Source organism: Eleutherodactylus coqui, chromosome 5 (assembly GCF_035609145.1).
Source record: "Eleutherodactylus coqui strain aEleCoq1 chromosome 5, aEleCoq1.hap1, whole genome shotgun sequence".
Taxonomy (NCBI): domain Eukaryota; kingdom Metazoa; phylum Chordata; class Amphibia; order Anura; family Eleutherodactylidae; genus Eleutherodactylus; species Eleutherodactylus coqui.
Genome location: NC_089841.1, coordinates 90,110,487 through 90,232,382, shown reverse-complemented (window position 1 = coordinate 90,232,382; position 121,896 = coordinate 90,110,487). Strand labels below are relative to the sequence as shown.

Here is a 121,896-nt window from a genome sequence, read left to right as displayed (position 1 = left end):
TCGCCCACTGCTTTCAATGAGGCTGCCGGCCACATTGAAATCAATGGGAGAAAATTACGAAACAGCCTGCTTAGCTAAAGTAATCCCCCATAGCAAGGAGAGGGGGCGGAGCTACAGGGGATCTCCTAGAGAGCTCCCCATATTTGGAGAGATATGGGACAAGGCTAGAGGGCTTCCACGAGAGCGGGCGGGGCTAGATAGGGTTCTCATAGTGATTCTGCTCTGGCCCAGAAAGGGGGTGGGCTAAAACCCCCTCTAGCTCCGCCCTTCTCACCCCTGCTCTCGGGAAGCCCTATAGCTACGCCCCCAACTCTCCTCGTTATGGGGGATTCCTTCAGCTCCGTAGTGATGCGAGGATGTTTTCATGTGAAATTGCCTCGCATCCAGGGGTTTTCAGAAGGACTGCGAGGGCAATATCGGGCCGTGATTCACGGCCGGATATCGCTCTTGCCAGTGTGCCCCCCAGGTGTCCATAGCCTTTAACGCTACATTCATATGTGGGGCACTTGACACAAACTTTAGTGTCAATCCTGTACCGAAAATCTGGAGCATTTTACAAAACAATAAACATGGATGGCGTTTTCATAGCCTCATTCAGATGTACAATTACTGAGTAAAATCAGTGTGTAGACAACAGCATGCTGCAGATTTTCAATTACACAGCATGCTTATTCTTTTGTGAAAATTCTGTGGATTTTATAGTGGATTTGCTACAATATTTTTACATTACATCTCTATAAAGAGGTTTTCAGTTGTAAATTATTCATGGCTTGTCTGCAGGATACATCATCAATAGCTGATTAGCAAGGGTCTGCTGCCTGGGACCCCCACCAATCAGCTGTTCACTGGGTCAATGTGCCTGTAAACTGAGCAGATTTCTGCAGGAAGCATACAGCTCCATTCCTACTGCAGTGGCCAGGCTTGGTATTACAGGCAGAGTTCCCATTCATTTCAATAGGAACGTTACCTATAATACCAAGCCAGGTCACTACAGTAGGAATGGACCTGTATGCTTCCTGCAGAAATCAGCTCAGTGCCTGAGCACAACGGCCTGGTGAACAAATGATCGCCTGGGATCCCAGGTGGTGAACCACCGCCAATCTACTATTGATTGCCTATCCTGTGGATAGGCCATCAATAGTTTACAAGTGGACAACCCCTTTAGCAAATGTCAGTGAACATATACATAATAAACAAATATAATTTTATGCCTTTAATTATCTTTTAAGTGTGGCAAACAAATCATCCTCATACTTTACAGTTATTACAAATATTTTAAAATTGAAAAAATAGATCTTTGGAGGTTTTCAATTAAGCAATAGATCAAAGACTGTTCTGAAGAACTCTAGGACTCTTGTAATCAAATAGACGACATACAGTATATGACTACAATGTTCAGTGCTGCCCCAAACTACTTATTAGAGTTTGGCTTATAAACTACAAGAGTTGGAAATCAAATCTGATTTAATGTACAGGACGCCTTCACTTCTAAATGGTCTTCAAAAGGACAACTTTCCACCAACGAGTTGAGATGATATCTCATGGAGGATTCTGGTTCCTGGGATACTTATTATATGGGTGTTGGCCATGAGGAACATTATTACATTTTATTCAGCCAAACAAGGCCTCTATGTCTCATCTCATAAAAGAGAATGTAATTTCAAAGTGCATTGAAGTCCTTCTGATTTTATCATAGGTGTAGCTTCTTAGAAAACATTATTCCCAAGGGCCCCAGACACCGGAAACTTCAGGGTCACATCTCGGATCATCATCTGGGTAATAGACGGGAACAGAATGATTGCTGTAGTACTCCAGACGGGAAAGAAGCTTCTTCACTACTTCAGGATATTTGTCTGACAAATCCTGCTTCTCTTCAGGATCATGGACAATATCAAATAACCACAGATTTTTTCTTGAAGACTCAAATGATCCGAAATCGTGAATGTCTGAAGAATTTGGTGGAGGAAACCAGCGATCACAACCTGCACAAAAAGTACAAGAAGTGGTCTTAAATATATATTAAATTCAAAGTCTTCTGTCAAGGGTTTTATTGCATAAAGTTAGGCAAACACACTGAATATTTAGAGACTAGTAATTGAGTGATTGAATACATACATCTAATTCAGAATAGGATCTGAACATTGATGATAATTACATATAAAACATTAGAAAAGCATTATATGTAGAGTTGAGCGAACATACTCTGCTGAGCTTGATGCTCGTCCGAGTATTAGCGTACTCGATGGTGCTCGTTACTCGAACGAACATCAAGCAGAGTTCAACCCCGCCCAAGTTTTTGGCTCCTTCCCGCTGTGACGTGCCTGTTTTGGCCCCTCCCCGCTGCGATGCAGCACATGTCAATGGCAAATTTTTTGTCAGGCAGGCAGTCAGTCAGTGAGTCAGTGAGTCAGTCAGTCAGTCAGTCAGTGAGTGAGTGAGTGAGTGAGTGAGTGAGTGAGAGAGAGAGAGAGAGAGAGAAACCTAGGGAAAAAAAAAGCTCGGCACCCGGTGTCCCACATACAAAAATGCTCGAGTCTCCCATTGTAGTCAATGGGGTTCGTCACTCGAGTAGAGCTCTCGAATAACTTGGACTCGAGCATTTGGGTGCTCGCTCATCTCTAATTATTTGGAAAGATAATAGTAAATTGGATGATTGTATCATCGCTCCAAGACATCAGTTGTCAAAATGGCATTGTCCTTGCAACAGTTCCCATTAGGCTACACTTAATATCCTTGAAAACAAATTTGGGCGTTGCCATCTGGTTTACCAACCTAAAAGCTGCTTATAGTTAAAGAGGTTGCCTCAACAGCTCTTTGCACCTCCTGCAACTAGTTGATGGGGGAAGCATCGACCAGCTAAGCATCTTGAATACAGTATTAGAACGAATGACCATCACTGAGTCCACCAGAACCAGACCCTTCTCTATGATGTTCATAAGTGCTAATGCAGCATATGGACATGACTTGTCTTTACGAGAACCCTCTAATTTATTTCACACTATAAAACCAAATTAATGGCCAAGTTTTAGAACAGACTGTAATTTCTCATTCTATGCAACCTTAACAAGTCATACAAAAGACTCCTACACTCTACCGGACCATTGCTTCATACAACCCAGGAATTGTACAAAGCTGTAATGCAGTTCCCATAGAGGTCAACGGGGTAATAAAAAAAAAAAAGTGATACAGATATAGTAATGCATTTAGCATGTCTCTGCAACACTGTGCCATACAGAGAAACCACATATTGGGACATGGAGAGACTATGGCTTCATAGTACACAGCTGTATATGAAATATTTCATGTTGAAGAAATTCAAATACTGTCCTATGACTGCACACATGACATGGAAGGGACTGAATTGTTCTGCTGTAAGGTGAAAATCATCAACTTTCCAACTTTCAGGTATGCATTGGAAAAGCTGAACTTATCCATAGGTCTCCATTCATACAATGTATCCTCAAACAGTGTTCCTCTTGGCATGTGCTGGGCCGGTATGCATTGGCACACCTTTCTCTTTGCACTAAGCAAAAGCATAGAACTCCCTACATGATTCAGTGCAGAAACAGAGTTTTTAAGGATTTGTGTGGGTTGGGGTCTTAATTAATGTTTTTAGATATAAAAGTCCAAAAAGATGATTGTAGAGAAGACAAACCTTGGGCGGCCATGATTAAACACAAGATGGATTTACAGAACTGAAAACTTTTCTTGCCAGTCTAAATATTTGGGATCTGAGTGAATAGTCTGCATGGCATATTTACTTCGGTGAGCGAACGTTGCAGTTTGATGAACCCACATTTGACGTTACAGCGGAATACATTACTTCAGCACCCAGGAATGTAGAACTACGTAAATAACGAACAGCAATCTAGAGTGGGGAAACGGGACTGCAGAGCAGCGGGCCAGAAGCACTTTAATCCATCTTTACATGGCATATTTCATAGAGTTTATATCATGGTATACAAAGGGAAGTACAATAATTACTATTATATCCTGAATGTGGCCTTTATAAATCATAGGCGTCTGAATGCTGAAGCTCAACAGTTCCACATACAGTAGTTGAAATTCCAGGTGTCAGTTTTACATTTACACCAGTATTTCAGGAAACTCTGATGCGAGAATATCCTTAATACATATAAGCAACCAGCTACAATTCCTGAACCACCTAAATACTGAAGGGCAACCATTTCAAAGGCTATGCCAACCCTTGCAACCATTATTTATTGCTCTAATGCAGTGGTCCCCAACCTTTTTGGCACCAGGGACCGGCTTCAAGCAAGACCATTTTTACAAGGCCCGGCAGGGTTGGGCGGGACATGGGCGGGGCTTTGGTTATAGGGGGCGGGGTTATGAAGGGGGTTGGAGTTTAGTGCATTCTTATTTAGTTATGACATTAGAATGTCCTGGCAGTACACACATAGGGCAGTGTATAATCCCCCCCCCAGCACACACATAGGGCAGCATATAATTTATCTCCCCCCCCAGTAATAGACAGCCCCCATCCGTCAGTAATAGACAGCCCCCACCTCTCAGTAATTAGCAGCCCCTCCCCCTGTAATAAGCAGCCCCCCCAGTAATAAGCAGGTCCCCCCCAGTAATAAGCAGGTCCCCCCCCAGTAATAGGCAGCGCCCCACCCCTAGTAATAGGCAGCGCCCCACCCCCCCAAGTAATAGGCAGCCGCCCCCAAGTACTAGGCGGCAGCCCCCCCCCCAGTAATAGGCAGCCTCCCCAGTAATAAGCAGCCCCTTCCCCTGTAATAAGTAGCCCCCACCCCACACCAGTAATAAGCAGCCCCCCCCAGTAAGCAATCCCCCCAGTAATAAGCAGGTCCCCCCCCAGTAATAACCAGGCCCCCCCAGTAAAAACCAGCCCCTTCCCCTGTAATAAGTACCCCCCAGTAATAAGCAGCCCCCCCAGTAAGCAACACCCCCAGTAATAAGCAGGTCCCCCCAGTAATAAGCAGGTCCCCCCCGCCAGTAATAGGCAGCCCCCCCCAGTAATAGGCAGCCCCTTCCCCTGTAATAAGTAGCCCCCCCCCTAGTAATAAGCAGCCCCCCCAGTAAGCAACCCCTCCAGTAATAAGCAGGTCCCCCCCCCAGTAATAGGCAGCCCCCCCCAGTAATAGGCAGCCCCTTCCCCTGTAATAAGTAGCCCCCCCAGTAATAACCAGCCCCCCCAGTAATAAGCAGCCCCTTCCCCTGTAATAAGTAGCCCTCCCCCCCCAGTAATAAGCACCCCCCCAGTAAGCAACCCCCCCAGTAATAAGCAGGTCCACCAGTAGTAAGTAGCCCCCCCAGTAATAGGCAGCCCCTTCCCCTGTAATAAGTAGCCCCCACCCCCAGTAATAACCAGCCCCCCCAGTAATAGGCAGCCCCTTCCCCTGTAATAAGTAGCCCCCAGTAATAACCAGCCCTCCCAGTAATTGGCAGCCCCCTCCCCCGTAATAGGCAGCCCCCCCCCGTAATAGGCAGCCCCCCAACCCATATACTTACCTCCTCCTTGCTGTCGCTCTCTCTCCGCTTGTCCTGACGTCAGCCCGGAACGCTTCCTCCCCGAGTCCTCTCCTGCGGAACTAATGAGCAGGGGACTCGGGGAGGGGAATCCTGGCTGCACAGACGTCAGTGTGTGCGCTGGCATCAGCGCGATTACCAGCGGGGAGCTGCGGCGCCCCCGCTGGTAATCGCTTTAGTGGTCAGCGGCGTCGGCACACCGCGGGCCACATAGCACAAGGCGGCGGGCCGGATTCGGCCCGCGGGCCTTGTGTTTAGAGCAAAAGTTCCCGGCGGTGCCGCGGACTGGCGCTAAACACCCAACGGCCCGGCCCCGGTCCGCGGCCCGGTGGTTGGGGACCCCTGCTTTAATGCATCGGAAATGAAAAAGTATTCCACTTCTGAATTGTCTACAGTTTTGGGTCTACAGCTCTTAAACAGATTATGTGTCCCCATAGTAACAGACTGCAAAGAAGCCATGGGTAGTCTGAGCAAGTAGTAACACTGGTATTTGTCTCTAAATTCTTATTAACATACATTCGATAGGTTAGTAAGAAGAAGAAAGGGGCAGATAGTAGAAAGTATTACTGCAGGGTTAAACTACCCCGTGATTTTGTGACCATGGATCGGGAAGAGTATAATTCCTCCTTAAGGAGAGCACCTAGGTGAGTGAGGAGACTTATAAGGCCATCCAGGCTCCTCTGGGAAGCTTGCAAATAAGGAAATTCGAACAATAGTGCCACGTATTAGTAGGCAGCATTCCTGTAAGTTAATGTTAGACTCTTTATAAAAGCCTTATAGAAAGGATTAGGAATTGAAAACAAAGCCAGAATCCATACACAGACAGCTGTTTTGGGGTGATTGCCCCTCATCTATGTGCAGCATGCTTCTGGTTTGGCTAGTGGAAGGCCTATGACATAAGTCGAGAAGGGTAGCATTACTCCTTCAGAAAAGTATATAGATGGTGAGGAGACTTATAAGGCTATGTGCCATGTCCGAGGAGCGGGCCCACAGCCGAGGAGACAGCGGGGTAGGGAAAGGCCTTGTGATGGGGCTCTACATCTCCTCCCCTTGGGGTAGCTCGGGATCCGGCCACATTACTGCTGGGAGAGATCAGAGGGTTTGTAATTGGGGGTTACATTAAGTCCAGTTGTCACTCGTGACGCTACTGTTCCGTCCTCTGTGGCGCATCTTTCAGACAAACTAAAGTACTCCACACACAGGGTAACTTTCTGAACTGGGAACGGTCGGTTCTGCTTGTTTACTGTAAACTCTTGAATGCAGATCCAAACAAATAGTCTTGGTACAGAAGCAACAAGTCAGAGTGGTGCAACAGGGAGGATTCTCAAAGCATATCAGTAATCCACAGTCCCAATTATCTGTGCAATTCTCTCTCTCTCTCTCTCTCTCTCTCTCTCTCTCTCTCTCTCTCTCTCTCTCTCTACCAGTCAACACTCACTCTCGTTTCTTCTTCTTCCTGCTGTGAAGCGGTTCATCCTTCTCTCCACGCTCAGTAAAAGCACCAAGGTCTCCTGGGTAGAATAGGCCCAGGCTGAGAGTAAAGAAGTCGCTCGGCTTTCTCTATATTCTCCACACACCCGCCAGCCTCATAGACTTTCTGCCAGACTTCTTCCACTGACTGACTGACTCGCTCTCCCGACTCACTTTCTGACTTCTGCAGACACATATCTAACATCCTCACATGGCTATAAAATGATACACTAGGCCTCCTTCCCACGAACGGATTTACGCCGCGTAAATTCGCGGCAAAAATCCGCTGCGTTGCCCCCTGCTATTAGGTTCTATTGAACCTAATAGCTCAATGCTCACGATGCGGAATTCCACCGTGGAATTTCGCACCGTGAAATCTCCCGTCCTCACCCGCAGCATGCTCTATTTACCGCGGGTGTATGCGCGGACGGCTTCCATTGCAGTCAATGGAAGCCGTCCATTCACGCTATCTCCCGCTGTAACACAGCGGAAGATAGCGTGAAAACGCTTTCCCGCCTACCGCCGCCGCGTCATATGATGGTGGGCGTGTCACATGACGCGACGGCGGTGGGTGGGGAAACGTCTTCACGCTATCTTCCGCTGGTAAGTATGGGGTCTCTGGGGGGCGCCGTGACGGGCTTCACTGCGGAATATTCCGCTGCGGAGCCCGTCACGCTCGTGTGAAGCCGGATACATTTTCCAGACAGGACAGAACATACCAGACAGTTAACCGTTTCAGTCCTGCAAACATTCAATTCACATAAACCTAATGCATTCCACAAACAAGACACTGACAAGACATTGACACGAGACAGACACAGAACATTATGGAGGGGCCCTACCAACGCTGGGCCACTACACATGCATGCCCCTCTGGGAAATATATGCAAATAAGGAAGATGGACAGCCTTATAAGTATCTTCACTCACTTTCTAGGTGCTCTCCTTAAGGAGAAATGATACCCTTCCTGACCCACATCATAAGGTTAAAACCCACAGAAAGTCAAATATAGCACCGCATACAATGCACATTTCGGCCAATAGATTTCAATGGAAAGGCCTAAATCTGCAACAGTAACTACGGATTTGGTGTGGATTTTCCATAGCAAAATTTCTGCACAGAAAAATCTGCACAAAATCCGTAATGTGTGAGCAAAGCCTAAAAGACGACAACATTTTATATATGCCTAAGTGTAGAGAAGGTCAGTTCCTTGCTGCTAAGGGTAATAGACTATAGGCTGGGGTCACATGGGTCGTATTCCCAGGGGAAATCTCGCAGTTTTGCCGCAGTAAAAAAACGTGAGATTCTCGCCGGGAAAGCGCAGCTTCAAAACCTGCGGCACTTAGCCATGGGTTTTGGAGCGGCTTGGCCACATGCTTTTCCGTTAAGGCCGGCACTCACATAGAAAACAAAAAAAGTGACATGCTGCGGCTGGGGAATCCGCGCCGGCTTCTGTCGGCTCGGATTGACAAATCTTGTCCACATGGCTGGCCAAGGCGGGGATTAGCGGCCGCAGGCGGATTTGCCGCAGCGAAATTCCATGGCAAATCCGCCCTATGTGAACCCGGTCTTACAGTGTCTGCTGCGTGTTGTCCTTGGTAAGACACAGGAATCGTACCTGGATTTCCGGTCAGTAGTTTCCATTTCCCGTGTCGAATCGCTGCATGAACCGATATATTGAACAATGCATCGTCCCATTTATGAATAACGCCGTTGGACAAGGGTTTCCTCGTTTCATTATTTGTGGAGCCTGCAAGGCAAAAAAAGTATTACATAACCGTATAGATTGTCCTCCGGAAAACCTAACACTTTACAGTTACAGTACATCAATCACCAGTCTGTAGGACATATAATACAGCTTATAGCAGTGGTCCGCAACCTGTGCCTCTCCCGCTGTTGTGGGACTACAACTCCCATCATGCCATACGGCTGCAATTTTGTACAAGCTGGAGAGTCACAGGTTGGACACCGCTGGCTTATGCAATGTACAGCATGTTATGTACCTTTTAAACACAGACAGGACTATACATTTTTGTAGTGATATCCTTCGTTCTGGTTTAGACAATCCATTTTCAAATCCTCTATTAGGGCCATTTCACACTAGCATCATTTTTGCTTTCCATCAAGCGGTTTCGTTGTGGAAGCACCAAAATGAAAAGTGAACGTTTCCGTTTTTCCTGCCAATAGAAATGCATTGAAACTGAAGCCCTCTGTTTCTGAATTTTCCGCCTCCATTCTGTTTTGTTTCCTTTTTTTTTACACTGGAAGAAAAGCCAAGACCGTTGCGCTTTTGTCTCCAGTTCAAAAAACGAAACAAAAATGGATCTTTCTTTTATACATTGTAGTCAATGGGAGACAGAAAAAAATGACGGATCCACCAATAGGAAAGATGCTTTCCATTCATTTCCATTTTGTACAGTTCCATTTTTGGAAAACAGAATCTGCCAAAAAAAGATGCCAGTGTAAACTGAGCATTAGATAATTCTGAAGGTGGGCTGCTATTCAGGACCCTCATCTATTAGAGAAAAGAAGAGTAGCTAGAAAGAGCATCTAGAGCTTTTGGAGACCTTGGCACATCTGTACATCACACAGGCAGCCAGTTGATTTCGATGGCTACTGTGTAATACTTTATTTCCCCAGTGGTGGCACTGCAGGGGAATAGAATACTTGCTGCTGTATTCTCCCAACACATTACAATTTATGGTCAGGGGGGAATTTTTAATGGAAAGAGACTATCCAAAGTGGACAACCCATGTAGTAATGACTACATCTATGAAGGCTGTTCATTTGGTGGCGCGATCAATATTTGAAGGTGGGTGTTGTGTGCAAATATTTATGCTGGATTTGGAGCTACTGTAAAACCTGTTCTCAAATGTTGTATAACTCTAGACTAGGGATTCCCAACCGAGGTGTCGTGGTTCCCCTTGTGAGCAGTGAGAACCCGCCAGAGGAGCTTCGGCTCCCAGGCTGGGAGTCTATCAGCTGATATTAGTCTGGGTCCACATGAGACGGATTTGCATTAACAGTAGCAGCAAAGTGGATAAGATTTTGAAAATCGCATCCACAAGTGGCAGAAAAAAAATATATACACAAAACCGTGCGCAAATTGACATGCCAGGCGAAGTCTTTGTGCTCTGGGCCCTGCCTTTACCAGGCTGCCTCTAGTGAGCGCAGCGCTGCTGATCAGGTTAGCGGCGCTGCACTCACTAGAGGTCACCGGTTGCCCGGAATATTGGAGGTAAGATCATACCAAACCAGGCTGCGTTCTGCACTGCCTGTACTGACTGTGATGCAGAGAATCAGCTGATCTGCGGGCATCCTAAGCACTGGACCCCATCAATCATTTGTTGATGACCTATCCTGAGGATCCTCTACTGGTGGTCTGTTAGGGTGTCCTGAGCCTGGTTGCCTTGTGTTTCTACCCTCACACATCCACTGGTCCCAACACCTACTAACAGTCTGGTCAGAACGACCCAGGTGGGGGGCAATTCATCAATACAACCATCCAGCTTCTCCCATTCCAATAATGCGCCACTCTCACACTCTGTTAACTGGCACAATCTCTTCAATTACGTCATAGAGGCGTCTAGTGGTCAACAAGCTGTACACAAGCAGAAAAAAGTCACTACACACAAGGAGCCTCTGAGAGACTTTCTATAGGCTAAGGAACCACTTTTAGGGCCTCGGGTGGCAAGACCGTTCATCTAATTACACCACAACCCTAATAATTTGCATATCTGCCTAAGATGTAACTGCATACCGGATTTTGGAACAAAACCACTCCTAATAGGTGAAGACCTTGAAATTATCCTATCTTACACGTGTGTGATATATGTCCCACCTTTCTCAACAGTAGGTGTCCCCCAACCCATCTGTTGAAGGGGCATTCACTCTCCAGCTGGATGCGAGGTCTGTCTCAGCAATGCCATCTTCATGTTCCGCTAAGACACACATATGACATACAGGGCATGCTCACAAACAGCAGATTTGCAAGGGGATCTCCAAAGCAGAAATTCTGCAGCAGTTCCGCAGCTGAATGTCTGCATCAAAACCCGCACCATTTAGCGCGAAATTTCCCCCTCATCGAGAAGAGGTGGATTTTGTAGCGTAAATGGCCATAAAATTGACATGCTGCTAATTTCAATTCTGTATCGCATGTCAATTTCCACAAGTTTTTGTGCACCTTTTCGCACAGTATGTGGTCGAAATTTTGAAAATCTCATCCACTTTGCTGCTACCGTAAATCGGTCCACATGGAAAACATGTCCTAAGAGCGTCATCCGGGAACAGATTGATACGTGAGCCCTAGTGATTTTTATTCCTGCTAGGAACATTCGTACTCTATGGATGGAAAGGTCTGTGATCACCAGCGCCGAGGACAACATCTTCCTGATTAGATTAGAAGACAATGTAATGTCCGTCTCCTCTATTACCGTTATCTACCTTTTTTATGACTTTTCTAATTTTCCATAGAAAATGTCCTGCTCTGTGTCATCCCTTCTGTCATTAATGGCTTCCTTCCTTCTCTCTAGAGATTTCTAAATTATCATTGGAGGTCGTGACTTCTAGAATGATCTCTGCGCCTTATCTCTAGCACTTTTCCTTATTGCATCTTATTGATCTGATGTTATCTTTGCTTTGTTTAACATCTCAGGAGACTACTACAAATGTCATAATTATGGTCCATAGTGTGTGGAAATAAATGGGAATAGAATATATTGACATAAGTATGATGTATTGGATTTGACATCAACTACATCTGTCTCAGTTCTTTCCGTAACTCCCATAGGCTCCAATGAAGAGAGCAGATCATATTCTCAGCCACCTCTTTAGGTCCCTTTCACACTTGTACTAGGATTTCCAAACAAGGTTTTGGGCTGCTGCAGTACAGCTGCTGCAATCTGCTTGCGGCACGGTTCATACAGTCAGTGGTACCAGGAATTAGTTAACCAGCAGGGATCCTGAGCAACGGCCCCTCACCAAACACCTACTGATGATCTATCCTGAAGATGGGTCATCAATAGAAGAAACTGCTCAAAGTCCCGGACAGCCACCTTAATCCAGCCCTGGTTCCACTGCTGCTTTTAAAATGTTCTGATAAGCCTTATAAACTCGGGTTTTCTACAATGTAGTCAGTGCTTTTCAGGATATAATCAGAACGTCTGAGCTCCTCATCCATTTTCATGGAGTAAGTTGAAAGACTTTGGTTTTCTTCAATGAACATGTTATTTGAAGACCACAAGAATCAGATATCTCAATGAGAAGTGTTTTGGTGCATTGCTTGCCTCTGCTTTGTGGCCACAATGCTGGAAGCAGATTGCTGGGTTTTAGAAGTCTGCTGGGATGTGGGTATATATGTATACTTAACTGGCAAATCATGGCCTGAAGTAATCTCCAAATAGTTAACATACGACTGCGAGAGAACCTTCTTTTCTAATATTAGTAACAAGCTTGAAATGTGAAATATGACCTTATAATTCATCTAGCAGAGTATGACTTATACATTTTAAATGTACAACGATATAATGAAGAGCTGCACAAAACCTAAAAGAGAAGCCATCATCAGAAAATCACCTATTATAGAAATCGTGTTAAACATATTTTTAAAGGATTTTGGTCGATTTTCTTTAAAATTTTCAGTCACAATGTATATTTAAAGGGAATGTGTCAGCAGGAAACGACCTTTTATATGACATATGTGTGAAAATAACACATTTTTGGTGATTTTAAAAAGTTTCGTTCACAATCTGTATTTAAAAACAAAACAAAAAAAATCCTAAAATCCTGCAATATTTCACACTGATCAGAGCCTAATAATAGGCAGATACTTCCTGATCTGTAGAGAAGTCTTTGTGGCAGTAAACTCACGAACATCACAGGCAGGATTACACTGAAAGGTAACACCTATATGTAGATAACACAGGATTCACCATTCACAAGTGGTATAAGCTGTGACTTTCTACTCCCGCTCCTGCACAATGTCCTCTGCACAAGTCACACAGCATGTCTAGAACAGGATCCCAAAAAAAGTCAATGGATCCCCTCCTATCCATTGTGTGAATGGCCCATGAAGCTGCTGTAAAGTACTTACAGTCCCTTTAAAAATAATTTCCTAAGACTGGGACAGAGGGCAATCGACTGTGTGTCCTGAACCCAAAAATGTTGTGTATGTTGGCACAATCTATTTAACAGTTGGGCATCTGACCTACATTTGTATGCAATTTCTTTACATTGTAAGAAGGTAATTCACTGAAATTAACAGAGTTTAAAGGGGTTCTGCCATTAATAAAAAAACTACAGAAAACCTCTATACACTTGCCTATTCCTCCTCAGGCAGTCTTCTTACTGCTTTTCCTCCTCACCGATCTTCTCCTGTCTCCTCCAGTCCCTTGGGTCCTGTCGTCTCCAGCCGGCCAAATCCTCTTCTTCCTGTGACGAAGAGTACATTGACGACATTCTGCTTCCTGCAAGTCAATGTACGCTACGTCACTAGTGACATAGCATTCACTGCCTAGCAGAAAATGCTGAATCCTCGGCAGCCTGCTTTAGCGTGACTGTGCATACACGATGTCTCGTCGCTAGAGTGTCATATACTATATGAAACAGTAGCTTTGAGATATTGCGGTTGCGTGTTAAGGAGGCTGCTGAGAATTCAGCATTCCCTGCTAGGCAGTGATTGCTACATCACTCGGAGCATTCACTGCGCTGCAGGAAGTGAACTGCAGATAATGGACACTCCAAAACAGGAAGAAGAGGATCCGGTTGGCTGGAGGCAACGTGACTAGGGTGACTGGAGGAACCAGGAGAAGATCAGTGAGGAGAAGATCAGGTAAGAAGACTGCCTGGGGAGGAATAGGTAAATATTGAGTTTTTTTCTAATGACAAAACCCCTTTAATGACCACCATAAAAGTAAAAATCGCAAACATACAGTCAGTATGCATTTTGCCTGCCCTGTTTTGCACTATCTGACTGAGAGGCAGCTTGCTTCAGCAGTAATCCTCCTACAGTGGAAGAGGAGTACAAAATGGGGGATTAGGATGGGATGGATCCCCGTTTTCTCTGAACCCCCAGTTAAGCGTTTGCCTGTTGCCTGTCTCATTGACCTCTAGGTTTTTAATGCCCCTTTAAGGATACATTTTTGTTTTTCACTGCATTGCCATTTCGGACTAATTTGAGAACCTCTCTACAGTCACACAGTTATCTCCTAACTATCCACATCTGAGTACTGGCTATGAATTATTGAACGGGAGATATTTTTTTCCTTTTCCGCCATCTAACTAAAGAGACATTTTGTGACCTTTTGAAACTTTATGGTTCTAATGAATTTTATGCCGAGCCCTGTGACTGTCTGTAACTTTATTGAAATAAATAAAAAGTGAAGAATAGGACTGACCTTCATCTTTTAAGAGGTAATTGGATCCTGCATTTGAGCGATTCATGAGGCTTTGGCCATTATTCTGTGCTCCATGAAATGATTCGGATTATAAATATATATGAAAACAGACTATTTTACCCTAAGTAATTATGCAGTAAAACTGAGTACTTCTGTAGATTTATGTTCTAACAAAAATTATCACTGGAGAAATTTAACTGAAGGTACAAACATAATATGTAATTTCCCTTATAGATGCTGTCAGCTGCTTTATAACAACATGCATCTCTGTCATCGAGACTGGGTGGGACCAGATTGCAGTCATTTATGGCTAAAGGTCTCATTTGGTGGTCAAGCTAAACTAGTAGTATGCAACTGTAATTTTTGTCTTTGAAGTTGTAGACTAGAAAGAAAGTTGCACAGACTGCTGTTAGCCTGACAGACATCTAACAACCTGTATGCAAGATTCATCATAGGGTACATTCGTAAAAGTGGGGTCCTTGCCGAACTGCTATTTAGGTTCCAACTGAGTCTGTGTGTATGGATATGATCTCCCCTAGAAGCAATGGGATAACGAACACTAGAGAAGAGAGAGAGCGAGTATTCAAAAAGATCTAGAAAAGCTTGCACAGTGGGCAGCGACTAACTGAATGGTATTTAACAAGGAGAAATGCAAAGTCCTACATCTGGGGAAGAAAAATGAAGAAAGCACATACAGAATGGGAGGAATTGGGCTAAGCAGCACATGTGAAAAAGACTTGGGTATACTCAGAGATCATAGACTGAACATAAGTCAACAATGTGATGCAGCAGCCAAAAAGGCAAACACAATTCTGGGATGTATTAAGAGAAGCATGGAGTCTAGATCACATGAAGTAATTATCCCCCTCTACTCTTCCTTAGTCAGACCTCATCTGGAATACTGTGTCCAGTTCTGGGCACCCCACTTTAAAAAAGACAGACAAACTGGAGCAAGTTCAGAGAAGAGTTACCAAGATAGTGATCGGTCTACAAATTGTGTCCTATGAGGAACGGTTAAAGGATCTGAGAATGTTTCGCTTCCAAAAAAGAAGGCTGAGAGGAGACTTAATAGCTGTCTACAAATATCTGAGGGGCTGTCACAGGGCAGAGGGATCAGCCCTATTCTCATCTGCACAAGGAAAGACTAGAAGCAATGGGAGGAAACTAAAAGGGAGGAGACACAAATTAGATATTAGAAAAAACTTTCTGATAGGGAGGGTGATCAATGAGTGGAACAGGTTACCACGGGAGGTGACGGGTTCTCTTTCAACAGAAGTGTTCAAACAAAGGCTGGACAAATCTGTCTGGGATGATTTAGTGAATCCTGCACTGAGCAGGGGGTTGGATCCGATGACCAACTCTACCATTCTATGAATTCCTTAGTACATAAGGAGTTAATAGATCACATCACAATGTATTTTCTGGCACATTTGTGCAGAAGAAACAGAACTATGTATGCCTCCATATAAAATTGGAAGAGCACAGAGGTACAGTAGAAGGCTCAGGCGTTTCTACAAAATCCCTTTTAGGCTCCATTCAAAACATGTCTGTAACATGGCCCTTATTTTAATCACACATTAGAGAGCACATTGAATAAATTGGTCCTGGTCAATGTCCATGTTTATTGTCACCATTCACGGTCTTAGAAACAAATCATGAGTTGATCGAAAAAAAAATCCATAAATTGTTAACTGTATTACCAGCTTTATACACAAAGAACAGATGTTCTCCCTCAATCCTGTGGTTAATTCACACCAGAAATAAAACAGGATTTTTGGGAACAAATAAAGAAAAGCTCATTGTATGAAGTCTTGTTTTATTACAACGGTAGAGCACGATAGTGAGAAGAATCATTTATCTCCAGAACTTTCTTCCTCCCTGCAAATTGGAAAGCACTTCTTGATAAATGTGAACATGTTCATCCCATTAGGGCCAATTCCAGATGAGCGTATTGCAACATAATCATAATACAAATCTGTAATACAGGTGTGTTACAGGTAACATTGCAACTGTAGGTCATCCGTATCGGCTTTCGTATTTACTATTGTTTGTATTTTCTACTGTGCAAATACTGATCCGTATTCGCCCAATAGAAACAGAGGCAAAAATAGAAAAAATAAATCATGCTGTATTTAAAAAAAAAATGGCCATGTGAATGGATATAGAGATTTACATCATCTCCATATTATGGTCAGCAAAACAAGAACGACATATGGAAAAAAGGGAATTCCAGTCTTCTGACATGGCAATGACAATTACAACTATAGATCTGTGACCTAGGACCACAACAAGTCTTGGAATAATGGGGCTGTAGCAACGTACCCAAATGCCTTCACACTTGAAAGACATTTCTATCATTTAACATTACAGAAAAGCAAAGCATCGGTACTAGAGATGAGCGAGCATACTCGCTAAGGGCAATTACTCGAGCGAGCATTGCCCTTAGCGAGTACCTGCCCGCTTGGAAGAAAAGGTTCAGCTGCCGGCGGGGGGCGGGGAGATCGTGGAGGAACAGAGGGGAGATCTCTCTCTCTCTCTCTCCCCCCTGCTCACTGCCGCAACTCACCTCCCACCCGCGCCGGCACCCAAACCTTTTCTTCCGAGCGGGCAGGTACTCGCTAAGGCCAATGCTCGATCAAGTAATTGCCCTTAGCGAGTATGCTCGCTCATCTCTAAATCGGTACTACAAGTATACACCACCATACTTAGTTAGATAGGAAGAAAGGAGTGGCATCTTCCTATTTAATATACACACAGAGATACATAACATTTTCGATAATCTTTCAACCCCATAGAATAATGGGTTGATTGTAAGGGATCAGAGATTTCCCATTTAACAATTTCTCATCGTGTCAGCTGTATTCAGCTGTGAAGAGGGAATGTTAAATATCCTGCACAAACATGTCTCACAGCAGGATCAGGTGAGGGCTGCTCGGCTTTTCTGTTCTTCACTTATTTGTCTAACCTAATAAAGTTGTCACATTTAAACAAGTAATTATTATTCTAATTTATGAAGTGCCAACATTGAGCACAGATGTAGTAGGAGGATAGGTGGGGATGGTCTTCCCGACAAAGGAGAATTATGCATCAGAGCAAATTTAGAAATATAGCATGTTAATAACTGGATCTTTAGGGTGGTCTTAGCCTTTGGAGCAGTTTTTCATTCATTTTTTTAGCCAAAGGGAGAATTGGAGTCAAAAGAAAGGAAAAATATAAAAGGAAGAACTTATTCTTCTCTTTCCTGCTAGATCCAAGTACTGGCTTTGGTTCAAAAACACTGCATCAAAAACTTCAGTGGCATTTTCCCAAAAAGAGCTGTCTGTGACACCACCAGTAAAAGTACAAGTCCATTGTAAAGAGCTTGATTGCTCACGATCTTGAGGCTTTATCTATTGCGGATTTCACATTTGTGTATTACAAGTTTCATGCAGGGGCCATATATTTGGTGTCAAGAATGGGGTTGGTTTCAAAGCTATAAAAATCAGAAAATCCTTCCTCTCAAAGGCTTCTTTGGGAAGACTTTCCTAAAATAAGAGGTCAGGTTTAATCTTGCCCTAAGCTCAAACTGAACAGTACAAAAACAAAAGCTGATACACTTTGGTGAGACGGACATAAAACAGTCGATGCTCTATTAAAATTATAAAATAAATCAACGCTTTATAAATAAAACACTAAATAAAAGGGTTAAATCAGTCGGCACCTACCCAACCAAATCTGCAAGTATGCTGTAGCAGTGAGCACATTGGGTCTGCACTCAGTGCTAAGCCTTTAGCCTTTATTAGCATCATTTAAGTAACGGCATTTGAAGTCATCACTAATTACAGAATTTTGTGGGCAGCGATTTTGTTTGACCTGCTGTTAACAGAATTTAGAGATATGCCTTACAAAAGCCTCATATGAACGATAAGGACCTGCAGTCTGGAGACTCAATGACTTCTATGGGAGAGTGTTGTGGGCATTCTCAGAGACATGCAGAAGTCATTGTACAGGGAGAGGGAGAAGGTAAACTTTGCCCATCACCTAACTGAATGGTGAATCCTATGTTACCTATATAATAGGTGTTACGGTTTATTGTAATCCTGCCTGTGATGATGATGATGATGATAAGATAGCTGCTGAAACGTTTCCCTACAGAACAGTAAGTGTCTGCTTAATATAACAATCAGTGTGAGAATTGCAAGATTTCAGGATTTTTAATACAGATAATGTATTTTTGGTATTTTTACAAAACATTTTAAAAAATAAGTTGAAAATAGAAACTTAATTTATCGCCTGGATGCCCACAATACATATATTTCTGCTCTATCTACCAAGGCCTTGTACAGCTTCGACACAAATAGACGTGGTCCTCAAAGTGAGCACTGTGTTCTGCAATGGTCAGACCTCTCTTCCTGTACTCACCAACAGTGCCAAAGGCTCAGGAGGGCCGAAACATCTTACTCTTGAGTTGCTACAGTTCATTTCCTACACCATAAATGTGCCGAATTAATTTATGTGGAATTTTGTGCAAAAATGAATAGAAACCTCTAAGCATCATTTGGAGACTGCTGCGATTTCCTACGAACTTATGGTCCATTTACATGGGCCGATTATTGAGCCTGAACGTTCCTATGAGCACTTGTTCTCCCAACAATTAGGCCATGTATAAAGGACGAATCGTCAGCCAAGAAATGAGCAAATTCTTGTTCATTGGCTGTTAATGTCATTTAGGGGAGCATAAAAATGTAAATGGGGAGATATACAGGTGATTAATGATAGCTCTATAGGGATGAACGGTTATGTTAATGACCGATCATCCACATTGAGCAGATAATCTGCCCGTGTACACAGAGGGAACGGGCACTGATCAACATGCTCCCTGTCAGTAAGTGGTCATTCACATAAACAGATTATCTGGCCATTTAAAAGAACCGTTACGGAGAATGGACATAAACCCTTATTCTATAGCATCTCCTCCCTCAACCTGAAGAGCAACCAGTAATGCTTCCAAATTCAGACACAATAGTCCCTGTAAACAGCTTCATGGATCTCCGTTTTTTGGACTCCTGTGAATAGGACTTGGGGGTGTGGGAAGAGATTACTCGTATTTTCTCTACATTATAAAAAAAAAGAGACAAGTTATAAAAACATTATCTTCAAAGTGGACTTTAAATGAAACGTACAGAAAAGAGTGGACTACAATTACCTAGAGGCTTTGATGGTTCCCTGTGGATAAAATACTACTTTATTTCAAAGGGTCCAGCCCCGTTGGCATCTGCAGGTCATTAACTTCTTCTTACCGGTTTAGTAATAAGGCTGATGCTATACTTCTACAAAGAGAACTCATCTGGGAGATGTAAATATAGAATCATTCTTAGTCTTGAAGATTACAGGCTAGAAGTTTGAAAACTAGATTTAAATTAGCTGGTTAAAAAATAAACTATAAATACTAAGTGACGAATGCTTAGAAAATGTATTTTATGGCCAACTATTGCACAGACCTTGGTGGTCTCATGTCCTCATATTCTGGCCTAAAGGAGTGGTCTCCTCACAGACAACCATTTTCACATGGGAGCCCAGCATCAGAGACCACCGGCAGACAGCGGATTTCGCTGGGGAAAGTCACAGTTACCTAGACTTTTTACCTGCGTTGGAGAGATGTAGCATTACATGACTGCATTTTAGATGAATGGTCATATATGGTCTATATCTGCCAGAATCAGAGCTGCTGGTTGTTAGCACCTCTTCTATGTAACGTATTGTGGAGCTTCTCGATCAAGGGAACCTCTGCCTCCATTTTAGCTTAAAAAAAACTTTCTGTAGATAACATTAAACGCAATTGCTTGGCAGATGGGGATCCAATGTTAGATACAACCTGCAGCGTGTAGAGGAAATCTGTTTGATAATGTTACCAATATGATGGCCATTGTGAATGTCACTATCTTGGATTCAATTTTTCAAATAGGGAGGTAGGTATGTGACATTTCAAAGTGGTAGCGAGTATCACCAGAAAAATAATGATGTGCTTCATGTTAACATAACTTTATATATTGTTGTGTTAAAACATTGACAAACTGGAGCAAGTTCAGAGAAGAGTCACCAGGATGGTGAGCGGTCTGCAAATCATGTCCTATGAGGAACGGTTAAAGGATCTGGGAATGTTTAGTTTGCAAAAAAGAAGGCTGAGAGGAGACTTAATAGCGGTCTACAAATATCTAAAGGGCTGTCACAGTGCAGAAGGATCAGCCCTATTCTCATTTGTACAGGGAAAGTCTAGAAGCAATGGGAGGAAACTGAAAGGGAGGAGACACAAATTAGATATTAGACAGTGAGGGGGATCAATGAGTGGAACAGGTTACCACGGGAGGTGGGGGGTTCTCCTTCAATGGAAGTCTTCAAACAAAGGCTGGACAGACATCTGTCTGGGATGATTTAGTGAATCCTGCACTGAGCAGGGGATTAAACCCGATGACCCCGGAGGTCCCTTCCAACTCTACCATTCTATGATTCTATGTGTACAGGTGATATGAATGATGGCAGAACACGTTGAGACTGTCCTAATTTCAGGTGAAAGATGCATCCTAGGTGGAAAATACTACCAGCATAATCACTGGTGCTGCTAAATAACAAAAGATATTTAAATTAGTTGTTTACTTAATAGGTGGTTGATTGAATTTTGGAATAATGAATCATACATATTCAAACTAAAAATACAAACAATGCAAATATCTGTTCAAAGAAGGAACAGCTTGAAGCATATAGCTTTAAAAGCAATAGAAAATATCATCATTTAATACTCATCAGATCATTCTTTAAGGGGGTTCTCTGGGTTTAAAAAAAAAAAAGAATCACTGGCAAGTTTCCTATTAGGACATTTTGAGGTCCTATAGGGGAGTCTCTTATTCAGGATGTCAATGAACGAACTTGCATTACATAAACGTCCTACTCGGATATAAATATAATCACTCAATGATGCGAACACCACTAAAGAGTCCAACCTCTGGTGCTGCGTGTCTTCTGAGGAAGCAAATAATTGGGCTCCAATTTGTCTAATCCTTCTCTTTGGGAGATACAAGTTAGAGATGGGTTGCGAAAAAGAAAATGCAATGTCAAACGGCATCCAAAATTCAAATATCTAAACGAAGTTCAAAATTCAAGATTCATTATCCTCAAAGCAGCACCATTAGATGATGCTTTTTTCTTCTTTGGATTGAAGTCTACAAGGATCCCCGGGGACCACCTGGAGGGATTTTGATATAGGCAGTTATGGCTTGAGGCCTAACATCTTCACCAGTTGGTCTAAAAACTGATCAACAAGCGATTTGTAGTTGTGCCTATCCTTTACACAACTTTATAAGGTGAGAAAATACACTCATTGATACGAAAACATAATGCACCGAGACAAAGTTGTTAGAATCACATGAAACTTTCTCTGTGTGATTGTAATGTTGATAGTCACATATTGTAATCTCTTCTAACGGGATAATTTATTGTCGAAAACTGAACACTTGAAGGAAGGCTCTTTTACCCCATTGGGCTGCCTCTAGCTTGGATGCAATATGTGATACGGGTGAGCATAGAGGCATAAAGGTTCCGTATGATATCCTGCAACATATTGCGCCACATTTGCTGTAACTCAGTCCCTAAATAGTGTAAACCTGTAGGCTGTTGATGTTGGCATCCCAGATGGTCCCATACATGCTCTATTGGCGATAAATCTAGTGACCAGGCAGGCCACTGTAGTGTGACAATGTTGTGGAGGCATTCATGCGATGCCCTTGCTGAGTGCAGCCAAGCGTTAACCTGCTAGAAAATGCCTCTTGGAAGGAATAAAAGGCATAATAGGCAACACATGCGGCTGCAGGATGTCGTGAACATATCGCTGAGCTGTCATTATCCCGCCTACCACTAATAGGGGTGCACGCTGTTGTATACAATGTCCCCCCAGACTATCAGACAGCAGAGACAGGATTGAGACGTTCAACCCTAGGTCTCCAGACACTAACACAGCAGTCTTCGGTGTCCAAACTAAACCTATATTCATCGCTGTAGATGACCCTGTTCCACTGTGTAGCAATGTAGTTTTGCTGTTCACGACACCACTGTAAATGGAATATATTGTGGGTGGGTGTCAAAGGCAGTACATATAATGGGTACCATGAGCTCAAAAGTCCAAGCGCCTGGAAATTGTTCTGACAGACAAGGGCCTGTAATGATGGCGCCACCTGTCTCTGGATGGTGGACAACAAAACAGTTGGAGCTGCTCATGCTTGTAGGACAATCAGACGATCCTCTCTACTGGTGGTCTGTCGAGGGTGTCCTGAGCCCAGTCACTTTTGTGTGTGCCCTCATGCATCCACTGGTCCGAACATCGTCTACCAGTCTGGCCAGAACAACCCAGGTGGCGGGCAATTCATCGATACGACCATCCACCATCTTCCATTCTAATAATGCACCCTTCTCGAACTTAACTAAATCTTTGATTGCGTCGTAGAGGCGTCTAGGGGTCAACAAGCTCTACACAAGCCGAAAAAGAGATCCACTAAACACAAGTAGCCTCAGAGAGCTTTTTTATAGGCTGAGGGTGGAACTACTTTTAGTGCTTTAGTTGGCAAGACGGTTCATCTAATCATGTCTCAACTCTAATTTGCATATCTGCTTGAGATATAACTGCATGCCGAGTTTTGCAGGAAAAAGTAACTTCTCTTCTAGGCGCTTGATTTGTTTTTGACAAAGAGTGTACATGCAGAACAGTGCTCCTGTCGGTGGGCAGTGCCAAAATGACAGTGCGCATACACACTGATGAGCGGATCACGTGGGCCTGGGCTGACGCTGTGATGTCACCATAGTCCTGTTCCAGAGTTGCAGCCGGCGCTCTGTGACAAACAGAGCAGAGAATGGCTTTACATAGATGCCCCATTGATTTAAACTGGCGCTATGTAATTCCTTAATCCTTCTGTGGTGGCGCTGCAGGGAAATTGAACAGTTGCTGATAGGTTCTGACACATATTATATCTGATCGTTGGGGCTCACAGCAGATGTATACATTGCAATCAGCTTACTTCTGGGGAGCCCTTCTAAATAAAGAGAACATCTGTAGCAGTTTGAGAGTCAAGTTCAACACACTTTCAGGACTCTAACAGAACAAAAGACAAAAATGATTAACAGCAATAGATGGGAGTTTCCATAAGACAAAATTACTATTGATATTCTAGGTTATTAATATGATGACAATAGTTCTTTAATGGGAGGAAATAATTTCTCGTGTCACATAAAATGTGACTTTCAGAATAACCAAGTTCAAACACACACCTGAGAACTCCGTAATGAATTGCCCTCGGATAGAAGATTAATGTAGCAGCGTACTTGCCCTTTCTAACTTTGATGTAAATGTTACGTTTTTTCGGCTTAACTATATAAAAGGTCTTCTATGTATCCCTTGAGGTATTTGCACAATTGTACATCTCTACCCCATTATATCTCCGCATATTTCTCTTCCAGATGCTTCCTCTCATAACATTCATGATATACATACAAATCATACATTGTCTATATTCAGCCATCTCCATACACTAATAGGCAACTGAAGGAGTTTGATATTGCATGGGGCAGCCATATAGATCCTTTCACGTGACACTTACCAGGACAATTTTATACCAAATGATATCAATACAAATAAGTGTATACCTATATTTCCTTTGCACTACATAGTTAATAAAATGTATAAGATGGAGTTATCACCTCACCTTTTATTCAAACTATGGCAAAACACCCTCCCCTCGACAATATGTCAGCAGCATAGAAAAGACCTATGAATATGTCCTTCACATCTTGTGAGCCCCATATACAAAGCTTAGAGGTTCATAGGAAAGGAGGCACCAATTCTAGGGATATGACTTTCATGCTTCATTCACATGAGCGCATAAATGGCACGTTTTTATGGCCGACCGATATCTGCGACCATCTGAGGCATTGGTTTTCAATGCATCCGTTCACACGGGCAAATATACGACGCATAAATACATCGGACTGTGAAAAATATAACATACGCTACTGGAATACACACTGACGCATATACAGTGGGCAAAAAGATAGTGCTGGAACTATCTTTTGCCAGATATACTATGGAGGCTTTCATAGACTCCTATGGGAGCTGGGGAAAAAAAAGGAGGTGGAGGTATTTTAGCAGCGTCCAACACTGCGAAAAGCTTACAGGTGCCTCTATATAGGCATTGGAAGGCATTCCGAGGATTTTCGTAGACAAGGGTTTTCTGGGGTGCAACGTGTTTTTTTCGCTAAAAACGATGTTCCCGGTTGTGGGAATGGGCGAGAAAACGCTGGCTGTGAGCCTGGAAAAACAGCCATGCATGCAATTTTACGTCGTGGTCGAGAAAACGTAAAAATGCATGCGGCCGTGTGAAAGAGCCCTCATTTTCAACTATGTCTACATTCCTTCGCTGTCCACCTGCAAAGCAGACACCTTCTCTTCGTTGCGTGCACAAATACATTGTAATAGGAGAACAATGTATGCACACATAACCAATGAAAAGAAGGAGTCCATGTCACGTACAGGTGAGGAGAAGGCTTAGATTGTGGAGTGACTGGTACCAACTTTCTGGGGCTCTAAAGTCATCCAGACAAGTGACCATCACTTTCTGCCACAACTCTACAGCAATCCGCCTGGCCCTGCATTGCAAACCAATTTGTCCCGTACTAGACAGCAGGAGAGAGGAGAAGGGACGATACCTATCAATCCCACCTCTGTGCTCGATCAAACTGCAGTATTGCAAGCTTGAAGTCGTTAGAATACAGGCTGATTTGTACCCAGCTTTCCCAGGCTCCTGCACGCATGCGAAGCAAAAGCTCAAATCATCCACCTGATCCATTCTAACGCACTCCAGAGCTCTAACAATACTCATACAAAAGCGCTGCCACCACCAGTTTCGTTATCGGTAAACTGGAACCAAGTTTATTAATTAATACAGTCTTCGGAAAATATGATTAACATTCTTTTGCATGGAGTCTTGCAGGGTTACTACTGGACAGTCCTCACGTATGTGACCTCCAAGGGGCTGACAATTTGGGGTCCATGGGGTCCCCTATTATAAGGTTCCCTCAGTACACACCTTCTACCCGCCCCCTCTGAGGTCACACAGAGAAGGGAGGGTTGGGTTTGTAGGAACTCTGAAAAGTCATAATTCCCTACTTTCAGTCATATCTTCACATGTGGTTATCTGATCGGAAATATAGGTCCGGCATATTTTTAGTCATGATTTTACCTATGCCATGAGTTCACACACAAGTATCCTTTGGTATATTCTGTCCCAGATACGCAGTTCTGGGTTCCTGAGCAACCCGCAAAGATGGGAGTCCCTACATCTTATTCATGGTGATGCGACATTTCACAAAATACCCTGGTCAGTGAGCTGTGACGTATGGATCCTTCATAATTTCAAATTACATTTTTTCGTTGTCTCGAGCGGAGTCTCCTTATTTAAATTTTGGCTCCAAAAAGTTATCAGTTCTGTCTGGAACCTTCAAGAAATGGGGCGGAGAAGCTCATTGGGATGTGAAGCCTGTTCCTTTCCTTATCTCCTACATAAACATTTTCTAGCTCTGGCTTCAGCAGGGCTGTAGGACATCAGAGACCCCCTGTGTGGGGGTGGAAGTGACAGCCTTCCTGAAGCCTGTGGCTTCCAAGCTTTTTACAACACTCAGCTTTCCTAGATGCTGAAAAGCATTCAACTCTTTCACCTACAAGCTACACATCAGTGTTGCAAAATCCTGTGAGACTAAGGTAGCCACGTCCTACTGCACGGGCTAACATAACAATGGACGCTGACACACACACAGAATGACTGACAGGCTATAGCCTCCCCATCACAACATCTCTGCGGTATCTATCTACCTGTCTAATATATATCTATCTAGTAAAGGCAAATTCAAGGGGGAAGGATGTCAATTCAACTTTCCTAATGTCCTGAATGTCAGCTGATTGATACTGGACATCTAGGGGGACACTTTATTCATCTCTTTATCATAGAATGGTAGGGTTGGAAGGGACCTCCAGGGTCATCGGGTCCAACCCCCAGCTCAGTGCAGGATTCACTAAATCATTCCAGACAGATATTTGTCCAGCCTTTGTTTGAACACTTCCATTGAAGGAGAACTCCCAACCTCCCGTGGTAACCTGTTCCACTCATTAATCACCCTCACTGTCAGAAAGTTTTTTCTAGTATCTAATTTGTGTCTCCTCGCTTTCAGTTTCATCCCATTGCTTCTAGCCTTTCCTTGTACAAATGAGAATAGGGCTGATCCCTCTGCACTGTGACAGCCCTTCAGATATTTGTAGACAGCTATTAAGTCTCCTCTCAGTCTTCTTTTTTACAAGCTAAGCATTCTCAGATCCTTTAACCGTTCTTCATAGGACATGATTTGCAGAACGCTCACCACCTTGGTAACTCTTCTCTGAACTTGCTCCAGTTTGTGTATGTTGTTTTTAAATATGGGTGCCCAGAACTTGATACAGTATTCCAGATAAGGTCTGACTAAGGAAGAGTAGAGGGTGATAATTACCTTATATTACAGTCCACTTGATGGACAGAGTGCTGGCTTTGTGGGTGGACACCAAGGAAACAGCGAGGAAGAAAAAGTCACATCTCTGGTCTCAGCTCCCCCTTTCCTATAAGCTTTGTTTATGGGGCTCAAAGGATGTGACAGATTTCCTTTAAAGAGGATGGCTTATTAAGAAAACATATTATATAAAGAACGCTTTCTCTAGCTCTTGATACCCTTATGCATCTTTTTGTGTAGCACACTGCACTTTTTTGCGCTTAAGTGGAGAAAGTCATGTACTCGGGCTTTCAAAAAAAAAATTTATTAGCTTCTGACAAGTCACCAGTAGGGATGAGCGAACGTGTCCGTTACGGACACATCCGCACCCGGACACCGGCTTTGCCGAACACTGCAGTGTTCGCGCGTAAGTGTCCGGGTGCCGCCGGGGGGCGGGGAGATGCGCGGCGGCGCGGGCGGCAGTAGCGGGGAACAGGGGGGAGCCCTCTCTCTCTCCCTCTCCCCCCCACTCCCCGCCGCACCCCCCCGCGCTGCCACGGCGGCCCCCGAACTTTTTCGCCCGAACACTGAAGTGTTCGCAAAGTTCGGTGTTCGGGCGAAAAAGGTGCGGAGCCGAACGTGTTCGCTCATCTCTAGTCACCAGTAAATCAGATGACTGCATGGAAGAACCACTGCCATTTCCAAGCCATTACATTACACAGTATTACAAAATGGAAATTGAAATTGGCTACTAGTGTAATGCTGAGATGAGCTGGTCTCTCCCTCTTACTTATAGAGGTGGGTCTCCAATCAGAGGACCCTTCTCCATGACATCCATATTCCCTAACAGGTTTTCTAAAAAAGACAAGAGTTGGTGGCTAACCTGTTTACATCTGATACATTTCCCTCATCAATGAAATTGCAAGAGGGTTCAACTGCTGGAACCTGCAGCAGCCATCAAGTCATCAATTAATGAAGCATTACACCCCATTTAATGAAACTGATGGGTCATTTATTTAATAAGCATAAGAGCTGGGCTCACTGCTTTTGCTAACGGAAGAGAGCTCCAAGCACGGAGCTCAATCTCTTAACTGCATATGCTCTAGCTCTCTATACAAATAGCGGCAGATCTACTAATACTGTGTAACAGTTAGGCAATGCAAACTTAGACTAGACAGTCTTAAAACGTGCCAAATTTCACAGTAAGGCTTATTTCACATGAGCACATATCGGCCAGCAGTTTTCACGGTCGGCCAATATGCGCTACATTGGGGGAGAAAAAGCTGGTGAACGGGCGCACAAGTCAAACATTTCTGCGCCCATTGATATGGCCTGGTAAGGCTAGCGCAAATGTGCCGACCTCACCAGGCCATCTCCCATTCCCACTCCCTCCCCATCGAAGGCTCACCTCTCTTCCTCCCCGCTCGTTCTGTGCAATGGGAGGGATGGGACAGGGGCGGAGCTAAGCACTAGTCTGCCCCAACTCCTCCCATTGATGGCTATGGACAAGGGGCGGGGAGAGGGCGGGCGCTTAGCTCCACACCGTCCGTTGTCCATAACATGAATGGGAGGCGGAGCGGACTGGTGCTTGGCTACGCCCCGCCCTGCCCCCTTTCATTGCACAGAACGAGCGGGGAGGAAGAGAGGTGAGTTTGCATGGGGGGGAGGGGAAGGGGGAAGAGAGGGAGGGAGTTTAGCAGCCCCGCTGCTAAACTCCCTCCCACCTACGGCCGCTGCCATGGGCTCCCATAGGAGCCCATGCAGCGGCCGTTGTATTCTGGCCCAAAACATAGTTCCAGAACTATGTTTTGGGTCCAACGTAAAAACGCCCGGCGCTATATTGGGTTGGCTGGGCACTTTTACATCTCGCAAATACGCCAATGTGATCTGATGCATTGGAATCCAATGCATCAGATCACAGCGCATATCGGCGTGAAATGGCTGGCCGACATGTGCTTGTGTGAAAGAAGCCCAACTCTGCTGAATGATAAGTCTGTTGACTTTTAATCCAAGTTTACACCAGCTTTTAGTTGGCCTGGTTTGACAAAAATTGTGCCTTTTTTTGGCACAATTTTTGGTGCATGGTGTTGAATTTAGGCTATAACCCTAGGAATAACCCTTTGTTGGACAGTGCAAAAAAAGTCCCAAAATGTCTGAAACACATAGTAAATGTGGTGCCAAGCATGTATGACAGTTTTCTAGTGCAATTCAGGTCACAAAACTGTCAAATTTTCAGTAGTATATAAGCCCCATAGGGTTTTTTCTACAGAACATAACCCTTTTAACCACACTAGTTGAGTTGGAGCTATGGATGTAAGAGTAAGGGGTACCAAGAAAAAAAATGATCAAAGCGAAGCATTACCTCATTTTACTAATAATTGTCCATATTATACAGGGTGAGCCACGGAAAGTAGCCAGGCACTACCCTCTTATGAAAGCTGTCTTTGTTGCAATAGCAACCAATCACAGTGTAGCTTTCATTTTAACTAAGCAGTATAAGAAATGAACGTTGCTCTGTGATGGGTTACTATAGGCAAAGTCCCTGTCACACCCCTAGCTTCCGATTGGCTACATTTAAGAAGGTCCTAGCAGCAGTGTGTGGATAGCTTTTAGCTTTCCCTGAAGAGTTAGGGATTGATGTTCTGGTGAGGCTTACTTTATTAGCTGTCAATTGTTCTATGTTACGGGGATGACATGGAAGCATGTACAGCTAATAAGGTAAGCCTCACCTGAACCTTAATCCCTAACCCCAACCCTCCTGGGAAAACTAAAAGCTATCCACAGTTTTATCGGGGGACCATAAACCCCTGCACCGCTGGTGGCAAACTACTCCACTCTTGTCACTGGGCCCCACCGCCACTCAGCACCGCTCACATGTGCCACTGCAGCGCTGACTTGTGCTGAGTGGCAGCAGTCACCTAGCTCCACGGCCACCGATCACATCTGGGGACCGCCAGCTCTCACCTTCCTCGCATGGCCCCACCGCCAATGAGCGCCGCTCACCACTGCTGCACATCCACCCCAGAGCCGCTGCTACCGCTAAAGAGCTCCGCTCATTGAAGCGCGCCCACCCAGCACTTTGCACCACTCAAGGTTCCTGCCCATACAGTTGTGCCCCTCTCCTTTCAGCAAACTGCTCCGCGAATTAAACTGGGCCCCTCCGCCGCTCACTGCGGCCAGCGTTGACATTGAGTAACAACCCCCCACACACCCACAGCTAGCGCCAGTCCTCTGCAGTGCAAAGCGATCCGTGACACAGCAGTGATGTAAAGACCCGACCGCCAGCGCTCCGTGGCACAGCAGAACTCTGGGTGCCCAGCAGTGCTCCTAAGTCCCGGCTGCCACCTCTCACATTCCACCACACCAGCCGTCAGTGCCTATAGGACCTGTGAGGGGGGAGGATGGGGAGACAGCTGGACAGCTTATCAGGAGCAGGGGGAAGCAACCCCCTGTCAAACTCCCTGTATCTTGGCTCCACCACTACTTCTGGTGGCGTCAAGATACAATAATACCGAGGCATTGTTCCATCCTCCCATTTGCATGAAAAAGTAGAAGAACTCTTATGTTTTAATACTGGTTTTAATACTAATGATAGACCTCACAGATGTTCCATGTGGGTGCCGTTAGTGACAGTAGATGACCTAAAAACAAGTCATCACCACTGCTTTGGAATCAATAACAGAGGATATACTGGGATAGGTCTTGGCAAAACCGGACTACTGACTTAACATCTGCTGTGTCACCAACGCCTACATCCAACATCTGTAAGGTGCATTAAAAACTTCAAGAGTTCTTCGCTCTTTTCATGTCATTCTGATTGTTGTGGGTCATCCCATGCATGAAGAAATCAGCTTTACTTTTGCACCATTCTTTTTTAATTGCCTTTTATCATATATATTGTGTGTGTGTATATATATATATTATATTCATTTATACCTACACAGCTCACACTATGCTACTTACTTTTTAAAATGCATATTGTTTAAGCACATATGACACATTTATGAAATTAACCTATACCGTATTTTCCGGACTATAAGGCGCACCGGATTATAAGGCGCACTTTCTATGAGCGCATTATAAGCAATCTTGTTTCATATATAAGGCGCACTGGATTATAAGGCGCAGCACATTAGTGCTGTGCAGGGGCCGGAGAGGCTTCTATCAAGCCTGATAGAAGCCTGTCCGGTCAGATCGCGGTTGCTAGGCAGCCAGGGGCCTTCTGAAAGGCCCTAGGGCTGTCTATGCAGAGCGCCTAGCAAGTCGTGCGCTAGATGGGCACTCTGCATAGACAGCCCTGGGGCCTTTCAGGAGGTCCCCGGCTGCCTAGCAACCGCACAGCGTCCCGCGATCTCATCGTGGGACGCTGTACGGGCCCCCTGAACATCGGTTGCAGGCTGTTCTTACAGCGGGCACCCGGCGGCAGCAGTTCTGATGAGCCGCGCCGCTCGTCAGAACTGTTAACACTTTAAATACCGCTGTCAGAGCGGTATTTAAAGTGTTAACAGTTCTGACAAGCGGCGCGGCTCGTCGGAACTGCTGCCGCCGGGTGCCCGCTGTAAGAACAGCCGGCACCCGACGTTGTATGGAGCAGGATCCACCCGCGATCCCGCTCCATACTACTACTTGTTTGACTTGCGAACAAAACGGACTTGCGAACGGGCTCCCGGAACGGAACCTGTTCGCAAGTCGGGGAGCACCTGTACTGTAAAAACCCAAGTGAAGAATAAATTCATAGGCGCACGGGGGGGGGGGGGGGGGGAGCATGGTGTGTGCTGTGGTATGCCGCCCACGATAGAGGTAAAGGATCCTGTATGAACCCCTTTCTTTACTGTCGGGTTCATATATAAGGCGCACCGGATTATAAGGCGCACTTTCTATTTCTGAGAAATTCTCAGCATTTTATGTGCGCCTTATAGTCCGGAAAATACGGTAATTAAAAAGGTACATTGTAATACTGCTGCTAAAGCAACATTAGTTTATTATTTGCAAGAATAGTAAAGGTATTCCTTATTGATCTGTAACACATTTCAGGGTTTGGCACATACAGGGGTGACGTTAACATTTTCTTACTGCAAGATCTGCTTTTAATAAAAGATTTCAGCTGAGTATATCCTACTGGGCTTCTCCCTTAATTACACTGGCTGCCTGATCTAAACACTCGTCTGACCACACAGCCATAAATATTGACCACTCCTTGCTTTCACAAAGTATAATGGAGTTTCAATGGCTGAGGGTGTGTTTTACTGAACATTTAATAGTGACATTTCCCAAGGTCATCTAGGGGTTAAAATAATAGCCACATTTAGCAGATTGTATAAACATCAGTTAAATACCAATTTCCTAATTTTCACAGAAACTTATGAAATGACTGTAAGGGAGCTAGAGGAACAATTGACTAATGTCCCAAATATAAACTAGCACTTCCAGCACACGGTTACAGAACCCTCTTTTCCATCTTAAATTTGTTTTAATTCCAGAGCCGGTTAAACACAATTAATCACAATTCTTTGCCAAAACAAACAAGTGGCTCCCAGGATCCCTTTGAAGTCCGAAGTTTACACCTCCACATAAGATTTTGTTGTATCGTAAAACAGGCTCAACGACCTCTAAGGAAAATACATATAAGATTCATCATTGTGGGGGTTTAGTTCCGGGAGGTTCCAGTCTTGTGGAAGTGATCCAAGTTCCAGAGGAGTGGAGTAAGAAAAAAAAGAGAAGGCCATTTCCTTCCTAATGCTTCCCATATGGGTTACATTGAATGTAACTGGGTTTTGTAAGTTAAAAATCACATAGTCTGCCAATGGAGTGTTCTCATCCAGTAAAGAGAGGAGAGGAGGGAAGTCTTATTTTTCAAGCAGGTGAATTGCAAACTTGATTAGTCTTGTCCAAGGCCAAACGACTTACTCGGCATATGTTCATAACATTAACAAGATTAAAAACCTGGAAAACATTAGGGTAAACTCTTGCTGCCAACACTAATCTCACGGTTAGGACTTGTGTTATAATTTTACATTATTCACGTATTGACCAACGTTTCTCTTTCCATACTCTTATCCTAATGATGCGTACAAAATGTATGGACCAGACTGGCCACCCGTTGTAGAGGGAGAGTGCCAGGTAAAAGCATGTGGAATCGCTTTGCCACACACCAGTTTGACTTTGGGCTGATGAGGAAGCACTTGGGGAACCCCAATTTTCACCCATGATCCTTCCAAGTGAGATACGGTCTTGCTGCAGAGTCCCCAAGTCATTATTCACACAGATAGTTCTGGTTGTGTGGAAACAGACACTGCACTTGTCCAAGGTGCCGTACCTAGCAATGTAGCAATGGTCAAGGCTGGCAGCAAAGAAGCAATAATGAGATCTAGGCTAAAGATCATGGCAGGCAGAAGGCAATAAGGTAGTCCAGTAATCAGCTGAGGTCAGGGAACACAGAAGTCAGAATAGCTGAGGTTCAGGCAAGAGTAAAAAACTGATTGTACATAAACAAGGGCTTAGTCACAACAACTATAGGAGACCAATTGCTTAGGTGTCCACCCCAGGGAGGTGCATGGACAGAATTTAGGGGTGGTACAGGCTTAGGGAGCACATGCTGCCCTTTTCAGAGAAGGAGCAGAGTGCACACAAGCCCTATGGGTAGAGAACTAGGAGCGAGCAAAGAATTGAGAGTGGAGTGCAAAGTGTGGATGACAGTGGTGCCCGACCGCAGCCCTAGAAGCAAGTGAATGGCGTGGGCAGTAGCAGCACACGTGGTGGGCAATAGCAGCAAGTCATGACACAGAAGGACATTTGACCCCCCCATTGAAAACTTCATTGCACCAGATTATCTTGGATCTGGAGCGGCACTGTATCGCCTTATGGACATTGCCAAGAAGGACGTTCGACCCCCATTGAAAACCGTAATTGCACCAGATTATCTTGGATCTGGAGCGGCACTGTATCGCCTTATGGACACTGCCACTGCCATGGTGACATATTTGCCATGAATTAATACCTGGGAAAAAAGGTATGCAAATGGGAGATGTAAAATGCCTCTGTGGCATCACATATTGGAAGTTAAACCTTTTAACATGTCTTGTAACTTGACTAAGTATAGAAACTAGAGTCTTCTTCATAAGGAAAAGACACGCATATACAGACAGCTGTTTCAAGGTTCTTGCTCTGCACAAGCACAGGAGTAGGGTTCCAGTTGGCTTTGTGGAAGATCTCTGATGAGGGTCTGGAAAGCTACTGGTTCTCCTTGTGGAGAACACCAATAAGGTGTAGAAAGACTTCAAGGCCATAGACTAAGGTCCATTTAGACGTTCCTGTATGTCCTCGCTCCTGTGCTCCTGCACTGGAGCTAGTAATGCTGGCTCACTCACAGGGCAGCCAGCAGGGGGGTGGGACGGCTGCAGGAGATTTCTCTCCTCCCGCTCTCCTGCCCCTCTTCATTGACTTAACATAGCGGCCGTTCAGAACTGAAAGGCTGCTATTTACACTGAACGATGTTAACTCAATGGATACCCATTAGTATCTGCATTTTCCTCCAGTACCATGCTACAGTGCCTTCGACCTGTGTCAACTGCCACTACACAGAGACTACCCTTGAGGTAATGGCTTAAGGCCCCCTGCAGCTAAGACCAGATCCATAAAAAAAGGGCTAAAGGGTGAAAACAACATTACCCCTAGGTGTAGTCCGCAGGAGTAACCCAAAGTCAAACTGGTCAACAAAACAGTGCTTCCATAACTGCTGCATGACACACTGAATATTCAAATAATTTCAATCACTTTTGTGATGGCCAATATGCTAACTAGTGACAATCCCCCCCCCCCTTTTTTTAACCAAAAATGGCATTTTTGTGCTAAAAAACAAAATCACTCTAAAGTGCTGGTGATTAGGGAATTTCCATTCCATCCCATTTGCTGGCCACTGCATGTTGTCAAGTAACAGAAATAATAAAAAACGGAGAACAGGGAGTGAGGGAGGGTGATGGCTCATAAACCTTATAGAATGTGAAGTATACGCTGCTTCTCCCTTTTACTGATTGAACTATTTATGTTGTGCGATTCACTTAATTCTCACATTTTGCTTCAATAATCTAGAACTAATTCGTCCAGTGATTACTTCAAAGTTGCTTAGCTTGCAGTTTGGCTTAATGGTGCATTGCATCCACCTAAACTAATAAACTCAAAACATATATCTTACAACTTTTCCAACATGCTGCCCTCCACAACTGCTGGTTTAATACCCCTGATGAGCTTATATAGGCTTAACTGGGTTGTGCCATGATTCCAAGTCCCTAGAATATAGGGTTAAGTTGCAGATCAGTGCTGGTCTAACTGTTGGGACCCCAATGGTCCCAAGAATAGCGTGTATCCCAAAACATGAACAGCAGCGATTGCACGTGTGCATTCTCCCTCCATTCACTTTAATGAGAGCCCTTCACAGAATAGACTATTAAATAAAAGGTCACATTTTATTGATACTTGGTTAAAAAACAGAAAAGGGTTGACAAACATACAATGACCTATACAATCTGAGAGAACCCTATATAGATTTAAAGGGGTTGTCTCGCGAAAGCAAGTGGGGTTAAGTACTTCTGTATGGCCATATTAATGCACTTTGTAATATACATCGTGCATTAAATATGAGCCATACAGAAGTTATTCACTTACCTGCTCCGTTGCTAGCGTCCCCGTCGCCATGGTGCCGTCTAATTTCGGTGTCTTCTTGCTTTTTTAGACACGCTTGCGCAGATGGGTCTTCTCCCTTCGGCTCGGAAGCAGCGGTGTTTTGGCTCCGCCCCCTTGTACGCATCGCGTAGCTCCGCCCCCATCACATGTGCCGATTCCAGCCTTCTGATTGGCTGGAATCGGCACATGTGATGGGGGCGGAGCTACGCGATGACGCGTACAAGGGGGCGGGGCCAAAACACCGCTGCTTCCGAGCCGAGCCGAAGGGAAAAGACCCATCTGCGCAAGCGCGTCTAAAAAAGCAAGAAGACACCGAAATTAGACGGAGCCATGGCGACGGGGACGCTAGCAACGGAGCAGGTAAGTGAATAACTTCTGTATGGCTCATATTTAATGCACGAAGTGTATTAATATGGCCATACAGAAGTACTTAACCCCACTTGCTTTCGCGAGACAACCCCTTTAATAGTTTTCCAAGTGACACAGTGGGTACACATCTAAATATACCAGGTGTATGTGTGTTTCTAATCTTTGAAGTAGGGTACAACACTACAAGTTGTCATTTACATCCTGGACAATTTGGTGCTGCACTTTATTTATTCTGAACCCCTTATTTGGGAGGTACTCATGATATAATCAGTGACACCATTTCTTTTTTAGTGGACCCTTGCATTTTTTAACCTTGTATCCTTTAACTGTAGGGTACACACTGTGTCACTTGGAAAACTATTTAATCTATCTATATATATATAAAGACGAAAGCCCTCACTGACTCTCTGACTCACTCACTCGCCAAAAGTTCTCCAACTTCCCAATGTCGTAGAAACATTAAATTTGGCGCAAGCATAGATTATCTCCAAAATAGGAAAAGTAATTGGGTCCCAACTCGACTATTCAATTCTAGCGCAAAAGAATTGGCGTTGAAATTTTACGTACGTAATCTAAATCTGTCACTTTCCAATGTCATAGAAACGTGAAATTTGGCCCGAGCATTGATTATGTCATACATGGGAAAAGTTAATGGGTCCCAACACTATTATTCAATTCTATGCGCAAAAGAATTAGCGTCCAAATTTTACGTACGGAATCTAATTCTCTCACTTCCCGGTGTTATAGAAACTCGAAATTTGGCAGGAGCATTGATTATGTCATAAATAGGAAAAGTTAATGGGTCCCAACTCGATTATTCAATTCTAGCGCAAAAGAATTAATGTCCAAATTTTACGTGCGGAATGTAATTTTTTCCCTTTCCGGTGTCATAGAAACGGGAAATTTGGCACGAGCATTGATTATGTCATAAATAGGAAAAGTTAATGGGTCTCAGCTTGATTATTCAATTCTATGCGCAAAAGAATTAGTGTCCAAATTTTATGTACGTAATCTAATTCTCTTACTTCCTGATGTCATTTTATATAAAGTAAACGTCACATGGTTACCTCCACGTGGTGTTTCCTGGGTAACGCAGAGAATTATGCAAAATGGTGAACATATGTTTTTCCGGTATCTCTAAAGTAAGCACGACTTCATAAGATTTTCCGTGTGAACACACGGATAAACAGCACCAAATTAATTACAACTAATTAAGTAAGTATCAATAAAATGTGACCTTTTATTTAATAGTGTATCCTGTGAAGGGCTCTCATAAGTATACCTATAGACTTTTTCTGCCCCTGTGATTTTCTATTCACTTTAATGGGACCCCTGGAGATAGCTGAATCCTTGAATTGACAAAATTTATCCAACTCCACACAGATTTAATTCACTAACTTTATTTCTTTAGAAGATATGGAAATCTTTAACTAAATAAACCACAACCCATTTATAACACGCACTAACCATAACCATAAGTAATGTACTTTATAAGAGATCGATCTGAAGTGGTTTGCTGTAAGATTCCATCATACTGCTGGACGTCTTACAAGAACTACAGTGTAGCGTTCTAGCATCAAGATTCTTTATTCTATGACTAATAAGTTCATATTCCATCATGTTTGAGAGCCAATGCAATCAACAATAATTTCCTATTGTGTTCAGGTTGGTGGTGGTTATTCAGCACGTTCCGCGTGCGGGATGTTATGATAGTTCTCGCCAATTCAATGAATTTTCCACCAAAATGCTTCATGGTTGGGATGAGACTGACTAATTGAAAAGCAAGGCTATTGTGCAAATCTATATATATAAAATTGAATGTATGTCTGTCTGCGTGCGTGTCTGCGTGTCTGCGTGTCTGCGTGTCTGTTTGTCCTTTATGCGCTACTACACCATTCATCTGATCGCCATGAAACTTTGGGAAGTTGTTAAGTACACTCCTGGGAAGATTATAGGCATAGTACAAATATCCTACGATAAATGGCGCGCGAGCGTCGTCGAAAGTTACGCCCCCCCTCCCCACGTAGATCGAATAAGTAAGCCACCTGCTATTGTGATGTCATCACTGATGTCATCAACATCGGACGCCCTTGAACATGCCCCAACATGTTCTATAAAGCTGCATTGTGATGTCATTAAGGCTCTATTATGACACGTACAGCTTGGAACCACTAGAGCACGCCAGCCAATTACCATTGGAGTTGGAAGTGGGTAAACAAGTACTAGGATATCTTCCTAAGAAGCCACAGCAGCCGGATAAATTGTATGTTCCACCCAACGGCTATTTTATTTAGCCCGCAAGGGGGAAGCAGCGGCCTACAAAATCTCATTCAGGTAGGTAGGTTCAGTTCTTGGAGGTTGGGGAATGCTTATGGGCAAGGCCTTATGTCTCATCCCAACTCGATTATTCAATTCTAAGCGCAAAAGAATTAGCGTCCAAATTTTACATACGGAATTTAATTCTCTCACTTCCCAATGTCATAGAAACTTGAAATTTGCACGAGCATTGATTATGTCATAAATAGGAAAAGTTAATGGGTCCCAACTCGATTATTCAATTCAAAGCGCCAAAGAATTAGCGTTCAAATTTTACGTACGGAATCTAATTCTCTCATTTCCTGATGTCATAGATAGATAGATAAATAGATAGATAGATAAATAGATAGATAGACTGTATGCAATAACCCAGATAGATAGATAGATAGATAGATAGACTGTATGCAATAACCCTGATAGATAGATAGATAGATAGATAGATAGATAGATAGACTGTATGCAATAACCCTGATAGATAGATAGATAGATAGATAGATAGATAGATAGATAGATAGATAGACTGTATGCAATAACCCAGATAGATAGATAGATAGATAGATAGATAGATAGATAGATAGATAGACTGTATGCAATGACACGTACAGCTTGGAACCATAAATACTAGAGCACGCCAGCCATTTACAGTCAGTCTCCATTGGAGTTGGAAGTGGGCAAACATGTACTAAGCTATCTTCCCAAGAAGCCACAGCAGCCGGATAAATTGGATGTTCCACACAACGGCTATTTTATTCAGCCTGCAAGGGGGAAGCAGCGGCCTACAAAACCTCAGTGGTCGCTGCTGCCGTCATCTAGATATATAAAAACGAATGTATGTATGTATGTCTGTCTTCGCAGCAACGCGCGACGGGTACGCTAGTGTCTTATAAAATGATCTTGTTAACAGGAAGATGACTGAACTACCTATGAGCAATGTATTCAACCTTGAATCTTCAGCTGTTATTTATTTTCATACAAATATAGTGCTCTCAATGGTTCCCTCACACAGACATATGGGCTGTGTATTACACGCGTATTTATATGACATAATACGTAGTCCTATAAGCCCATTGATTTACATTGGCCCATTCAGACGAGTATTTGAAAAAAAAAAATTTGAGAAAAACGCAGCGTAACCTATTTTGGTGCATATTATGTATGCAATATGCACGCTATAGGCTATGGGGATTTACAATATGATGTAAATATGTAGGTTATATGCGTATTTAATTGTGTACTATGTATTATGCAAATGTAATACAAAGCCCCCATACGTCCATATGAGCTCTAAGTACTGCTGCTCTCTGCAACACACCTAATGTAAAGTAAGGCTTTTACATTGGTTTATGGATAAATATATGCAGGTAAATCTGAAGTACCATTAGGCACAAGAAGCAGAGACTATGGGAGGGGGCTTGAGCTAGAAAACCACCCGTTCAGGGCAGAGACCACACTATGTGCTTCTACTGCATCAATTCCTGCTAGCAATGAGTTGAATCAAGAAGAAATGCGGATGTCCCTGCAGTGACAAGTTGGGGAGGGGGACAAATGTTCTGTTGACACCACTATGAAAAAATGGGAGATACACTACTGTGAGAAAAGGGGAGCCCTATTATGACTTCTTGGGAAAGCACCTACTGTGATTAATGGGAGAAGGACAAACATTGCTCTCAATAATGGGAAAAGGCTCTGGGGGAAGGAGGAGAGGCATTGCTTTGACTGCTGGGGGGGGGGGGGGAGAGGACAGGCACTGCTGTGTCTGCGGGGGGGGGGGGGAGAGGACAGGCACTGCTGTGTCTGCTGGGGGGGGGGGGGGGGGGAGAGGACGGGCACTGCTGTGTCTGCTGGGGGGGGGGGGGGAAGAGGACGGGCACTGCTGTGACAGCTGGGAGGGAAAGAGGACGGGCACTGATGTGACTACTGGGAGGGAAAGAGGACGGGCACTGATGTGACAGCTGGGAGGGAAAGAGGACGGGCACTGATGTGACTGCTGGGAGGGAAAGAGGACGGGCACTGCTGTGACTGCTGGGGGGAAAAGAGGACGGGCACTGCTGTGACTGCTGGGGGGAAAAGAGGAACGGGCACTGCTGTGACTGCTGGGGGGAAAAGAGGACGGGCACTGCTGTGACTGCTGGGGGGAAAAGAGGACGGGCACTGCTGTGACTGCTGGGGGGAAAAGAGGACGGGCACTGCTATGACTGCTGGGAGGGAAAGAGGACGGGCACTGATGTGACTGCTGGGAGGGAAAGAGGACGGGCACTGATGTGACTGCTGGGAGGGAAAGAGGACAGGCACTGATGTGACTGCTGGGAGGGAAAGAGGACGGGCACTGATGTGACTGCTGGGGAAAAGAGGGCAGGCACTGATGTGACTGCTGAGGGAAAGAGGGCAGGCACTGATATGACTGCTAGGGGAAAGAGGGCAGGCACTGATGTGACTGCTAGGGGAAAGAGAGCAGGCACTGATGTGACTGCTAGGGGAAAGAGGGCAGGCACTGATGTGACTGCTAGGGGAAAGAGGGCAGGCACTGATGTGACTGCTAGGGGAAAGAGGGCAGGCACTGATGTGACTGCTAGGGGAAAGAGGGCAGGCACTGAGGTGACTGCTGGGGGGAAAAGAGTGATATTGTTACTACTAGGTATGTTGTGACTACTTAGTAAAGGAAGAAGTCATTGCAGTGAGCATTTGACTACTTAGGGAAGGGTGGTGCATTGTTAGTAAACATGAGTGGGGACAGAAAGTAAAATATTTGTAACTATCTTTGGGACATGGGGGCAATGCTATCATTACTGTTACGGGATACTATATTTGATATTTTTTGATAGACATCAGCTTGATTGGTAGAAATAAGAGGGGGCAGGCACAGATCATTATTTAAGGTCCTACAGTTGAAAACACCACTGGATGGGCATTATGACTACTGGGAGGGGCGGGGGGTTCAAGTGACATATAATGTTAGGTTTATAAATCCAACTGCAGTACTGTTTGTGCTGGTCTGCTGAACGCAGCATTCTATGCCTATATGCTACTAAAGTGCAAATCTGATACTTTATCCAAGGCGGGAAAAATATTCTAATCATCTTCTGTACAAATATAATTGGACCTGTATTAACAAAAAGAATTGCTTGTACAGTATGTAATACATTATTGTTTTGTGCCTTACTGTAAATCGACTATTTCTGTGCAACTTGGAGTGATTTGTTTAACCAAATTATGAGTTCTCAGAAGACTTGTGTTGAGTGCCTTTTCCTGACTATGAGCAATGGTTTTGGAACCACTTCCATATCATGTATTTTGACTGTTCCAATAATCCCCTTCTTAGGTTCCCAGATTTTTTTTTTATTTTGGACATGAGTTACTACTATAGACTTGTGATTCATAATAAATGCAAAGTAAAGAACAAATCTAAACTTTTCATTCTTTCCTTTTTTGAAGAAAGTCAGTTTGAAACAGTAATGAAACATGCAGCGCGAGAGCAATGTAATTATACATGTATAAATGTGCCCATTTTATATATACTGTGTACAGCATCAAGAGTTACTGGCGACCACCACAAAAATGTTTCACAAACCTTTCCAGTCAAGAGAAAACTGTAACGGGAAGAGAAACAAAGCCTTGTTTTATGCTTTTTAGATGATACATTAACATTGCTCAGATTCTACAAATTTTTTTTTTGAACCTTTATTATTGCATGTCTAAGTCTCCTGAATGCCTCAAATGGGTTGCCTAAGGTTAGAAGAAAGGGTTTGCTACTTTCCTGAAAACAGTGCCCCTTGCATCCATGGGTCATGCCTGGTATTGTACCTCAATATATTCACTTGAATGTGGATTAGCTGCAATACCAGACACAACCCATGAACAACAGTGGCGCTGTTTCCATTAAAAAAAAGACTTTTTTCTAATCTAGCGGAATACTTATAATTAAATCATATATATGATTTCCATGGGATTAACATTTGCTAATATAATGGTTTACATTTTTTTACAACTGCAGAATTATATACTGCAGATAAATGAAAAAATATCACACAAAAAAAACAAACTACTGTGAATGGATAAAAAGTGGGTTGCCTATCAAGCATCTACCTTTTCATGACTTTATAAATTACTCTGCCTGTAACAAAGTATTTAATTAATTGTATCAAAATATTTGGTGATTAAAGCATACCTATCATTTAAGTTCACTTTTCAGAACATTCTGCATGTACACAGTGTTATGACTTCTATGGGGCATTTTTCACTAGTTTTCACCATTGCATGTTCTAAATACTCAGTCTTCCCTAAGCCAATGCTATGCCACTATGATGTCTCCATACACAGCACACAGAGAAGATGAGATCCTGCTCTCCTATCTCTCTATAGCACACCCTCTGAAACCACAGTAGCGGCGCTGTGAATCCAGCACAGAGGTGAGATAAAGCATTTACTATAGTCTTCAGCAGCTTTCTACTTCCTCCCCTTTTAGACTCATACGGGCAGCATGTAATCTGATCCTTCAGTGACCTGATCGTGATCTGTCTTGAGACAGATTTTAGCAGTATTTGAGTAAATACTCAATGTAGGAGAAGGGGAGAAGTGACTGATAAGTGGAGAAAGAGAGATATTTCTGTAATAAGATACATTATAAAGTTTATGCTATTTACTTGCACTACTGAATTCTGCAAAGCTTGTTGGAATGAAAGTGTCTACTTTTCCTAGTTATAAAAAACATTGGTGACAGTGGGAGAAGGAATGAGACACATACTGGAAAAAAATAAATACTCACCTTCTCGCTACTGCTCTACTTCCCCACCACTGCTTCTGTCCTCTGGTGCTTTGTTTACTCGGTCTGCAGCCCCATACGAGGCCCAACAGGGGCATCATTAGAAGGCCACGTGAGAGGTTTACGGGTCATCACCAAGCCAGAAGACCTGGTGACATCATCTGTCCGATACAACAGTAAGTAAATGGATTTTATATAGTTTTAGGCACAGTAGGGCTCAAAACTATATTACAAAAAACTCTTTTTAAATTCAGCTGAGTGGAATCAATGGAACCTTGAGGTGGGGGATGCCTAGGCACTAAACACAGCTACAATACAAATGTCCGAATTAAGACATTGGCAAGTAGAGAAGGGTAGAGATTTGACTGGATGGGGCTTCATATAAACCTGGTCTTTGTGCCTAATACTCTAAAGATTGGTAGCTTTTAGGACTGTAAATTTTTATATGTTTTATATAATTTCTATATCTCCTCTCGGCTAAACTTTTAAGAACTTTTTCATTGGACATGATTGAGATATGTTTTGTGTTATTAATATAACGAAAAGCAAAAACCTAACTTGGCAGTTCTGCAAGTTTTTATGAATGAATGAAAGATTACGATGCCCAGCCGGAATACATTTAGCTTTGCTAACTGTTAAGGAAGAAAAGAGATTAAAACACTTCAAAGATTAAACAGAGTACACGTCCTGCATGTGTGTGGGCCTCTTCTAAAAGTCAGCCATAAATCTGTAGATATTACTTCTTGAATTAGTGGCTTATCTTTTTTTAGAAGATATGCAAAGACAAGAAATAACAAAAAATGAACAAAACAATACAGTTAGGCGGAGAATATAGTGCGGATAAAGCTGGGCTGCTAAATCCTGATATGGTCAACAACGAGAATTTAAGATGAAAGAAGGATGCTCAGGGTTAAAGAAACATGGCTTTCTTCTTTTGGGTTGGAAAATAGTCAAAAGTGAAGAACCACTCTAGCTTTGGAGCTTCTAGAAGTCTACAACCCTGCTAAATTCTAATTTATTCAAAAATGTTTGAGCTTGTCAAGGTGTTTTCTTTCTCCTACTTTTCATTTGCTTTTATTCTCTGCTCATTTACCAGTAAGTAGATATTTAAATCATCAGCTTTGATTACAGACTATGCAGTTGGGTCAGGAAACTCCTGCCATATTGCTTATGGGAAATACTGATCTTTTGGATAGAAGATTTACAAAAACCATCTTTCCAAGACAACTAAATGAGACCAGCCCCTAAAATATTCGAGTATGCAGCTTGCATCATTACATAATGAATCATAGTGCTTGAAAAACTAGAGAACGCTAAATGGATTGTTTGGTGTAGAAAACCCTCCAAATATCCTATAAGGGAATTCAGAGTTTAGCAGTCAAGGTCCTTTTAGGCCGCTCAAATTTTCAGTCCAATCTAAAGAGCACCGATTGAAATGCCAACCAGTTGACATGCCATGTCAGCCGGTGTTTGTTTCATTTTCCATAACACAGGCCGAGAATTGGCTAATGGGGACTACGATTAGAATTACAATTATTCATCCCCGTAGGCTGGCTAATCAGCAGTACATCTTCCCATGTGAACTCCCTGTTCACATGGGAAGATGTACCGCTGGTGAGTGAGTAGTTTTATGCTCGCTGAAACGGATCACTCAGCCAGTGATTTAGCATTTGCTTGTTCAATGACAGATTGATGGTCCTTTTACATGACCTGGATGTCGGGTAAACAAGTGTTAGGGGGATGTTACGGACTGATAACCTCAAATTCTCTCGGAGAATATAGCTCATCACTAGTGGTCCAAGCAGTAGCACACCATGTGATCAACATATTGTCAGAGGACCTATTCAACCAAAAAAGTGGATTATACCCACCTGATAATCAGGTTTCCAGTAGTCTCCACGACAGCACCAATTGAGATCGCCTCCTCCTGGTAGGACAGGAACATACTGAGAGGTTAAAAGCTCCCCCCCTTCCCCACTTTCCTCAGTGGATTCTAACGAATTGCCGGGGCAGGAGCTAAACTTAAATTTCTTCCCCTAACCGGGGTTTTTTTTATTTTTGAATTTATTATATTACGTTCACTAAACACTATAGGGTAAAAGTGCAGCAGGACGAGGACATGGCCTTCGGCCGCAAAGTCCTCTCGGCAGCAATCCCACCCTAATAAACTTTAGTTGGTACGTCTCAATTGGTGCTGTCGTGGAGACTACTGGAAACCTGATTATCAGGTGGGTATAATCCACTTTTTCCCCCAGTCGTCTCCACGACAGCACCAATTGAGACGTACCAACTAAAGTTTATTAGGGTGGGATTGCTGCCGAGAGGACTTTGCGGCCGAAGGCCATGTCCTCGTCCTGCTGCACTTTTACCCTATAGTGTTTAGTGAACGTGTGGGGTTTTTTCCAGACTGCGGCCTTGCAAATTTGCTCGACCGAGGCTGAACTGTGTTCGGCCCATGAGGACGCTACTGCCCTTGTGGAATGGGCTTTAAGAGCTAACGGGATCTCCTTCCCGAGGGCCTCCTGCCTCCTGGCAGGACAGGAAGACACTGAGGAAAGTGGGGAAGGGGGGGAGCTTTTAACCTCTCAGTATGTTCCTGTCCTACCAGGAGGAGGCGATCTCAATTGGTGCTGTCGTGGAGACGACTGGGGGAAAAAGTGGACAACTCTTAAGGCAACTATCAAACATAAGCGCGTGAGTCAACTACCTATATTAAAAATGCCTCACTCAGATGAATCCCTACACTATAATGTTTTTATTTATCTACATAATTTAAAGTCAATTAAGGTATAAAACTAGCATCCTGGAAAGATCTAAATTTTGGTGACATTTTCCCATTAACAGCTCCATTCAAAACATGATGTAAGTAGCATAGAATCCACAACTTTTTGACTTGTTGGTTCAACTTTTCAACTACATTCATTTCCACAAAGCAATCCATCGGGAATGACCCCAGCATAAAGCTTTGATTGTATATACATCTAGATGTCAACATCTTTTAACATGCAAGGCTTAGCAGGAGGAAGGTTAATTGTAAACCTTAGGAGCAGGGAAATCCCTGGACAGGGAATTGAGGCCATAACAAAATTGGCAGCTATAATCCAAATCGAGGAATTAACTGTGTGTATAGAAAAGTCCAACACATAATTAGGAGATCAAAATATTAACATATGGAAAACAAAATTAAATTCACCGAAAGCAAACACATACATAGGGCCAAGATTTACCACCCATCACTACGGTGAGAAGCTTAGCGGTCAGTATACAATCTTGAACCTTCTCCCAGAATTTCATTAGCCGACTCCTGCTGTTAATCCTTCACTGTGATAATGTTTAGAAGGAACAATAAGAAATGACGTAATGCTTATGGGACTATCCCACAGGAAGCCAAGGATTCTCATGTCCAGCTCTTAAGTTTATTTAACAGTTGGTAAAAATAGTGATTACATTACAGTATTTTCCATTATGCGTTGGATATTTTAGAAGTGTGTAATGATAAACAGGGACACAGATCTAAATGCCACTGTGAATGACCTTCAAGTTCTCTCAGCGGCAAGAAATGTAAAACAGGAGAATCCACATCATCGACTTATTCCTCCTAGGGCATCATGATTCCGGAGATTTCCAATCTAGACATGAACCAGGTCTCAGTCTAATTTTTTTCCCTATTATAGAGTATTTTCACGCAGGCAACAGTGTAAGGCTCTGTTTACACTTTGTTTTCCCTTACCTCAGGCGGCTATGGCATATGCCACTATATAGACATGAATCTCCCAAAGTATCCCATTGTTAAACAAGCACTATTTTTGTTACTGAATGCCTGTGCATAGAAAAGCCCAGTATACTACACTATTTCATACAGCAAAAAGTATGGCAATCATACCTTTGTGATGTAGACCAAAAAGGAGACGTTTTCGGCCCCAGGTAAATTGAGCTCTATGGAGATTTTCAGAATATGTGCCAGAAATCATACGTTTACCCAGTGGATACAGTTAATGTAGATCAAAAACATATGAACAAAGACTAAACTATTATTTATACTCCAGATTTCAGATGTAAGTGATTAAAGAAGAATGTATATTGTATATGCAGTTTACATGTTCAATAGATATACATCCTATAGGCCAGCTGTCTAAAACACCCTGTTAAAGCACAAGCACACCTTTTCCATAAAAATTACGTATGTATCTATGTATTTTGAAAGTTGCGCTATGTTGATTTCTATATTGCGCTTCACTTTTCAGAGATGCTCTCTCTGACATTCTAGCTTGTGAAGCTGCCAGTTCAGAGCTCAGTGGTCCATCCCTGTAAAGCACGTTCTCTCCTCTCATTCTTTCAAGATTTCACCCTGTGTTGGTGTTGCCTTCACCTGTCTCTCTCTTTCTAGTAATATGCTATCAATATATTTAGTAAAATTAACTCCTTTAACTGAACTTAAAGGCTGAATAGAAGCAGAATGTTTAAAGGAGGTCATTTTAGGGCAGTGTGTGAGCAGATAACAGTGAATGCTATTTTACTACTGTTCTAGTTTGCAGTTGCTAGCTTACCCCTCCTGGTGGCCACAGCATGCATCCTGCATTTGTCTTCAACAGACACTCTACTCTGGCATCTGTTCAATCACCGACAGGGTCTTGGAGAGTGTGCATGTGTGTACATGGCTGCACTCTTAAAGGTTGAGTACACACCTTACAAATTCCTCACTTGCCAATCATGTGGCTATGTTAGGCATCCTCCATCTATAGAAGATGCCGGAGTTTGGGGTCTTTTAGTTCTGCTTCAGGTGTTATTTAAAATGTGTCCCAATTCTCTGGTTCTTGACTTTGGCTATTCCTGACTACGCTCCTGTCTCCACTTCTGACCCCAGCTCGTTAGACTGACTATGTTTCTGTCTCCTGAACCATACTGAACCTATTTTATGTATCTCGCCTCTGGCTTCTTTCTCGTTCTGAAGTTGCGATGTCTGCCCCGACCGGGATTGTCTGACTATATTCCTGTTCACACCTTCAGGTGCTGTGCCTTGCTCAATTGTGGTCCCAACAATCTGCCATATTGTTGGGACCACTTCCAGAGTAATGACCTGGGGACCCTGCAGCAAAACTCACATCCCAATTGGTCAGGTTAAAGGGCAAATACCGGGATACCTCAGGTTTGGCCTTTGGATGTAGTCCTAAGCCAAACCAATGTGTGGCACAGTGGATCTACAGTCTAGGGTCCTGCAAGCTAGGTCATCTATTCCTTATACTACCTAGCCCTCAAGCGTCATGACTCTACATGTTTATTGAGTGCAGAATTTTCCTTCTTAGTAAATCAAGTTTTGCAAGATCTGATAGAAATGTATTACTTACATGGGAAGTTATCTTCAAAGAGAGGGTCTATGTTATGTAGCAGTTCCACTCTGGGGGATGGGCTTCCTTCACTAAAACAGAAGAACCAAAAGCCAACCATTATTTTCCTTCTAACATCTGCTAATTGCATTCTCTATTTTAAAACTTCCTTTGTTAGAACTATAGGAAATAACTGGCTTGACAGCAAACAATTAGACATTTTTTTTAGCTCAGCTGAAGAAAATGACACACAGATGCCCTGTAGACCACCATAGGAAAAATTATGTACAGATGTATAGATAAGATTTCTGGAGAATTACAGATATGAGTTGCAGATAATCAGCAGATGAGTAAATATCTATATTCAGTACTGCATACCACATTGGTGTTATTTAAAGGGGTTGTCCCACGAAAAAAGTTATCCATAGCATAGAGGATAAATTGCTGATCAGTTGGGTTCCGACCACTAGGACCTCCACCGATCCCAAAATCCAGGATCTAGGGTGTCTCGTAATGAAGGCAGCAGCAGTCACACGTATGGAGTGGCCTCCCTGGTGGGAGATGCCTCAGCTAGATTTGCCCATGGACATAATCTGCAAAAGAGATATGTGGCATCACTGGCAATCAGGAATTTCTGTGCAGAGGCACGATTGTAGACCTTGCCAGGCATTTTCCACCAGCGGTTCATCAAGAGGCAGAAAGAAGACGTCGGACTTGCTTCAGCAAACAACTTTAATTCTCTGAAGAAGAACTGGAAACAGTCTCTCAACACAACAGGGGCGTTCAGTATTTGCTCTCTTCTGAGTTTTGGGCATGGAAATGTAAGGAGACCCTCACTTGATTAGCTGTGTTCTGGTTAAGCTGGTTGGAATGCCTTCCAGTTACCCACCGAGGGCAAACGCCAATGTCTCGAGGCTAACCCTACAGCTACAGGCCTCACAGGGGAAACTTTCCTGGCACAGTACTGCTGGTTCATCTTCTCTCCTCCCTCAGCATACGCCAACTGGCTCTACCCAAGTAATATGGGAAATATTTTCTGTAATATTTGCAAATAAAAAGAAGAACTGGGTTAAAAGTCTAAGGGCCCTTTTACATGATTATTGTTCAAATTCTTGCTGGATCATGGGAATCTGAAAGATAAATCGTTCAGATCACGCAGGCATAAAAATCAAACGACGATCAGCCTGTGTGAACAGGTAGTTATTCATCTATTAACGACTGTTTACTGCGAATGGAGGTGGGTGGGCACATCGTAACGATCTCCAGCGCTCTCCGCCTCCATTCACTGAGCGATGATCGCTCCTGTGTAAAAGCACAGGAAAGATCATTGCTAAGACTGCTATCAGGCACTTCTGCGTCGGAGTCATCCTGTTTAAAAGGACGGTAGGGCATTTTTACATGTAGCGGAAATGCTGCGACATTTCCGCACCGGAAAATTTTGGCGGCAAAATCAGCAGTATGAGTAAGGGGCTAAATGGGAGCCTGTGGCAAAACCCGCGCACGTAATACGATGTGACCATACGGTTGTGTTAGGGAGCTCATAGGCTCACATATCGCTACCCACACATATTGTGTGAAATACGCGCGCAATCAAGATTGCAGCAGGTCTTATTTTGGCGAACATTATGCGTGCATACATGGTAAGACAGTGCATGATGATTGGTGCGCACAGCAAGTACATGTCATTGTATACTTGCTGCGTGCCACGCGATTGTGTCACGCTAACAGCACGCAGCGCATTACACTTGTGTGAAGCTGCCCTAACTTATTGTCACAGCATTCACATACCCAGAGACCAAAACTGGTCTTTACGCAAAGCTCCGTGATGTCAGCTTCTTGGGACAGCAGGGTCACGGCACAAGAAGAAAGGGAGCCAACAGACGGAGCTCCGAGGAGAAAGGGGTGGACATAGTAGTACAAATTCATTGTGATCACAGTAACCACATACCAGTAGACTATGCTGGCGAAGCTCTGTGACCTCAGCTGTTATTAGGCAGTCATGTCACAACACTTCCACATAGCTGGGGGGGGGGAATCTCTGCCAGACGTCCGTGTAGATTTAGGAACAGACTGCTTGGAAGTTTATCATCTATGGAAGGTCACGGATACCTGTGACAGATGCTATACAGTTACCCATAGATTGCACATCAAAAAAGTATACTTTCAACATACGCTTTTTTAAATGAATGCCGTAGGATGAAATAATGTAGTCTCTTTTGTTTTTCATATTATGGAAAAAGAAAAATGGACATTTTTACCGGAGCTGCAATGGACTCAATTAGCTTGTACTCCGGGAGCATTTCTGGCGAACATGCTAAACAAACAACAAATGTGATCCCAGCCTAAGAAAACTTTTCCTGTGCTTCCAGTTTTACCTTAAAAGTCTAAAACAATAAACACATTGCACAGTAATGCATCCAAATACCGTATTTGATTTTTCCCTGCAGTTTTGGCCAAAAGAGGAGCACACATGATGAAAATAGTCCAGATGACATATTATAATTATTTGTCATTTGAGGAGCAGAGAAATGAGTGCGAGGATTCCTTATTGGGAAGCAGGCACATGTAACGCTGCAAGATCAAAACAGCTGAGGAAATGAGACATTCCACTCCTAATGAAAAACAATCATTTCTCTACTAGCTGAAAATTTCCTCCGCAGAAGAGTAAACCTGAGTTTATAACCAAATCCTGATCACCCAAATGTTTGACTGTCAGGGAGAGCTTGAAGTATCTTTAGGAGCTCTTTGCACTCCCATTATCGATCCCAACAGCTGGATAACTCAACTGGAAATGGCTTTCAGGGATGAGCTTAGTACCGACAGAGTTAAATTGTGCATGTGCATATGTGAACAAGCTGCCATCCAATAGGTGGCACTGTAGAGGTTTTGTTTCCATCTCTCTTATTGCCATATATTTCCCAGAGGAGCTTGCATGACCTTAGAATTTCTCCTCATTCACTTCCGAGGTGTCTCCACACACCTTCTAGCTGCTCTCCTTAAGGAGAAATGATACCCTTCCCAAGCCCTTACAGGGGATGCCTACTTTAGCCATATTGCACATACAACTGACGGTGAAGTATCTGACCTAAATTAAAACAACGATCTGGTACCGTGTTAGCCAGTAGAGCAAAATGTGATTGTTCTCAGCAAGAGAAACCACGTAATCTTGTAGATATGATACCTTTTAATGGCTAACAAAAATACATGATGTAATAATAGCGAGCTTCCGAACCAATGCAGGGTTCTTCTTCAGGCTTATGGATTGGATCTGAAGAGGCATGCATATTTATACATACTTATAACATACATACTTATGACAAGGCACAGATATGGATGTGATTGGTTCGCACTTAAAAGGAATTCTGCAACAGCAAACAAACTTTTTTTTGTCTAGGCACTGATAGCGGAGTGAAAGTTTTATGGTCCCTAAATTACTGTTGGGGGGGGGGGGGGGGGAGGTCGGCAGGCTAGAAATGCTACAAGAGGTACACTGACATTTTTAGCTAAACACTGATAAGGGAGTGAAAGTTTATGGTTCCTGAATTACTGTTGATGGGGGTCTTATCTGTGCAGTAAATAGCTTACACTTCCCATTCACGCATAAATCCTGCACCACCATACATTGCCTCCCTCCTGTCAGTATACCACCCAGCGCGCTCACTCCGATCAGCTAACACCCTCAGACTAAACACCCCTGTAATACGAACCTCTCATGCTCGCCTACAGGACTTCACCAGAGCAGCACCCATCCTCTGGAATGCTCTACCCCAAGGCATCCGGACAATTCCCGATGCACGAAATTTCAGACGTGCCTTAAAAACGCACCTCTTCAGGGAAGCATACCAAATCTCCTGACCTAGTCCCCTGCCCCTCACTATGGTGCTCCACCCTGTTTGCCTTCTGATAAATGATCTGTACATAATATTTCCTATTGCCTGTGTTCCCCACCCCCTGCACCTCCTGTACCACCCTCAACCCATTTGTGTCTAACCCAATGTACCTTATATTGTAATTGTTGTATTGTTTTGCATTTATCCATGCCTGAAAGCGCTGCGGAATAAGTTGGCGCTATACAAATAAAGATTATTATTATTATTATTATTATTATTATTATTATTAAATCCTGGGGAATAATTTAACCCAGTATTCAGCGTGTTAAAGGTTGTTATCAATTTATATTCCCAAATTTTTCTGTAGTTTTGTGACTTGAAACCACCCTTCAATATCAGAACTCTCATATCTCCTATGTTATGACCATGGTTAGAGAAGTGCTCGGCCACAGGCAATTCTCTTTTTCTGTATTTAATCGTGTGGCGATGAGATCTCATCCTTGCTTTCAGTTTCTGTCGTGTTTCTCCAACATAAAGACCCCCAACAGCACATTTACTGCACATAATCAGGTACACAACATTGGACGAGGAACATGTGAATGTCCCTGGGATCTTATAGTCCTGCTGTGTGTTGGGGATCCGTATCCTGCCTGCATTCAGTACATGTGAGCAGGTCTTGCAGCTCCTTACATTACAGGGATAAAGTTCCTTTTTGTGTGTCAGAGGGTAGTGCACTCCTGATTATAAAGTTCCTCAAGTTAGGAGGTTGCCTGTAACACAGAAGCGGAGGGTCCGGGAATATGGTTTTCAGACGGTCATCCTTGTGCACGGTATGGTGGAGTTTCTTTGCAGTTTTCCTTAATACCTCTAGTTGTGGATTGTAGGTCACTACTAGAGGCACACGATTGTTTCTTTCCTTCTCCTTGTATTGGAGTGGTTGATTTCTGGGTATCCTGGTGGCTATGGTGATTTGGTCATCAATTGAGGTGGGATGGTAGCCCTGATTTATAAATGTCTTTTTAAGATGGTACAAATGTTCCTCTCTGTCTGGTGGGTTGGAGCAGATCCGGTTATACCTGATGGCCTGGCTGTAAACAATGGACTTTTTGATGTGTTTAGGATGGAAACTGTCCCATCTGAGGTATGTAGGCCGATCAATCGGTTTTCGGTACAGGGATGTCTGTATTGAGTTGTTTAAAATCTTTATGGTGGTGTCCAAAAAGTTGATTTCTGTATGCAAGTAGCTTAATGTCAGGTTTATGGTGGGGTGGAATGCATTGAGTCTTTCATGGAATTTTACTAGTTCTTGTTCGGTGTTGGTCCAGATGATCATGATGTCATCAATGTAGCGGAAGTAGGCCAATGGTTTGCTGGGGCGGGAGGCCAGAAAGTCACTCTCCAGTTTTGCCATAAAAAGGTTGGCATATTGCGGTGCCATTTTACTGCCCATGGCAGTCCCCGTGAGTTGCAGGAATATCTCTTTGCCAAAGGAGAAATAATTGTGTGTGAGAATGAATCTTGTGAATTGTAGCACTGTATCAGAGGTGACCCCATTGGCCTCAAGGTGCGCCTGGCAAGGCAGTCAGTCCATCCTCGTGTGGAATGTTGGAATACAAGGATTCCACATCCATAGTGGCCAGGATGGCGCCATTGGGGAGGGGACCTATGGTTGACAGTTTGTTCAGTAGGTCCGTCGTGTCTTGCAGGTAGCTGGTTGTGTTTCTCATCAGTGGTTTGAGGATTCCCTCCACCCATCCTGAGATTCCTTCAGTGAGGGTACCCACACCTGAGATAATCGGCCTTCCTGGGTTGCCAGCTTTGTGTAGTTTTGGAAGCATGTAGAATGTTCCAACCTTGGGGTTCTCCGGTATCAAGTCCAGAAGTTTTGTGGAGCCCACAGACAGGCTTCTGATGACCCTTCTCAATTTCCTCACATATTTCTGAGTCGGGTCTTGATTCAGTTTGGTGTAGTATCTGGTGACCGTCAGCTGTCTGTCAACTTCTTCAGAAGATGTTTCAGGGTCTTTATGTTGGAGAAACAGGACAGAAACTGAAAGCAAGGATGAGAGCTCATCGCCACACGATTAAACACAGAAAAAGAGAATTGCCTGTGGCCGAGCACTTCTCTAACCATGGTCATAACATAGAAGATATGAGAGTTCTGATATTGAAGGGGTTGTTTCAAGTCACAAAACCACTGAAGAATTTGGGAATATAAATTGATAACAACCTTTGACACGCTGAATACTGGGTTAAATTATTCCCCAGGATTTATGCGTGAATGAGAAGTATGAGATATTTATTGCACAGATAAGACCCCCATCAACAGTAATTCGGGGACCATAAACTTTCACTCCCTTATCAGTGTTTAGCTAAAAATGTTTGTGCACCTCTTGTAGCATTTCTAGCCTGCCCGACCCCCCCCCCCAACAGTAATTTAGGGACCATAAAACTTTCAATCCGCTATTAGTGCCTAGACAAAAAAAGTTTGTTTGCTGTTGCAGAATTCCTTTTAAGTGCGAACCAATCCCATCCATATCTGTGCCTTGTCATAAGTATGTATAAGTGTGTATAAATATCCATGCCTCTTCAGATCCAATCCATTAAGCCTGAAGAAGAACCCTGCGTTGGTTCGGAAGCTCGCTATTATTACATCATGTATTTTTGTTAGCCATTAAAAGGTATCATATCTACAAGATTACGTCGTTTCTCTTGCTGGGAACAATCACATTTTGACCTAAATTATACATGTCTAGGCTTATATATGGATTACAGCAATGCAGAAGGAGATATTTTTCCTATCATAAGGGAACAGATATTGTACCTGCTACATAGAGGATGGACATAAATCAAATGTAAAACATCTCAAAAGAATTTCCTACTTTGAGATCTCCCTATTGGGTTTTTGAACCCTTCTAACGAGTGGGGATTGTCTAAAGTCTTCCCATGTTGGAACCCCAAATGATCAGCTCTAATCTGTGAGGAGACCTGAAGGTATGTGCTCAAGCTTCCTGCAGTGCTATTACAGGGGATATGAAGCATTACACAAGGTCCTCCAGAGCAAAAAACAGTGTCTTTGTAACCATTCTGCACTCCGGTAAAGATATCGCCCTTCTGGACAGAGGGCCCCTTCCCCTTTATGAACTCCCTTTTGCTGAACACAAAGGCAGACACAGTGCTCAAGGGACCCCATTTAGGCCGATCTCACTGGATAATTTTCCCAAGCAGAGACGTGATGCCAATAGCCCACTGATTTGTATTGGGCCACGCACACCAGTGTTTTTTTTACTTGCATGTTACTTGCACTTGTACAGATGGAGTCAAGTTTAACTTGCGACAATGTCTTTAGATCACTTTCCGTGCCACGGCTTGTTTAGCCAACAATAGTTTTTAAATGACTTTTGCTGCGTGGATGATGTAACAAATTTTTCAATGGCTCAAAATAACTTTCTGGGACTGGTTATTTTATCACAGGCAAGTTAAACTTTGCTACATCTGTAGATGTTGGATTATTAAATACTATGAATCAGGGGATAGACACAGAAGTAAATGCTCACTAGTAAGAGTCGTTCACATATATTTGGCTCTGCAGTCACTTTTTACTGGATGATGATACTGATCTTATAGTTTCCTATAGGATCAGTTCTTGTCCCAGGGCAGTTGTGCTGACGCTGAATATCTCCTAGGGGCTATCTACACGGGCGAGCACAATATTGTGCTCCTGAACATGCAATGTATATACGGATGCAAAAACACATTGCATCGCATCAGTGAAGTTCCAATCCTCTTGTGCACGTTCCACATGCAATAGAGGATCGGAAGGGTTTCATTTGCTTATTGTTAAGGTTATGCAGGCATAAAAGAAAAAAAAAAACTATCAATAATCGGCCCATGTAAACAGGCAGTCAATCACCCATGAACAACTGCCTGTTCACTCTGAATAGAGGCGGACAGACAGAAAAGATCTCTGGCTGCTCCGCCTCCATTCAGTGAGCGATTATCATTCCTGTGTGATGATCACTGAAAGGATTAGGCCTGACAATCATCCCCTGTAAAAGAACCCTTACATTTACTTTTTTTTAACCAAATCTTCTTCTAGTCATATGAAATTCCACATTATATTGCCTCTCTGTACCGGAAATGATGAATATTTGATGCCACGTTATATAGTGGTACTGGAAATGTTCACATTTGGGTTTTCTAAAAGCAAGTAAACTGTGTGTCTTCCATATTGGGTTAAAAAGAAGGTTTTATATCTAAAAGATTATATTGCTTCCCTTTCTGAGAGCAGCAACATTATATCCATATTAGGGTGACAATGGCACGACAATAGTAGTACTGTCTGTGCAAGACTCCGTTATGGGGAAATTAGCAAAATATTACAAAAATTTCTATTTGTGTAATTCTCTACTGCATTTATGTAAATCTAATAAGCCAAAGTTCAGCTTTAACCCTCAAATTTTGGCTGTTTAGATAAACATAACGTAACTTTAGCCAAGATCATATAGATACAGCAAGCATGTTACATTTAATATGTTACATATCACAAGGCAGCAAACTTTAACCCTTTCCAATCCACTGTGACGTCTGAAGGCATTATGATTTAGGGCTGTACAGCTCCGATGTTGGAAGACGGCGTCAGTGTTCTCTTACTGTATATTGCCAGCCTCTCTGCTGTTGGATCCTATCCAATGTGTCACCTAATGCAGTACTGGCTTTAGCCAGCATATAGCGCCATTATATAACGGCAGAAAAAGAGCAAGCCCCCTGGAAAATCAGGATACAAATTGGATTGGAAAGGGTTAATCTGACATTGAAAATGCCTGGTTGAAGTTTGCAGCATTATCGTATGTAATGTATTAAATGTCAATTTAAAGTTAACTACTTCTGTATCTTAGCCAAAAGGTAAAGCAATGATTCAGTATTGCTAGCCCAATTACCCAACAGACCATGGTCATAAACTAGTTACAAATCAGGAAAAAGCCTCAAAATATCACTTTGATTTTTCTCGTTCAGACAGTTCTAGTTTGTCCTTTTAGTAAACTCAAGAATTTATATCCTTGACATTTTAGTTGTGCGATAAGATTTTCTTTGACTTTTAAACATCGAGCAACGGTAACATTTGTGCATTTCTACGGCTTTTATTTTAACAAGCACTCTTAGTCATACATTACATGTTTAGGGCTCATTCACACGGGCGTATTTACACCAAATATTACATGCATAATATGCAGTGAAAAGAGCCCATTTATTTCAATGGGTTCATTAACCTCTGCGTATCTTTCATGCGATTTTCGGCTGCATAAACATATATGCAGCATGTCCTATTTTGGTGCATATTATATACCTCTCTCTCCCTCTCCACCCCCCCCCCCCCCGCTCCCTCCTACTCCCCGACGCAACTCACTTGTCACCGGCGCCGGCCCCGAATCTTTAGAGACGAGCGGGGAGATACTCGGCTAAGGCACTACTCGCTCGAGTAATGTGCTTTAGCGAGTATACTTGCTCATCTCTAGTAATGATTATTGCTCAAAATTTGTTCAAAACGATGGCATACGAGCAATAATCACTGCGTGTAAATGCTGCCATCATTCACTCTCTGGCTGAGCGATGATTTTAAGGTGAGCCTGAAATCTATTGTTAGACAAGAGAGATAAAACAAAACAGGGCCCGTCCTGTGTTCTGCACAGGAGTCGGGGATTACATTCTATTCTGCCGACAGCCCGTGCGAGAACAAGGAGCAATGTGCAGAGCTCAGACCACATGCTGTGCTCTGCAAACAGTTACTGGGGGGCTCTTTTACACGCAAATGAAGCTGATAAAGTGTAAATGGACTTTAGTGTCCATTAATACTTTATGCAAAACGATCGCTAAAACTGTCAATCTTTCAATTGTTTGAAAAATTATATGCGCCTTAAGGCTACTTGATTAGAAATCACAATCTAGATCTTGCCAATATACAATGTTCTATGTACCAGTGTAATGTATTATCTGTTTACGGCTATTAAAATCATAGAACACCCAATTTTTTTTAATTCTATGTGAAAAACCTGTATTTTCCCCCAAAAAGCATGCCTTAGCAGATTTCAGACCCCTTGCTGTTAGGGTGCCCCAGGGCTCGGTCCTCGGCCCCCTCCTTTTCTCTATCTACAAAGCCCCTATTGGACAAACCGTCAGGAGATTTGGCATCCAATACCACCTGTATGCTGATGACACCCAGCAATACACCTCTTCCCATGACATCTCTGCACCTTTCCTCCAAAACATCACCGACTGTATGTCCGCTGTCTCTAACACTATATCCTCTCTCTACCTAAAACTAAACTTCTCTAAAATGGACTTACTGGTATTTCCACCCTCCACTAACCACCCTGATCCTGACATCTCTATCTCAGTGTGTGGTGCCACCATAACTCCCAGACAGTATGCCCGCTGCCTTGGGGTCATATTCGACTCTGATCTCTCATTTACCCCCTACATCCAATCTCTCGCCCGAACATGTCAGCTGCACCTCAAGAACATCGCAAGAATCCGCTTTTTTCTCACCGCAGACACGCTAAAACTGCTCACTGTTGCCCTCATCCACTCTTGGCTCGATTATTGCAACTCGTTGCTGATTGGCCTCCCCTGCACCAGACTCTACCCTCTCCAATCCATCCTGAATGCGGCAGACAGGCACATCTTCCTGTGTAGCCGCTACTTGGATGCCTTTGCCGGTCACTGCACTGGCTGCCCGTTAAATACAGAATTCAATTTAAACTCGCTACCTTCATCCACAAAAGCCCTCCACAGCGCAGCACCCCCTATATTGCCTCCCTCATCTCAATCCATCACCCAGCCCGGGCTCTCCGCTCTGCTAACGAAACCAGACTGAGCGCCCCTTTAATTCAAACTTCTCATTCCCGCCTCCAAGACTTCTCCAGAGCAGCACCGGTCCTCTGGAACGCACTACCAAAGGCTATGCGAGCAATCCAGGACTCGCAGAACTTCAGGCGTGCTCTAAAAAAGTACCTCTTCAGGGAGGCATACCGCATTCCCTAAACAAACCCCTCTGTACTCCGCCTGATAACATGCTCCCTGACCTACTGACTGCAATTACTGCTAGCCATCATAAACTGCTCATGCAGTCATACCAATACTGCCGTCACACGGCTAAATGTCTGACCATTGTCTATGTGTATAGAATCCCTCACTCTCCACCTCGCCATACCGCGCACACCTCCAGCTCTTTTACCATCTGTATCGCCCCATTACTTGTAGTATGTAAGCTCGTTGGAGCAGAACCCTCACCCCTATTGTTTCCATCAACTGATTACTATGTAACCGTAGTTCTGTAATTTTTGTATTTTTTGTCTTTCTGTATTCCCCCTGTCTATGTAAGCGCTGCGGAATATGTTGGCGCTATACAAATAAAGATTATTATTATTTCAAAGGTGGATCTCTGAAGGTTCCTTGCTAAATGAGAAGATATTCAGAAACGCCATTTACCTAATCACAAGTACAATAAATTTACCTGATGGTTTTCCACACGTTGAATCCATCCAGAGGCTTAGTACCGTTAATAGTTCCTCCAGATAGATGAACTAATGTTGGCAGCCAGTCTGAAATATGGATCAGCTCTTTACTAACGACACCTTTCTGCTTTAGTAAGGGGCTTGTGACAAAGCCGACTCCTCGTACTCCTCCTTCCCAAAGGGTCCATTTTCTTCCGCGTAAAGGCCAGTTGTTACCACCAGCCATTGTCTGCCCACCATTATCTGGAACAGAAAAAGTTGGGGGAGACCGTGTGTTAATTTGGCAAACAAAATGAAAAGCAAAACTCTATGTCATAAATAGAGAACAGGGAGCCACACAACAAATAGTACAATTTGTGACAGGGAAATAATTGTATAGATCATGACAGAATTTGAAGGCACTGAGCATGTCTGACCAGTAAGACGGCGGCACATGCAGGTCGTAACCACTGGATACCAATGGAGAACGAAGTAAGGGGGAGACCACAGATAAAGAAAGATTTCTCCAGCTTTGTAAAACAAGTTATAACATTATATTTCAAACTTAAGAAGCATATAACATTTCGAATACGCCTTTAATGGCAATAAAGTGGATTCTCTGTCCGTAAACAAGATGTATGGGTTCCTACAGTATATACACAGAAAATACATTTTCATAGAAGGCTGTATAAAACTAAAACAAGCACTATGGGGAACAATGTTTTTCAATGAGCCGTGACATAGATGTGGATCAGAGGCATTCTCATTTTCCAGTGAGGATAATTATAGGATTGCACATCCATCTGTAAAGGACAGAGGATGGGTGGTTACTTTTCTCTCTACTCATTCCAGGAATACCACATTATTAGGTTTTTCATATGCATGGCAAATTCCTCAAAAATAAGCAGGAAAACAACAATCCTAAAGGAAGATTCAGTGAAATGTAACTAAAAATGGCAAGTTATTTACACAATGAAAAATAAAAACCACAAAAGGAACTTCATTGTAAACTTTTTGTAGTTCTCTTGTAAGACCAGGTTCACTTTAGCATGAGGGTCGGGAGGGGTAAAGTTTCTACTTGGGGAGAGCACCTAGTAGGTGTGAGGAGACTTATAAGGCCATGCATGCTCCTCTGGGAGATTTATACATATAGGAAGATGGAGCAATGCATCTACAGCCAGGGCGGCGGAGTCAGATTCCCATTTTGGCAGAGTAGAAATGTACTGGTATAAATATTATAAATATGGTATAATTAATTCAATGCAAAATTTGTTGCAGATTTCCTTTCATAGGAATGTTTTGAAATGTCCTATTAAATCATAGTGTACTGCAGATTTACAGTTTAGTCAAGGTTTGTGTTCTGAAATTGTACACCAATAAATATATAAATTTTATGTTCTATCTAGAGATGAGTGAGCATACTCGCTAAGGGCAATTAGTCGAGCGAGCATTGTCCTTAGCGAGTACCTGCCCGCTCAGAAGAAAAGATTCGGGTGCTGGCGGGGGGCGGGGAGCGGCGGGGGAGATATCTCCCTTCCGCTCTTCCCCCCTGCTCCCACCTGCTCACTCCCACAACTCACCGCTCACCCGCGCTGGCACCCGAACCTTTTCTTCCAGGCAAGCAGGTACTCGCTAATGAAAATACTCGCTCGAGTAATTGCCCTTAGGCCTCCTTCACACAGGGCGTTTGCAGAAACGCAGCGTTTTTCAACACTGCGTTACTGCAGATTCCGCCCCGTTTCAGCAGCGCTGGCATACTTTATGCCAGCGTTTTGGCTGCGTTTTCAGCTCCGCTGAAAACGCAGCCAAGAATGCTGAAAAGAAAAAAAAAGCTATACTCACCTAGCCGCTGCAGTCCGGGTCGCGGCCGTTGGTCTCTGCCGCTGATCCGGGCTTCCTCGGCACCCCAAAGTCTATTGCCGGAGGCCCCTGGCCTCCGCCAATAGAGTGCTTTGATTGGTTGTCGGTGCTTGCTCGATGCCCAATCACAGCCCTTCATTGACTGTCTCAGCCAATCAGAGCTTGCCGGCGCTGATTGGCTGAGACAGTCAATGAAGGGCTGTGATTGGGCATCGAGCAAGCACCGACAACCAATCACAGCACTCTATTGGCGGAGGCCAGGGGCCTCCGGCAATAGACTTTGGGGTGCCGAGGAAGCCCGGATCAGCGGCAGAGACCAGCGGCCGCGACCCGGACTGCAGCGGCTAGGTGAGTATTGCTTTCTTTTTTTTCCTCTAGCCCACTGGGACCGATTTTCGGGGTAGGGCTTCTATTGCAAGCCTTCACCCCGAAAATCGGCGAGCGGTTAACGCTGCCAAAAATGCGGCACCAAGTGTTGCCGCGTTTTCAGCAGTGCCAAAACCGCTGCCCATTCATTTCAATGGGCGACGCAGGGCTGAAAACGCCCCAGAATAGAACATGCATCGCTGTCAAAGCGCAGCGTTGGGAGGCGCTACGTTTTCAGCCCTGTGTGAGCAGCCCCATTGAAATGAATGGGAGTGTTGTACAGCGTTTAGCGCTGGGCTGAAAAGGCAGCGCTAAACGCTGTATAAAACGCCCTGTGTGAGGGAGGCCTTAGAGAGTATGCTCGCTCATCTCTAGTTCTATCTAAATAGCTTTTATCATAATGGTGATGAAAAGTCTGATGTTACCATTTAGGAGATGTCCCGCGCCGAAACGGGTTTTTTTTTTTTTAAACCCCCCCCCCGTTCGGCGCGAGACAACCCCGATGCAGGGGTTAAAAAAACCACCCGCACAGCGCTTACCTGAATCCCGGCGGTCCGGTGACTTCAATACTTACCGCTGAAGATGGCCGCCGGGATCCTCTATCTTCGTGGACCGCAGCTCTTCTGTGCGGTCCACTGCCGATTCCAGCCTCCTGATTGGCTGGAATCGGCACGTGACGGGGCGGAGCTACACGGAGCTACACGGAGCCCCATAGAGAACAGCAGAAGACCCGGACTGCGCAAGCGCGGCTAATTTGGCCATCGGAGGCCAAAAATTAGTCGGCACCATGGAGACGAGGACGCTAGCAACGGAGCAGGTAAGTAAAAAACTTTTTATAACTTCTGTATGGCTCATAATTAATGCACAATGTATATTACAAAGTGCATTATTATGGCCATACAGAAGTGTATAACCCCACTTGCTGCCTCGGGACATCTCCTTTAAGGACATGGTCTATTTTGGGCTTAAGGACACAACGATTTTTGGCGCATTTTCATCTCCATTTTTCAAAAGCCATAACTTTTTTATTTTTCTGTCAACGTGGCTGTATAAGGGCTTGTTTTTTACGTCGTAAACTTTAGTTTTTTTATTGGTGCCATTTTTGGGTACATAGACTATATTGTAAAACTTTTATTAATTTATTTTTTAAGATCGCAGGGAGAGAAAACGCATCAATTCTGCCATTGTTTTTATTTTTTTTAACAGCGTTAATCATGCAGCATAAATGACACGATACATTTTTCTGTGCATTGGTACTATTACAACAATACCAAAATTCTTATATTTTTTAGGTTTTTCCACTTTTCTGCAATAAAACCCCTTTTTTTTTGGAAATTTTTTTTTTCTAAATCGCTGCATTCAAAGTCTTATAACTTTTTAAATTTTCCATGGACCAAGCTCTGTGAGGGCTTATTTTTTGCGAGACAAGTTGTAAATTTTATTGGTACCATTTTGGGGTACATGCGGATTTTTTGATCAATTGTATTTTTTAGGAAAAAAATAAGCATTTTGCCTCCGTTTTTCTGGGTGGTTTTTTTACGCTTTTTGCTGTGCAGGATAGAAAGTGTGTTCAATTTATTGTACGCGCCGTTACGGATACGACGATACCAAATATAAGGGATTTTAATTTAAAAAAAAAAATGTTTATGCTAATATTGGAAAGGGTTTTTTTGTACCTTTTTCTTTTTTTCACATTATTTTGTTTTTTTTTCTTCATACTTTTTATGTCCCTGTAGAGGACTTGGACAATAGCACCTATGATACCTCTGTGAACCCTTTACATGCTGCGATCCACATAGATTTTGGCAGGGAAAGGGTTAACAGTGGGGGTCGCTGCTCCAATACACCCCCTGCTGTTGCAGATGGAGGCTAGCTATCTGTGACAGCTGTCTCCCGCTGCTGGATAGTGCAGGATCTCTTATGATCTCACGCTATCCCCCAGTGTGTACCTGTACGTCCTGTTGCTCTAAGTACCCCTCTGCCAGGATGTACACTTACACCCTGTAGCGGGAAGTGGTTAATAGATTAAATTTAGCACTTAAAAAACAAGAGTCATATATGAAGGAGTCGAATTCGGGATTGGATTCTGAAAAAAATGAGAAGTCAGAGGCTTGGCTATCTGCCTCCACAGCCCTGTCTACAATTCTATGTTTTAGAATGTAGCATTTCTGCAAGTTAGAGATGGACTAGATGGACAATGTCTTCATTCGGCCTTACATACTAATAGGTGGCGCTGTAGAGGCATTGTCCATCTTCCCATTTGCACTTTAGCATATAGTACACTAGAGTGAACAAGTCGCTAGAATTTAAAAAAAGTATAAGCAGCATTAACGCTAGTGTCAACCCACCCAACCGAGCCACAGAATTTACATTGCGACAAAATGTTAAGGACCTTCAAATGTCCTTCTTTACTAATCATGCGTGCTTGAGTTGCCTTGAAGTATATGGTCCATGTAGATGACAAAGGATTGTTCCCAGCAAGAGAAACCATGTAATCTTGTTGATGTGATACCTTTTAATGGATAACAAAAATACATGATGTCAGTGCGAGCTTTCCAACCTACTCATTTTCAATCTAATGTGTGGTCCTTTAAGTGTGAATCTACTTACATGAAATTGGCTTCAGTGTTACGCAAATACATCGTAAAGGGGTATTCTCACTGTAGCCACTTATGAGATCTCCATATGATATGCTATAGAGGTCTGACAGATGCAAGTAACAGAGGTAGAACCTGATATTTCTCCAGAATGAGGGTCTCTAGACCCCCAGCATCCTGGTGGAAAATTATTGCAAAGATAGTAGTGGAATGGAAAGAGCTGCACACATTCACAGCCATGAATGCTTGTTGTTTCTATAACTCCCATAGAAGTCAATGGAGAGAACTTTGCACTTGTGCAGCCACCTTTCTATTCATTCTCTCCCTGGATGTGGAGGCTGCCTCACCAGGTGGGACGTAGGCCCCAGAGGGAAGACCAGCATCTATCAAATATTATTAGGTTATTCTGTGGATATATTATAAAATATCTGATATGTGAAAAATAGAGATGAGCGAGCGTACTCGATAAGGCAAACTACTTCAGAGAGTAGTGCCTTATGAGAGTACCTGCCCGCTCGTCTCTAAAGATTCGGGTGCCGGCGGGGGGCTGGAAGCGGCGGGGGAGAGCGAGGAGGAACGGGGGAGAGATCTCTCTCCCTCCCCGCTCCGCCCTGCTCACCACCGCAAGTCACCTCTCACCCGCACCGGCAGCCGAATCTTTAGAGACGAGCGGGCAGGTACTCGCATAGGGCACTACTCTCTGAAGTAGTTTGCCTTAGGCCTCCTTCCCACGAGCGTGACGGGGTCCGCCGCGTAATATTACGCAGTGAAGCCCGTCACGGCGCCCCCCAGAGCCCCTATACTTACCTGCGGGAGATAGCGTGAAATCGCTTCCCCGCCCACCACCGCCGCGTCACCGCCCGTCACCGCCCACCACCGCCGCGTCACCGGCCGTGTCACGTGCCGCGGCCGGCCGTGTCACGTGACGCGGCCGGCCGCGTCATTTGGCGTCATATGACGCGCGGCGGTGGGCGGGAAAGCGTTTTTTCACGCTATCTCCCGCTGGTTACAGCGGGAGGTAGCGTGAACGGACGGCTTCCATTGACTGCAATGGAAGCCGTCAGTGCGTACAGCCCGTCCTCACCCGCAGAAAATAGAGCATGCTGCGGGTGAGGACGGGAGAAATCGCGGTGCGTAATTCCGCGCTGGAATTACGCATCGTGAGCATTGTGCTATTAGGTTCAATAGAACCTAATAGCTGCGGGCAACGCAGCGGATTTTCGCCGCGAATTACGCGGCGGAAATCCGTTCGTGGGAAGGAGGCCTTATACAGTACGCTCGCTCATCTCTAGTGAAAAACCCTTTAAAAAGAGCACGTTCATTTAAAGCTGATTTGCTGCAAATTTTTCTGCAGCTGAAAATATCTGCAGCAAATCTGCACCTTTAAGGCGAGCACCCACTGGCGTTTGCGTTCTCCGCGGGAAAAAAACGCAGCGTTTTCGCCGCGTTTCTCGCGTTTTTCCGCGCGTTTTTCGCGGCGTTTTCGCGGCGTTTTCCGTTAATTTCCATTGACATTCATGGGTGCATTAGGAGAAAAATAGGGACACATATGCAACTGACAGTTCCTATGTTAAAAACGCAAACGCAACACAAAAAAAACGCCAGTGGACAGGAACACATGTTATCTCTATGCCTGTGCAGGAAAAACGCAAAACGCAGGTAAAAAAACGCCAGTGGGTGCTCGCCCTTAAATTGAATTTAAATTGAAGGGAAAAATAGGCAGTGGATCTGCAACAAAATCTGCAGCAAATGGTATAGATGTGCTGTGGAAAATCAGCTACTTGCAACTTAAGGGTGACTGCCCACTACAGTTCTTTTTCACTGCGAAATTCACAGCATTTTCTTTTCTGCAGGGGTCTATGGGACTTGTAATGTTGAAATTGCAATCGCGCAAAATTGCGATTTCGCGGTAAATTGCGATTTTGCCCGATTGCGATTTTAACATTACAAGTCCCTTAGACCCCTGCAGAAAAAAAACGCTGCTAATTTGAAAAAGAACTGTAGTGGGTAGTCACCCTAAGAATACATTCATACTAGCAGAAATGCTGCAGAACATTTGCAGTATTTTACAGTACTACCTGCGTGGTCGAAGTTTCAAGAATTCCCATCCATTGCAGGAAAAGTGAAAAAAAATTAAAATGGCATAAATTGAGTCAAGCACTCAGAAATCTTCGGCACTCTGATTAAAATTAATGAAGTGCATTACGCCTGCCCAACCCGTGCTTCTTGTACTGCTTAACCTGTGCTTCTTCATCCAGGGACCAACTGGGCCCCCGTTCTTATAATTGGTGGTGGTCCCAGCTGTCAGACCCCACCGATAAGCTAGTTATCCCCCATCTCCCTTAAAGAGGTGTTCCTCCTTAAAGAAGACTGTGATAATTAATGGCTTACTAAAATCTGATTGATTTTGGTGCCAAGAGCTGGGCCCCACCAATCCGACACTGGTGGCCAAGCATGAGGATAGGCCATCTATATCACATTTCTGAAAACTCCTTTACCTTTCACCCTAAATCTTTTATATTCCAATGCCTGCTGTGTACACCAAGTAACATATTATGTAAGGCTGAAAAAGACATATGTCCATCCAGTTCAGCCTATCACTCCCCCCTTCTTCCACATCCCCAATGTTGTGGTAGAAACCATTCCCAAAAACTGATGTGGTCGAAACCAATTTTCCGTACTTTAGGGGGAAAAATTTCTTCCCGACTCTAATCGAGCAATCGGAATCACCGACTCTTCAGAAGTAATCAGTGATATAACATGCTATATCGTAACGCTCAATTAAAGGCGTCCAGGCCCCTCTTGAATTCTTTTAGTGAGTTCAGCCTCAGGCAGGTCTTTGTATTATCCTTACAAGGAAAAAATATCAATCCTCCACATGTACATGTGACAGAGCTCAGCTGTGCTATACTGCAGTTTATGGCCAAATAGTTCCCATCTTGTATAGTTACAAACAGACATAATGTTGCAAACTTGGTTTTTTGTATCCGCTTCTCGCTAGTGATGTAACTGGGGAGATATTTACTTCTATTCTAGTCTTGGACTTAGTAAGACATCGTGTGCTGAAAAGGACACAAATCATTCCAATCTGTAAATATTTTTCAAGCGCCTAAAAAGAAGAGTTTGGCGCTTCCAGTTTTCATTGACCCTTTATATGGGGGCACCTCGACAGCAACCTATGAAGGAACGTTTTTCCCCAAGTGGAAAGTCCCCGAATTGTTCATAGTTTTCATCTGATGTTAAGTTTTATGTATTCTAAACCACTTCTGAGTGATTGTGGTTTTGCATACCTGGGCTACTCAAATCACATAACTGCAAGTGCAAAATAGACGGCAATTATAGCAATACAGAATCAATACCCAAATTGAATATAAGGTCTGGAGTAGTAGATCTGGTAGCGGTCAGCATACATGTGGTATGGGACCAAAGGAAAAGATTAGATTACCAAATGTGATGGTGTAGATTGAAACTAGTATGTGTCCAAGGACAGAAACTTGAGGTGAACCAATAGAGAAAATTATGAGGGAAGGCGAGGCCATTGAAGGACAACTTGAAGGACACATCCGAGAGGAAGAAAGAACAGAGAGCCCCAAATACCATGAAAATACTGTGTTCAACCAGTAAAGGGAGTTCAATAATGCGGAAAATGAAGGAGGGATCTAAAGGAAGAAACAAGGAGAACTGTCGCTAATATTTAGTCCAAGAAGGTGGTTGATTGTATTCTCACCTACTGCAGCAGCTCCCCAGAGGGCGGTCACGTGCCATTCATTGTGCGCATGGGTGCTCAGCCAACTGTAGGCTTCAGCAGTGATTTTTCATGGATGAAGCCTGTGATTGGCTATGCGGTCATGTTCACAATGTATGGCATGTAACTGCCCACTGACTGGATTCCAAGAAGAGGTCACCAGAGTTCCAGTGCTGGATGGGGAGCTGCTGGAACAAGGGAGTATCTTTTTTTTCTTAAACACAATGTTAAGCCTGTAAAAAAAAAATTAAGTCCCAGAAAACCCTTTTAAATTCAGTTTACAAGTGGCTGTCTTGGGAAGAAAGCTCCTTCAGGGCATACAGACATAATAGAGGGACTCCCCTCCATAAACCAGAGAGGAAAGCCACAGTGTAAAAGAAGAACTTCAAGATGTTAATCTGAATGACTGCTATGTACAGTAACCTAGTAGTGGTCGCCGCAGGAGAAATGTCGAAATGACACATGGCTTCCCCCTGGAAAATCAGCTTTTTTCTTGTGTGGCTTTGGGGAGCCATACCACTGTGACAGTTGCAACACTAAATAGCGATTTCTGTAGTGAGAAAAACCCTTTAAAAAAGACAAATTATGAAGTTGGAGAGAATCAATAGCTATGCCATGAACAATAATAGCTTCTAAGGGTCCTTTTACACAAGATTACTTGTTGTCTTAAGAGTAGTCAAGGGAGCAATAATTGTCCAATGAATGGAGGTGGAGCACGCTAGTGATTGCTGCTGGCCACAGTAAACAGGCAGTCGTTCATAGATAAATGACTGCCTGTTCATACAGGACAATCATCGTTTGATTTTTCATACCTGCATAAACTGTACAATGAATGAGTAAGCAAATACTCATTCGTCATTCAGTCGCTGGCTGTGTTTACACTGATTGATTACCGTTCAGTTTCCCATGGTCCAGCGATAAACTGATGGTTCCATGTAAAAGCTGATGGTTGGCATCTTTGCATGGCCTGATGACTGGGGAGAACAGTCATGCCTGGTCAGCAGTCCTTGTAAACAGCCGTTTAAGCATAAATGATTTAATGGGTTTTAAACAACCTTGGATAAACATACAAACGACTCTTTTTGACCCGACGTAATTAATTTTTTATGCATATTTACGTACATTTCATATAGAGCCCAATACTATAGCTAAACGGCCTTCAGGAACCCCGCAGTAACTGATACTGAAAGGATTGGGCCTTTTCTGCAAACATGTAACCAAAAAGTCTGTAAGTGTCTATTCCAGGAATTTGGGCATGTAAAGTAACTGTAACGAGTTCTCCTTTGATACGCTGCCAGTCGCTGAATGTTTTGGCTATAGAAGACTGGATGTGTGCGTTCCATACACATAAGAGCGTCAGATGCTCAAGTACACTACCAAAAGGAGTATCTTGGAGAAGTATCTGTTCCAAGATTGTAATCAATGTAACAGATATTAGAGGCTGTTTTATGACCGTGCTATTAGTGTGCTACAAATAGCTGATTTTACTGCTCTGATGTTTAATTAGGTGCCTCGTGTTACAAGCATATCTGGAAAAGACAAAAGCGATTATTTTTCCACCAGACCAAAACTGTATAAATAGAAATGTATTAAATTATTAAAACTATAAAGTCTCGCTAGTATAACTATATATAGAAATCTGTAACCTTTATGTAGTTCTTAATAACTTTAATCGCCTTATTTTCTCAGTTTATAACGTTTTAGAACTGTTTTACCCCAAGCTGTGCCCATCCGTGAAATGAAAGGAAAACCTATGAGGAACGCTAAACATAAAGTCTCCATTGTATTCTCTAGAGACATATTGCTAAATACAGCTATTCATCAAACAGACTACTGTCACAAGCGGTGACATTCATCTATAGTTGTGTACCGCTGAGCGGTAAGAGAGAATATATATACGGAATGGCCACTTTATTAGAGACACCCATCTAGACACCCAGCAATTTGCTGTTGTGTCCACTCAGAGGTATGAGGACCCACGGTGTGCCAAGAAAACATTACCAAATAATGAAATACCCGAGAGTTCTATCACTAGGAGACTGTAATCCGAAGGGTGCCTTTACACTTGCGAGAAAATCACGCAATTTTTGAGTGACGCAAGAGAAAATGCAGAATTATGAAACCAATGATTTTCAATGATTTCATGCCCATTTGCGATGTTTTCACTTATGCGATATGGCAAAAGAAAAAACTGCAGCAGGTCCTATCTTTCAGCAAAATGCCTCGCTGACACTCAAAAGTGCGCAGGAAGAAAAAAGCGATTTTGCCGTGATTTTCTTGCTGTGATATCGCAATCACCAGTGTGAAGGTGCCCGTCGAATATGATATGGGGGCCCACATGAAAGCCTAGACCAACGGGCATAAACTTTCATCCTGTGTAATCACTATCTAAGTCCCCATATAGGCTCTCCTATACATCCGTACATCAGTAAATGTAAAGGGCTAAAGCATTAGGAAACCATGAATAAAATGCAAAAAGCTTTCCCCCCCCTCTAACACGTTTCGCTACTTAATGCAGCGTCCTCAAGGGAAACATACTATAAGCAAAGGACCCGCGAATAGATAACCTTTTTATGTCAGAAGGGAGTAACCAAATATTCCAAACTGCCAAATCCTGGAATTCCATGTCTAAATCACATTGTTAGGGCTCCTTCAGACAAATTAATTTGCACAGGTATTTTCACGCACAGTACGCATAGATTAGAAACCATTGATTTCAATGGGCTCATTCTGATCTCTCTATCTTAAAATGCAGCATGCTCTATTTTTGTGCATATTTGCACGCCAAAAGGTCCCCATTGAAGCCTATGGGAAGTATGCAAATGTAAACTGGATACGTATGCAATTCCGTGAGGAAAAGAACACATCTAGACCTCACTAGGCTAAATAGTCTTTTAAATCACAGCAGGAAAAAGGTGTTGCGAGCGCATGTGAAAAGGCCATGCGTGCGTAAATGGTACAGTACTTAGGGGTGATATTTGCATGAATCTACAATCACGGTGCAAATGCATTGTGCTAAAACGTGCACAATCGTGCATATGTCTGTCTGAAGGAGCCTTTATTGGAAGAGAACTGACATATAGAAGGTGCAAGCAGCTGCTTACCCATGTCAGTAATAGACCAATCCTTCACTAATGCTGGCGCTTGTACAGCTGTGCTGCTCTGCAGAACATTGCACAGCACAGACCTTTATCCCAAAGGGCGCAGCATGTGTACTAACAATACGGAAAGACTTAGATTGCTTTCTCAGCCAACAGCATAAGAGATTACTGGCGCTTGTGTGGTTCATAATATCAGACACTAGACATCGGACGTTAGATATACTAACATGCAGAGACAAATGCCGGGCACCATACCTGCCACTAGGTAGAGAATGCAATAGGATCAATTCTAATTCTCACTTTTGCAAATATTCCTGCCACTACGGGATGGATTTCTAAGGATCATCATTTCCCCACGATCATCAGAGTAGCAGATAAAAGACAGGGGACAGAATCCCAAAATAATTAGTCAAATCTGGCATCTTGTCCACCGAAGGCAAAAAAAACCCTTTTGTAAAGTAGTTATTCCTGCCACTCTGGATGCCAAGATGCCACAATTGACCCCCGAGCAGAGGACCCTGCTAATCAGCTATTGATGACCTATCCTGAAAAAAAGTGAGAGTCTGAGTCAGAGTTGCCGACCTGAATTTTCCTTTTTTTTTTTGACAGCTTATCCAAAATCACGGACAACCAACATTTTTTATAGACAACTTCAAAAACCATAATAAATGATAAAATATAAGCAATATGCGTTTATGAGTCAAATAGGGATAGGGATTAACCACATTTACCGTGAGCTATAAAATGCTTACAATCACAATGACTTAAAGTGGCAGCAGCCTGAAAAATATCACAGGCGCATTAATGTTTTCCATGGACATTGGAAAAAATTGCCCTATTTTTAAAGGGCTATGCAGGAATTTCTGGATAGTCGGTAACCCTGGTCGGAGGGTATTTGAATCGCTGACTAAAAGTTGTGACAGATTCTGTCAGTGGAGCACACGACTTATCACCATACGTCATCCTTCTTCAAGCACCCCCTCACTTCCTCTTACTCCAAGCAACATGGCTGCAAGTCCATTGGTCTTTTGTCGCTTATCGGGAACTAAATAAACAGAACAATCTGGAGCTCGTTTACAGCCCGGCCATATCAGGATACAGCTGGGAAAGATTTTAAGAAGAGTAGGGGGAAAAAAAGAGGCTAAATGTGAACAATAGCAGTGTGAAGCTTAGTGGCAGCGAGTACAGGAAGGCCGTGTAGACAGCTTGGCAGACAGATGTCAGCCACTCCAATAACAATGGGAAAAGCCAATCAAAACGAGCCGTGTCTGTGTTCTCAATGAGCTTCAAAAGAAAAGCAATAACCCAGTGGAAGGAAAATGATATGGGCACGGGTTCTAAACCACTGACAGCACATGACCACCACGCTCCTCCTTGGCACGAAACGAACAACATCACTTTAGAAAAGTAAATTACGTAAGGCAACAAAGAAAAATATTTTGATAGAGAGAAAAAGGAAGAAAAAAAAAAAAGAAATTGGAAAGCTGCACTGCTGGAAATGCTTAAAGTATGCTGAAAAGTTTAAGGCCTGCACACTGCAAACATAAGACACATAAAAACCACACAAAAAAAGCTGTATTTATTTTTTTATGCACTTTTGAAAAATAAAGATCACACTGAAATTTGAAAAAAAAAAAATAGATAAATACAAAAAAATCATGAAAAAAAATGCCACCAATAAAAATGCTTTGTGTGAAGAGGAATTCATATTTTCCTAAACAATTGCAGCAGGCATCTGGTAGCTGCTTCTTCCTCAAAATAGCTGCCCGCATGTGAATAAGGAGTAACGTAACCAAGACTATACATTGCTGAACAGATTTACTTTAGGGAGTAGTTGAAGGAACACTACAATGAATTCGCCACACTGCTTTGGCCCCCAACTCAGTGGAATGTAACCCCATTAAACATGTTTGGGGTATCCTTGAAAGGCTGTGAGATCTGCAAAAGGTGCACCAACTGATGGAGCTGCTGCAGCGGGCATGGGAGGAGCAGAGTTTGGAGGATGTTCCCCACCTGGTGAAATCCGTTCCCCGAGGTCTGAAAACTGTGATCACCCAAAAATGTGGACCAACCTATTATTAAGGGGGTGTTCCTAATATAGTAATTGGTCATTATAAAGAGATATTAAGAAATGAATTGGTACCCAATATCTAGTCTGGCGCCACTGAAGCAGGAACACTTTATCCACATTAACCCTTCCCTCTCTTCATGAGCGTTCACTGAAAATACTCTTGGCAAGGTTCAATGTTAAATTTGATTGAAGCATATTTTGAAGCCAAAATAAAAATCTCTTCCAGAGTCCCGACATCTGATAACTAGACTTATGAGAAATACACCATCTGTTCTTTTCATGAGCAGTAAGACAGAGGTGTAACTCAAAGGCATGCACTCCACTCCTAAGGTCTTACTGGAAAGAAACCAACAGTCTGCAATGAAACAAAACAGCTGATCCTCATATCTACAACCCTGTAGCTATATGTGTAGAGAGCTGCGGGAATAGCTTACAATTGCTGCATCAATTCAATATTTACCAATTAACTTCTTAATTATGGTAAATAGAATTCAGAACAATATAGGCAAGACTGACACTCAGCAGCAGCTTTAAAGAAATCGCAGCCAATATCAATGTCTTCTTATTATAAGACTTTTGTAGCACTGTCCCCTAGGCTTTCTTTCACCTGGAGCAAAGATTTGGCCCTATCCATATACTGTACTCAAGCCAAGATAAAGTGACTTGTTGCTTAACACCTGGAGCACATGACCACCACCTTGCTGTGACATTAATGCTCTAGTTCCTTACTACCCAAGCACTGCCTATCCTCCTCCCCTCTAATACAGATCAGTCCCTCAAGTGGGGAAAATCAACTCTTTAAAAAAAAAAAAAATCAAGCACCTAGGAGTTGTTGTTTTGCTACAAAACTCGACATGCAGTTCCATCCCAGGCAGATATGTAAATATTAGAGTTGTGGTGTGATGGAACATTCTTGCCCCCTGAAGCCTTAAAAGTGGCCCTACCCTTGACCTATGATAGCTTTCAGAGGTTCCTTGTGTGTAGCGACCTCTTTTACCACTTGTGTAGAGCTTGTTGACCACTAGACACCTCTGTGACACAATAAAAAGAGAGATTTCATGAAGTTACCAGTTTAAGGGGCATTATTGGAATGTGAGAAGCTGGATGTTCGTATCGACAAACTGTCCACCACATGGGCCATTCTGGCCAGACTGTTAAGAGGTGTTGAAACTAGTGGGTGCGTGAGGGCACACACACAAGGCAACTGGGCTCAGGATGCCCTCAAGAAACCACTAGTAGAGAGTATAGTCGTATTGTTTGACAAGTACGAGCAGCTCAAACTGTTTAATTGTCCACCATCCAGAGACAGGTGGTACCATCGTTACAGGCCCAGTCTGCTGGAACCAGGCACTTGGCTGAAGGGCATTTGGTCTCACAGCGTCCATTACATGTATTGCCTTTGACACCCACCTACCGTTTCCTTTATTTGCAGTGGTGTGATCCCTTTAAGGGGTCAGTTTTCTGCAATTAATTATCCTCTTGCTCTGATATAGTAATCACTTATATGAATGTTACAATCACATGGAACGTTTCATTCTACACAGACAACTCCTTCTTGGGGAGGGATTTTTGTCTTGACAATGAGTGTAGTAGCAGTGTATGAGAATAGAGTCTTGTTTAGTCTTAAAAATGTAGGGCAAGGCAAACATATATTTGCAACCATAAAACTGGTCTTTCATTGGGACGGTCCTTCATTCACACTTTGGAAAATACAGTATTGTGCAAATGTTTTAAGCAGGTGCAGAAAAAATGCTAAAAAGATTTAAAAAAAACAAACAAAAAAAAACAAACAGAAGGCGTCTGATTGGCTGTATGTTTGGGGTGTTCGACCAGCTGCAGAATAAATTTGGATCCAATGTCATTAAGAACTATTTTCAGCGTAAAGAAGAACAAGAAGTCCTGGAAGTAATGATTCGGCCCCCACGTAGCCCTGATCGCATCATCCTCCAGTCCGTCTGGAATTACATGGAGGAACAAAAAGACTTGAGCAAGATACATCCCTATTAGATCTGTGCTTAGTTCAGATCACTAAGCTCTATTACTGGCTGCAGCCCCATGACATCCCGTAAACTTGACGGGACTGCAGCTATAAAGAAAGACTGGAGCAGGGGCATGAGCTCCGTCACGGGACACAGTGGGAGCGGGGAGAGTTGGGTATATCACCATTTGTTATTTTAACGCATGGGGACAAGAGACCTAAAGCGAATATGTATCAATGATATTTACTTAACACTCTGGTTTGTTTCCTCGGCCCTGGACTTCTTCTAACATGACACAGAAGACCTCTCTATGCTGATTTAGGCAAAACAAAAGTGAATTAACTGTTGGCAAACCAACCTGAATTAATCTTCAGATAATTTGAAAGGTCATGACATGAATCAGAACATTTTAAAATAGAGGAAAAAAAATAACCCATGTTGCACAGCTGACTTCCCAAATCCCATCACATGACTATTATACAATGGAAAATAAATCACTTCAAACAGACCTTCAAGAAAGCCATGTGGCAATCATCCTTAGCTATTTATAGATAAGAATGGAGAAGTAACTGGAAGGAGTCATAGACAGCAGCCTGGATCATGTGTTTATGTATCTAGCCGCGGAGGTCTGTTTAGACTACCAGAGAATACTCAAGATGATGGATGAGAAAACAAAAACATAAATCATGTTTTTAAATGATCATTTCACTCATCCTATGAGCTTATCGTCCTCCTTGAATATTGGAAACAAAGTATTAGGATGATTCTTTTTTTTTTTTTAGGCCTCAGTCTCCATCGATCGCATGACCTTTATGCAGTTTAGTCCCATTCAAGTGAATGGTATTAAGCTACAATACCAGGCATAGCCACTACAAAATGTACAGCACTGTGCCTGGTATACAGTGAAGAGGCCACTGTGCTTGCCAGAATTTCACATCCCCATCAAAAAGCTGATTGGGAGTATGCCAGAAGTTGTACTCCCACTGATCTGATATTGCTGACCTATCTTAAAGGATAGGTTATCAATATATAAATCCCGGATGACTGCTCTAATACTAGATATGGTACATATGATATTTTAAAGAGACCCTCCTGGACCGGTTGGGTGGTATATTACCTGTAGTTGTTCTTCTCTATTGGCCATCCAATTTGCTGGTTTCGGGTCCCATTTTTGACTGTAAAAGATGGGTGACGCAATCTTCAAAATAACTCATCCCTACAGTCCATTAGTGGTGTTAGACTACAAATTTACTATACTTGGTCTGAGATTGGCTAGTGCTGCTCATGTGATCAGCACTGGCCAATTACAGAGCAGTGTACCATGTGCAATTAGTTAGATGGAAAATTACTGTGGCCATCTTGAATGGTGGAAAAACCAGACAGAATCGGCAGACTGAAAGGATGTCTTTGTTTCTAGGATAGAATTTCCTAAAATCGGAGGGTTGCTTTAAGTAAAGCAAGCTGAACGCAGTCCGCTGGCAGCTTAACAGTGGCTGACAGAAGAGAAGAAAATGTTGTATTCTGCTTTTACTCCCACTAACTTGCCTCAAGATTCCTGTGACTAATGGTCTGCATGTACTGTGTATGATGGTGAAGGCCACTGGATAGTAAAAGATCTGAAGCCATTGGTCAATTCAGCCCAGGTCAAGGAAATAGTCTTCACAATCCAAATATAATGCAGTCTAGTATTAGTGAACCATATAGATTAGCTGCATAGATGGACCAGCTCAATGCTGAATACTTATCAATGCACTAGAACATTCACATGGACATAAAGATGTTCATATAATACAGTTCAAACCCTCCAATCTTGGCTTGGGAACAGAGTGCAGAAATGGAGAAAAGACTTTTATAACAGTCAATAGATTGAACATTTAAAGGGGTATTCTGAGCATTTACTATTGATGACCTATCCTCAGGATAAATCATCAATAGTTGATTGGCAGGAGTCTGCTGCTTGGGATCCCTGCAGATCAGCTGATCCACCAGCCGCTGTCCGTGCAGTGGGGACGGATGCCTGCATCGGTGGCCAGAGCTGGAAGTATAATAAAAAGCATTGCTCCCATTGAGTCAGGGCTCGAACCCACAACCTTCTGTGCTCTAGTCGGTGGCTCTCCCTATTGAGTCATCCAGCCTTGGACAGTTCCCCTGCATACCTTGACCTGGTTTCCAGATCCTACTATCCAGCCCCTGTTCTAGCTCTGCTTGATCCTAATTAGGACTTCCTATAAAAGCCTGTCCCTGACGCTTCTTTCTTTGTGTGATTATTCTGCTCCACAGAATTGGTCAAGCTCCACTTCCTTCTGCTCCTCTGCTATTGCTACAAGAGCTCCTCATACCGACTTCCCTTCTGACTAGGCTACCTGCCTCATCCATCTGTACTGCAAACTGAGACCTCCCGTTGCGGACTCCTGGCTTCCCTTCTGACTATGCAACCTGCCTCAACTGTCTGTACTGCAAACTGAGATCTCCCATTGCTGACTCCTGGCTCTTACCTGACTACTCTCCAGATCTGCGGCTGCTACACCTGAGGCTCCACCCTAGTGCCTGAATCTGCTACACATTGATTTTAACGATCAGTTTGGTTCCCAAGCAGCAGATTCCTGCCGATCAATAATAAATGCCCAGTATACCCCTTTAAATCATTGTACAAGAGCTAAGATTCATCCTGTGACACATACATATAATAATGCATGTAATCCATTTAAAAATAAACATTTTAATATATGCACTGTAGAATTCGCCATGGATTTGCAAAAACCGATAAAAATACTAAAACACACCCCATAAGTATTAATATTCCATAACAAAATAAGACCAGATGCTGAGCGCTACATGACAGACATTAAACACTACAAGTGGCAGCTAGAATTTACTTCTTTTCCCACAGGGTTGGAGAAAGAACATCCAGTCTTGTGGACAGAGCCGCACATTAGCTGACACTTCACAGGCAGTATATATGGTAAACTGGACAATTTATGACTGGAAAGTACATGGCTGAACCAGGAGAGTGAAAACAGAGAATATAAAACATATGTAGACATAATTGTCTAACAAGCAAAATAAGAGAGCAGAGAGGTTCAACTAGTAATTACCATGTTGTGAGGCAAACACAGAAAAACATTGGAGGCCAGGAGACGAGAGGCAAGGCATGTGGGCTGTGTGGGCAACCAGGCTGGACATTATCCCACACCGTGCACTACATTTAGAGATGGGTTTTTGTCACCTCCTTTAAAAAAAATAGCCTTGTCTCTTTTTATAACCTTCATATTAGACCTAACTAGGTAACTGCGCCATTCAAGTGCTGACTTATACACCTACATTGAGCAATGTAACTCCCATTGTTCATGGACACATTTTCCCATAGTACAACACACTTGCAACTCAAAGCAGAGCATATTATTAAAGGGGTATTCCACGACCAACGTCAAAATCCAAAATAGCCATAAATCATATCACAGTGCTGTAGTAAATCCATCAATTACCTTTGCTCTGCCTTTTCTGCTCTCCTCTTCATTCTGCAGCATCCACTGTTCTTTGCTGTTACTTACATCAGCTCTACCTGTTCACAGGCCTCCTGATCTTCTCCACTACATCTCCCATAATTCCCTGCGATGCATCTCTGCCTGTTCACTCTGTATCCTCCTCCCACACACACCCTGGCAATACTAAATCCATTAAACTAATGATGATCATGAATAAGAGGAGAGAGCCTGTATCACTGTCACCAGCTATAGCTGCAACTGCGATCCACTTTGATACAAGGGAAGAATCCTAGTGTGCAGTGGATCATCATACTGTGAAATGCTATAGCTGCACTCCATTGCCCTGTAATATCTATAACTATTGCAGTCTTATTGGTAGTTTCTTCTCCTCCTGCAATTAATTTTATCCGTCAGTTCATCTTCATTTTCAGAGCAAGCAGAAACACAGACCTCCTCCTCCAGCTTCACCTACATAGAAGCTAAAGGTGCTTCCATGCAGCTCTGTGTTAGCACTCTCTACTCCTGAAGATGGACTCCTTTCCCACTGTCAGACACTCACATTTATACCATGGGCACTCAATGGGGCCAACCCCACTAATGACTAAAATGCTCTGGCCAGCATTGACTGATATTCAAGTGGTTAAAACAGCCATGATCAGAGCTAGCTCCATTTAAGGTCATTATTGGTGGGCGTTTTAAACATCTGGCACTCAAGCCCTCCCCAAACCTCCAACAGCGACAAAGGACATACAAAGGGATAAATAAGAGCTGCCTACAGTACGGTCCTCTGGCAGTGGAAACAAGTAGTTGAGATTTTTCCCAAGTATGTACATGGAACCGTGCTCTGAACTAAAGAAATGAAGCACAATTGTTTAGGAACATAAACTATCCCTCTTCAACTCTAATCTGACTTTTAACTCATTTAGAACCCCAAATCTCTGTGAATGTAGCTACTCTACATCTTATGCTATAGAACGTGTATGGGTATCTCCCAACAGCAGATGCTGAATGGGGGTGAGAATAATCGGTCAAGTTGTCTTCCAACATGCCTTGTCCTTAGTTCTCATGAGACATCTCTGACAGTGGCTTATTTAGTAACATAGTAGGTTAGACTGAAAGAAGACAATGTCCATCCAGTTCAGCCCGTTTCCACCCCCCTTTGTTGATCCAGAGGAAATAAGCAAGCACGCTTTTTGATCATACATATTTATGGCAGAGTTCAGGCAACAGATACTACATACAGTATGTATGGCTGGTTTAAGACATATTGGGGAGCTGCTAACCCATATCCATAGGAATTATATATTTATATGTCAAATACAGCCCAAATACCCATGACATCAATGTAGAAAAGTCACATCAATGGAATGACTGAGCATTCATGCGGTGAACAAGGATACAATCCTTGGATGAGTGAAATGTGAGATGTCTGAAAACAGATTAGTTATAAATTGGATATCTGAGAATTTAAAGGCACTGTCCAATTACACAGATTACAATATGTGACAAGGCAAATGACAAACATTTCATTGTCATTTCACAAAAAAACACCGTACACATTTTCCTGAAATCCCCAAAAGCTATGAGATAATGGACAGCTAAATATCTAAAAAGGGGTCGATTGTAAATATCGAAATAATGAAACATACCAGATTGATAAGGATGGCTGCGACTGTGCAATATTGGCTCAATGTCACACAACCTTGATAACCTTCATAAAATTGCGTGAGAGCTCAATCTTATTTCTGGTTAGATCACATGAGGTCTCATTTGCGGATGTGGTCTTAAATATTTTCTACCTGGGGTGGAGCTTAGCTGTCAGATGAATGTATGCACTGGGAAACTAAAGACAAGTATTATTTAGACTGCATTCACATAACAGTTGTGTCCAGCTAGTTCTCTTTTTACTTGGGTGGGACATGACTGACGGAAAAGTTGTGGACTTTGTATGGCCAAACATATGTGAGCTAGTTCTTTAAGATGACCTCCACCTAAAAATAGTAAAGAAGAAAACGGATAGCCAAACTTTGATAACTATGCTTCTTGACAGAATAGTGTAGGATTGCGACCTACACGGAGGCAACCCAAACAAAGACTGTAGGGAAAGGTTTGGGACAGGGGAACGTGCATAGACGCAGAGCACCATAAAAAAAGTGAACTGCAAACGGGACTTGCAAGCAGACATCCAACAACGATTGACAAACACAAAAACGCTTACCTAGAAAAAGTACTGTAGATGAAATAGCTAAAGTAGGTACGAGGTATTGGTTCATATTTTGGATACTTAAACTCACTAGCCCACGACAAGGGTCCTCGTTGTCTCGCGAGTCCTGACTCTAACAGGACAACTTAAACCCCAGGAAGTCCTGCCTGCAAGCGGGCGGTCATCCCAATAGGGACAGACCTACGCTGGCACCTAGGGCCCTGGCTCGCCCTAGATAGTAAACGGCATACAAGCAGAACAGGACACTATTCACGCCAACAGATGAGGGAATTCCACCTAGAACCTCATAAATGCAGCAACACAAAGCAAAACATGCAAGATTCCAACCACTCAGGTTCTGAGAGGTAATGAGGAGAAAGATAAATAACCATCACCCTCTAGTAAGAGCGGCTGGAAATTATGTGCAGCAGACTGATGATTGGCTGACTGGAGCAATACACACCCAGCCAGCTCAATCATCCCACACCTGTAGAATTGCAAACCCATAGAACTACATGTCCCAGGAGCACAATGTGACAGATATCACACATCTTGGAATACTCAAAGTAGAATAGCATAATCTTATATATAAAATGCAAAATCTGTTTGTTTGTGTTGTATACAAACCCACAGTTCTGGTCCGATTTGAGTAATATTTTGCATGAGCGTTCTTCAGCACCAAGCAACGAATACTGGCAGAATTAAAAACTCACTGACTTCCTATACTGCTGAGGTAAAATGAAAGCAGCGCTGTGATAGGTTGCTATTTCTTATACTGCTGAGGTAAAATGAAAGTTGCGCTGTGATTGGTTGCCAGTTTTTATACTGCTTAGGTACTGCTATGGGCAACACAAATTTTCTTTTGGACAGCTTCCATAACCGAGCGGCGCTGGGCTCATTCGCCGTGCAACACAAGGGGATATCATCTAGTAAGAATTAAAAGTGGAGCTGGAGCTGGACTAAATCTAAAGGACTCTTTGCTAATTACAGACTTGATTTAGTGAATGGACCCCTTGCAACTCCTATGAAAAGTCAATTACACCAAAGCAAATAGGATCATTGGGTGCATCAGAAGACGTCAAGGGGCACATGGCGAGGACATTGTTCTTCCTACTAACAAGTCGCTGGTCAAACCACACATGGAATATTGCATACAGTTTTGGGCACCGGTACTCAAGAAGGACATATCAGAGCTTGAGCGGGTAGAAAGGAGGACAACTGAAGTGATAAATGGAATGGGTGGACTACAATACCCAGAGAGGTTATCAAAACTGGGGTTATTTAGTTTAGAAAGACAGCTGATAGAATAGGCTGAACTGGATGGACAGGTGTATTTTTCAGCCTTACTATGTTAAGTCTCATTTACACGCAATGATTACCTCTCAAAATTCGTTCAGAAGATGGCTTTTGAGCGATAATAGTTGCGTGTAAACTCCTCCATCTTTCACTCCTCGGCTGAACAATGATTTTATGAGGAGCATAAAATCTATTGCTCAGCCAGAGAGAGACAGCAAAGACTGCACACTATCTTCTTCATGGGGAGCAGCTGATTACATTGTATTCAGCTGACAGCCCGCAGCAGCCCATGCGAAGTCAATGCAGCCGAGTGCAAAGTTCAGACCACGTGCTGCGGTTTGCAAACAGCAGCTGGAGGCCCATTTACACGCAAATGAAGGTAATAAACTGCTAATGAACATTAGTGTCTATTAGCAGTTTATGCAAAACGATTGCTTAAATGGTCAATCTTTTAATCGTTTGAAAGATTGTCTTAGCGTGTAAACGGGCCTTTACCCAGTTTGTACAAAATCAGTCGATCCTGCCAGTGATGATTGCTTAAATATTCACCCTATGTGGGTAATTCAATAAGGTGGCATCTCATACACCATTCTTAAACATGTTGACGTAAGATCCACTTATTTTATTAAGAGCCTGGCCCTCCTAATAAAATGAGTTGATCTTACATCAACATTAGAGATGAGCAAGCGTACTTGGTAAGGACAGATACTCGAGCGAGTATCGTCCTTATCGAGTACCTGCCTGCTCGCCCGCAAAGATTCGGGTGCTGGCGGGCGCGAGAGGGAGGGGGCGCGAGGGAGAGAGGGGGCGCGAGAGGGGGCGCGCGAGAGGGGGTGAGAGAGAGAGGGTGCGCGCGCGAGAGAGAGAGGGCGCGCGCGAGCGAGAGAGGGCGCGCGAGTAAGAGAGAGGGCGCGCGCGTGAGAGAGGGGGCGCGCGCGCGAGCGCGAAAAAGGGGGCGCGCGTGCGAGAGGGGGCGCGCGAGAGAGGGGGCGCGCGCGAGAGAGGGGGCGCGCGCGAGAGAGGGGGCGCGCGCGAGAGAGGGGGCGCGCGCGAGAGGGAGAGAGAGGGCGAGCGAGGTAGAGAGAGAGAGGGAGAGAGAGAGAGGGAGAGAGAGAGAGGGAGAGAGCGGGGGAAAGATCTCCCGTTCCCCCCACGCTCTCCCCGTCGGCACCCGAATCTTTGCAGGCGATCAGGCAGGTACTCGATACAGACGATACTCGCTCGAGTATCTGTCCTTACCGAGTACGCTCGCTCATCTCTAATCAACATGTTTAAGAATGGTGTATGAGATGCCATCTTATTGAATTACCCACATAGCGTGAACATTTAAGCAATCATCACTAGCAGGATCGACTGATTTTACACAAACTGGGTAAAGGCCCGTTTACACAAAAAAAATAAAAAAAAATAAAAATCTATATAAAAAAAGAAATTAAAAAATGTGAAAAAAATATATATAAAAAAACCCCAAAAAACAAAACAATCTTTCAAATGACTGAAAATTGACCGTTTTAGCGATCGTTTTGCATAAACTGCTAAGGGACACTAGGAATCTTTGGATAACAGTTCGCCACAAACTGAAATCACTTCATTTCTGCTGTAACCGACTCCTACTGGAAGTCATCATGTGTTGCTAGGTCAACAACTTTTACAAACTTTCAATCTCTACTGTTTTTGTCCAAGACGGGCGTCATCATCCATATGGAAATCATACCTCTTCCAGATTTCCGTGGAGGTGGAATCTCTTTCCTTGTAATAAAATCTGACGTTGACAAAGTCCAGACTGCATGCACTTTATATCAGAAGGTTAACATTTTCCAATGCAACGACTTACCTTATTTTATTTACTTTTCACTACCTATTTATAAGACTTTCCTGTTATTAAGTTTATTTTGCAGTTTGGCAATGGGAAATCTGTCTCTCTAGTTTAATACTTTTTTTATTTGGAAACTATTTTTCTTCCTGGGACAATCCTAGTACATTTAGAAGCTGCAGACAACTTGGTTCCTGCTTTTGTTTTCCATTTAGGAATAATATTAGAAATAAAACAGCCATGAGTTTGGTTTTTATTTTTTTTTAAAGATGAACATGTGCTAGAACTACAAGTAAAATATATTAGCAATAGACACTGCTTCCATGCCACATCCAACTTACATGCATGTCCGTCTATCATGCACTTGTCCCCTCACATACACTGTCCTACCAAACGTAATTGGACCCCTGAACAACAATCAAAAGTAGTGTTTATTTACATATGTTAATACTTTGTGGCCCTCCTTTGGCCCTAATGACATCAGATACACTCCATGGCTTACTTTTTACTAACTTCTGATACATTTCAGCTGGTATTTCCCTCCATTCATCCTGTAAACGTCTGGTGAGTTCTCTTAAAGAAGGTGGACTCTGTTCATATTTTCTGATCCAATGTTCCAGTTTGTGCCAAAGATGTTCAGTAGGGTGCAGGTTGGGACTCCAGTCCAATTGTTGAACATCCATATTCTCAAACGAATGTAAAACAGCGTTGGATTTCTGAGAAAGCTTGTTGTCTTGATGGAAGTATTGCTGACCATTCCTAGAGTATTGCCATATGTTTGGCAGCACATTACTGTCTAGAATGTCAAGGTACACCTCCGTGTTCATGGTTCTTGCCACTACAACCAATGAACTGAGACCAGGCCATGTAACACATCCCCAGATCATAATGGAACCTTGCCATATTTAACGGCTTGCACAACATACTCAGGCAAAAGGCATCCCCAGGTATCCTCCATATCCAGGTACATTCATCTGATTTGAAGATTGCGTAGTGCAATTCATCATTCCATAGCACATTTTTCCATTGCTCAACTGTACAATGACAGCGCTCCTTGCACTACTGTACAGAGAACTAAATTGTACTACTGTACTTCTTTGAGAGAACGCATTAGACATTTGCAGGATGAATGGAGGGAAATATCAGCTGAAATGTATCAGATGTTTGTAGAAAGTATGCCACAGAGAGTAGCCGATGTCATTAGGACCAAATGAGCCTCACTAAGTATTAACATATGGAAGGAAATACTTTTGATTCTTGCCGAGGTGTCCACTTACTTTTGATAGGATAGTGTATTATAGTTTAGCAGTAAACTGTCTTTAAGGCACAGACTCCAATCAGATTTAAAATGACCAATAATTTTTCAAACAACTTGTCTTTTTATAGGATAGCCAGTATAAGCAGCAAAACACATGATATATACTTTTTTTCCTGAAATAAATAAAAAAAAGCACTCTAAATTGCTGGCCACCAGCAGGCCTCCATTCCAGCTAACTTACTGTCAAATGATTGGCAGGAGAAGCCCGGACAATAGAACAATGATGTATAGAGAACAGAGAGGATGGGGAGTAGAGACACACAGATCTAGTGCAAGAGCTAATGGCAAGTTATCTGCTGCTATTTATTCACATGTACACTGCTCAGTAAGGCTGTACACTCCTACAAGATGATAGCATGCCTGTGTGTGTAAGGCTACATTGACACAGGCAAGCGCGATATTGGGCTGAGAAACTGTCACGAATATGAAATCTATTCTTTTGAAAGGACTTATTCACATGATCGGTTTTGCCTCGCAGCGATGTTGCAAGAAACAATATATCTCGCAGCACGTTCTATCTTTGGTCGTTCACTCGGAATGCATTTTCAGTGAGATGTGCATGCAGGTCAATGCGAGGTTTCCCACTGAACTTAATGGGAAACACTTGCGATCCTCTGACACACATGAAACACGCACCTGAGGATTGCAATTCCACAGAAGTTATGCAGCCGTTTTTGCACCTTGGTATTTCTTCGTTTTTCAGAATGGAATCCTGGAAAACCTGGACAACAACCAAGCTCATAGGCAAATCTTCTGGATCCCAAAACAAAACCTGTAACAAAGCCCCCAACCATTTATAGTACTCGTCTCCTAGGATTCAGTTACAATTATAACATATACAACTTTTACAATTATGGTCCTGCACATGGGAGTCATCACCCAGCTTTTCCCGACTTGTGAACAGCAAATATACCTATTTGGAGGGGTTGTCCAGGACTTCAACTATTGATCACCTATCCTCAGGATAGGTGATCTATAGTTGATCGGCAGAGGTCTGCCTCTTGGGATCCCCACCTATCTGCTGATTGCCTGGAAGCAAATAGCACTGTCCATATAGCAGTGGTCTGGTTTGGTACTACAGGCACAGCTCCCATTTAATTCAACAGAATGACCTCCACCTGCTTTTACAAATTGTAATGCTGCAATGTTGACAGCACTGTCTGCTCTCAGTGCATCCGGCGATCAGCTGATAGACGGGGATCCCAAGTGGCGGACCTCTGCCGATCAACTATTGATGACCTATCCTAAGGATAGCTCATCAACAGTAAAAGTCACAAACAACTCCTTTAAGCTGCTATATAAGCATACGGACACAATACTCCATAAAAAGTTAAAATCTGTCATTCAGGAGTGTGGAAAAGCTGAGTGACATAATAAAAAGTGATAATTAAAATCAATATAGATTTCTTAATACCCCTTTAGTAAGCCCTTGTATCAGTTTATTCAGTATACAGATCAGTTTTTCCAACATAGATCCTGCAAATAAACTGACCCCATTTATATGCGCATTCACTCGTAAACCCCCTGCCACCTGCACCATCAATAGTCTCTTTGTATCATCTCCATCATCTCTTGCATATGTGGCCAAATGAAAACTCATTTACTGTCACAGTGAGCGCTGCAGAGCAGCATTTCCTCAGGCTACCTGCGGAGCCTCTGAGAACGCTCCAGCTCAGTCAGCTCTGTGCGCTCAGCATGTGAACGTGGAAAACACCTGCCTTATCATCGTTACCAGCACATGAGAGCGGGACATACTGCATTTCCGACTCTCAATGCTTTCCACCCCTGGAGTGTGTCACAATACTACTTCAGCGCAGCAAGTCACAGACGGCACGCAGGTGCTCCGTGCCCTGGCAAATTATCAAAGCACAATACCAATCCGCTACTAGGAAATGTTCTCCGTGCCATTCTACAGATAAATACAACTATTCTGTAAAGCGGATGCCATAAATAGGGCAATTTATATCATAAAGACTGGCCTTATTAAAGGGGTTGTCCACCAAGGGAGACCCCTGTACATATGCTCTAATTGGGCAACCAATCTATCTTTTGCTCTGAAGGACTTAGAGTAAGGCTTATTCACACTAGCTATTTATGCCGCATATTTGTTATGCGTGTAATACGCAGTGAATAGAACCCATTGATTTCAATGGGCTCATTTACATCTATGTTTTTTTTCCCCACGGACTGCAATACACTTATATCCGTGTGAATGAGCCCTAACTGTACAAAGCCAGTCTAGGCATGGGCAGGCAGGGGGGATGGCGCACAGGGGGCAGCCTGGATGGCGAGCTTCCACCAGAGCCTGGATGGACTTGAGTGAAGGTTAGATTACAGGTGTTTCCCACATGAGGGACTTACAGGAGAGTTGGGATTGGTCATGACTTTATACCAGACAATTCGCTTTGTGCGAGCCTTCTTAATAAAAGTTGAAATTCGCAAAGCAGTGATTCAACCCAAGAGATATCAGCAACTTAGGTAAGAACTGAAAGCCTTCCCCTCTACGTCCCCTTTCAGGCTCATCGACTTTCTTTCAATCATCTCTCCATCATAGAGGGTCCGGTGCCACCCATCTGGTTGTGGAACTCCAGCCGGTAGTCCTACCATTTGGATACTGGGGCAATATCTGCAGCGGCTTTCGTTCCTGCTCTGGTACAGATGGCTCTCTGACTTTCACTACTGGAGCTACTACCACTATATAGGCCTACTTCCGCTGTATATATATATCTCTCCTATGTCAAGATTTCGTGAGAGGAACACCTTTTGCTTGATCGCACACCGTTTCCTTAAAAACCCCATTGTTTATTTTATGATTTCTAAAAAATGATAAAACAATGCAAACAAGGAACATGGTACACAAAACGAAAATCCTTATTGGGACAAGAAGGTACCCACTACATGACTATGTATTACATAGTCTCCCATGACCTTCAAGGGCCACCATGTAACAGTATACCGTATATTCTGCTTTTTCCCAAGCAACAAAAGACAATTGTCAAAGATACTGTCCACCGAAGTCCTCCGATAACCTCACCATGGTTTGGGTGCCGTCTCATAAAGCATTTTGTCCTAGGCAGACAATCCCTTTAAAGTCTAAACGCCTTATACTGTGCACCCTCATTTAGCGCAGAACAGCTTTGCATCCTCCTCTACCTGCAGACAGCTGCATAAGACAAGTGTGACTCTCTCCTTCAGATGAAGTATCGACGAGACATCAAGCGGCAGACCCCAGCTGATCAACTATTGATGACCTAACGAGAAGATAGGTCATGAATAGTATTTGCCCAGAAAAACCCTTTAAAGCTGAACCATTGCTGGCAGCTGTTGAAATAAGTGAATGCCCATTAATTACAATGGAAAAAGGTTTTCCCATGAAAGACTTGAAAGAATGCATGATTGGAAACTTCACCAACAACTAGAAAAGGAGTCCTGAGTTTTTTGCTTGCCCTCACTACATGAAGGTGGCGAAGAGGAAATTGAATGGTACGGCGATAGAGCATGTGCCCTGCGGCTCCAATTAAAGTCTATGGAGACTTCCATGGGAAACCCCCTTTAATGCTATGCAAGTGGTTTTCTAGTAGTAGCATACATCCAATGGTGGTCACATAGAACTTCAAAACTGGTCATCCAAACAAAAGAAGGTGTGCAAAATAAATAGCATAATTACGTTAATTGGCCCTACCGTATATATGAAATATGAAAATTAAACAGTGAACCCTACTAGGGGTCAGGGACTGATGTGGGCGATAAGAATTGGTATTCTGCAATACTGTATCCTGGTGCTATATAGGCAATGGCAAATTAATACATGAATGCATTTATAGAGTGTATTGTATACATCAGCAGTATGTAACAACCTGTCATGAATCTAGAACTCCTAAAAGTTAACTCTTGTGCTTAAAAATGGATTACTATGACAGCCCTCGTATTTGGGCCGTGTTGTAAGTCATTACTGTGGAAGAGGCAGACGGCCTATTTATGAACAAAACCCTTATTAAAAAAGGCTGCTGAGCGTTCCTGTCTGCTGTGGATCTAGTAAAGCCTGCCGTGCACTGGATTTCTATCAGCCGGTTTTCACTTAATTGGATCGATATGTTTGGCTCCACTGACTGCCAAAGATGGCTGAGAAGTATTAACCGTTTCATAGCCAAGGATAGAATTCTCACGTTTTCCTACTACTTTCCTACTGCCCTGAAAATATTCATTCATTAAACAAATTCGACTCATCTGTATGGGACTTTAAAAAAAATGCCGGTAAGTTCAGTGTCATTAATGGCCCATGGACATGATAAAGCCGCACGCATGGACCTTGTATGGAGACACCCGGTATACTTACAGTTCTGTGTTACAGAGTCAAAAGCACTTTATGTGTCACATAGAAACATAGAACATTGATGGCAGAAAAAGACCACATGGTCCATCCAATCTGCCCTTATATTATTATTTCTCTCTTAGGACAGATATACTTATCATATACACGCTTGTATTTATTTATTGATGGTTTTCCAACCACATCTGCTGGAAGTTTGTTACTACTCTTTTAGTAAAATATTACATAATGTGCCCTATGAAATACTGACACTACCTTAAGGCCCTTTCAGACGGGAGAAGTATCGGGGCAAACGATGCCCGACACTCGTCTCAGCACATACTAGTTCCAGTGCACAGAAGTTAGTATCGTTGACTCTCAGTTGGGAGGCTGCAGGAGATTTCATTCCTCACTCTTCCCCATGGCTCTCCATTGACATAACACAGCGGCCGTTTAGTACTGCACAGCTGCTATTTACACTGAAGGATCAGCGATCAGATCATCGTCCATGCAGTATAAACAATAGAGAATGAGCTCATCGTGCAGTTTAAACAGCGACCGTTCAGTTGTGAACGGCCGCTGTGTTATGTCAATGGAGATGGGCGGGGGAGCGAGAGGAGAGAAATCTCCTGCACTGCCTGACCCCCCTGCTGGCCGTTCTGTGAGCGAGCTAGCAGTACTAGCTCCCGTGCAGCAGCGAGGAAACACAGGGACGAGTGCTGGGCATCATTTGCCTGACATTCGTTGTGTGTAAACCCAGCTTTAAGCATAAAGGAAGGGTCTAATTAGTTTGGGTGGTTGTAAAAAGTGGCTGGCGAATGGATAAAGCCTGTAGCTCACTAATCTGTCTGGCCGAAGCAATTACCACTAAAAAAAAAAAAAGACAAAAACAAAAAAAAACAAAAACTTTTTATTGTCAGAACTCTAATAGGGAGTAATTCTATAGTTTTCAAATGGATCCAAAGACAGAGCCCTGAGGACTCAATTTAGGTTCCAATTAGCAACCAGATTTGTAAATCTACATGGACCCTCAGTGTATTTGGGGAGAAGCTTGTCAGGATGTCAGGTGAAGAAACCAGGAGCTTCCTCTCCCGACTCCATGAGAGATATTTTTTCCAAACTTTCAGATAAATCCCATTAGTTGTTATTTTTCTACTTGATAACAAAGTCTGTGTCACTTTCTCAGAGAAGTCTGTTCCCAGCAGCATGGATTTTTCAAAAACCATGCTGTCAGGCGGAGACCTGCTATGTTTGGATGGCTCAGGGGACCCTGTGTGAGAAGGATCGGTTGAGCAGGCAGGAAGACTGGCTCTTGTAGGCTTAGGTTTTTTAGGAGCCCAAACCAGCTTCTTATTGGCCAGAATGGAGCTACTAGTATAAGCATAGATTGTTGGGAGCGGAAGTTCTGGAGGACCTTTGGAATTAGCGGAATTGAGAGAATTTGCCCCAATCCTGGGTTAACGCATCTACTGCTACCGGCTGATCCCCGGGCTGAGGGAAAAGAATCCCTTCAGTTTGCAATTTTCTCCTGAAGTGAACAGGTCCATCTGCAGAACTCCCCACTTGTTTGTCAAGATTTTGAAGGCCTCCAGAGAAAGGGACCATTTCCCTGGGTCTATGCGTTCCTGGCTGAGACAGTCTGCTTTCTGGTTTAACCCTTTCCAATCTACTGTCTGACATCTTCCTACATTCTGCTGGAAGGTTGTACAGCTCCAATGTCAGAAGACGTCCGACAGGGTATTCTTACCGTCTATTGCCAGCCACTCCACTGTAAGAGCCTCTCTGGCGCACACTGGCTTTAGCCATCAGATGGCACCGTTGTAGAACAGCAAAAAAAGAAAGCCTCTTAGGAAACCCTGAATCCAAAATTGGATTGAAAAGGGTTAATGTTCCTTCAGGTATTTGGCTGATATTGGTAGGACCCGTTTTTCTGCCCAAAGAAAGATTTTCTGGGAGATACCCTGTAAGGCTGCGAATCTTGTTCCCCCCCTGATGCCAGATGCAGGCAACTGTTGATGTTGTTTGGCAGGTTCCTCAGATGTTGATTGCGTGTACAATCTCCCAATTGCTGAACAGTTTCCCAAACTGCTTGGAGTTCTCTGTAGTTTGAGGATCGATTCCTGATCTTTGGGTGCCAGGACCCCTGAAGAAATAAGTCTCCCCCAGCCTTGGGCACTTGCGTCTGTCATAATGCATACAGCTGGATTTTGAAGCCAATAAACCCCCCCTCAATAGGTTCAAGGTCGACATCCACAAGCGCAAGGACACTCTGTGTTCTCTATGTGCATCTTTTCGCCCAGTGAGGACTGCCTTTTGTCCCAGACCGAGAGAATTGCACCTTGTAGAGTCCTGGTGTGTGTGCGCTTGAGCCCATGCATGAAGTTAGCTTCCCTAATAACGACATACCCTCCCGGATCGAGCATGTTTTTTAAATTTTTTAATGCTCTGATCTGGAGCTGTAGCCCCTGTATCTTGACTTGGGAAGAAAGGAGCATTGACTCTTTGAATCAAGCAGGATGTCTAGAAACAACTTCTTTTGGCTGGGGATTACATCCGATTCCTCCCAGTTTATTATCCACCCGAAATATTAAAGAAGGTGAATAGTTGTCGCTAGATGTTTTACTAGGAGTTCCCAGGTTTCTGCTGCAATCAGGATATTGTCTAAGTAAGTTACAATCAAGATTGATTTCTGCCTTAGGTATGCCCCTAGTTCTGCCTGATCTTGGTGAAAATACAGGGGGGCCAACTATATACCGAAGGGGAGGCAGGTAAATTCGAAATGCCTCGTTTTTCCCCCCATGCGAAGTGAAAATCTGAGGAATTTTTGTGAGTCCACGTGAATTGGCAGATGAACATATGCATCTTTTAAGTCTATGGATGCCATGAAGACCCCTTTCCTTATTACCTTTACTGCTGAGCTCACTGACTCCATCTTGAATCTTCGGTACTTTATGTAGGTATTCAGCGTTTCCAAGTTTATGATTGTATGGAATTTCCGGCACGGTTTCTTTATCAGAAAAAAGCCTGGAGTAGTGCCCTGCAGATTTTTCCATTTGAAGTGCTGGAGTCACTGCTTTCAACTGCAGCAGATCCCGAACCCCCTGTTGGAGAAGATGCAGCTGACGACCTGAGACCCCTATGGTTAGGAATTTTTTGCTTGGGCAAGATACAAGTTCTATTTGATATCCCTGGCGTAAGATGTGGGAATCCAGGTACCCCTTTATAAGCTCGGAAAGGTCCTCATGATTAAACAAGATTTTTTTTTTTATAATCGTCCTCATCCGAGGACTCCTAGGGATCTAGATGTTTCTCAACGTCTGAGAACATGGTACTTTTTTCAGAGTCCAAGTAATTGCCTGAGCTACAAGGCCTCCTAGAGTGTTTTGACACAAATGGCATAGTTGGCTGCATATTTTGCGATGTCAGGGCTGAGCGAACTTCTTCCCTGATCAGCTATTTAATATCATCCATAAATCCGCTCGATTCCTCTTTTATAACTTTAGCTATGCATAATTTACATAGCGGCCTGTCATATGTGGAGTCAATCTTCTTGTGCATTCCACACATTTGTTTAGCCTTGTCTTGGGTGGGGCATCTACTTTCTTGTCACCCTAGCAACAACATGGAAAAGGCAAATAAATGCATAGACATTTCACTTAAAATGACATTTGAATCAAGTGTTTTTACCCAACAGACTACTTATGACCTCCGAGGTAGCAGCTGGTTCAGGAATGTCCAGTGCTGGAGTACTCATCCTGTCTAGTACTGCAGACCACCTTAACTTAGTAGCGACTTATCTTCTCCCACATTCCTTTAAATGCCTTTTTTTTTTAATCCCCCTACGTCGGGCACGTGGTGCTGTGAGTTCTGCCCCCCGTCAGTGCTGCTTAGAGGAACCAAAGAGCATGACGCCCACCCCTATGCGGGCCCACAAGCCTCTGTGCACCAGCAGCATCAGGGACAGAGTGAGGAGCAGACTGCGGTCTCCACATTGAAGCCCCGATGGGCCGCTGTGGGAGGAATCTGGCCTGGGTAAACTGCCCCATGCAGAGTCCCAGGAGACGATCCTCAAAAAGGGAGGACAGACTTTTCCTGAACTCTGCTCCATTGTAAGTATTTACGTCTGGGATCTCCACCAGCACCTCTCTGTGATACCTGCCTCCTGGCAGGACAGGAAGAACACGGAGGAAGGTGGAGATGGAAGAGCTTTTAAACCTCTCTGTGTGTTCCTGTCCTATCAAGAGGCCATCTCAGGTGGTGCTGTCATGGGGACGATAGGGAAAATTGCGTTTTGTTTTTTTTTCAAAGGCGATTTTATGAACAGCAGTCCTGAAATAAACAAAGTGGTCCACAAAAATGAGCCGAGCACCAGACTCTTATGAAAGCTGTGCAAAAGAAAATCTGTGTTGCCAATAGCAACTGTAGTGACACAGAGTAAGGTCCCGCCATCATTTGCAAGTCTGTTGGTCTTTAAGTAAGATTGATGGGACAGAGAGACAAACAGTGTTGTAATTGGTGGTTTGGGAAAAATAGGGAGAAGAAGTCAGTCGTGAGTTGTGTGTGTGGACAGAGAAGGAGGTGCACGCAGGAGAGTAGGGCTAATGCTGCTGCCAGGGCTAGGCCGCGGCTATGTCTCTGCTGCCAGTAGACTTGCTTCCTCCAAGGTTGAAAGTGCAGGAGATGCTGCTTAGGAGATGGCTTGGGAATGCAAGAGCCGTACAGGCCCCAGCCGAACTGCATCTGGAGAGAAGTGCAGAAGCCTGTCACAGCTCACCACGAAACTAAGAGTGATTTGAGAGACCGTGTAACCCAAGCAAGTGCCCTTCAGATAACAGCGACTGAGGATGTGCGTTTTGGGAGAAGAGCTTTCTATTATCAAATGTGTTCAGAAAGGTAAGTTCAGAAATCTGTTCTGAAGCCTGTAACTTAATGTTGAGAAGCACCAGTAATTTGCTTGTGTTGGAAAATCAAAGTTGGATCATGAGTAAAAGGAAACCACATGTCCCCGGTTTTGAAAAGCATTTGTCTGTGAACTCATTTATTCATGGTGAGTAACCTATCACTCCTTTAGGGACACTGGCGTCACGACCGTAATCTACGACTTTATTGTAATTATCAAGTCTGCTAGAATCTTATCTCCCTTGCTAGTGACAGAGCTGGGTTACGCTTCAGTCCCTGGAGGAAAGGAGACAGTAGAGCCACCATGAACCGCATGACACAACCAATCACAGCGCAGCTTTCATTTTACCTCAGTAATATAAAAAAATAGCAACCAATCACAGCGCTGTTTTCAGAAATGAAAACTGAGCTGTGATTGGTTGCTATTGGCAACAAGAAGTTTCATGGGAAGTCGGTGCGGTTTGATTTTTAATTACATCAGTATTCGTCGTCTGGTGCTGAAGAACGTTCATGCAAAAGGTCACTCTAATTGGACCAGAACTGTGGATTTGTATACGACAAAAACACATTTTTTGTATTTTAGGTATAAAAATGTAAAACTATAATATATATCACTTTATAATCTGGAGTTGGTACATTTCTACCACCAAAATTGGACTCTGACTCAGACTCTACAGCTCTCAGATGAAGTCCAATTTACAATGACTCATTTATGAGCTTATTATGTGGTACTGTATTACAGACTCAACTGAAATCCAGATGGGGGATATCCATGGCACCACCTTCATCCACCACGTTTGTGACACAAAGAAATCAATCAATTAGTTTGACATGATCTGCCTTCAGTAAAGCCATCCAACAGATTGTTACCATAACTTTTAAAGGTCCAACAGGTTGTTAGTGGTATCCTCTGATGCCCCTGTAAGGGCTCACTCACAGAGGTGTAGGTGTTCCGTATATTACGTGCATAAAATACGCAGTACACAGCATGGACATGCATTTTTGCTGTGTAGGTTAAATCCCCATAAACTATATTGGTGTGTAATACGTAAAAAAAAAACAAAAAAAAAAAAACTGTGGGTCCCTGCATAATATGAGATATATAATCTGCTAGAAGCTAATACTATACCTGTGTATAAGTGATCTATGACTATAATACAGGGTAGGCCACGGAAAAGTATCCTGCACCACACTCTTATGAAAGCTGTCTAAGGCCATGTTCACATCTGGGTTAGGAGGAAGTGTTCCGTTTTCCCTGACTTAACGGACCTGTCTCAGGACGGGACCGAATGACGCGAAATGAACCTCATTTACTATAAGGGTGTCCGATTAGTTTCCATTCAGCATTTTACTGGATGAACAAGTCCTTTGAGCAGGACTTTCTTCTGACATTTTGTGTCGGATTTGCAACTGAGATTCCTAATGCAGATACGAACATAGCGTAAAACAAAATCTGGTTTTATTGCCCACAGCAACCAATCACAGTGCAGCTTTCATTCTACCCCAGCAGTACAAAGTATAAAATCGGGCTCCACACCTGTAATATAGCCATAAGCCAGCGGGATAATGGAAATTTTCTGTGGTTGATAGAACTACCTACAAAGTTGCCTAATATAGTGTTCAAACTTTTTCCACAAGGGGAAATATTGCACCAGTTATTTGGCATTGGAGGGTGACAGAATGAAGACACACACTGGTAACTGGAACAGAGTTGGGAAGCCAATGCTATACAGTGTATATCCCAAGTAGTAATGTCATACAGGCACTATCCTCCCTCCAAGGTTCTTTATTAACATAGAAGAAAATTCCTCCGACAGAAATAAAACAGGGAAAAACCAGTTAACTCCTTCCAAAAAAAAACGAGGATGTGATCTGGCTCTCCCACGAAACTTTCCAAAAAGTACAAGAAAAGACTTTTCCTCTCCAAAAATGTGGTGTACTGTTTATGACTCTGAGGGATCATTACCTCTATGTCAGAAATAATAGCAGCCCTGGAGTAGAAGCAAATCCTATACTGACTCCATCCCAACGCCATTGAGGTCAGAGATAGTGAACTCCCCAGTATGCCAATTAGGCAGCAAGAAGTCATTATACTACTTAAGACAAATCCAAGTTAGCACTACATGTTGGATGTTCTGCTGTCTATGTACTGCTACTGAAGTAGCCTCTACACCCACACATCCAGCTGCACAATGACAAATGCCAAAATGAGAACACACCATTATATTTCTGCCATCTGGCAGTACTGTATGCTGGGAGAGACGGGCAATTACGGAGGATGGGTCAGGGAGCGTGGCCAAGAAAGAGACACATCTTGAGTTTTTCACTGGGTGATCACGTTTAGGCTACTGGTGACTCCCTGGAAGATAGCCAAGTATCCCTGCTGGATAAATAAAGCCTTAAAGTCTAAATTCCCAAAAACTGAGAATTTTATAAAACTTGGCTGTCGTCCGTTTCCACAACCGATGCTGAACTTGCCCAGTAAATGTTTTCATTAATGAAAGATGATTGAAATATGGAATAAATGCATAATAAGTAGATGCAAGAGGAAGTATTCATAACTATGCAAATACCAGTTGTAATAAAGCAGCCAAATACTAATAAGGGGCAGGGTGAATAAGGAGAACCCCACCGTTGGTTATGATTTTTGTGGGAGGGATTGATAAACTTGTAACATGCACTACAATTCGTACAATAAAAAGTTATCTAATTCAGAAAAAATGTGCATTTCCATCGGGGGAAGTGGTTGGTCATATATAGAAAGAATGGATTGTACTATGTTAGACAAATGGTGAACCACTGACCTCTAGTGGTTATTAGGGCACATTACATGTTGCCTTTACATGCAATGGAAGCTGGTGTGCAGGAAGAATACAAGTTATTCAAGAATAGCGAAGAATTGAAACACAGAAAGGAGCAGTACTCCACACCATCATATATATATATATATATATATATATATATATATATATATATACACACATATACACATATATACATACATACATACATACATACATACATACACACACACACACACACACCTAAGGCCGAGTTCACATGACTGTGTGAGCTGACATGCTATGTGCAAGAGTCATGCCTGCAGCACATATACAATAATGACATTGTGTACTTACTGCCAAACAAGATGCACTATCTTAGTGTATACGCGCATGTAATTTGCATCAAGATAGAACGGGCTGCGATTTTACTAGCGAGCATACTTTGCGCAATTCGTGTGAGCAGCGACATGGCAGCTAATGGGATATTGGTACAGTGCATTACGCACGCAAAACCCACATGCAATATACTGGGACCATACTCTCATGTGGGCCCGTCCTTGTAGTTCCTGCACACGGCGAAACTGGATTCCACATGCGGATTCCGGCCCTGGGATGTGAATGGTCCACACGGCAAGCCATTGGACATGCACAGTATAGTTTTTTTTTTTTTTAATTAACTTCTGCTTTTCCTGCGTCATAGTGTAGCAATGATGTGGAATCCACGACCTTTCCGTAATGTCATTGCGGAAGGGCCGCAGATCGGATGGCTTCAATTGACTTCAATAGAAGCCATCCATGCGGAATCCACAGAAAAATGGAGCATGCTGCTATTTTTCCTCAGCTTGCAGAAACTGCAGCGGCGGCCCCTGCTGGTATTCACCAACGGGGTGAGCTGCCGACAGTGGCCGCGTGTCAGCGACTATGGCCACGCGTGTCAGTGCTGACACGCGTGTCATAGGTTCGCCATCATGGGTGTAGACAGTGACGTGGGATCTGGGAATGGGTGTCGAGCAGAGGGAATCGGGTTAGTACCATTAGAACAGACAGAGCAGCTAATAGAACCGTAAGTAGCATAATGAATATAAAGAATAACCACAACCGTAAAATTGTATGGCAACGAATCCAAGAAGTGGGAGTAAAGTAAATCTTGAAGCGAGAATGTCTGACATAATCAATCCAACTTTCTGGGATTCTGAGCTGGATGAGCGGGGCCACATCTGAAAATACAATCTACATGCCTGCTGAAAAACAAAAAACTTGCTCCTCTCCCCTGCAAATACCTCAAGAAGAGGACACTTGGGCTCGGGAATAGAAGGGGCGGTAATCTCCCAATGGGTCAGACCAGATAACCTGAAAGCTCTCCAGCGGTTTTTAGGTTTTGCAAATTTTTACCGTAAATCCATTAAGAATTATTCTGTTATTGCTCAACCCCTGACCGATCTTACCAAGAAGGGTGCCGACTTGGTAAGATGGTCGCCTGAGGCACTAGAGGCTTTTAGTCGTCTGAAAAGGGCGTTTACTGCTGCCCTGATGCTAGTACAGCCTGACGTGCAGCGACCGCTCTTTTTTTTTTTTTTGAGGTCGATGCGTCTGAGGTGGGGGTCGGGGGCTGTATTGTCTCAGGAAGTCAGCGGGAGAGCTGGGTATAGTCCATGTGCGTTCCTCTCGCGGACATTCGGCGGAACGTAACTACGACGTGGGTAATCGTGAGTTATTGGCAATTAGGTGGTCTCTAGAAGAGTGGCGTCACCATCTTGAGGGGGCTAGGCATCCCATTACCGTGTATACTGATCATAAAAACTTGGTATATCTCGCAAATGCTAAGAGACTCACGGCTCGTCAGGCCAGGTGGGCATTGTTGTTTGCCAGGTTTAACCTTGTCATTACATATATTCCAGGGGAGAAGAACATGAAGGCAGACGCTCTCTCCCGGAGTTTCGGTTCGTCGGAAAGTGAGACAGTGGCTCCCGAGAATATCCTGGCACCTGGGGTGGTGGTGGCAACTGTAGAATCTGATCTCGTTTCTCATCTACAAAATTGTCAGCAGGACGCTCCCTCGGGGGTGCCGGAGGGCAGATGGTTTGTGCCAGGGACCTTGCGTCTCAGAGTCATTGAAGAGTCTCACTCATCTGTTCTCGCAGGCCATCCGGGGGTTCAGGGGACTCTGGATCTTCGTACTAGACACTACTGGTGGCCAGGCATGTCTCAGGAGATCCGTGACTTTGTTAAGGGATGCTCTTTCTGTGCACGCTGTAAAAGTCGGCGTCCAGAGGGGCCTCTGAGACCGTTACCGGTGCCTTCTCGGCCGTGGTCGCATTTATCGGTAGATTTTATCACTGATCTACCTGAGTCTCAGAAGTTCACCATTATCCTAGTTGTTGTAGACCGTTTCTCAAAAATGGCACGTTTCGTGGCGTTAAAAAAGCTACCTTCTGCGATGGAATTTTCTAAGATTTTTGTAAAAGAAATCATTCGTCTACATGGGGTTCCCAAGAACATTGTATCTGATCGCGGTGTTCAGTTTCTTGCGCAATTTTGGGGAGCCTTCTGGGTCATTCCGTGTCAGTTCAACCAACGCTCCCGGTCGACCATCTCAGATTTTAATGAAACTTTGCACAAAGATAGACCCTGACCCTAAACTAAGATAGCCAGAATATTAGGCTTCAAAGTGCTTTGGTTCACGAGCTACAGGTCTTAATCTAGGGGGTTGTCATGTGATTACAGCGCGCAACCTGAAAAAAGTGGCGATTTCAATCCATTGCCAAGCCAGTTCTAATGACTCTAGAGCAATGAAACTTCACACACTAGGAGAACTTTTGGTGCTGAATCCAGCTAAGCTACTCAGACTGCCACTCTTATCATCATTCTGCCACCATTGCATGTCAAAGTAGCTGAAAAATTCTATCGCGCAAAATAAAACTCATATTTTAAGCAGTAATAACTCCTAATCAATGCAATCCAACTCAGCTATGAATTTATCAATGTGTACTCCATAGAAATGTTTCTCATTATTCCCATTATGGACCCAAAAGGATGCATAGCTCTTAAGATACAATGAGTCAAAAATGGCAAAAAACACTTTTTTGCTAATTTTTCCCTTTTTCAAAGGCGAAAATCGGAATGTACTCCATTTTTATTTTTTTTCATTTTTGTTCTATTTGGAAGAGAATTTTTTGGTCTACAAGATTCGATGTTTTTCATTTTGTTCCCAGACCTTCTAGATGGGAAAATATCAATGCCTGTGAAGGTCCTATGCACTTGCGGAAGTCAAATAATAAAATAAGTGTAAGTTTTGCATGGATGTATAATTAGTTTAGAAATCATGAGAAGGTAAATTATTTTTGGGATGAGACAACCTTTTGTGCTCAAGAAACTTATGTGGTCAAAAATTGCATGGCGAGTTCAGGTGAGCCACAAGCTTTGGCCTACGATGGTCAGAATATCATTGAGTGTTGCATAATGATTGTGCTATATTACAGTGATCACTGGGCTTATTTAGCACTCTATCCATATTGGATACTAAGATTATCGAAGGCTAGCATTTGTGTAATAAATAACTAGTTATGTGATCAAAAATTGCATGGCGAGTTCAGAACTAGTTATTTATTACACAAATGCTAGCCTTAGATAATCTTAGTATCCAATATGGATAGAGTGCTAAATAAGCCCAGTGATCACTGTAATATACCACAATCATTATGCAACACTCAATGATATTCTGACCATCTTAGCCCAAAGCTTGTGGCTCACCTGAACTCGTCATGCAATTTTTGATCACATAAGTTTCTTGAGCACAAAAAGTTGTCTCATTCCAAAAATAATTTACCTTCTCATGATTTCTAAACTAATTATACATCCATGCAAAACTTACACTTATTTTATTATTTGACCTCCGCGAGTGCATAGGACCTTCACTGACATTGATATTTTCCCATCTAGAAGGTCTGGGAACAAAATGAAAAACATCGAATCTTGTAGAGCAAAAAATTCTCTTCCAAATAGAACAAAAATGAAAAAAAAATTAAAATGGAGTACATTCTGATTTTCGCCTTTGAAAAAGGGAAAAATTAGCAAAAAAGTGTTTTTTGCCATTTTTGACTCATTGTATCTTAAGAGCTATGCATCCTTTTGGGTCCATAATGTACACATTGATAAATTCATAGCTGAGTTGGATTGCATTGATTAGTTATTACTGCTTAAAATATGAGTTTTATTTTGCGCGATAGAATTTTTCAGCTACTTTGACATGCAGTGGTGGCAGAATGATGATAAGAGTGGCAGTCTGAGTAGCTTAGCTGGATTCAGCACCAAAAGTTCTCCTAGTGTGTGAAGTTTCATTGCTCTAGAGTCATTGGAACTGGCTTGGCAACGGATTGAAATCGCCACTTTTTTCAGGTTGCGCGCTGTAATCACATGACAACCCCCTAGATTAAGACCTGTAGCTCGTGAACCAAAGCACTTTGAAGCCTAATATTCTGGCTATCTTAGTTTAGGGTCAGGGTCTATCTTTGTGCAAAGTTTCATTAAAATCTGAGATGGTCGACCGGGAGCGTTGGTTGAACTGACACGGAATGACCCTTCTGTATAAACCTGGGAATGTCGCTTTCCTTCTCGTCAGCATTCCACCCGCAAACTAATGGTCAGACTGAGCGGAAGAACCAGGATTTAGTGCAATATTTATGGTTGTTTGCAGAATTCCTGCCGTTGGCAGAGTTTGCACTGAACAACCGTACTTGTTCTTCCACTGGGGTATCTCCATTCCTTTTGCGTATATGGTCAGCATCCCCGCTTCCTTATGGCTATTTCTACTAAGTCTGCCTGTCCTGCAGCTGATGTCGCCACAGATGCGCTGGAGGTGGTATGGAAAGAAGTACAGAAGAACCTGGAAGCAACGGGGGCTCGTATGCAGTTGCGTAGCGGGAGGAGTCTGTCAGTATCTGAACCTTACAGGATGGGACAGAAGGTATATTTGTCTTCTAGAAATCTCAAATTGAAGGTTCCGTCTTTGAAACTGGCGCCACGTTACATGGGTCCCTTCGTCATCACGCGGGTAGTAAACCCGCTTGCTTATGAACTTGATTTGCCATCTATATGGAGGGTTCATAGGGTTTTTCATAAGTCATTATTGAAACCTTTTGTCCCTTCGGTGTCCCTTCTTAAATCTGATGGCTGTAATTAGTTTATCGAGTGCTGCATTGATTGGTTCTTCGACTGTTGCTCAGCCAATCACAGCAATCACATTGTGGAAGCAGGATTTATGAATTCGCCGAGCCGTGGCATTGAATGGCCAATTCATAAATCCCGCCACAGCGCTGCGATGGCTGCGATTGGCTGAGCAGCGCTTAAGAGCCAATCAATGCAGCGCTCGATAAACCAATCACGGCCATTGATTTGGTTCAGCGAGCGCAGCACTGATTAGCTGAGCAGCGCTCAAGAACCAATCAGAGCCATCGCTTCCTGGAGGCGGGATTTATGAATCCCATAACCAGGAAGCGATCTTCTGTGGGTGGCCGAGGACTGCAAGCAAGCATGCTAGAGCTCGGGAGAGCAGTAGGAGGACCCGGACCACGCCTGCTAGGCAAGTATAATAAGATATTCCCCGAAAGTAAGACCTAGTGCCTCTTTTGGGGCAAAAAATAATATAAAAAGCGTCTAATTTTCGGGGAAACATGGTACTTACTAAATTCAACTAGAGGCAAACATTTAGATGCTGCCTTGCAGGTGATTGGTGCAGTGCTATGCAAGGCTGCATGGAAAGTATGGGAGAGGAATTACCGGCATAAGGGCTGGCTTAAGACCCCAAAACTACCTGTAGGAAAACAGCAGGGCAGCAGAAAAATAGGAAAGTCTACATGTAAAACTAAATTGGTAAAGCTCAAACTGGGTGCAAAGATCTGAAAATGAAGACCTCAGCTGTTTTTGAAAATTTTTTGAAGACTCAGGTACACTTTAAGAGTAATCACCATCTCTACCAATGATTTTCATGACAAGGCAGCATGCAAAGACAATTACTGCAATAGATCAAAAACATAATTCGCAGATCTGTTTGTAAGGGAAGGAAATTCAGGTTAGTTAAGCTGCTTTCACACCTGCATTTGGGTCAGTTCAGGGATTCCATTTCTTAGCTCCTTATTTGAAGGAAGAAAAAAAATCTTAAAACACAAAAGGTCTTCGTGGATCCCATAATTGTTGATTACTAGCCAGTCAATAAAATCACCATACATGATCTATTGCTGAAAACTTGTAAACCTCACGTATAGTTAATGTGGGGTATAAATCTCTAAATATATATGGATATATCCACTAATCGCATTACCACCAGCATGGTGGACTTACAGGTTGTACCCACTTTTGTCAGCTGTACGCAAGACATGGCTGAAATCACATTTCTCCAACAATTTAATAAAAAGAAACTGAGAAAACTCAGAGCGAAGAATAAATCAAGGGCTTTGTGTCAATATTTTAGTACAAATAGTCGCACATTCTGGGGCTTTACTCCATTCACACTTTTGAAAAAGTGGCAATAAAAAGAGAGAGGGTTTAGGTGGGAGGGTATGGCCATCAGCGTTTGACAGATTTATTACATTTTAAACCATAAAATGTCTCATAGCATGCATAGATGTCATTTTTCTGACTAAAAAGGAGTTGACCGAGACTTTTTGGATTTTTTTCTATTGACCTGTCCTCAGAAGGTGTCTTCAAATTGATGACTGGCTTGGATTAACCATTGATCAGCCGATTCCTTATGCCGCTGTCACTACGGATAGTGCAGGCAGCAGATCGCACTGACCATAGCGCAGCGGCACAGATTGGTATTGCATGTAACAGGATCCTTTTCTTGCACTGTCCCTAGTGACAGCAGTAACAGGAATCAGTTGATTGGCAGGATCCGGAGCGGCAGATCAGCCACTGTTCAACTGTTGATGACTTAAGGCCCTTGTAGATGTGACGAGTGTCAGGCAAACGATGCCCAACACTCGCCCCCACACATACTAGCTCCAGTGCACCTGCGTGGGAGCTAGTATTGCTGGCTCACAGCAGGTCGGCAGGAGGAGATGTCTCTTCTCTCGCTCCCCCACCTCTCTCCATTGACATAACATAGTGGCTGTTCAGTACTGAACGGCCACTATTTAAACTGAACGGGGAGCGATCAGCTCATCGTCCATCGTTGATGCAGCATAAACAATGGACGATAATCTGATCGCTCCTCCTTCAGTGTAACTAGTGGCCATTCAGTACTGAACATCTGCTGTGTTATGTCAATGGAAAGGAGCGGGGGAGCGAGAGGCGAGAAATCTGCTGCTGCCACCCCGCCCCCCTGCTGGCCGCCCTGTGAGCAGGAGCACGGAAGCAAGGACTCACAGGGACGAGTGTTGGGCATTGTTTGCCCAACATTCGTCCTGTGTTAACCCAGCATCATCCTGATGACAGGTCATCAGTAGGAAAAAAAAAAAATCCAAAAAGTCCCAGGCACCGCCTTTAAAGATTGCCTAAGATACACCAAATTTATTAAGAGGTGTACACCTTTACTTGGACTTTATTTTATGATTGGCTCATGAAACACCAGTCTTAATAAATCTTCCCCAATGAACATATCCTATTTAGTTTTTTTCAATAGACATGACTGCGAAATGCCTAACCACCACAAGAGCTGGCGAGGAAACTGTTATCGGATGAATAACGTCCATATGCACAATTTTTCTAACCATTGTTTGCAAAATCTTTCCATGTAAAAGAGCCCTAAAAAGAGCACCCCTCAGCTCTTCTGACAGGTTTTAGTAAATACCCTTCTTAGAACTCTGCATTGTGTAGTTCCTCTGTTATAACCCCTGGAAATGTATGAATAAATGGACAACTGGGATTTCCCATTTTCTTTGTCAACAGGGTTTGTTCCTACTCATTTTAAAGTGGTTTTCCAGCTCTGAAAGGTTGATGCCTTATCTTCAGGATAAGTCATCAGTAGCTGATCGGCAGGGGTCCGCTGCCCAGGACCCTAGCTGATTAACTATGCTTTGGGGTAGGGAACAGGAAGCAGATGATGGATCTATACACTATGCAGTGGTCTGTGCCTGTAATACCATACCAGACCACTGCAAGTGTCTGATTGGCCAGGGTCCTAGCTGGAAGACCCCAGCTGATCATCTATTAATGACCTATCCTGAGGACAGGTAATCAATATTTGCAAGCTGAACAACCTTTTTAACTGGCAGTACTAATTGGACAGATTCAGACTGAGAAAAACACACAGAACAGAATGATAACTCCAATGTATGAAAGGTATCTATACATTTACAACAGCAATTACATAGGAACGATACAACTCAAGAGTTCTAGGAAAAGATGCTCAAGAACTGTTATTTAATGCAGAAGTATTTACTAAAACAGACATGGTAGGAGAGTTGACCGTTCCTCTTTAAGGGGTTTGTATCAATATGACAACCCTTGTCCATATATGACCCCCTCTGTAAAGCTGCCTGTCCACGGGCGGGTTTCCATTGCCTTCCCTGCGGTGATAATCCGGCCGCGGGGAACGCAGTGAAAGCTCTCCATAGCGTTGCTATGGAGAGCGCTTCCCCCGTGTCCACGAGTGGAGAATCATTGCGACCCTCCACTCGCTGCCGGCAAATCGCAGAATGCTGCGATTTGCCACAATTCTCCGTGGTCAGCTTATCTGTTAGATCCGCCACAAGTAATTGATTGACTTAGATGTCCTAATGTTAGAAAGCAGCGAGTCATGAGGTTTCCAGAAGTTGGAGCTACTGCAGTCACAAGATACATGTAGATATTAAAGAGAAAACTAAAATTGACTCTAATAAATGAAACTCTTCATATTTACCTGTAGAGAATATAAAAACTGTGTTGTCCCAAAGACCGTATTGTTTTAAAGCCTCGGTGACATTCCCTACTGCCTCATCCAAAGCAGACATCATCCCGGCATAATGGCGCCTGTTCCCATCCTGGATGAAGCTATAGGGTTCTAAATATTCCTCTGGTACCTGAAGAGGCGCGTGCACCGCCTGATAAGGCAGGTAAAGAAACAGAGGCTGCAAGACAAGGAGGACATGGCTCAGAAAGATCATTATCGAAAGACGGATCATACCCATCTTACAGTAGGGGTCTACCCTTCAACAAAAGAAGTCCAAGATTACATGCAGATTAATTTCTTAGATGGATTATCCCCTCACAGACATTACTGGCATTTCCCTAAGAAATTCCATAATCAACGGGCATTAAAAAAAGGGTATCTGGGGTGTGGCCTAATACTTGAAGAGAGAGGACACACAACCTGTGAGCTCCTGAGAATGGGCACCTAAATGTAATAATTCTGCCCTAAAACATTTGACTACTATTTTCCCTGCTTAGGAGTGTTACAGAGCCCTCTGTGCAACCTTCTAACCCATCCACAGTGCTTACGAAAGACAGAAAAACCACCCTTTGCTGCAATTATAGATGGCCTCGGTGTGAACAGTGTTATTGGCTGCAGCAGCTTGTCACATACTGTACACAGGCTGCTGCAGCCTGTAAACATTATAGGAGGGGAGACCAGGAGGAGTGGCACTGGACACAGCAGGGAGAGGCATCAGCTGATGTGCTATTTTTCCCTATGGGGGACTCATTTAGCTACGGTTTAAATAACTCGGACAATCCCTCTAACCCCTTAAGTACCAAAGAACCAGACACTTTTTAGGGATTTTACCCATGTGGTGGTTTTACTGTCCTATTTTTTTCCATCAGCTGCCAAAATTTATTTTTGCTGCATTTTTTTATTACATGACATATAGGGCTATTTTTTTTATATATCTCTTTTTTCACTGACTTTTATTCCGTTTTTAAGTTTTGTTGGGGGCAAAAATGCTAAAAAAACGTTTTTTAAATTTATAGTCGTATTTTTTTTTAAATGAGTATGTTTACGCTACAATAAAAGTACAGGAATGGGCTCATCATTTTGTTTCAGACATTTCTATATATAATATGTGTACTTTGGGATTACAGGTGAAGGTTTTGGTTGGCGAGGGGTCATTTTCTTTTTATGTATATATTTATTTTATTCTGTAATTTCCCCCCCCCCTCCCCCATATTTTTCTAGCCTTTTTTTTTACCATCTGTGAACCCCATGACGTCATAAGACCTCTGGGGGTCATTCACATTGTTTTTTTTTTTATTTCACACTTTTTCACTGTAGCTTGGGCATCCATAGGAGCCTCAGTTACAGGGGAAAACATCCCTGGTAGTGACAATAGTCATTAACAAAGCTGATCAGTGTCTGCTAGGACACTGCAGCTCTAACAGGGGGCACCCGGTGGTCACGTGATCGCCAGGTCACATAGTGGAAGTTATACTTACACTTTTTAGTACATAGCGCTCATTGAGTGCCATGTAGCCGGTAAAGGAGAAGGCAGAAGTAGTTAAACAAATTATGTCAGACAGCGGTGGACCCGACCTGCTCCTGCTTGATTGCAGGGGCAGAAGCTTTAATCCTGCGCCATACATGTGCTATTGGCAGGGATTAAAGCCCAGGACCAAACGCTGTATATTTACTGCTTTTTGTCCTTAACTTCTTAGGCCCCCTGTTCACAGGCGTTGCGGTATCCACGGTGAATCTCAGCTGCGGGAGCCGCCGCCCGGGAGCAGGAGACGGCAGATGGTTCACCGCAGGTCAGCCTACCTGACAGGCTGACCGCGGAGAATCAGGGCAACTCGCAGCATGCTGCAAATTGCCGGCCGCGAGCGGAGAATCGCAATGATTCTCTGCTCGTGGACAAGGGGTCGGCGCTTTCCATAGCAATGGAAAGCTTCAGCCGGCATGATTCGCCGGCAATTTACCACTAGCGAAATCACTTCCGTGCACAGGGGGCCTAAAGGATACAGACACCCCCCCCTCCCCTTCCAGTTTTCCCTCCCCCCTTAGGAAAAAAAAAAAAAAATCATAACTCTTAGTTATCCATCACTGCCTGAGTGCTTATTTTTCGCGAGACGAGTTGTATTTTTCAATCGTAATATTTAATGTACCATATAATGTACTGAAAAACGTAAAAAAATTGTTAAGTGGAATGAAACTGAAAAAACCCTGAATTCCGCCATCTTTGGGTGTGTTTTGTTTCTATGGCTTACACACCGCAAAATAAATGACCTGATAACATTATTCTGTCAGTACAATTAATACGATACCAAATTTATATAGTTTTTTTTTCTTTTAAAAGATATTTAATTTGCTGCCATCTTCTGACAGCCATAGCTTTATTTTTCCGTTGACACAGTTGTCCCAGGGCTCATTTTTTGCAGGACGTCCTGCAATTTCTATTGGGACAATTTTGGAGTAAATATGACTTTTTGATCGCTTTTTATTACTTTTTTTTCTTGGAGATGGGGTTACCAAAAAAAAGCGCAATTCTGGTGTTATTTTTTCTGACGATGTTCTCCGTGCGGCGTAAGTAATGCAGAACTTTGATAGATTTGACTTTTATGTAAGCAGCAATGTCAAATATGTTTTTTTTGTTTTATTATAAAATATGCCAAAAGTTTTTGTTTTATTAAACTTTTATTACTTTAAAAAAAAAAAAATATTTAGCCATCGCACCTGCAGTATGAGGTAATGCCTAGCATTACCTTATACTGCGATCTGACATTCAATCTATCAAGCCATGCCACAGGCATGGCTTAATAGGCAATCTGCAATGACAGCCCTGGGGCATTTCAGAAGGCCCCTGGCTGCCATGGCAATCTGAGATTTTATGAACATTGGTTAGACATTTAAAGGGGTTGTCCCGCGAAAGCAAGCGGGGTTATACACTTCTGTATGGCCATATTAATGCACTTTGTAATGTACATCGTGCATTAACTATGAGCCATACAGAAGTTATTCACTTACCTGCTCCGTTGCTGGCGTCCTCGTCTCCATGGTGCCGTCTAATTTCAGCGTCTAATCGCCCGATTAGACGCGCTTGCGCAGTCCGGTCTTCTCCCTGGTGAATGGGGCCGCTCGTGCCGGAGAGCTGGTCCTCGTAGCTCCGCCCCGTCACGTGTGCCGATTCCAGCCAATCAGGAGGCTGGAATCGGCAATGGACCGCACAGAGCCCACGGTGCACCATGGCAGAAGACCCGCGGTGCATCGTGGGTGAAGATCCCGGCGGCCATCTTAGTAAGGTAAGGAAGAAGTTACCGCAGCGCGGGGATTCGGGCAAGTACTAAACGTTTTGTTTTTTTTAACACATGCATCGGGTTTGTCTCGCGCCGAACGGGGGGCCTATTGAATAAAAAAAAAACCCGTTTCGGCGCGGGACAACCCCTTTAAGGATCTGGATATATGGTTCTGAATATGCGTCAATAGATGGACGTAAATTGTCAAAGATAGACTGACAACAGATGTAAGAAAATGGCTCCATTTTCTTACATCTGTTGTCAGTCTATCTTTGACAATTTACGTCCATCTATTGACGCATATTCAGGACCGTATATCCAGGTCCTTGCGCACATGGTCATCCAATACTCTGGGCCTGTATATGCCATTATAGACCCAGTCATAATATTGTCTGCACTGGATCACAATTAGGATTAGGTCATTTATCCATTGAGTTATTAAATTCCTGACCTACCCTGTTGTACATCCAACCTGTCCCTGAGTCTTTATGTTTTCTGTTTGTCTGTTAGCCCATGTCTTTATCTTACGGAGTTTTGAATAAAAGTTATATTTTAGTTTGTCTATTCCTTAAAAGGAGGACATTCAAATTTAACCCTGTGACACTATACAATGAGCATTCAGTTGCACACTACAGCCTTCAAGTTGTACTTGCTACATATGTCCAAGCAGCTCTAGCTACCAATTGTGACTATATAACTGTAGACATGACATATAGCAACAGTCCTAATCTGCTACCATCTGCTCACCGTTTCCGGATTGTGGTTCGCTATAAGATCTACGGCTCTTTCTGTAAATACGTGAGTGGAGTATTTCTTATCATATCCTTTGGCTACTGCCTCACCATCTCGGAGATCAAGGGCACATACTGTTTTATTCACACCTTTGATTTCATAGCATCTTTGATGAGTATAATAGTCTTCACCACCCGTAAGATAACCTGAAATACAAGTACAGAAAGCCAGAGAGGTAAAATAATGCAATATGACTAGAGATGAGCGAGTATACTCGCTAAGGCTAACTACTCGAGCGAGTAGTGCCTTAGCCGAGTATCCTCCCGCTCGTCTGTAAAGATTCGGCTGCCGGCGCAGGTGACGGGTGAGTTGTGGCGGTGAGCAGGGGGGAGAGAGGGGGAGAGAGATCTCCCCTCCGTTCCTTCCTGCTCTCCCCCGCCGCTGCCCGCCCCCCCCCCCCCCCCCCCCCCCGAATCTTTAGAGGATACTTGGCTAAGGCACTACTCGCTCGAGTAGTTAGCCTTAGCGAGTATACTCGCTCATCTCTAAATATGACCTTCAGGGCTTTTAAGGAATCTAGTTTTATTATAGGGCCACTCTGGTGATTACTTTTTCCATTCATTATGTAGCTATTTCCCCCGATATACATAAGTCAGCTATTATTACTTTGTTTAGTTGTTCCTCTATATATGAAACTCCTGGAGTCCTTCTTTTCAGGTGGTCATGTGATCTCAGTTCTGAACAGAACAGATCTACTTGGGGTTATGCTGTCTGAGACAAGTCAGTTTGTTGTATGCAGCAACTTCCTATATAATTTAAATTCAGCAATAAAGATATACAATAGACTGAAACTATGACCTCTGGAATCAATTTCCAAGTTGCATAGCACAGTAAGGCCACATTGTGGTGGATTTGTTTTTTGGACTTTATGCAAATTCCCTACCAAAAAACTTAAATAATAATGTACAGCATGATACAGTGAAGTGAATGCGACAAGCGTGTAGTACTCAGAATGACCACTATCTCAGCACTGATAGGGTTGTGCTTAGACATAAACGTTGATGAGGCCGCAGCGCTTGCATAAATTCCATAGTGCCTTCAATGAGCTGATCAGTGGGGATCCTGAGTGGCAGACCTCCACCGATGAGATTCAGAGGTTAGGCCATTAGTTTTTAAATGCTAGACTTCTTTAAAGTGACCCTCCAGTTTTAAGACAAAATTCAGTTCTGGGACAGGAAAGTAGAGAGGTGAATATTATCTTCATTTAATCTTCTCTGCCGGTTTCAGGGGGCCAAGATGTCCCCCACTATTTTCTAACTACACTACGTACTGCTCTGTGATTGACCAGCACTTACCACATGAGCAGTATTGGCCAATCATAAGCAGCTATAGGGCAAAGATAGTCCTAACACTATCGATGCTCTATAGGTGATTAGGTAGTCTAAAGTCTTGGCTGCTCAAACCAGAATTGGTGAAAAGAAGTGGTGTACAAGAAAATCAAGTACAGGTAATAGACACCCCCCCCTTCACCATCTGGTTCTAGGACAGAATTCTGTCTCAGAAACAGAGGTCATTTTAAAAGAAAGCTCTTGAAAAGACAATACTTAACCATCTGCAGCCCCGTGGTCCTCCTGTTCTGTGCTGACAGCAAAGTCACGTGACTACTGCAGCCAATCAAAGGCGGCAGAGTCACCGCCCATTCTCTTGGCATCAGTACTCCCATCCTGGGCGCCATAATGCCAGGATTCAGAAGGGTGATGCTGCTTCAGATTGGCTGCAGCGGTTACATGATTTCCGCGGTCAGGGATTTTGAGCGCCCGATTACGAGGGCTGAGGAGGGAAAGTACTCTTTATATTTAAAGACATTTGGATCTAATTTTAAAAAGTCTTTTTATAACCAGACAACCCCTTTAACCAAGTTCAAATATACTGCAACTGATGTTTGGAAGGGGCCAATAACTATTATTTCCCGAGGGCCCAGTCCACCACTGTATCCATCTGCTAATAGATCTGGATTGTATAGACAAGAAACAACTGATGACAAAACAATCATATGAAGTGTTACAAGCATAAGATATTAAGAAAATGTACATTACCGAAATAAGTGTCGAATCCTCTACGGGTCGGCAGGCAGTCCTTCTTATATATACCAAGGTGCCATTTTCCCACCATGTGAGTGGTATATCCTGCTTCCTTTAGTAATTGAGGCAGCAGCTTTTCATCAAGTGGTAGACAATTGGGCTGACAAGGCCAGATGATCTCATGCTGCAATCCTGTGTGAATCTTGGCAAAAAAGAAGGAAAATGAGTAACATCAATGAGCTGTAAATGATAAAGTGTGTAAGAAGGAACGCGTGAGCTCCATTCAACTTTACAAGAACGTATGAAACCCAGGAGGCATGACGACACATCCATGATGATACTTAGAAAGGGATCTCTAGAGTTTGCCATAGGAAGTATACTGTAAGGTCAGGTAGAAGTTCAATGCTCACATAAATGACCCTTACCTATAAAGGATATCAAAAGGAGGCCAGTTTACTGTTTTAGGGAGATATTTGCACATCTAAGTACACGTAGATGTCTGTGGGACCCTAAAGTTCACTATATCATAAGTGATACAGTTCCAAATTGGGTTCTGTATTGTAGCCCACATTATCCTATAGAAGGACTAACAACTTAGATACAATATCCGAAGGAGCGTGCTGCAGTTTTTCACACTGATTCCACATGAACAAGTATGAAGAAACTACAGAATTTCACCCCAATGTGATAAAGATCCTGGTAGTGTGCTCTCGCCCTTACCAAGATGAAATAATATATCTACAGAGCCACATATTGGAAGGCAGCATTCCTGCAAGTCAATGTTAGATTTTTTTAACAAAATTTGGAACAATGACAATTCATAAACAGATAGCTGTTTCGGGTGATTGCCCCTCAATAGTGTGCAGTAGGTTTCTGGTTTGGCTAGTGAGGCCTATAGATGCGAGTCAGGTAGGGTATCGTTTCTCCTTAAGGAGAGCACCTAGATTTGGTATGTGAGGAGACTTATAAGGCCATCCATGCTCCTCTGGGAAATATATGAAAATGGAACAATACCCGAAACAGCTGTCTGTGCATGGTTTCTGGTTTTGGCTTACAATTCCCAGTCATTGTTACAAGACTAGAGATTAGCGAGCTTACTCGCTAAGGCAAATTAGCGAGTGCGCTCGCTCATCTCTCTACAAGACTTGTTTAAAATGTCTAACATTGACTTGGAGGAATGCTGCCTTCAAATAGGTGGTGCTGCAGAATATTGTTCCATCTTTCAATTTACATATTTCCCCAGAGGAGCATGGATGGCCTTATAGGTCTCCTCACACATCTTATTGGTGCTCTCCTTAAGAAGAAACGATACCCTTCCTGACCAAGGCTTTACCCTCACACTCTCCATTACAAATTTTAAGGCCAGGGCTACATTGAGAATTTTTGTACCCCTAATGATTGATTTTAACAATGGAGTGACAGCCGCAGTTCACACAATTTCATACAACTCAAGGTATTGCTTTGGACTGCAGCTGTAACTCTATAGCTAGGGTGAGTTCACACAGTGCTAAACTGTTGCGCAATTTTGACTGTGGAACACATGCTGATATTCCATAATAATGCAGAGTATAATATAAGTGCATGGAGTCTTAAACCCCATTCGCTCACAGCAGAAGATAATCAGATTTTTAAATCCAAAGCATATCCATCTCATGGAAAACTGACGCGTTTTCCCCACAGATTTAATTCATTACAATGCAATGTCTGCACATACCCCTAAAGGGGATTTGGAGGGCTCCAATACTGATGACCAATTCTAAGGACAGGTCATCAAGATCTGATCAGTAGAGTAAGGATCCATTGCTCAGGACCCCCCGCTGCTCACCTGTTTATAGAGAGCGGCATCTCAACCTCTTCTTAGACAAGTGACATCACATTCATTTGTCACGAGGCCTGAGAGCAACTCCATTCCATTCACAAGAATCGGATGGAGCTAGTATACCAGACACAGCCTCAACAAAATTTACAGTACTGTGCCTTGTTTGCAGTGAAGAGGCTACAACATCTTCAAATAGCTGATCACTGGGGGTCCTGAGTGGTGGTCATCAATACTAGAATCCTGGAAACCCCCTTTCAGATCAATTAACAGTGCTATTAACGGTCATGTGGCCCGTGGCTAAGGCCAGATTCACACGTATGCACATTTATACGCGCCATTTTTGTACATTGCATTTGTGCTCCCTTCTGTGTTTTCTGCTGTACTGTTTGAGCACACCAAAAAAACAAAACACGAAACTATGGTTCTGTCCATTGACATGGCCAATTAGCCTGATTATTTCTGTTTGGTCCAATTCCCTGTGGAAATGCGCAGGAAAATAGAACGTGCTGCATATTTTTTTGTGCGACGGAATTGCACACATAAAATACACACTTGTGAACAAACCCATTGAAATCAATGAGTTCTATTTTCTGCATACTGCAGGCGCAAATTTTGTCATGCGCGAATACGTCTGCATGAATCCGGCCAAGGTTATGTGTAGACATCGCAGAGATTTTCTACAAGTTAATCCGCAGATTTGCAATGAATGAAATCTGCAGTACAAATCTGCCGCAGAACCAGGATCTGCTGCAATCTCTTTTACTGCGAGTGAATAGGGTTTTTAAAGCCTCATTTACTTACATTGTACTCTACTTTGCTGTGGAATTGCACTGAGCATTTCACAATGAAAATTCTCCAACCAATCCGCGATCTGGGAAGACGCCTGAATAAAATGGATTGTAAAGTCTTAGCCTAACAACAAATTCTAATACTTGTGATCAATGGGCAGACAATTCCTTGTGCTCCATAAATAACAAGACGAAACCAGATCAAAGAGTTTCATACATAATCTATAAGCAGCAAGAATGAATTCTCCTCCACAAGTTGATACATTACCGTGTTATTGCTACAAAGTAACTCTTCAATAAATATGTGGAAAAGTATCTTCGAACATTTCCTTCTGATTCATGGAAAGGCATCAGATCAGTTTTGTGACATACATGGAAGACTACAATTAGACAATTTTCCATGTACTGAATGAATTTTCCATGCAATCTGAGCACAGAACATCCCAGCCATGTAGGTAAAGAGTTTACCCAATCTCATCCACATGAAGCTGAAAATATCTCACAGGAAGTGCCCTATTGTTGCGGATCCACTGCAAAACCTACATGTTCGGAATTCAAAAGAGTTGTTTCAAACAGCTTTTGGCTGGATTCACACGAGCGTGGTACGGATTTTTACTGTTTTTTGGATGTTGAAATACTGCGAAATTTGCATGGAAATTTCCACAGTGGATATTCCACAGCATTTCTGCCACATGTAAACATACCCTAAGTCAGGTAATAGTGTCCCCACTAGACACAGGAGTAATATTAACCCCACATTAGCCCCAGTAATAATATAAACTTAACAGAAGCCCTAGAAATAATATTAACCCCCACAGTAGCCCCAGTAGTAATAGTGGCCCCCACAGTGGCAATATTAACCCCACATTGGCTCCAGCAGTAATAGTGACCCCCACAGTGGCCTCAGTAGTTATAATAACCCCACAGTAGCCCCAGTAGTAATATTAACCCCCTCAGTAATAGTATTAACTATACAGTAGCCCCAGTAATATTAACCCCCACAGTAATATTAGCCCCAGTAGTAATATTAACCCCCTCAGTAATATTATCCCTAGTAGTAATATTAACCCCACATTAGCCCCAGTAGTAATAGCCCCCCAACCCATACACTTACCTCCTTCTTTGTAGTCAGTGCCGCTCCTCCTCTTCTCGGCGCTGCTCCCAGGGGACCACCAACGGCAGTCTGTACACCCAGAACATTTCCTCCCTTCTCCTCTCCTGCAGAACTAAGGAGGAGAGGTCAGGGGGTTGGATCCCGAGTGTACACACTGACGTCAGAGTGTGCACCGGGATCAGCACCACCAGCAGCGCTGCTGCGTGATTACCGGACGGTATTCACTATCATGGTGAGCAGCCGTCGGCCCGTGTGCCAACAGAGAGGCCTCGGCTTGCCCTACTCCGTCACGCGTGCCATAGGTTTGCCAGCACGGGGCATATTTGCACTCGTAAAATTTACAAGTTCAATACGCGGAGAATAGGAGCCATTTATTTCAATAAGTTTGTCACATTTGCAAATTTACCTGCGCATTTCGGTGGCGAAAATTTTATTTTATTTTTTTAAATTTCCCATAGGAAATAATGGGATATGCTGAGACTTCGATCTCGCAACATCGCGGCACAAAAAGTGCAGTAAAATGCGCAATGTGTACACAAAAAAGGCATAGTTTGTTTTGCAAAAATGCTACGCTCATGTGCGCACAAATACGCATACGCTTGTGTGAAGGCGGCCTTACTCACAATTCTGCCTAAGAACACTGCCATGAATTAAGAACAGTATATAAACACCCTGTAAGGGCAACTTCTACCAACAATCCAGGAGCAAATTGGTGATTCAGAATGTTTTTTCCAGCTTGATGGAGCACCGTGACATTTTGGGTCCATAGCCAGGAAGCTCCCCAGATCTCAATCCCATTGAGAACCTGTAGTCAGTCTTCAAAAAGCGGGTGGACAAACAAAAACTCAGAAATTGTGATAAACCCCAAGAGCCAATTAGGAAGAATGGGTTGTCATGAGTCAGGATTTGGCCCAGAAGCCAAGACCCAGCATGCAGGGTGAGTTACAGAAGTCTTGGGGAAAAAAATAGGGTCAACCGGGGAAATATCAAATCTTCGCCAAAACTTAAAAGTATTTGTCAATATAAATTTAAAAAAAACCCAAAAACAACAAACTTATGAAAGGCCGATTTCACATCGGTGTTGGAACCAACTTCCATCACAGCTGTGGCTGAAAATACCAGAAGAAAAAACGCTGCATGCAGAGCTTTCTCTTCCGCCCTAAAGTTGCCAGCGCTGTTTGGCCGCGGGGATTCTTCTTTCCTGCTCCCCGAAAGCGGAATCCCCAGCGCAGATGTGAAACCACCCAAAAGTTTGTGACTGTACTTCAGTATACCATAAGAACATCTGACATAGGCTACCTTCCTATCTGCGGTGGCGATTCGGTTTTCCTGCTCTATTCGGGGAGGAACAAAGGGGAATCTCCTGGTCTAACGGGTCTGTCTTATATCGGAGGCGAACGGACCCTATTGGCTATAATGGGATCCATTCAGTTTCTGCTCAGCTGTCCAGCATTTTACCCTTAGAAGAAACACTGCATTCAGCACTTTTTCTTCTGGTGTTTTGCGGCGATCTGCAGCCGAGGTCGCGGCACAGATATGAAACAACCATTAAAGATTGTAAAAGACCGAAGCAGCAAACTGTGAAAACCAGAATGTGTGTCAGTCTCATAAAACTTTTGGCCACAACTGTAAAAGTAACCAGTGACCTTTGTATCAGTTGCTATGGGCAACAGTGACAACTTAGATACAGTTTGGATACAAGAGGCCCCAACAATAACTTGATCAGCTAACATTATGAGATCGCAGCCTTCCATCCCCGAGATCACATGACTACAGCCGGTCACATGACCTGGAACTTGTAGAGAAGTGAACGTTCCATCCCGCGCACGACCCCGTGCTCACCTGGTAGCGGCCGCTGAGCAGCTGGCTGCGGGACGGGGTGCACAGCGGCTGCACGTAGTAAGCGCCCAGCTCTACCCCGCGGGCGCTCAGCCGGTCCAGGTTGGGGGTTCTGATCTCGGAGCCGTGGAAGCCCACGTCGTTCCAGCCCAGATCGTCAGCCAGGACGAAGACTATGTGCGGAGGGGCAGCCTGACTGGTAGTGGAGGCGAGCTGGCAGAGGAGCAGGGATGCCCAGAGAAGCGGCATCCGCAGCGCTGGCATGGTGACTGGCGAGGGATCATAGAGGAACTGTCAGCGGAGCGCCGCCCTGCAGCCGCCTACCTTCCGGCTGCCCGCAGTCATGTGTATAGCCGGGCTACTCGTGCAGTCCGTGCTGCTAACACCGGCTCTTTGTTGGGCCCCATTGGTCATAGGGCCCGCACCTACCACGTGCCTTCTTAACCCCTTAAGGACCAAGTGATGTCCATAGTTCCAGTGCAAGAGCCATAACTTGCTTGGACAAGTTGTACTTCTTTTGAGGTACATATAATAAGTTGTAGAACTTTTTATCCCTTTTTTTTTTTTTTAGGGGGACATCGACATCCCGCACCCCAGAAATTCTGCCATTGTTTTTAGGTCGCTTTCACATGGCCAACAAAGTTGCGTGATTGTCCTGCGATGCGACAGCACTACAAAACACGTGCTTTGCAATCGTTTCCTTCCCATCAGCGGTGTTCTCACTGATGTGATATTGTGACAGGCTTTATCTGTCTGCGATGTGCTATTTTTTAGTTCCAATGTTTCTCTATGGAGCCTACTTGTTCATCACATAGCACAAACCTGCGATTTTCGGGCGATGCGATTTTAACATTAGAAACTCCTATTGACTTTCGTGATAAAAACAATTGCGCTATTATATCACGGGTGACAGCAATGCAAGTTTATTCTCAAGAAGAAGCATCTACAAAATCGTGGGAACAAAGCTGCAATATCTTTTATAAAGTTTTATTTAGTTTTTTTAATAATTGGTAAAACTTTTTTTTCTTATTTTTAGATCTTTTTTTTTCAGCCTCCATAAGGAGATTCGTGGTCATACCGTAGCAGCGTAGTATTACACTATATTGTGACCTGACAGGCCGTCTATCAAGCCACACCAAGACATGGCTTTATAGGCAATTTGAAATGGCAGCCCTGGGAGCTTTTAGAAGGCCCCCGTCTGCCTTGGCAACTGAACGGCACCCCGCAATCTCATTGCGGGATGGACGTTTGGATTTCTCCGAACTCTGATTGGGGCATTTAAATGCCGCTGTTCAAATTAATGCAGCATTTAAAAGGTTAACAGCCTCGATCAGTGCTGAGTATGAGCACTGATTGTGGCTGTTGTGGGCGAGTATTAGCTGTCAAGGACAGCCGACACCCGTGTTCTTTGGATCGGGATCCAGCATTAGGTTGAAAAGGAATGGCAACAGGATAGGGATTGGACACTTGTGTTAATGTTGAAGAAGCTTGTAGCTCCTGTATTGGTTTGAATGCAGTAACTAGAGGTGGGGGTGCAGTGCTTTCCATTTGATTCTTATCAGAGATGAGCGAGCATACTCGGTAAGGCGATATACTCGAGAGCATCGCCTTTTTCGAGTACCTGCTGGCTCGTCCCTGAAGATTCGCGGGGGGTTGCAGAGTGGTTTGGGAGGGAGAGAGAGAGGGATCTCTCTCAATCTCCTCCCCGCTGCCCCGCGCCGACTAACCGCGCCCCCCCCCCCCCCCACCCGAATCTTCAGGGATGAGCTAGCAGGCACTCGAAAAAGGCGATGCTCTCTCGAGTATATCGCCTTACCAAGTATGCTCGCTCATCTCTAATTCTTATCATTTCTGTAGCAACTCAAGTTTTTAACAAGGTGGGGGTGCTGGCCCAATGGCAGAAATGCTTGGATTTTAGGTGAACCTAAAACCATGCAGCTTCAACAAGTGAGTGACTTTAAAAAAAAATATTTTTGCTCACTTGTACTGTCGAGTCACATGTTTACACGGAATGACAATCATCCTTTTCAGTGATCACTCAGGCAATTATTGGCCATTGTAAATGTACCCTATACCCGTTTATTTCAATGGGGCTGTTCACACAAATGTCAAAACTCAGCGTCTTCAATACTGCGCTTTGACAGCGATGCATGTCCTACCTTTGGTCGTTTTCAGCCTTGCGTTGCCCATTGAATTGAATGGGCAGCATTGGCAGCGCTGCTGAAAACGCAGCACAACTTGGTGCCGAGTTTTGAGCAGTGCTAGACTCAGTGCTAACTGCACTACCAAACTGGTTTCCAGGGCTCTGAGCACTTGTCAGAGGATCTTTTGCTAGTGATGGGGTTTGAAGACCCCGTCTCCAGCAAGAGATTGCTCTTATTGGCTAATCCAGCACCAAACACAGCCATTCAATGAATGAAAGGTTTACGGCTCAGCCAATCAGCAATCTTTTGCTGGAGGCGTGGTCTTGAAACCCCGTTACCAGCAAAAGATGCTCTGCAGGCACAGGCAAGTGCCAGGAAGCCTGCAGGGATGGCGCCTACTAGTTGAGTATTTGATTTTTTTTTTCCGGATTCCTTGGTTGCATTATCAGCTGTGCTTTTTAGCCTGTATTCCTCTGTGGAACTCTTACCCCATAGAGAGAAGAGAGTCTGCAGCAGAAATGGTGCCAAAATTGGTATGTTGCGGTTTTGAATTCCGCGCCGCATTTCAGTTTCCACGCAGCTTGTCCGCAGCATGTGACTGAGATTTTTGCAAATCTTGTCCGCTTTGCTGCTTAGTCTCAGTTCCGTTCGCATGGAAATTCCACAGCATTTCCATCTCATGTGACCCCAGCCTCAATGGCAAATACCACCTGGCCATGTACAGTCAAATTGCTTTCATGTGCAGACCATCAGTTAGAAGGATGCACTGACTTCCAAGTGGTGCGGGTTTGGGCCATAATGCATAATATCCAGCCTTAGGCCCGACTCGATGGCAATATTTGGTCAGTATTTTGCATCAATATTTGGAAGCTGAAACCAGGAGTGGAACCTACAGAGAAAAAATATAATGGAAAGATTATTACTTTTCCATATTTTGGACCAACTCCTTGTCACAGATAGGGAGGGTAGAGACGATCGCTCCAACCATTGCGTCCAATTTGTCATGGCAGGATCTGAACGCTCTAGTGAGATTGTGAGTGTGGAGTCTCCACACTACAGGTGGATTTGTAACCAGTAGAGATGAGCGAGCACGCTCAGATAAAGCAGTTATTCGAGCGAGCATCGCTCTTCTTGAGTAACTACTTACTGGTCCGAGCAGGCTCGAGGGGGCGGTGGAGAATAGTGGGGGGGGGGGGGGGGGGAGTGACAGAGATCTCCATCTCTCCCCCCTGCTGCGCCCCCCCCCCCCGAGCCTGCTCGGACCAGTAAGCAGTTACTCAAGAAGAGCGATGCTCGCTCGAGTAACTGCTTTATCCGAGCGTGCTCGCTCATCTCTAGTAACCAGTTTTCATGAGGTACTGCCACATGCAGACCGACAGCACAAATCACCCCCTGAGCCCGTCAAACGCACTCCAGCGCTCTAGAATGCCGCTCGCATACACGCTGCCACCACCAACTTTTAAAGACCAGCTGGAACCCAGACTTATGAATTATGAACACAATTTCTTCGGAGTTATGGTTAATTTTAAAACAGATAAGGCTCGACTAATAAATTGCAGATTTATTCTAAAAAAAGACTAGCAGTGCAGATATATACAAAGAATATACAAAAAGGTTGTTATGCTGTAGTATAAGGGACATACAGTCATACACAAGAAGACAGTATTTTAAAATAAACAGGAAAAAAATAAAAGAAAGATACCAGATTTGGGATATCCGGCCCGAGGTTCTGATTCATGC

General features: G+C 43.4%; 1 protein-coding gene across 1 annotated transcript; it reads right to left on the bottom strand.

The window, feature by feature from the left end:
• Positions 1-1,200: 1,200 nt before the first annotated feature.
• Positions 1,201-118,332, bottom strand: ARSB (arylsulfatase B). The gene is made up of 8 exons (XM_066602840.1): positions 118,016-118,332; positions 112,468-112,654; positions 110,387-110,577; positions 106,338-106,545; positions 59,697-59,940; positions 48,375-48,445; positions 8,600-8,731; positions 1,201-1,982 (listed from the first exon to the last, which is right to left on the bottom strand). The coding sequence occupies exons 1-8, from the start codon at positions 118,274-118,276 to the stop codon at positions 1,717-1,719; spliced, it is 1,560 nt and encodes a 519-aa protein (XP_066458937.1). The 5' UTR covers positions 118,277-118,332; the 3' UTR covers positions 1,201-1,716.
• Between the last annotated feature and the right edge of the window lie 3,564 nt (positions 118,333-121,896).

Coding starts and splice junctions, on each gene's coding strand:
- ARSB (XM_066602840.1), bottom strand. CDS start 118,276: ATGCCAGCGCTGCGGATGCCGCTTCTCTGGGCATCCCTGCTCCTCTGC. Junction 48,446..59,696: donor AACGTGTGGAAAACCATCAG/GTAAATTTATTG, acceptor CTTCTGTTTTAG/TGAAGGAAGCCCATCCCCCA. Junction 1,983..8,599: donor ACTACTGACCGGAAATCCAG/GTACGATTCCTG, acceptor CTTTTTGTGCAG/GTTGTGATCGCTGGTTTCCT.